This window comes from Mixophyes fleayi, unplaced genomic scaffold, assembly GCF_038048845.1.
Source record: "Mixophyes fleayi isolate aMixFle1 unplaced genomic scaffold, aMixFle1.hap1 Scaffold_57, whole genome shotgun sequence".
Classification (NCBI taxonomy): domain Eukaryota; kingdom Metazoa; phylum Chordata; class Amphibia; order Anura; family Limnodynastidae; genus Mixophyes; species Mixophyes fleayi.
This window is the reverse complement of record NW_027448267.1, coordinates 178,451-322,629: the sequence shown is the minus strand read 5'-3', so window position 1 is coordinate 322,629 and position 144,179 is coordinate 178,451.

The following is a 144,179-nucleotide window of genomic DNA, read 5'->3' as shown; positions in this document are numbered from 1 at the left end:
GATTCATGATTCATGATTCGATTTATGATTCATGATTCATGATTCATGATTCAATTCATGATTCATGATTCATGATTCGATTCATGATTCATGATTCATTAATCAATTCATGATTCATGATTCAAATTATGATTCATGATTCAATTCATGATTCATAATTCATGATTCCTGATTCAATTCATGATTTATGATTCAAGATTCATGATTCATGATTCACTTCCTGATTCAATTCATGATTCATGATTCGATTTATGATTCATGATTCATGATTTATGATTCATGATTCAATTCATGATTCATGATTCAATTCTTGATTCATGTTTCATGATTCAATTCATTATTCATGATTCAATTCATGATTCATGATTCGATTCATGATTCTTGATTCATGATTCATGATTCGATTCATGATTCATGATTCATGATTCAATTCATGATTCATGATTAATGATTCATGATTCATGATTCAATTCATGATTCATGATTCATGATTCATGATTCAATTCATAATTCATGATTCATGATTCATGATTCAATTCATGATTCAAGATTCGATTCATGATTCTTGATTCATGATTCGATTCATGATTCATGATTCATAATTCAATTCATGATTCATGATTCATGATTCATGATTCAATTCATGATTCAAGATTCATGATTCAATTCATGATTCATGATTCAATTCATGATTCATGATTCATGATTCGATTCATGATTCAATTCATGATTCATGATTCAATTTATGATTCATGATTCAATTCATGATTCATGATTCAATTCATGATTCGTGATACATGATTCAATTCATGATTCAATTCATGATTCATGATTCATGATTCAATTCATGATTCATGATTCGATTCATGATTCATGATTTATTAATCAATTCATGATTCATGATTCAAATTATGATTCATGATTCAATTCATGATTCATAATTCATGATTCCTGATTCAATTCATGATTCAAGATTCATGATTCATGATTCAATTCATGATTCATGATTCAATTCATGATTCAAATCCTGATTCAATTCATGATTCATGATGCGATTTATGATTCATGATTCATGATTCATGTCATGATTCATGATTTATGATTCATGATTCAATTCATGATTCATGTTTCATGATTCAATTCATTATTCATGATTCAATTCATGATTCATGATTCGATTCATGATTTATGATTCATAATTCAATTCATGATTCATGATTCATGATTCAATTCATTATTCATGATTCAATTCATGATTCATGATTCGATTCATGATTCTTGATTCATGATTCATGATTCGATTCATGATTCATGATTCATGATTTAATTCATGATTCATGATTCATGATTCATGATTCATGATTCAATTCATAATTCATGATTCATGATTCATGATTCAATTCATGATTCAAGATTCGATTCGTGATTGTTGATTCATGATTCATGATTCATAATTCAATTCATGATTCATGATTCATGATTCAATTCATGATTCAAAATTCATGATTCGATTCATGGTTCATGATTCAATTCATGATTCATGATTCAATTCATGATTCATGATTCATGATTCAATTCATGATTCATGATTCAAGATTCAATTCATGATTCAATTCATGATTCATGATTCATGATTCAATTCATTAATCATGATTCATGATTTATGATTCAATTCATGATTCAAGATTCATGATTCGATTCATGATTCATGATTCAATTCAAGATTCATGATTCATGATTCGATTCATGATTCAATTCATGATTCATGATTCATGATTCAATTCATGATTCAAGATTCATGATTCGATTCATGATTCATGATTCATGATTCATGATTCAATTCATGATTCAAGATTCATGATTCGATTCATGATTCATTAATCATGATTCAATTCATGATTCATGATTCAATTCATGATTCATAATTCATGATTCATGATTCAATTTATGATTCATGATTCAATTCATGATTCATGATTCAATTCATGATTCGTGATTCATGATTCAATTCATGATTCAATTCATGATTCATGATTCATGATTCAATTCATGATTCAAGATTCATGATTCGATTCATGATTCATGATTCATGATTCATGATTCAATTCATGATTCAAGATTCATGATTCGATTCATGATTCATTAATCATGATTCAATTCATGATTCATGATTCAATTCATGATTCATAATTCATGATTCATGATTCAATTCATGATTCATGATTCAATTCATGATTCAAATCCTGATTCAATTCATTATTCATGATTTAATTCATGATTCAAGATTCGATTCATGATTCTTGATTCATGATTCATGATTCGATTCATGATTCATGATTCGATTCATGATTCATGATTCATGATTCAATTCATGATTCATGATTTATGATTCATGATTCAATTCATGATTCATGATACATGATTCATGATTCAATTCATAATTCATGATTCATGATTCATGATTCAATTCATGATTCAAGATTCGATTCATGATTCTTGATTCATGATTCATGATTCGATTCATGATTCATGATTCATAATTCAATTCATGATTCATGATTCATGATTCATGATTCAATTCATGATTCAAGATTCATGATTCAAATCATGATTCATGATACAATTCATGATTCATGATTCAATTCATGATTCATGATTCATGATTCAATTTATGATTCATGATTCAATTCATGATTCATGATTCAATTCATGATTCGTGATTCATGATTCAATTCATGATTCAATTCATGATTCATGATTCATGATTCAATTCATGATTCATGATTCATGATTCAATTCATGATTCAAGATTCATGATTCGACTCATGATTCATGATTCAATTCATGATTCATGATTCATGATTCGATTCATGATTCAATTCATGATTCATGATTCATGATTCAATTTATGATTCATGATTCTATTCATGATTCATGATTCAATTCATGATTCGTGATTCATGATTCAATTCAAGATTCAATTCATGATTCATGATTCATGATTCAATTCATGATTCATGATTCATGATTCAATTCATGATTCATGATTCAATTCATGATTCATGATTCATGATTCAATTCATGATTCATGAATCAATTCATGATTCATGATTCAATTCATGATTCATGATTCAATTCATGATTCATGATTCAATTCATGATTCATGATTCAATTCATGATTCATGATTCATGATTCGATTCATGATTCATAATTCATGATTCATGATTCAATTCATGATTCATGATTCAATTCATGATACATGATTCAATTCATGATTCATAATTCATGATTCATGATTCAATTCATGATTCATGATTCAATTCATGATTCATGAATCAATTCATGATTCATGATTCAATTCATGATTCATGATTCAATTCATGATTCATGATTCGATTCATGATTCAATTCATGATTCATGATTCATGATTCAATTTATGATTCATGATTCAATTCATGATTCATGATTCAATTCATGATTCATGATTCAATTCATGATTCGTGATTCATGATTCAATTCATGATTCAATTCATGATTCATGATTCATGATTCAATTCATGATTCATGATTCATGATTCAATTCATGATTCATGATTCATGATTCATGATTCATGATTCATGATTCAATTCATGATTCATAATTCATGATTCATGATTCAATTCATGATTCATGATTCAATTCATGATTCATGAATCAATTCATGATTCATGATTCAATTCATGATTCATGATTCAATTCATGATTCATGATTCAATTCATGATTCATGATTCGATTCATGATTCAATTCATGATTCATGATTCATGATTCAATTTATGATTCATGATTCAATTCATGATTCATGATTCAAATTATGATTCGTGATTCATAATTCAATTCATGATTCAATTCATGATTCATGATTCATGATTCAACTCATGATTCATGATTCGATTCATGATTCAATTCATGATTCATGATTCATGATTCAATTCATGATTCATGATTCATGATTCAATTCATGTTTCATAATTCATGATTCATGATTCAAATCATGATTCATGATTCAATTCATGATACATGATTCAATTCATGATTCATGATTCAATTCATGATTCGAATCCTGATTAATTTCATGATTCATGATTCGATTTATGATTCAAGATTCATGATTCAATTCATGATTCATGATTCAAGATTCATGATTCATGATTCATGTTTCATGATTTAATTCATGATTCATGATTCATGATTCAATTCATGATTCAAGATTCGATTCATGATTCTTGATACATGATTCATGATTCGATTCATGATTCATGATTCATAATTCAATTCATGATTCATGATTCATGATTCATGATTCAATTCATGATTCAAGATTCATGATTCGATTCATGATTCATGATTCAATTCATGATTCATGATTCATGATTTGATTCATGATTCAATTCATGATTCATGATTCATGATTTAATTTATGATTCATGATTCAATTCATGATTCATGATTCATGATTCAATTCATGATTCAATTCATGATTCATGATTCATGATTCAATTCATGATTCATAATTCATGATTCATGAATCAATTCATGATTCATAATTCATGATTTATGATTTGGTTGATGATTCATGATTCATGATTCAATTCATGATTCATGATTCATGATTCATGATTCGATTCATGATTCATGATTCATGATTCATGATTCAATTCATGATTCATGATTCAATTCATGATTCATGATTCATGATTCATGATTTGATTCATGATTCAATTCATGATTCATGAATTATGATTTAATTTATGATTCATGATTCAATTCATGATTTATGATTCATGATTCAATTCATGATTCACGATTCATGATTTAATTCATGATTCATGATTCAATTCATGATTCATAATTCATGATTCATGATTCAATTCATAATTCATGATTCAATTCATGATTCATGATTTAATTCATGATTCGAATCCTGATTCAATTCATGATTCATGATTCATGTCATGATTCATGATTCATGATTCATGTCATGATTCATGATTCATGATTCAATTCATGATTCATGATTCAATTTATGATTCATGATTCAATTCATGATTCATAATTCATGATTCATGATTCAATTCATAATTCATGATTCAAGATTCATGATTCAATTATTGATACATGATTCAAATTATGATTCATAATTCATGATTCATGATTCAATTCATGATTCAAGATTCATGATTCAAATAATGATACATTATTCAATTCATGGTTCGAATCCTGATTCAATTCATGATTCATAATTCGATTTATGATTCATGATTCATGTTCCGATTTATGATTAATGATTCATGATTCATGATTCAATTCATGATTCATGATTCATGATTCAATTCATGATTCATGATTCAATTCATGATTCATGATTCGATTCATGATTCATGATTCATTAATCAATTCATGATTCATGATTCAAATTATGATTCATGATTCAATTCATGATTCATAATTCCTGATTCAATTCATGATTTATGATTCAAGATTCATGATTCATGATTCAATTCATGATTCGAATCCTGATTCAATTCATGATTCATGATTCGATTTATGATTCATGGTTCATGATTCATGTCATGATTCATGATTTATGATTCATGATTCAATTCATGATTCATGATTCATGATTCAATTCTTGATTCATGTTTCATGATTCAATTCATGATCCATAATTCATGATTCGATTCATGATTCATGATTCATAATTCAATTCATGATTCATGATTCATGATTCAATTCATGATTCATGATTCAATTCATGATTCATGATTCGATTCATGATTCATGATTCATTAATCAATTCATGATTCATGATTCAAATTATGATTCATGATTCAATTCATGATTCATAATTCATGATTCATGATTCAATTCATGATTCATGATTCATGATTCAATTCATGATTCATGATTCAATTCATGATTCATGATTCAATTCATGATTCATGATTCATGATTCAATTCATGATTCATGAGTCATGATTCAATTCATGATTCATGATTCAATTCATGATTCATAATTCATGATTCATGATTCAATTCATGATTCATGATTCAATTCATGATTTGAATCCTGATTCAATTCATGATTCATGATTCATGTCATGATTCATGATTCATGATTCATGTCATGATTCATGATTCATGATTCATGATTCATGATTCAATTCATGATTCATGATTCATGATTCAATTCTGAAGTACAGTATATGACACATCCCATTTTACATAACAAGTCTCTCCCTAGCAAGTTAGTAGGAGCCGCTGCAGCCAAGAGAAACGAATGCTTAGTATGCAGAGGCCCTATAGTAACTTCGGCGGGTTTAGTTAGAGGATAATGTAACACTTTTCCCGTCACCCCCATAGCTGGAATAGTTTTGCTTGTCACCTGTAGATTGAAAGGAGAGGTTATCACAGATCGGGCCGCCCCTGTATCTACAAGAAAAGTTTGTTTCCTGCCAGCTATGTCAACTATCATTGTTGGTTCTTCACTCTGACTCTCAGTTAACCTCACTGGCTGTAGACTACAGGTATGACCTGACCCCTAGCGCTGACTATTGATTTCCCGCGCAACATTTGCTGCCGTAATATGCGCGGGTAGATGTGTGTCTTCTAGTCTATGTGAATCCTTTCTTGGAGGATATCTATGTGACCCACCCCTATGTGTATTGAGTCTTTCTTTATTACAATCTCTCCTGTAATGTCCTTCCTCGTTACAGTTGAAACACCTGATCACTTTAGGTTTCCTGTTATATGGGTTGTATGCTGGTGGTCGTGTGTGCACCCCTTCTAGAGCCTGTATACTTACCGTCATTAACCTATCACTTTTCTCTTCCCTTTTTCTAAAAAGGTTCTTGTCATGCTCCACAGCAGACTCCCTAAGGAAGTCTACCGTGACGCCTCTCCAATTAGGTAATGTGGTTTGTACTCTCGTCTTTAAATTTTCCCTAAGGCCATCCATCAGTACCCCTACAGCTACCTCTCTGTGATGTGGATCTTCACTTATGTTGGATATCCCAGTAAATCGTGCAATCGCTGTTATAGCTCTAGCAAAGTAATCTGAGGCAGTTTCACTATCCTTTTGTTTAATGGTGAAAATCTTACTCCAATTTACTACTACTGGAAAACAGATGGCTAAGTGTTTGACAATTTGTTCTATATTCCGTTGGTTAATCTCATCAGTCAGGATGTCATCTTCCTCCAACAAACAATCTCCAATAAATTTTTGTATGTTAGTATTGGGAGAAAGACACGCCCTCAACACTACCCGCCAATCCTTACTGGTTGGTTCGTGAGCATTCCCTAAGTCTTTAACAAATTTCTGACATTTAGCTAACTCTTTTCTAGGATCTGGGAATTCAGTCATAATGGAACGTAATTCTGATCTAGTCCAGGGACAATGCATTGTAACATTTCTTAAAGGAACTACACCATCCTTATCCGGTTTCCCATTGGGAACTGATATTGTGCGGACCGGGAACACACCCTCTGGTACACTAACTTCAGGGGACGCTACAGGATTTACAGGCCCTAGATTTAGAACACTTTCACTCCTAGTGATCACGCTACTCTCACCTATCTCAGCCATTTTCTCATACTTGCGCTGAGCCTCTAGTACATTAACAGCATGGGCAATGGCCGAAATCACAGTGGGTTCATCTTCATTTTCAGATACACTTGATTGAAACTGATTTAAAACAGGGTACAACTTAGTAATTTTTCTATTTTCAGTTTTAACAACGGCTGTACTTACCCCTCCCGCCACATAAGGTGGCGGGGGCGCGCTTGCGCTGAGTTCGCCACGCTTCTCAATGGTTACATTCGCCTCGCGCGCGCTCTTCGCCACGCCTATTTCCGGTTTGCATTCGCTGCTCTGCCACGTGTTACCTTCCATTTGCCACAATTTTAAACAATCAGTATGTCTATTTCTCTTTTTCGTTGACTTGATTAACCATATTTTATCTTTTACAGTATTCAGTACCTCTGCATTAAAACTCCCTATTGTTGGGAAAGGCCTATCACAAGCTTTGGTCATCCCGACCCACGTGTCACAATACACAGTTGCATACGCACCATATTTCTTACACATGAGAAACCTCGCTGAACCAATAGGGCCTTCCTTAGGCAGTACACTGACCATCTCTAGCGTATGCTTAGCACCCATGTTGAACAATATACCTTCTACCCGGAACACAGACACACCGCAATGCTCTGTTCTTTCCACTCAATAATTTCAACTCTGTTGCTATACTCACCGCTAGAGATCTATAATGCTCGGTGAACGTATTTCCTTTAGCCGCGTTCACTCGCTTTTCTCGCACCAGGCGAGGATCCCTAATACAGAAATATCACTGTGGGCCCCAAGGGCTATCAGCTCCTCGATACCCTGGCTCAACCACAAAAATCTGCTGAGTTTATTATCGCTGGGAGCGCAAGTTGATACAATCAACCTGCCTTTCCAGTATAATTCCTCCTAGCTGCTTCACCAATTCGCACTAACGGTGCGATTGGATCGCACTGCCTACCAATACTAATTATTAGCAAACCTTGCGATCTATTGGTAGTGCTTTGCGAAAAACACGTTTTCGTATTCGGTATACCTGCCCTGTATACCGTCCTTCAGTTGGGCAATCCGCCTCGTCAGACAGCAACTGAGAACCAATGAATAATGAACAGTGTATCTACGTTACAACATCACACACTATACACCTTTTCTGCGCAGAAAATCAAAAGTTCCCAACAATAGTAATAATGTCTCAGAGGCTTTCACAAGTAATTATACTATGCATGTATAATAACTATCAAAACGATTGTTTAACCACGTGGCAAATCTACCGGAAGTTCACGTACGCACAGCAGGAAATACACATACGCTAAGCAATGCAATACAGTTAAAACGCACAATGACAGTAAAAAGAAACAATTTTCTCTTTTGTCCCTAGGTTCTAGTTAGCGTGCCCTAGATAATGCAAAACGGACATTCGGTTTCACAACACAGAGTAAAATTCAGGTTTTGAACACCATGCGTTCTTACCCGTTTATGACGCGTCTCCACCCTTTGTTGAGGAACCGAAATCCGTTGGTCTTGCGTATCATCGGCAACGAAACCTCCAAAGCTCACGAGCCCCCAAATTGTTATGTGCGTATTGTCGCTAACCAATAACGATTGTCGAACCTCGAGTTGTGTTTCCAAAGCACAGAGATTTATTCGCAAATAATAGAATATATATATATGCTCAAGCGAAGTAATAGTAAATACAGCCGTTACTTATCGCAGGCGCTCTGGATCCAGTGCAGTCATTCAATCCTGAAGTCTGGGGACAAGATGTCTCCACTCTGGATCACAAGCTGCTGCTTATATACACAATCACATACAGTAATACAATGAAGATGGAATAGCTTGCATCTATTGGTCCAGGTCTCAGGAAGGTCCAAGGGGTCGTCATCATTGGCCAGTTCATACAAAGGAATCCAAAGGAGGGGGTCATCTCAGCAGGGGGTATGCTCTGCTCTTCCCGCCAAGATTCCTTAGTCTTAAGTAGTTCATAATTCCCTATCATTCATAACTTGTGTATGCACTCTGCGATTCCCTCGCAGAGTGAACCAAACAGTAGGATATGTAACGAGGTTCATTATGATACCACTCATGATGTTATTCCTTCAACCCGTTCCGTGTATTTCATTAATATGCATGTAACTCTAATATAACATATAAATACTACTATATTTCGACATAACAGATTATGTGTTGCAACTACCATTAATGTGTACTATTTTATAAGTATGCGTGTTTGTGCGAATGTATGATAAAAGACCAATTACTGTTGCTGCCACGTGTAGAGGATGCGTACGCCCTTGTACGTCGTAGCGTACCGTACGCATCTTTTCAGACAAAGACAACCAAGTTTGCTAGACTTTAATTGAAATGACTTTATCCAATTTGCTGACTTCGACACTATGTAATCAACAAATGACATGCTACACATAGCAGAATATACCTCACACAGGAATGTGTCTTATACACAAAAACTCATTGCAGCCAAAGCTTGCACAATTCTTCAAAAACCAGGAACGCAGTGATCTATCTCTCTCACAATCCAACCAAAATCAGAGCAACCCATTGACCCCTGAACCTGGCTCTGAGGAGGATCTTATGGGAAACATGAAGATTCTTGTGATCACTCATATTTTGGAAAGAATAACCACTTTTCAACTAGAACTTCCCTCTGCCATAGCAGATTTTAAAACCAAGCTGACAGTCATTGGCAAGTGGATATATGCCCTCAAAGCCAATGTATACAAAATATACAGTTTCAAGATGAAAACCTAACTTCACTGCATTCTGAAACAGCTTGGGTTAAAGATGTTAAGCTGGAAGACATAGAAAATAAGGAATACGAAATGTCCGAATCAAGCATGCACCGCAACGCATTGACATATCATCATTCCTAATGTCTCTAATTGGCTCCTTCCAGGTACTGCTAATGAATATTTGTTGCTGGACAGGGCCCATAAACCAAAAGTTCCAGCAGATCAACCTTAAAGAGATATGATTGTATGCTTCCACTACTATGTCACAAAGCAAAAATCTATGGCTGCTACCTGTAACACCCATCTGATCCCTTTGAAAATGATTAATTTGCACATTTTTAATTACCTGGCTCCCTTCACAAAAAGAAGAGACATGCTTCCTATTACGAAATCTCTATAAAACCACAAAATCAAGTATTCTTGGGGTTTCCCGTTCCAACTTCAAGTTTCTAACGGTGGCATAATACTGTCTCTAAAAACTTTTAACAAAGATCAAAATATGTCTTTATGTCTTGATCTTTGTGATCCACCTCAACCAGCATCCCCAAATGACCGAGACCGTCTCTCCCAAAAACAAGGTTCACACCCAAAATTGGCAAACTGGAAGAGGGTCCATTAATGTATAAGTGAAAGTACCAACATCCGTCTACAATGAGAACTCTCTCAGACTCTATATCATGAGCTTAGTGAATAACACCCTCATTTTGTGTCTACAATGTTCTTTCATTTTATTAAGCTTTAATCTAAGATTATATTATTTATTTTACTATCAGAGTAAATCTTTGTTAACTAGGTTACTTCAGACTTGAATCTTTTAAATATGTTTAAACCCACACTGAATATACTACCCCTAGGAATGATTCCGGAACTTTTTACTAGACTTAAACCTTATGCTTCCCTTTTGGGCTCTAGAATTACTTGCCTCGCATCCCTGTACTCTCTTGTGAACCCTGTTGTTTTGTACTCCTGTTTTGTGGTATAACAAACCTGTAAAACTACAATCCTTTGTACAAAGTTTTTTGCTTTTTATTTGTACAATTGTTTTTGGTTGTAACATTTTTTTTTTTTTTTCAATAAAAAAAAAAAGCAAAGTAATATCGTCCTCTTGCAGGAAACCCACTTCCATGACCAACACCCATCACTGACAGCTAAGTAATTTACACAACCTTTCTTTGCCTTGACCAAGAGTAAGCTAAGAGCCTTCACAAGCATTTAAAAGACGGGCTAGGCTGTTTGAGATTTTAAAAATCATCCATTCTACCTCTCATCTCATTGCATTTAAATGCACTTCTCTCCCAGCATTAAATCTGGGAAGACATTGAGTCATATGTAAACATGATATTGATTTCAACCATTCTGTGGCTGCCCATACATCTAAGACCCTTTTCTTTATATTTACATTTTTACATATATAGCCTGATATGGTCCCATAACTTACTTCCCACCACTGCAAAATTCTGCCCTTAGTGGAACAATCCCTAGTTCCATCCAGGTAAAAGTCCAATATCTTTCTCATCCTGGGTCAATAAGATGATTTCTAAATAATCTGACTATCCTGGGTTACTTGCCTGACATTCCTGAACTCCAATCTACATTCCAGCTTTCCAAACTGTTAATAAACACTTAAACCAATGTCTTTAAATTTGAGACTTCTAAGAGTGTTTTGCTAATCGCATCTGCACACACTCCACTCTTGAATCCTTGTGTCTTTTTAACTCCCCCTCAAGAGGATTTATCTCACCACTTTACATCTACCTGATAAAGACCCGATACCGGATGAACACTTGTAAAATATAAAACTGGAGCTTGATGGAGGGGCTGCCTCTTGATCTCAGTGATTGGACCATAGTCAGACAAAAATTGGTGAAAAGCTCTCTCTGTGTGCGCATCATGTATATAAATTGTGCTACAAGTGGTATATGATTACCTCCAGAATCCATTTATTCTCTCTATCTTCCTCTAAGCTATGTTGGAGATAATAGGCATAAACAATCGTGAGATACCCCGGTGCGACAAGGGGGAGAGAGAGGGGAAAAGAGAGGGAAAAGAAACGCCAAAAAATAATACATGAAGGACAAAATAATATTAAACCAAGTAAACCAGCCGGCGTACTTGTATTTATTACAGGTATAATACCTGAATAGCTCAATCAGCAGAAGATAAATTGTGTAGATGTAGACAGATAGGATTGAACCGAATCTGGGCACAGTCTTTAAGCCTAATGCCTTGTGTAGGCAGTGGTTGGCTCCTAATGTTCAAGCCAGCCGGCTCGGTCCCTAAATGGATATGAACAGTTAGGAGTGGTTACTAATTGTAACCCTACAGGAAACAGTATGTCAAATAATGGGGGACATAGTACCTGAATGTCCGTGTGCAAGATTTGTACTTGTAAGCCAAGATGTACGGTAAAAACAATCCTGGAGCAAGTGGTAACAGAGAAATAGAAGTGTATAGTCCCGTAAGGTAGCTCGAACTTAGGGATCAAATGTCTTGTTTCCAGAAGTATGTAAAACCGAAAGGGTCTGTAAAGTGCTTGTATGGGCTGAATGTCCGTGAACCGGACTGGCAGAAAATGTAATAAACCCGTAACCCGGTGTCCGGAAATGCCGCTAGAAAGTATATGGTGAGAGACGAGGGCAGTGCACTTACCCTATCCGAGAGACCATCCTCTGAGTGTCCTGTTTCTTTGCTTGTCCTCCTGATCCGTACCTCGCGCAAGGCGATCCCACCGGAAGTGTGGGGAATTGGAAGGCCGGCTTGTAGCGCATGCGCACTGGAGGAAACGGTAACAGAGCACCGCAGAGTTGAAAAGTTTGCCTTTACAAGCACATATGCGCGTACCAGATATGGATTATAATCCGCCTATCTGTATATTGTGTATATATACAGTATCTGTATATATCTCCACTGTGGAGCTATCTGGATGACCAAGAAGTAGTATTCATAGACAAGTTGCTACATATTATTATCTGAGACCACGTGTCGACTATGATGGATGCTATATACAACTTAATATGCAGATAGGCGTATTATCATATATATCTGGTACGCGCATATATGTTTGCACGCCGGGTGGTCAGTGCTGTCACCATTTAGAACTATACACCTTCTCTGGTTTTTCTGTATCACTTGCTTGGTGTCTGGAGCCCTATAATTCTGAAGCTACATAGCCGGGAATCCTTACGTACTTAGCACGCTTATAATCTCATACATTATTTGTGATATTTCTCAAATATTACACCAGAATGTGCCGTTATTCTTTTTCTTCTTCCAAGATTTTTTTAACCATCTGGTTAAAAAAATGATCTGATTTAACTTGTCTTTGAAGCGAATTATAAGCACCTTTCTACAGCTAACTGGGTTTGTCTGCAGAAGAAGATTGATTAAGTAGAACACCTGCAGAGATGTCCTTTCTAAAGGCAAGGTGGGAGTGTCACCTGTAAATCAAGCTAAGACTCTGAGAAAAGTGTAAAGTTTAAAAACCTGTCTTTTTCATTGTTCAATGCGACCGATGCCAGATAGTGGCCGGTGTCTAGACAGAAGGACTCTCTCTAGTCAGTGTTAGGTTTCCTGGTGTCATCCTGATGAAAAGTGTGCTATTTATCTGTGAAGTGAACAATAAAAGCACCATTTTTTCAGCAATTTGTTAGTGTATGTATAACCAGAAATGTGCCCATGTCACAAGTGGTGTCAGAGTTGCAGGAAGTGACCGAACATAAATTATACACAAAGCAATGAATGGCAATGATGCTATTTCCTTCTTTTGGATATCTGTAGAGTGTGTACAGAGTTACAATCTTTTCAGCAGATGGTTATGAGAGATGCAGATCTGATGGTAAATCATGTAGGCGTGTACCTATGAATCGGCATGATCATCGGGTCTTTCAGTCAATGGTAAAAATCGTTACAGAAATCGCATCTGAAGTCAGATTACATAAGTGTGTGTATGTACCCAGTTTAACATATCAACATATGGCTGATTAAAAAAAAAACCTGCTACATACCTGTTAATACACTGCACCCACTCAGTAACACCAGAAACCATAAATGGAGGACCGTATAGGGACAATTTCTTAGGATCTAAGGCACATGCCATAAGTCCCTGTAAATTTATGTTCATGTCAAATGTAAAACTGCAAAACTAATATTTTGTTATATAGCTTAAAGATTTTAAAAACATTCAACAGTTTTATCATTGTATATTTTTCTTATTTTACTAATGTGTGTTTACATGCAGTGTGCAACAAAAAAAACCATATTCAGTCCCTGGATACTGATATTTGATGGGGGTTTCCATGTACATTGTACTGTAATAGCATTTGTGGCGGTTGATATTCTGTTAGAAATCCACCTCTCTAGGGTAACTGTTGCTGTAGTAGGAATAGGATAAAGGGGAAGGAGACTGGAAAGAGAGGAGGGGGGCCTTTGAAGTTGGTAAGGGACTCTCTTTGTGAGTGCATATCACCCTTTCACACCCGGGCTGGCATATTATAGTCCTTAAAATGCGTTCAGTGACCCTGGAATTGATTTATGTCAAAAGCTCCCCCACCACTTTGGTTTCCCTGGGTTTCAGTGGAAGAAAGCTGCCTCTTTTCACCCGTTTCCAAGGCGACCTCTGGGAGCTGAGCATCCGAGAACAATTTGGCCGAGGTGAGAAATGGTCTGAAAATCGGTGGGAATGGATGCAAGAAAGGATACCTCTTACATTCCTTATGGAAAGCTTTAAAAGAGTTTATGGCTTTCTTTGTGAAGCTTGGTGTGTCCTAGATTTGCCGATATTTATTTGGTTCTGTGACAAATAGCAAGGTGCTCAACACTTAAGTTGGTTGTACAATATTTCTGCTCTCAGCAAGGAGAAATACTTGTTTAATTAGCACATTGTTTGAGATGAAAAGAGCCCAAGGAATGGTGTGAATATAAAGTAGCAGAAGTGATGTAGAATAACGCTAATCCAACAAAACATCTGCTTTGTATGTTAGCACATAGACTTTATAGTTAGCAAAAGCAAAGTTAATAAAAATCATGCACTTTTATATTGGTATATTGAATAAATAAAAAATACCTTGTTTATTTTCCTTCACAAATTAAAGCAGCAATTAGATAATGTTTGATTTGCAGTTTCACTTAAATATTATTAAATAATTCATATAGTTCCTCTTCTTACAAAATTCACCAAAGCAGTGGAGCCCGCGCTCTATGTCCAAGGCAGCGCTGGACCCGTCGGGAGAAGACAGTGACAGTCGCATAATGGCTGTCACTGCCTGCAGGCTGATTCTTTAATGTCTTCTTCTTGTTCTATTTTTTAATATACAAAAACTGAACTATATTCCATCTAAAAACTAAGTGAACCAGTGTAAAACATTACACTAATCCATTCCTAACCTCACTGACATGTCAGCAGCACTAAGTAAATAATAGAAATCTAATCTAGCAGCAAGTACTGCAAAACAGGACTGAAACAGCCCAACTCCTTGGGCACTTAAACAAAACTGGGGTCTGTGGGGTTGCAGAGGGGAGGAGTCAGCAGCAAACTTAATGTTAACTATTTAAGTGCCAACTCCGTCTGTGCATGCGAGTGGAACATGGTAATTTTGTACAGTCTCAAACTTAGCTGACGGAGCCTTCCATGCACAACTAAAGGGGGTGGAAAAACCTGATGATGTACACATTGCTGCAAAACGGTTTATTTAAGAATCAAAAAGAGAAATTACGTCTTTTTGCCGGTGAAACCCAATCTGGCCAACGTCCATGTCTCCGGTTTTCCTTAAATTGGCCCACGGTGTGTACACAACATTTATACTGCTCATTTTGCAGCCTGCAGAGAGATAAACATAGTAATTAGTAATAATACCTTCAGATCAGACGTCACAGAGAGAATATGATGCATGTATTAGGGGGCAACCAGATTGTAGCTCATGTTTTCATCACGGTTTAGAAGATTAAAGCAAAGGTCCCATTAGTAGTGGATAACAGCACCTCTCTCCCGTGCACCAGTTTGTACAACTGCACCCACTGTATTATGAGGAAATCACCAACCATGGGTCCTTTATTAAAGTATTCACATAACGCAGACGGGTTTCTGATAGAGAATAGAAGCACTCATACATCCTAGCATAAGAATAGTCTCAGCATTTTTTGAACTACTTATGTAAAGGGTCAGTCACATCTCAATGATGGACAGTGAGGGGACTGAAAGCCATGTCTCTCGGACATAAATGCTTCACACTGGCTATGGGAAATTCAGTGATGTGATAAATGTAATCAGAAAACCACCACTACATCCAATGCCACATTAATCTTAGAGCAGTGGGCATGTTACCTAATAGGCGGTTACTTGTAATATTTGCCTAGGAGCAGAATCATTAAATAATATATCATGATTCATGATTCGATTCATGTTTCCTGATTCATGATTCAATTTATGATTCATGATTCATGATTCAATTCATGATTCATGATTCATGATTCAATTCATGATTCATGATTCGATTCATGATTCATGATTCATAATACAATTCATGATTCATGATTCATGATTTCATTCATGATTCAATTCATGATTCATAAATTATGATTTAATTCATGATTCATGATTCGATTCATGATTCATGATTCGATTCATGATTCATGATTCATGATTCAATTCATGATTCATAATTCATGATTTAATTCATGATTCATGATTCGATTCATGATTCATGATCCATGATTCAATTCATGATTCAATTCATGATTCATGATTCATGATTCAATTCATGATTCATAATTCATGATTCATGATTCAATTCATGATTCATGATTCATGATTCATAATTCAATTCATGATTCATAATTCATGATTCATGATTCAATTCATGATTCTTAATTCATGATTCATGATTCAATTCATGATTCATAATTTATGATTCGATTCATGATTCATGATTCAATTCATGATTCATGATTCATGATTCAAATTATTATTCATGATTCAATTCATGATTCGAATCCTGATTCAATTAATGATTCTTGGATTCGATTTATGATTCATTATTCATGATTTAATTCATGATTCATGATTCATGATTCATGATTCAATTAATGATTCATGATTCATGATTTAATTCATGATTCATGATTCATGATTCAATTCATGATTCATGATTCGATTTATGATTCATGATTCAATTCATAATTTATGATTCATGATTCATGATTCAATTCATGATTCATGATTTATGATTCAATTCATGATTCATGATTCATGATTCGTGATTCAATTCATGATTCGAATCCTGATTCAATTCATGATTCATGATTTGATTTATGAATCATGATTCAATTCATAATACATAATTCATGATTCATGATTCAATTCATGATTCATGATTCATGATTCGATTCATGTTTCCTGATTCATGATTCAATTTATGATTCATGATTCATGATTCAATTCATGATTCATGATTCATGATTCAATTCATGATTCATGATTCGATTCATGATTCATGATTCGATTCATGACTCTTGATTCATGATTCATGATTCAATTCATGATTCATGATTCATGATTCATGATACAATTCATGATTCATGATTCATGATTTCATTCATGATTCAATTCATGATTCATAAATTATGATTTAATTCATGATTCATGATTCGATTCATGATTCATGATTCGATTCATGATTCATGATTCATGATTCAATTCATGATTCATAATTCATGATTTAATTCATGATTCATGATTCGATTCATGATTCATGATCCATGATTCAATTCATGATTCAATTCATGATTCATGATTCATGATTCAATTCATGATTCATAATTCATGATTCATGATTCAATTCATGATTCAATTCATGATTCATGATTCATGATTCATTATTCAATTCATGATTCAATTCATGATTCATGATTCATGATTCATGATTCAATTCATGATTCATTATTCATGATTCATGATTCAATTCATGATTCATAATTCATGATTCGATTCATGATTCATGATTCAATTCATGATTCATGATTCATGATTGAAATTATTATTCATGATTCAATTCATGATTCATAATTCATGATTCATGATTCAATTCATGATTCATGATTCAATATTCATGATTCATGATTCAATTCATGATTCATGATTCAATCCATGATTCGAATCCTGATTCAATTAATGATTCATGATTCGATTTATGATTCATTATTCATGATTTAATTCATGATTCATGATTCATGATTCATGATTCAATTAATGATTCATGATTCATGATTCAATTCATGATTCATGATTCATTATTCATGATTCAATTCATGATTCATGATTCAATTCATGATTCATGATTCATGATTCGATTCATGATTCATGATTTATGATTCAATTCATGATTCATGATTCATGATTCAATTCATGATTCATAATTCATGATTCATGATTCAATTCATGATTCATGATTCAATTCATTAATCGATTCATGATTCAATTCATGATTCAATTCATGATTCAATTCATGATTCATGGTTCATGATTCATGATTCATGATTCAATTCATGATTCATAATTCATGATTCATGATTCGATTCATGATTCATGATTCAATTCATGATTCATAATTCATGATTCATGAATCAATTTATGATTCATAATTCATGATTCATGATTCAATTCATGATTCATGATTCATGATTCATGATTCAATTCATGATTCATGATTCAATTTATGATTCATGATTCATGATTCTATTCATGAATTATGATTTATGATTCAATTCATGATTTATGATTCATGATTCAATTCATGATTCATAAATCATGATTCATGATTCAATTCATGATTCATGATTCAATTCATGATTCATGATTCGATTCATGATTCATGATTTATGATTCAATTCATGATTCATGATTCGATTCATGATTCATGATTTATGATTCATGATTCAATTCATGATTCATGATTCATGATTCAATTCATGATTCATGATTGAATCCATGATTCAATTCATGATTCATGATTTAATTTATGATTCATGATTCATGATTTAATTCATGATTCAATTCATGATTCATGATTCAATTCATGATTCATGATTCAATTTATGATTCATGATTCATGATTTAATTCATGATTCAATTCATGATTCATGATTTAATTCATGATTTGATTCATAATTCAATTCATGATTCATGATTCAATTCATGATTCATGATTTATGATTCATGAATCAATTCCTGATTCATGATTCAATTCATGATTCATAATTCATGATTCATGATTCAATTCATGATTCATGATTCAAGAGTCATGATTCATGATTTAATTCATGATGCATGATTCAATTCATGATTCATGATTCAATTCATGATTCTAATCCTAATTCAATTTATGATTCATGATTTGATTTATGATACATGATTCATGATTCATGTCATGATTCATGATTCATGATTCATGATTCAATTCATGATTTATGATTCATGATTCAATTCATGATTCATGATTCATGATTCGATTCATGATTCATGATTCATGATTCATGATTCAATTCATGATTCATGATTCATGATTCAATTCATGATTCATGGTTCGATTCATGATTTTTGATTCATGATTCATGATTCGATTCATGATTCATGATTCAATTCATGATTCATGATTCATGATTCAATTCATAATTCATGATTCATGATTCATGATTCAATTCATGATTCATGATTCGATTCATGATTCTTGATTCATGATTCATGATTCGATTCATGATTCGTGATTCAATTCATGATTCATGATTCATGATTCAATTCATGATTCATGATTTGATTCATGATTCATGATACAATTCATGATTTATGATTCATGATTCGATTCATGATTCAATTCATGATTCATAATTCATGATTTAATTCATGATTCATGATTCAATTCATGATTCATGATTCGATTTATGATTCATTATTCAATTCATAATTTATGATTCATGATTCATGATTCAATTCATGATTCATGATTCATGATTAAATTCATGATTCATGATTCATGATTCGTGATTCAATTCATGATTCGAATCCTGATTCAATTCATGATTCATGATTTGATTTATGAATCATGATTCAATTCATAATTCATAATTCATGATTCATGATTCAATTCATGATTCATGATTCGTGATTCATGATTCGATTCATGTTTCCTGATTCATGATTCAATTTATGATTCATGATCCATGATTCAATTCATGATTCATGATTCATGATTCAATTCATGATTCATGATTCAATTCATGATTCATGATTCGATTCATGACTCTTGATTCATGATTCATGATTCAATTCATGATTCATGATTCATGATTCATGATACAATTCATGATTCATGATTCATGATTTCATTCATGATTCAATTCATGATTCATAAATTATGATTTAATTCATGATTCATGATTCGATTCATGATTCATGATTCGATTCATGATTCATGATTCATGATTCAATTCATGATTCATAATTCATGATTTAATTCATGATTCATGATTCATGATTCATGATTCAATTAATGATTCATGATTCATGATTCAATTCATGATTCATGATTCATTATTCATGATTCAATTCATGATTCATGATTCAATTCATGATTCATGATTCATGATTCGATTCATGATTCATGATTTATGATTCAATTCATGATTCATGATTCATGATTCAATTCATGATTCATAATTCATGATTCATGATTCAATTCATGATTCATGATTCAATTCATTAATCGATTCATGATTCAATTCATGATTCAATTCATGATTCAATTCATGATTCATGGTTCATGATTCATGATTCATGATTCAATTCATGATTCATAATTCATGATTCATGATTCGATTCATGATTCATGATTCAATTCATGATTCATAATTCATGATTCATGAATCAATTTATGATTCATAATTCATGATTCATGATTCAATTCATGATTCATGATTCATGATTCATGATTCAATTCATGATTCATGATTCAATTTATGATTCATGATTCATGATTCTATTCATGAATTATGATTTATGATTCAATTCATGATTTATGATTCATGATTCAATTCATGATTCATAAATCATGATTCATGATTCAATTCATGATTCATGATTCAATTCATGATTCATGATTCGATTCATGATTCATGATTTATGATTCAATTCATGATTCATGATTCGATTCATGATTCATGATTTATGATTCATGATTCAATTCATGATTCATGATTCATGATTCAATTCATGATTCATGATTGAATCCATGATTCAATTCATGATTCATGATTCAATTTATGATTCATGATTCATGATTTAATTCATGATTCAATTCATGATTCATGATTCAATTCATGATTCATGATTCAATTTATGATTCATGATTCATGATTTAATTCATGATTCAATTCATGATTCATGATTTAATTCATGATTTGATTCATAATTCAATTCATGATTCATGATTCAATTCATGATTCATGATTTATGATTCATGAATCAATTCCTGATTCATGATTCAATTCATGATTCATAATTCATGATTCATGATTCAATTCATGATTCATGATTCAAGAGTCATGATTCATGATTTAATTCATGATGCATGATTCAATTCATGATTCATGATTCAATTCATGATTCTAATCCTAATTCAATTTATGATTCATGATTTGATTTATGATACATGATTCATGATTCATGTCATGATTCATGATTCATGATTCATGATTCAATTCATGATTTATGATTCATGATTCAATTCATGATTCATGATTCATGATTCGATTCATGATTCATGATTCATGATTCATGATTCAATTCATGATTCATGATTCATGATTCAATTCATGATTCATGGTTCGATTCATGATTTTTGATTCATGATTCATGATTCGATTCATGATTCATGATTCAATTCATGATTCATGATTCATGATTCAATTCATAATTCATGATTCATGATTCATGATTCAATTCATGATTCATGATTCGATTCATGATTCTTGATTCATGATTCATGATTCGATTCATGATTCGTGATTCAATTCATGATTCATGATTCATGATTCAATTCATGATTCATGATTTGATTCATGATTCATGATACAATTCATGATTTATGATTCATGATTCGATTCATGATTCAATTCATGATTCATAATTCATGATTTAATTCATGATTCATGATTCAATTCATGATTCATGATTCGATTTATGATTCATTATTCAATTCATAATTTATGATTCATGATTCATGATTCAATTCATGATTCATGATTCATGATTAAATTCATGATTCATGATTCATGATTCGTGATTCAATTCATGATTCGAATCCTGATTCAATTCATGATTCATGATTTGATTTATGAATCATGATTCAATTCATAATTCATAATTCATGATTCATGATTCAATTCATGATTCATGATTCGTGATTCATGATTCGATTCATGTTTCCTGATTCATGATTCAATTTATGATTCATGATCCATGATTCAATTCATGATTCATGATTCATGATTCAATTCATGATTCATGATTCAATTCATGATTCATGATTCGATTCATGACTCTTGATTCATGATTCATGATTCAATTCATGATTCATGATTCATGATTCATGATACAATTCATGATTCATGATTCATGATTTCATTCATGATTCAATTCATGATTCATAAATTATGATTTAATTCATGATTCATGATTCGATTCATGATTCATGATTCGATTCATGATTCATGATTCATGATTCAATTCATGATTCATAATTCATGATTTAATTCATGATTCATGATTCGATTCATGATCCATGATTCAATTCATGATTCAATTCATGATTCATGATTCATGATTCAATTCATGATTCATAATTCATGATTCATGATTCAATTCATGATTCAATTCATGATTCATGATTCATGATTCATTATTCAATTCATGATTCAATTCATGATTCATGATTCATGATTCATGATTCATGATTCAATTCATGATTCATAATTCATGATTCATGATTCAATTCATGATTCATAATTCATGATTCATGATTCAATTCATGATTCATAATTTATGATTCGATTCATGATTCATGATTCAATTCATGATTCATGATTCATGATTCAAATTATTATTCATGATTCAATTCATGATTCATAATTCATGATTCATGATTCAATTCATGATTCATGATTCAAGATTCATGATTCATGATTCAATTCATGATTCATGATTCAATCCATGATTCGAATCCTGATTCAATTAATGATTCATGATTCGATTTATGATTCATTATTCATGATTTAATTCATGATTCATGATTCATGATTCATGATTCAATTAATGATTCATGATTCATGATTTAATTCATGATTCATGATTCCATTCATGATTCATGATTCGATTTATGATTCATGATTCAATTCATAATTTATGATTCATGATTCATGATTCAATTCATGATTCATGATTCATGATTCAATTCATGATTCATGATTCGTGATTCAATTCATGATTCGAATCCTGATGCAATTCATGATTCATGATTTGATTTATGAATCATGATTCAATTCATAATTCATAATTCATGATTCATGATTCAATTCATTATTCATGATTCATGATTCGATTCATGTTTCCTGATTCAATTCATGATTCATGATTCGATTCATGACTCTTGATTCATGATTCATGATTCAATTCATGATTCATGATTCATGATTCATGATACAATTCATGATTCATGATTCATGATTTCATTCATGATTCAATTCATGATTCATAAATTATGATTTAATTCATGATTCATGATTCGATTCATGATTCATGATTCGATTCATGATTCATGATTCATGATTCAATTCATGATTCATAATTCATGATTTAATTCATGATTCATGATTCGATTCATGATCCATGATTCAATTCATGATTCATGATTCATGATTCATGATTCAATTCATGATTCATGATTCGATTCATGACTCTTGATTCATGATTCATGATTCAATTCATGATTCATGATTCATGATTCATGATACAATTCATGATTCATGATTCATGATTTCATTCATGATTCAATTCATGATTCATAAATTATGATTTAATTCATGATTCATGATTCGATTCATGATTCATGATTCGATTCATGATTCATGATTCATGATTCAATTCATGATTCATAATTCATGATTTAATTCATGATTCATGATTCGATTCATGATCCATGATTCAATTCATGATTCAATTCATGATTCATGATTCATGATTCAATTCATGATTCATAATTCATGATTCATGATTCAATTCATGATTCAATTCATGATTCATGATTCATGATTCATTATTCAATTCATGATTCAATTCATGATTCATGATTCATGATTCATGATTCATGATTCAATTCATGATTCATAATTCATGATTCATGATTCAATTCATGATTCATAATTCATGATTCATGATTCAATTCATGATTCATAATTTATGATTCGATTCATGATTCATGATTCAATTCATGATTCATGATTCATGATTCAAATTATTATTCATGATTCAATTCATGATTCATAATTCATGATTCATGATTCAATTCATGATTCATGATTCAAGATTCATGATTCATGATTCAATTCATGATTCATGATTCAATCCATGATTCGAATCCTGATTCAATTAATGATTCATGATTCGATTTATGATTCATTATTCATGATTTAATTCATGATTCATGATTCATGATTCATGATTCAATTAATGATTCATGATTCATGATTTAATTCATGATTCATGATTCCATTCATGATTCATGATTCGATTTATGATTCATGATTCAATTCATAATTTATGATTCATGATTCATGATTCAATTCATGATTCATGATTCATGATTCAATTCATGATTCATGATTCGTGATTCAATTCATGATTCGAATCCTGATGCAATTCATGATTCATGATTTGATTTATGAATCATGATTCAATTCATAATTCATAATTCATGATTCATGATTCAATTCATTATTCATGATTCATGATTCGATTCATGTTTCCTGATTCAATTCATGATTCATGATTCGATTCATGACTCTTGATTCATGATTCATGATTCAATTCATGATTCATGATTCATGATTCATGATACAATTCATGATTCATGATTCATGATTTCATTCATGATTCAATTCATGATTCATAAATTATGATTTAATTCATGATTCATGATTCGATTCATGATTCATGATTCGATTCATGATTCATGATTCATGATTCAATTCATGATTCATAATTCATGATTTAATTCATGATTCATGATTCGATTCATGATCCATGATTCAATTCATGATTCATGATTCATGATTCATGATTCAATTCATGATTCATGATTCGATTCATGACTCTTGATTCATGATTCATGATTCAATTCATGATTCATGATTCATGATTCATGATACAATTCATGATTCATGATTCATGATTTCATTCATGATTCAATTCATGATTCATAAATTATGATTTAATTCATGATTCATGATTCGATTCATGATTCATGATTCGATTCATGATTCATGATTCATGATTCAATTCATGATTCATAATTCATGATTTAATTCATGATTCATGATTCGATTCATGATCCATGATTCAATTCATGATTCAATTCATGATTCATGATTCATGATTCAATTCATGATTCATAATTCATGATTCATGATTCAATTCATGATTCAATTCATGATTCATGATTAATGATTCATTATTCAATTCATGATTCAATTCATGATTCATGATTCATGATTCATGATTCAATTCATGATTCATAATTCATGATTCATGATTCAATTCATGATTCATAATTCATGATTCATGATTCAATTCATGATTCATAATTTATGATTCGATTCATGATTCATGATTCAATTCATGATTCATGATTCATGATTCAAATTATTATTCATGATTCAATTCATGATTCATAATTCATGATTCATGATTCAATTCATGATTCATGATTCAAGATTCATGATTCATGATTCAATTCATGATTCATGATTCAATCCATGATTCGAATCCTGATTCAATTAATGATTCATGATTCGATTTATGATTCATTATTCATGATTTAATTCATGATTCATGATTCATGATTCATGATTCAATTAATGATTCATGATTCATGATTTAATTCATGATTCATGATTCATGATTCCATTCATGATTCATGATTCGATTTATGATTCATGATTCAATTCATAATTTATGATTCATGATTCATGATTCAATTCATGATTCATGATTCATGATTCAATTCATGATTCATGATTCGTGATTCAATTCATGATTCGAATCCTGATGCAATTCATGATTCATGATTTGATTTATGAATCATGATTCAATTCATAATTCATAATTCATGATTCATGATTCAATTCATTATTCATGATTCATGATTCATGATTCGATTCATGTTTCCTGATTCATGATTCAATTTATGATTCATGATTCATGATTCAATTCATGATTCATGATTCATGATTCAATTCATGATTCATGATTCGATTCATGATTCATGATTCGATTCATGACTCTTGATTCATGATTCATGATTCAATTCATGATTCATGATTCGATTCATGATTCATGATCCATGATTCAATTCATGATTCAATTCATGATTCATGATTCATGATTCAATTCATGATTCATAATTCATGATTCATGATTCAATTCATGATTCAATTCATGATTCATGATTCATGATTCATTATTCAATTCATGATTCAATTCATGATTCATGATTCATGATTCATGATTCATGATTCAATTCATGATTCATAATTCATGATTCATGATTCAATTCATGATTCATAATTCATGATTCATGATTCAATTCATGATTCATAATTCATGATTCGATTCATGATTCATGATTCAATTCATGATTCATGATTCATGATTCAAATTATTATTCATGATTCAATTCATGATTCATGATTCAATTCATGATTCATGATTCAAGATTCATGATTCATGATTCAATTCATGATTCATGATTCAATCCATGATTCGAATCCTGATTCAATTAATGATTCATGATTCGATTTATAATTCATTATTCATGATTTAATTCATGATTCATGTTTCATGATTCATGATTCAATTAATGATTCATGATTCATGATTCAATTCATGATTCATGATTCATGATTCATGATTCAATTCATGATTCATGATTCAATTCATGATTCATGATTCATGATTCGATTCATGATTTATGATTCAATTCATGATTCATGATTCATGATTCAATTCATGATTCATAATTCATGATTCATGATTCAATTCATTATTCATGATTCAATTCATTAATCGATTCATGATTCAATTCATGATTCAATTCATGATTCAATTCATGATTCATGGTTCATGATTCATGATTCATGATTCAATTCATGATTCATAATTCATGATTCATGATTCGATTCATGATTCATGATTCAATTCATGATTCATAATTCATGATTCATGAATCAATTTATGATTCATAATTCATGATTCATGATTCAATTCATGATTCATGATTAATGATTCATGATTCAATTCATGATTCATGATTCAATTCATGATTCATGATCCATGATTCTATTCATGATTCATGATTTATGATTCAATTCATGATTTATGATTCATGATTCAATTCATGATTCATAAATCATGATTCATGATTCAATTAATGATTCATGATTCAATACATGATTCATGATTCGATTCATGATTCATGATTTATGATTCAATACATGATTCATGATTCGATTCATGATTCATGATTTATGATTCATGATTCAATTCATGATTCATGATTCATGATTCATGATTAAATTCATGATTCATGATTGAATCCATGATTCAATTCATGATTCATGATTCAATTTATGATTCATGATTTAATTCATGATTCAATTCATGATTCATGATTCAATTCATGATTCATGATTCAATTTATGATTCATGATTCATCGTTTAATTCATGATTCAATTCATGATTCATGATTTAATTCATGATTTGATTCATAATTCAATTCATGATTCATGATTCAATTCATGATTCATGATTTATGATTCATGAATCAATTCCTGATTCATGATTCAATTCATGATTCATGATTCGATTCATGATTCATGATTCAATTCATGATTCGATTCATGATTCATGATTCGATTCATGATTCATGATTCGATTCATGATTCATGATTCAATTCATAATTCATGATTCATGATTCGATTCATGATTCATGATTTATGATTCAATTCATGATTCATAATTCATGATTCATGATTCAATTCATGATTCATGATTCATGATTCATGATTCGATTCATGATTCATGATTCAATTCATGATTTGATTCATGATTCATGATTCGATTCATGATTCATGATTCGATTCATGATTCAATTCATGATTCGATTCATGATTCAATTCATGATTCATGATTCGATTCATGATTCAATTCATGATTCATGATTCGATTCATGATTCATGATTTAATTCATGATTCATGATTCATGATTCAATTCATGATTCATAATTCATGATTCATGATTCAATTCAAGATTCATGATTCATGATTCATGATTCGATTCATGATTCATGATTCAATTCATGATTCGATTCATGATTCATGATTCGATTCATGATTTATGATTCGATTCATGATTCATGATTCAATTCATGATTCGATTCATGATTCAATTCATGATTCGTTTCATGATTTATGATTTAATTCATGATTCATGATTCATGATTCAATTCATGAATCATGATTCATGATTCAATTCATAATTCATGATTCATGATTCGATTCATGATTCATGATTTATGATTCAATTCATGATTCATGATTCAATTCATGATTCATAATTCATGATTCATGATTCAATTCATGATTCATGATTCATGATTCGATTCATGATTCATGATTCAATTCATGATTCAATTTATGATTCATGATTCATGATTTAATTCATGATTCAATTCATGATTCATGATTCAATTCATGATTCGATTCATGATTCAATTCATAATTCATGATTCATGATTCGATTCATGATTCATGATTTATGATTCAATTCATGATTCATGATTCATGATTCAATTCATGATTCATAATTCATGATTCATGATTCAATTCATGATTCATGATTCATGATTCGATTCATGATTCATGATTCAATTCATGATTCGATTCATGATTCATGATTCGATACATGATTCATGATTCAATTCATGATTCGATTCATGATTCAATTCATGATTTATGATTCGATTCATGATTCATGATTCAATTCATGATTCGATTCATGATTCAATTCATGATTCATGATTCGTTTCATGATTCATGATTTAATTCATGATTCATGATTCATGATTCAATTCATGAATCATGATTCATGATTCAATTCATAATTCATGATTCATGATTCGATTCATGATTCATGATTTATGATTCAATTCATGATTCATGATTCAATTCATGATTCATAATTCATGATTCATGATTCATGATTCAATTCATGATTCATGATTCATGATTCGATTCATGATTCATGATTCAATTCATGATTCAATTTATGATTCATGATTCATGATTTAATTCATGATTCAATTCATGATTCATGATTCAATTCATGATTCAATTCATGATTCGATTCATGATTCAATTCATAATTCATGATTCATGATTCGATTCATGATTCATGATTTATGATTCAATTCATGATTCATGATTCATGATTCAATTCATGATTCATAATTCATGATTCATGATTCAATTCATGATTCATGATTCATGATTCGATTCATGATTCATGATTCAATTCATGATTCGATTCATGATTCATGATTCGATTCATGATTCATGATTCGATACATGATTCATGATTCAATTCATGATTCGATTCATGATTCAATTCATGATTTATGATTCGATTCATGATTCATGATTCAATTCATGATTCGATTCATGATTCAATTCATGATTCATGATTCGTTTCATGATTCATGATTTAATTCATGATTCATGATTCATGATTCAATTCATGAATCATGATTCATGATTCAATTTATAATTCATGATTCATGATTCGATTCATGATTCATGATTTATGATTCAATTCATGATTCATGATTCAATTCATGATTCATAATTCATGATTCATGATTCATGATTCAATTCATGATTCATGATTCATGATTCGATTCATGATTCATGATTCAATTCATGATTCAATTTATGATTCATGATTCATGATTTAATTCATGATTCAATTCATGATTCATGATTCAATTCATGATTCGATTCATGATTCAATTCATAATTCATGATTCATGATTCGATTCATGATTCATGATTTATGATTCAATTCATGATTCATGATTCATGATTCAATTCATGATTCATAATTCATGATTCATGATTCAATTCATGATTCATGATTCATGATTCGATTCATGATTCATGATTCAATTCATGATTCGATTCATGATTCATGATTCGATTCATGATTCATGATTCGATACATGATTCATGATTCAATTCATGATTCGATTCATGATTCAATTCATGATTCATGATTCGATTCATGATTCATGATTCGATTCATGATTCATGATTCGATTCATGATTCATGATTCAATTCATGATTCGATTCATGATTCAATTCATGATTCATGATTCGATTCATGATTCATGATTTAATTCATGATTCATGATTCATGATTCAATTCATGATTCATGATTCATGATTCAATTCATGATTCATGATTCATGATTCATGATTCGATTCATGATTCATGATTAAATTCGTGATTCAATTCATGATTCATGATTCATGATTCAATTTATGATTCATGATTCATGATTCAATTCATGATTCATGATTTATGATTCAATTCATGATTCAATTCATGATTCATTATTCATGATTCATGATTCAATTCATGATTCATGATTCATGATTCATGATTCAATTCATGATTCATGATTCAATTCATTAATCGATTCATGATTCAATTCATGATTCAATTTATGATTCAATTCATGATTCATAATTCATGATTCATGATTCAATTCATGATTCATGATTCATGATTCATGATTCAATTCATGATTCATGATTCAATTCATAATTCATGATCCATGATTCGATTCATGATTCATGATTTATGATTCAATTCATGATTCATGATTCATGATTCAATTCATGATTCATAATTCATGATTCATGATTCAATTCATGATTCATGATTCATGATTCAATTCATGATTCGATTCATAATTCAATTCATGATTCATGATTCGATTCATGATTCATGATTTAATTCATGATTCATGATTCATGATTCAATTCATTATTCATGATTCATGATTCAATTCATAATTCATGATTCATGATTCATTTCATGATTCATGATTTATGATTCAATTCATGATTCATGATTCATGATTCAATTCATGATTCATAATTCATGATTCATGATTCAATTCATGATTCATGATTCATGATTCGATTCATGATTCATGATTCAATTCATGATTCGATTTATGATTCATGATTCGATTCATGATTCATGATTCGATTCATGATTCATGATTCAATTCATGATTCGATTCATGATTCAATTCATGATTCATGATTCGATTCATGATTCATGATTTAATTCATGATTCATGATTCAATTCATGATTCATGATTCATGATTCAATTCATGATTCAATTCATGATTCATGATTCTTGATTAAATTTATGATTCATGATTCATGATTCATGATTCAATTCATGATTCATAATTCATGATTCATGATTCAATTCATGATTCATGATTCATGATTCATGATTCATGATTCGATTCATGATTCATGATTCAATTCATGATTCGATTCATGATTCATGATTCGATTCATGATTCATGATTCGATTCATGATTCATGATTCAATTCATGATTCGATTCATGATTCAATTCATGATTCATGATTCGATTCATGATTCATTATTTAATTCATGATTCATGATTCATGATTCAATTCATGATTCATGATTCATGATTCAATTCATGATTCATGATTCATGATTCATGATTCGATTCATGATTCATGATTAAATTCGTGATTCAATTCATGATTCATGATTCATGATTCAATTTATGATTCATGATTCATGATTCAATTCATGATTCATGATTTATGATTCAATTCATGATTCAATTTATGATTCATGATTCATGATTCATGATTCAATTCATGATTCATGATTCATGATTCATGATTCAATTCATGATTCAATTCATTAATCGATTCATGATTCAATTCATGATTCAATTCATGATTCATGATTCATGATTCAATTCATGATTCATGATTCAATTCATGATTCATGATTCATGATTCATGATTCAATTCATGATTCATGATTCAATTCATAATTCATGATTCATGATTCGATTCATGATTCATGATTTATGATTCAATTCATGATTCATGATTCATGATTCAATTCATGATTCATAATTCATGATTCATGATTCAATTCATGATTCATGATTCATGATTCAATTCATGATTCGATTCATAATTCAATTCATGATTCATGATTCGATTCACGATTCATGATTTAATTCATGATTCATGATTCATGATTCAATACATGATTCATGATTCATGATTCAATTCATAATTCATGATTCATGATTCAATTCATGATTCATGATTTATGATTCAATTCATGATTCATGATTCATGATTCAATTCATGATTCATAATTCATGATTCATGATTCAATTCATGATTCATGATTCATGATTCGATTCATGATTCATGATTCAATTCATGATTCGATTTATGATTCATGATTCGATTCATGATTCATGATTCGATTCATGATTCATGATTCAATTCATGATTCAATTCATGATTCATGATTCGATTCATGATTCATGATTTAATTCATGATTCATGATTCATGATTCAATTCATGATTCATGATTCAATTCATGATTCAATTCATGATTCATGATTCTTGATTAAATTTATGATTCATGATTCATGATTCATGATTTATGATTCAATTCATGATTCAAATCATGATTCATGATTCAATTTATGATTCATGATTCAATTCATGATTCATGATTCGATTCATGAATCATGATTCATGATTCAATTTGTGATTCATGATTCATGATTTAATTCATGATTCAATTCATGATTCATGATTCAATTCATGATTCAATTCATGATTCATGATTCAATTCATGATTCCTGATTCAATTCATGATTCATGATTCAATTCATGATTCATAATTCATGATTTTTGATTCAATTCATGATTCAAGATTCCTGATTCATGATTCAATTCATGATTCATGATTCAATTCATGATTAGAATCCTGATTCAATTCATGATTCATGATTCAATTTATGATTCATGATTCATGATTCATGATTCAATTAATGATTCATGATTCATGATTCATCATTCGATTCATGATTCCTGATTCATGATTCAATTCATGATTCATGATTCAATTCATGATTCATGATTCAATTCATGATTCGATTCATGATTCAATTCATGATTCATGATTCGATCCATGATTCATGATTTAATTCATGATTCATGATTCATGATTCAATTCATGATTCATGATTCATGATTCAATTCATGATTCATGATTCATGATTCATGTTTCGATTCATGATTCATGATTAAATTTGTGATTCAATTCATGATTCATGATTCATGATTCAATTTATGATTCATGATTCATGATTCAATTCATGATTCATGATTTATGATTCAATTCATGATTCAATTCATGATTCATTATTCATGATTCATGATTCAATTCATGATTCATGATTCATGATTCATGATTTATGATTCAATTCATGATTCAATTCATGATTCATTATTCATGATTCATGATTCAATTCATGATTCATGATTCATGATTCATGATTCAATTCATGATTCATGATTCAATTCATTAATCGATTCATGATTCAATTCATGATTCAATTCATGATTCATAATTAATGATTCATGATTCAATTCATGATTCATGATTCATGATTCATGATTCAATTCATGATTCATGATTCATGATTCAATTCATAATGCATGATTCATGATTCGATTCATGATTCATGATTTATGATTCAATTCATGATTCATGATTCATGATTCAATTCATGATTCATAATTCATGATTCATGATTCAATTCATGATTCATGATTCATGATTCATGATTCGATTCATGATTCATGATTTAATTCATGACTCGATTCATGATTCAATTCATGATTCATGATTCGATTCATGATTTATGATTTAATTCATGATTCATGATTCATGATTCAATTCATGAATCATGATTCATGATTCAATTCATAATTCATGATTCATGATTCGATTCATGATTCATGATTTATGATGCAATTCATGATTCATGATTCAATTCATGATTCATAATTCATGATTCATGATTCAATTCATGATTCATGATTCATGATTCGATTCATGATTCATGATTCAATTCATAATTCAATTTATGATTCATGATTCATGATTTAATTCATGATTCAATTCATGATTCATGATTCAATTCATGATTCGATTCATGATTCAATTCATAATTCATGATTCATGATTCGATTCATGATTCATGATTTATGATTCAATTCATGATTCATGATTCATGATTCAATTCATATTTCATAATTCATGATTCATGATTCAATTCATGATTCATGATTCATGATTCGATTCATGATTCATGATTCAATTCATGATTCGATTCATGATTCATGATTCAATTCATTATTCATGATTCGATACATGATTCATGATTCAATTCATGATTCGATTCATGATTCAATTCATGATTCATGATTCGATTCATGATTCATGATTTAATTCATGATTCATGATTCATGATTCAATTCATGATTCATAATTCATGATTCATGATTCAATTCATGATTCATGATTCATGATTCATGATTCATGATTCATGATTCGATTCATGATTCATGATTCAATTCATGATTCGATTCATGATTCATGATTCGATTCATGATTCATGATTCGATTCATGATTCATGATTCAATTCATGATTCGATTCATGATTCAATTCATGATTCATGATTCGATTCATGATTCATGATTTAATTCATGATTCATGATTCATGATTCGATTCATGATTCATGATTTATGATTCAATTCATGATTCATGATTCAATTCATGATTCATAATTCATGATTCATGATTCAATTCATGATTCATGATTCATGATTCGATTCATGATTCATGATTCAATTCATGATTCAATTTATGATTCATGATTCATGATTTAATTCATGATTCAATTCATGATTCATGATTCAATTCATGATTCGATTCATGATTCAATTCATAATTCATGATTCATGATTCGATTCATGATTCATGCTTTATGATTCAATTCATGATTCATGATTCATGATTCAATTCATGATTCATAATTCATGATTCATGATTCAATTCATGATTCATGATTCATGATTCGATTCATGATTCATGATTCAATTCATGATTCGATTCATGATTCATGATTCGATGCATGATTCATGATTCGATACATGATTCATGATTCAATTCATGATTCGATTCATGATTCAATTCATGATTCATGATTCGATTCATGATTCATGATTTAATTCATGATTCATGATTCATGATTCAATTCATGATTCATAATTCATGATTCATGATTCAATTCATGATTCATGATTCATGATTCATGATTCATGATTCATGATTTGATTCATGATTCATGATTCAATTCATGATTCGATTCATGATTCATGATTCGATTCATGATTCATGATTCGATTCATGATTCATGATTCAATTCATGATTCGATTCATGATTCAATTCATGATTCATGATTCGATTCATGATTCATGATTTAATTCATGATTCATGATTCATGATTCAATTCATGATTCGATTCATGATTCATGATTCGATTCATGATTCATGATTCGATTCATGATTCATGATTCAATTCATGATTCGATTCATGATTCAATTCATGATTCATGATTCGATTCATGATTCATGATTTAATTCATGATTCATGATTCAATTCATGATTCATGATTCATGATTCAATTCATGATTCATGATTCATGATTCATGATTCATGATTCGATTCATGATTCATGATTAAATTCGTGATTCAATTCATGATTCATGATTCATGATTCAATTTATGATTCATGATTCATGATTCAGTTCATGATACATGATTTATGATTCAATTCATGATTCAATTCATGATTCATTATTCATGATTCATGATTCAATTCATGATTGATGATTCATGATTCATGATTCAATTCATGATTCATGATTCAATTCATTAATCGATTCATGATTCAATTCATGATTCAATTCATGATTCAATTCATGATTCATAATTCATGATTCATGATTCAATTCATGATTCATGATTCATGATTCATGATTCAATTCATGATTCATGATTCAATTCATGATACATGATTTATGATTCAATTCATGATTCAATTCATGATTCATGATTCATGATTTATGATTCAATTCATGATTCATGATTCATGATTCAATTCATGATTCATAATTCATGATTCATGATTCAATTCATGATTCATGATTCATGATTCAATTCATGATTCGATTCATAATTCAATTCAAGATTCATGATTCAATTCATGATTCATGATTTAATTCATGATTCATGATTCATGATTCAATTCATGATTCATGATTCATGATTCAATTCATAATTCATGATTCATGATTCAATTCATGATTCATGATTTATGATTCAATTCATGATTCATGATTCATGATTCAATTCATGATTCATAATTCATGATTCATGATTCAATTAATGATTCATGATTCATGATTCGATTCATGATTCATGATTCAATTCATGATTCGATTTATGATTCATGATTCGATTCATGATTCATGATCCGATTCATGATTCATGATTTAATTCATGATTCATGATTCATGATTCAATTCATGATTCATGATTCATGATTCAATTCATGATTCATGATTCATGATTCATGATTCGATTCATGATTCATGATTAAATTCGTGATTCAATTCATGATTCATGATTCATGATTCAATTTATGATTCATGATTCATGATTCAATTCATGATTCATGATTTATGATTCAATTCATGATTCAATTCATGATTCATTATTCATGATTCATGATTCAATTCATGATTCATGATTCATGATTCATGATTCAATTCATGATTCATGATTCAATTCATTAATCGATTCATGATTCAATTCATGATTCAATTCATGAGTCATAATTCATGATTCATGATTCAATTCATGATTCATGATTCATGATTCATGATTCAATTCATGATTCATGATTCAATTCATAATTCATGATTCATGATTCGATTCATGATTCATGATTTATGATTCAATTCATGATTCATGATTCATGATTCAATTCTTGATTCATAATTCATGATTCATGATTCAATTCATGATTCATGATTCATGATTCAATTCATGATTCGATTCATAATTCAATTCATGATTCATGATTCGATTCATGATTCATGATTTAATTCATGATTCATGATTCAATTCATGATTCATGATTCATGATTCAATTCATAATTCATGATTCATGATTCAATTCATGATTCATGATTTATGATTCAATTCATGATTCATGATTCATGATTCAATTCATGATTCATAATTCATGATTCATGATTCAATTCATGATTCATGATTCATGATTCGATTCATGATTCATGATTCAATTCATGATTCGATTTATGATTCATGATTCGATTCATGATTCATGATTCGATTCATGATTCATGATTCAATTCATGATTCGATTCATGATTCAATTCATGATTCATGATTCGATTCATGATTCATGATTTAATTCATGATTCATGATTCATGATTCAATTCATGATTCATGATTCAATTCATGATTCAATTCATGATTCATGATTCTTGATTAAATTTATGATTCATGATTCATGATTCATGATTTATGATTCAATTCATGATTCAAATCATGATTCATGATTCAATTCATGATTCATGATTCAATTCATGATTCATGATTCGATTCATGAATCATGATTCATGATTCAATTTGTGATTCATGATTCATGATTTAATTCATGATTCAATTCATGATTCATGATTCAATTCATGATTCATGATTCAATTCATGATTCATGATTCAATTCATGATTCATAATTCATGATTTTTGATTCAATTCATGATTCAAGATTCATGATTCATGATTCAATTCATGATTCATGATTCAATTCATGATTAGAATCCTGATTCAATTCATGATTCATGATTCAATTTATGATTCATGATTCATGATTCAATTCATAATTCATGATTCATGATTCATGATTCATGATTCAATTAATGATTCATGATTCATCATTCGATTCATGATTCCTGATTCATGATTCAATTCATGATTCATGATTCAATTCATGATTCATGATTCAATTCATGATTCGATTCATGATTCAATTCATGATTTATGATTCGATCAATGATTCATGATTTAATTCATGATTCATGATTCATGATTCAATTCATGATTCATGATTCATGATTCAATTCATGATTCATGATTCATGATTCATGATTCATGATTCGATTCATGATTCATGATTAAATTCGTGATTCAATTCATGATTCATGATTCATGATTCAATTTATGATTCATGATTCATGATTCAATTCATGAATTATGATTTATGATTCAATTCATGATTCAATTCATGATTCATTATTCATGATTCATGATTCAATTCATGATTCATGATTCATGATTCATGATTTATGATTCAATTCATGATTCAATTCATGATTCATTATTCATGATTCATGATTCAATTCATGATTCATGATTCATGATTCATGATTCAATTCATGATTCATGATTCAATTCATTAATCGATTCATGATTCAATTCATGATTCAATTCATGATTCAATTCATGATTCATAATTCATGATTCATGATTCAATTCATGATTCATGATTCATGATTCATGATTCAATTCATGATTCATGATTCATGATTCAATTCATAATGCATGATTCATGATTCGATTCATGATTCATGATTTATGATTCAATTCATGATTCATGATTCATGATTCAATTCATGATTCATAATTCATGATTCATGATTCAATTCATGATTCATGATTCATGATTCATGATTCGATTCATGATTCATGATTTAATTCATGATTCGATTCATGATTCAATTCATGATTCATGATTCGATTCATGATTCATGATTTAATTCATGATTCATGATTCATGATTCAATTCATGATTCATGATTCATGATTCAATTCATAATTCATGATTCATGATTCAATTCATGATTCATGATTTATGATTCAATTCATGATTCATGATTCATGATTCAATTCATGATTCATAATTCATGATTCATGATTCAATTCATGATTCATGATTCATGATTCGATTCATGATTCATGATTCAATTCATGATTCGATTTATGATTCATGATTCGATTCATGATTCATGATTCGATTCATGATTCATGATTCAATTCATGATTCGATTCATGATTCAATTCATGATTCATGATTCGATTCATGATTCATGATTTAATTCATGATTCATGATTTATGATTCAATTCATGATTCATGATTCATGATTCAATTCATGATTCAATTCATGATTCATGATTCTTGATTAAATTTATGATTCATGATTCATGATTCATGGTTTATGATTCAATTCATGATTCAAATCATGATTCATGATTCAATTCATGATTCATGATTCATGATTCAATTCATGATTCATGATTCGATTCATGAATCATGATTCATGATTCAATTCGTGATTCATGATTTAATTCATGATTCAATTCATGATTCATGATTCAATTCATGATTCAATTCATGATTCATGATTCAATTCATGATTCATGATTCAATTCATGATTCATAATTCATGATTTTTGATTCAATTCATGATTCAAGATTCATGATTCATGATTCAATTCATGATTCATGATTCAATTCATGATTAGAATCCTGATTCAATTCATGATTCATGATTCAATTTATGATTCATGATTCATGATTCAATTCATAATTCATGATTCATGATTCATGATTCATGATTCAATTAATGATTCATGATTCATCATTCGATTCATGATTCCTGATTCATGATTCAATTCATGATTCATGATTCAATTCATGATTCGATTCATGATTCAATTCATGATTCATGATTCGATTCATGATTCATGATTTAATTCATGATTCATGATTCATGATTCAATTCATGATTCATGATTCATGATTCAATTCATAATTCATGATTCATGATTCAATTCATGATTCATGATTTATGATTCAATTCATGATTCATGATTCATGATTCAATTCATGATTCATGATTCATGATTCATGATTCAATTCATAATTCATGATTTATGATTCAATTCATGATTCATGATTCATGATTCGATTCATGATTCATGATTCAATTCATGATTCGATTTATGATTCATGATTCGATTCATGATTCATGATTCGATTCATGATTCATGATTCAATTCATGATTCGATTCATGATTCAATTCATGATTCATGATTCGATTCATGATTCAATTCATGATTCATGATTCGATTCATGATTCATGATTTAATTTATGATTCATGATTCATGATTCAATTCATATTTCATGATTCATGATTCAATTCATGATTCAATTCATGATTCATGATTCTTGATTAAATTTATGATTCATGATTCATGATTCATGATTCATGATTTATGATTCAATTCATGATTCAAATCATGATTCATGATTCAATTCATGATTCATGATTCATGATTCAATTCATGATTCATGATTCGATTCATGAATCATGATTCATGATTCAATTCGTGATTCATGATTCATGATTTAATTTATGATTCAATTCATGATTCATGATTCAATTCATGATTCGATTCATGATTCAATTCATGATTCATGATTCGATTCATGATTCATGATTTAATTCATGATTCGATTCATGATTCAATTCATGATTCATGATTCGATTCATGATTCATGATTTAATTCATGATTCATGATTCATGATTCAATTCATGATTCATGATTCATGATTCAATTCATAATTCATGATTCATGATTCAATTCATGATTCATGATTTATGATTCAATTCATGATTCATGATTCATGATTCAATTCATGATTCATGATTCATGATTCATGATTCCATTCATGATTCAATTCATAATTCATGATTCATGATTCATGATTCATGATTCAATTAATGATTCATGATTCATCATTCGATTCATGATTCCTGATTCATGATTCAATTCATGATTCATGATTCAATTCATGATTCGATTCATGATTCAATTCATGATTCATGATTCGATTCATGATTCATGATTTAATTCATGATTCATGATTCATGATTCAATTCATGATTCATGATTCATGATTCAATTCATAATTCATGATTCATGATTCAATTCATGATTCATGATTTATGATTCAATTCATGATTCATGATTCATGATTCAATTCATGATTCATGATTCATGATTCATGATTCAATTCATAATTCATGATTTATGATTCAATTCATGATTCATGATTCATGATTCGATTCATGATTCATGATTCAATTCATGATTCGATTTGTGATTCATGATTCGATTCATGATTCATGATTCGATTCATGATTCATGATTCAATTCATGATTCGATTCATGATTCAATTCATGATTCATGATTCGATTAATGATTCAATTCATGATTCATGATTCGATTCATGATTCATGATTTAATTCATGATTCATGATTCATGATTCAATTCATATTTCATGATTCATGATTCAATTCATGATTCAATTCATGATTCAGGATTCTTGATTAAATTTATGATTCATGATTCATGATTCATGATTTATGATTCAATTCATGATTCAAATCATGATTCATGATTCAATTCATGATTCATGATTCAATTCATGATTCATGATTCATGATTCAATTCATGATTCATGATTCGATTCATGAATCATGATTCATGATTCAATTCGTGATTCATGATTTAATTTATGATTCAATTCATGATTCATGATTCAATTCATGATTCGATTCATGATTCAATTCATGATTCATGATTCGATTCATGATTCATGATTTAATTCATGATTCGATTCATGATTCAATTCATGATTCATGATTCGATTCATGATTCATGATTTAATTCATGATTCATGATTCATGATTCAATTCATGATTCATGATTCATGATTCAATTCATAATTCATGATTCATGATTCAATTCATGATTCATGATTTATGATTCAATTCATGATTCCTGATTCATGATTCAATTCATGATTCATGATTCATGATTCATGATTCCATTCATGATTCATGATTCAATTCATGATTCGATTCATGATTCAATTCATGATTCATGATTCGATTCATGATTCATGATTTAATTCATGATTCATGATTCATGATTCAATTCATGATTCATGATTCATGATTCAATTCATAATTCATGATTCATGATTCAATTCATGATTCATGATTTATGATTCAATTCATGATTCATGATTCATGATTCAATTCATGATTCATGATTCATGATTCATGATTCAATTCATAATTCATGATTCATGATTCAATTCATGATTCATGATTCATGATTCGATTCATGATTCATGATTCAATTCATGATTCGATTTATGATTCATGATTCGATTCATGATTCATGATTTGATTTATGATTCATGATTCAATTCATGATTCGATTCATGTTTCAATTCATGATTCATGATTCGATTCATGATTCAATTCATGATTCATGATTCGATTCATGATTCAATTCATGATTCATGATTCTTGATTAAATTTATGATTCATGATTCATGATTCATGATTTATGATTCAATTCATGATTCAAATCATGATTCATGATTCAATTCATGATTCATGATTCATGATTCAATTCATGATTCATGATTCGATTCATGAATCATGATTCATGATTCAATTCGTGATTCATGATTCATGATTTAATTCATGATTCATGATTCATGATTCGATTCATGATTCATGATTTATGATTCAATTCATGATTCATGATTCATGATTCAATTCATGATTCATAATTCATGATTCATGATTCAATTCATGATTCATGATTCATGATTCGATTCATGATTCATGATTCAATTCATGATTCAATTTATGATTCATGATTCATGATTTAATTCATGATTCAATTCATGATTCATGATTCAATTCATGATTCGATTCATGATTCAATTCATAATTCATGATTCATGATTCGATTCATGATTCATGATTTATGATTCAATTCATGATTCATGATTCATGATTCAATTCATGATTCATAATTCATGATTCATGATTCAATTCATGATTCATGATTCATGATTCGATTCATGATTCATGATTCAATTCATGATTTGATTCATGATTCATGATTCGATTCATGATTCATGATTCAATTCATGATTCGATTCATGATTCAATTCATGATTCATGATTCGATTCATGATTCATGATTTAATTCATGATTCATGATTCATGATTCAATTCATGATTCATAATTCATGATTCATGATTCAATTCATGATTCATGATTCAATTCATGATTCGATTCATGATTCATGATTCGATTCATGATTCATGATTCGATTCATGATTCATGATTCAATTCATGATTCGATTCATGATTCAATTCATTAATCATGATTCGATTCATGATTCATGATTTAATTCATGATTCATGATTCATGATTCAATTCATGATTCATGATTCATGATTCAATTCATGATTCATGATTCATGATTCATGATTCGATTCATGATTCATGATTAAATTCGTGATTCAATTCATGATTCATGATTCATGATTCAATTTATGATTCATGATTCATGATTCAATTCATGATTCATGATTTATGATTCAATTCATGATTCAATTCATGATTCATTATTCATGATTCATGATTCAATTCATGATTCATGATTCATGATTCATGATTCAATTCATGATTCATGATTCAATTCATTAATCGATTCATGATTCAATTCATGATTCAATTCATGATTCAATTCATGATTCATAATTCATGATTCATGATTCAATTCATGATTCATGATTCATGATTCATGATTCAATTCATGATTTATGATTCAATTCATAATTCATGATTCATGATTCGATTCATGATTTATGATTTATGATTCAATTCATGATTCATGATTCATGATTCAATTCATGATTTATAATTCATGATTCATGATTCAATTCATGATTCATGATTCATGATTCATGATTCGATTCATGATTCATGATTCAATTCATGATTCGATTCATGATTCAATTCATGATTCATGATTCGATTCATGATTCATGATTTAATTCATGATTCATGATTCATGATTCAATTCATGATTCATGATTCATGATTCAATTCATAATTCATGATTCAATTCATGATTCATGATTTATGATTCAATTCATGATTCATGATTCATGATTCAATTCATAATTCATAATTCATGATTCATGATTCAATTCATGATTCATGATTCATGATTCGATTCATGATTCATGATTCAATTCATGATTCGATTTATGATTCATGATTCGATTCATGATTCATGATTCAATTCATGATTCATGATTCAATTCATGATTCGATTCATGATTCAATTCATGATTCATGATTCGATTCATGATTCATGATTTAATTCATTATTCATGATTCATGATTCAATTCATGATTCATGATTCATGATTCAATTCATGATTCAATTCATGATTCATGATTCTTGATTAAATTTATGATTCATGATTCATGATTCATGATTTATGATTCAATTCATGATTCAAATCATGATTCATGATTCAATTCATGATTCATGATTCATGATTCAATTCATGATTCATTATTCGATTCATGAATCATGATTCATGATTCAATTCGTGATTCATGAATCATGATTCATGATTCAATTCGTGATTCATGATTCATGATTTAATTCATGATTCAATTCATGATTCATGATTCAATTCATGATTCAATTCATGATTCATGATTCAATTCATGATTCAATTCATGATTCATGATTCAATTCATGATTCATGATTCAATTCATGATTCATGATTCAATTCATGATTCATAATTCATGATTTTTGATTCAATTCATGATTCAAGATTCATGATTCATGATTCAATTCATGATTCATGATTCAATTCATGATTAGAATCCTGATTCAATTCATGATTCATGATTCAATTTATGATTCATGATTCATGATTCAATTCATAATTCATGATTCATGATTCATGATTCATGATTCAATTAATGATTCATGATTCATCATTCGATTCATGATTCCTGATTCATGATTCAATTCATGATTCATGATTCAATTCATGATTCGATTCATGATTCAATTCATGATTCATGATTCGATTCATGATTCATGATTTAATTCATGATTCATGATTCATGATTCAATTCATAATTCATGATTCATGATTCAATTCATGATTCATGATTTATGATTCAATTCATGATTCATGATTTATGATTCAATTCATGATTCATGATTCATGATTCATGATTCAATTCATAATTCATGATTCATGATTCAATTCATGATTCATGATTCATGATTCGATTCATGATTCATGATTCAATTCATGATTCGATTTATGATTCATGATTCGATTCATGATTCATGATTCGATTCATGATTCATGATTCAATTCATGATTCGATTCATGATTCAATTCATGATTCATGATTCGATTCATGATTCAATTCATGATTCATGATTCGATTCATGATTCATGATTTAATTCATGATTCATGATTCATGATTCAATTCATATTTCATGATTCAATTCATGATTCAATTCATGATTCATGATTCTTGATTAAATTTATGATTCATGATTCATGATTCATGATTTATGATTCAATTCATGATTCAAATCATGATTCATGATTCAATTCATGATTCATGATTCATGATTCAATTCATGATTCATGATTCGATTCATGAATCATGATTCATGATTCAATTCGTGATTCATGATTCATGATTTAATTCATGATTCAATTCATGATTCATGATTCAATTCATGATTCGATTCATGATTCAATTCATGATTCAATTCATGATTCATGATTTAATTCATGATTCGATTCATGATTCAATTCATGATTCATGATTCGATTCATGATTCATGATTTAATTCATGATTCATGATTCATGATTCAATTCATGATTCATGATTCAATTCATAATTCGATTCATGATTCAATTCATGATTCATGATTCGATTCATGATTCATGATTTAATTCATGATTCATGATTCATGATTCAATTCATGATTCATGATTCATGATTCAATTCATAATTCATGATTCATGATTCAATTCATGATTCATGATTTATGATTCAATTCATGATTCATGATTCATGATTCAATTCATAATTCATGATTCATGATTCAATTCATAATTCATGATTCATGATTCAATTCATGATTCATGCTTCAATTCATGATTCATGATTCATGATTCAATTCATGATTCATGATTCGATTCATGAATCATGATTCATGATTCAATTCGTGATTCATGATTCATGATTTAATTCATGATTCAATTCATGATTCATGATTCAATTCATGATTCGATTCATGATTCAATTCATGATTCAATTCATGATTCATGATTTAATTCATGATTCGATTCATGATTCAATTCATGATTCATGATTCGATTCATAATTCATGATTCATGATTCAATTCATGATTCATGATTTATGATTCAATTCATGATTCATGATTTATGATTCAATTCATGATTCATGATTCATGATTCATGATTCAATTCATAATTCATGATTCATGATTCAATTCATGATTCATGATTCATGATTCAATTCATGATTCATGATTTATGATTCAATTCATGATTCATGATTTATGATTCAATTCATGATTCATGATTCATGATTCATGATTCAATTCATAATTCATGATTCATGATTCAATTCATAATTCATGATTCATGATTCAATTCATGATTCATGATTTATGATTCAATTCATGATTCATGATTTATGATTCAATTCATGATTCATGATTCATGATTCATGATTCAATTCATAATTCATGATTCATGATTCAATTCATGATTCGATTTATGATTCATGATTCGATTCATGATTCATGATTCGATTCATGATTCATGATTCAATTCATGATTCGATTCATGATTCAATTCATGATTCATGATTCGATTCATGATTCAATTCATGATTCATGATTCGATTCATGATTCATGATTTAATTCATGATTCATGATTCATGATTCAATTCATATTTCATGATTCAATTCATGATTCAATTCATGATTCATGATTCTTGATTAAATTTATGATTCATGATTCATGATTCATGATTTATGATTAAATTCATGATTCAAATCATGATTCATGATTCAATTCATGATTCATGATTCATGATTCAATTCATGATTCATGATTCGATTCATGAATCATGATTCATGATTCAATTCGTGAATCATGATTCATGATTCAATTCGTGATTCATGATTCATGATTTAATTCATGATTCAATTCATGATTCATGATTCAATTCATGATTCGATTCATGATTCAATTCATGATTCAATTCATGATTCATGATTGAATTCATGATTCGATTCATGATTCAATTCATGATTCATGATTCGATTCATGATTCATGATTTAATTCATGATTCATGATTCATGATTCAATTCATGATTCATGATTCATGATTCAATTCATAATTCATGATTCATGATTCAATTCATGATTCATGATTTATGATTCAATTCATGATTCATGATTCATGATTCAATTCATGATTCATGATTCCTGATTCATGATTCAATTCATGATTCATGATTCAATTCATAATTCGATTCATGATTCAATTCATGATTCATGATTCGATTCATGATTCATGATTTAATTCATGATTCATGATTCATGATTCAATTCATGATTCATGATTCATGATTCAATTCATAATTCATGATTCATGATTCAATTCATGATTCATGATTTATGATTCAATTCATGATTCATGATTCATGATTCAATTCATAATTCATGATTCATGATTCAATTCATAATTCATGATTCATGATTCAATTCATGATTCATGCTTCATGATTCGATTCATGATTCATGATTCAATTCATGATTCGATTTATGATTCATGATTCGATTCATGATTCATGATTCGATTCATGATTCATGATTCAATTCATGATTCGATTCATGATTCAATTCATGATTCATGATTCGATTCATGATTCAATTCATGATTCATGATTCGATTCATGATTCATGATTTAATTCATGATTCGATTCATGATTCAATTCATGATTCATGATTCGATTCATGATTCAATTCATGATTCATGATTCGATTCATGATTCATGATTTAATTCATGATTCATGATTCATGATTCAATTCATATTTCATGATTCATGATTCAATTCATGATTCAATTCATGATTCATGATTCTTGATTAAATTTATGATTCATGATTCGATTCATGATTCAATTCATGATTCATGATTCGATTCATGATTCATGATTTAATTCATGATTCATGATTCATGATTCAATTCATATTTCATGATTTATGATTCAATTCATGATTCAAATCATGATTCATGATTCAATTCATGATTCATGATTCATGATTCAATTCATGATTCATGATTCGATTCATGAATCATGATTCATGATTCAATTCGTGATTCATGATTCATGATTTAATTCATGATTCAATTCATGATTCATGATTCAATTCATGATTCAATTCATGATTCATGATTCAATTCATGATTCATGATTCAATTCATGATTCATGATTCAATTCACGATTCATAATTCATGATTTTGATTCAATTCATGATTTAAGAATCATGATTCATGATTCAATTCATGATTCATGATTAAATTCATGATTAGAATCCTGATTCAATTTATGATTCATGATTCAATTTATGATTCATGATTCATGATTCAATTCATAATTCATGATTCATGATTCATGATTCATGATTCAATTAATGATTCATGATTCATCATTCGATTCATGATTCCTGATTCATGATTCAATTCATGATTCATGATTCATGATTCAATTTATGATTCATGATTCGATTCATGATTCTTGATTCATGATTCAATTCCTGATTCATGATTCAATTCATGATTCATGATTCATGATTCGATTCATGATTCAATTCATGATTCATGATTTAATTCATGATTAATGATTCGATTCATGATTCATGATTAAATTCATGATTTAATTCATGATTCATGATTCATGATTCAATTTATGATTCATGATTCATGATTCAATTCATGATTCATGATTTATGATTCAATTCATGATTCAATTCATGATTCATTATTCATGATTCATGATTCAATTCATGATTCATGATTCAATTCATTAATTGATTCATGATTCAATTTATGATTCAATACATGATTCAATTCATGAATTATGGTTCATGATTCATGATTCATGATTCAATTCATGAATCATAATTCATGATTCATGATTCGATTCATGATTCATGATTCATGATTCAATTCATGATTCATAATTCATGATTCATGATTCATGATTCATGATTCATGATTCAATTCATGATTCATGATTCAATTCATGATTCATGATTCGATTCATGATTCATGATTTATGATTCAATTCATGATTCATGATTCATGATTCAATTCATGATTCATGATTCATGATTCAATTCATGATTCATGATTCATGATTTGATTCATGATTCATGATTTATGATTCAATTCATGATTGAAGATTCGATTCATGATTCATGATTCAATTCATGATTTATGATTCATGATTCATGATTCAATTCATGATTCATGATTCATGATTCATGATTCAATTCATGATTCATGATTCATGATTCAATTCATGATTCAATTTATTATTTATGATTCAATTTATGATTCATGATTCATGATTTAATTCATGATTCAATTCATGATTCATGATTCATGATTCAATTCATTATTCATGATTCAATTCATGATTCATAATTCATGATTTTTGATTCAATTCATGATTCATGATTCAAGATTCATGATTCATGATTCAATTCATGATTAGAATCCTGATTCAATTCATGATTAATGATTCAATTTATGATTCATGATTCATGATTCAATTCATAATTCATGATTCATGATTCATGATTCAATTAATGATTCCTGATAACTGATTCGATTCATGATTCCTGATTCATGATTCAATTCATGATTCATGATTCATGATTCAATTTATGATTCATGATTCGATTCATGATTCTTGATTCATGATTCAATTCCTGATTCATGATTCAATTCATGATTCATGATTCATGATTTAATTCATGATTAATGATTCGATTCATGATTCATGATTAAATTCATGATTTAATTCATGATTCATGATTCATGATTCACTTTATGATTCATGATTCATGATTCAATTCATGATTCATGATTCATGATTCATGATTCAATTCATGATTCATGATTCAATTCATTAATTGATTCATGATTCAATTTATGATTCAATACATGATTCAATTCATGAATTATGGTTCATGATTCATGATTCATGATTCAATTCATGAATCATAATTCATGATTCATGATTCGATTCATGATTCATGATTCATGATTCAATTCATGATTCATAATTCATGATTCATGATTCATGATTCATGATTCAATTCATGATTCATGATTCAATTCATGATTCATGATTTGATTCATGATTCATGATTTATGATTCAATTCATGATTCATGATTCAATTCATGATTCATGATTCAATTCATGATTCATGATTCATGATTCGATTCATGATTCATGACTTATGATTCAATTCATGATTCAAGATTCGATTCATGATTCATAATTCAATTCATGATTTATGATTCATGATTCATGATTCAATTCATGATTCATGATTCATGATTCATGATTCAATTCATGATTCATGATTTATGATTCAATTCATGATTCAATTTATGATTTATAATTCAATTTATGATTCATGATTCATGATTTAATTCATGATTCAATTCATGATTCATGATTTAATTCATGATTCAAGATTTGATTCATGATTCAATTCATGATTCATGATTCATGATTCATGATTCATGATTCAATTCATGATTCATGATTCAAATCATGATTCATAATTCATGATTCATGATTCAATTCATGATTCATGATTCAATTCATGATTCAAATCCTAATTCAACTCATGAATCATGATTCATGATTCAATTCATAATTCATGATTCATGATTCGATTCATGATTCATGATTTATGATTCAATTCATGATTCATTATTCATGATTCATGATTCATGATTCATGATTCGATTTATGATTCATGATTCATGATTCATGATTCAATTCATGATTCGATTCATGATTCATGATTCGATTCATGATTTTTGAATCATGATTCATGATTTTTGAATCATGATTCATGATTCGATTCATGATTCATGATTCATGATTCAATTCATGATTTTTGAATCATGATTCATGAATCAATTCATGATTCAATTCATGATTCATGATTCATGATTCATGATTCATGATTCAATTCATGATTCATGATTCTATCATGATTTTTGATTCATGATTCATGATTCGATTCATGATTCATGATTCATGATTCACTTCATGATTCATGATTCAATTCATAATTCATGATTCATGATTCATGATTCAATTCATGATTCATGATTCAATTCATGATTCATGATTCAATTCATAATTCATGATTCATGATTCATGATTCATGATTCATGATTCAATTCATGATTCAAATCATGATTCATGATTCAATTCATAATTCATGATTCATGATTCATGATTCATGATTCAATTCATGATTCATGATTCAATTCATGATTCATGATTCAATTCATGATTCTTGATTCAATTCATGATTCGAGTCATGATTCATGATTCGATTCATGCTTCATGATTCAATTCATGATTCGATTCATGATTCAATTCATGATTCATGATTCGATTCATGATTCATGATTAAATTCATGATTCATGATTCGATTCATGATTCATGATTTAATTCATGATTCATGATTCATGATTCATGATTTAATTCATGATTCATGATTCATGATTCAATTCATGATTCATAATTCATGATTCATGATTTAATTCAAGATTCATGATTCATGATTCATGATTCGATTCATGATTCATGATTCAATTCATGATTCGATTCATGATTCATGATTCGATTCATGATTTATGATTCGATTCATGATTCATGATTCAATTCATGATTCGCTTCATGATTCAATTCATGATTCATGATTCGATTCATGATTCATGATTTAATTCATGATTCATGATTCATGATTCAATTCATGATTCATGATTCATGATTCAATTCATAATTCATGATTCATGATTCGATTCATGATTCTTGATTTATGATTCAATTCATGATTCATGATTCATGATTCGATTCATGATTCTTGATTTATGATTCAATTCATGATTCATAATTCATGATTCATGATTCAATTCATGATTCATGATTCATGATTCGATTCATGATTCATGATTCAATTCATAATTCAATTTATGATTCATGATTCATGATTTAATTCATGATTCAATTCATGATTCATGATTCAATTCATGATTCGATTCATGATTCAATTCATAATTCATGATTCATGATTCGATTAATGATTCATGATTTATGATTCAATTCATGATTCATGATTCATGATTCAATTCATAATTCATGATTCATGATTCGATTAATGATTCATGATTTATGATTCAATTCATGATTCATGATTCATGATTCAATTCATGATTCATAATTCATGATTCATGATTCAATTCATGATTCATGATTCATGATTCGATTCATGATTCATGATTCAATTCATGATTCGATTCATGATTCGATTCATGATTCATGATTCGATACATGATTCATGATTCAATTCATGATTTGATTAATGATTCAATTCATGATTCATGATTCGATTCTTGATTCATGATTTAATTCATGATTCATGATTCATGATTCAATTCATGATTCATAATTCATGATTTATGATTCAATTCATGATTCATGATTCATGATTCATGATTCGATTCATGATTCATGATTCAATTCATGATTCGATTCATGATTCATGATTCGATTCATGATTCATGATTCGATTCATGATTCATGATTCAATTCATGATTCGATTCATGATTCAATTCATGATTCATGATTCGATTCATGATTCATGATTTAATTCATGATTCATGATTCATGATTCAATACATGATTCATGATTCATGATTCATGATTCAATTCATGATTCATGATTCATGATTCATGATTCGATTCATGATTCGATTCATGATTCAATTCATGATTCGATTCATGATTCAATTCATGATTCATGATTCGATTCATGATTCTTGATTTATGATTCAATTCATGATTCATGATTCATGATTCTTGATTTATGATTCAATTCATGATTCATAATTCATGATTCATGATTCAATTCATGATTCATGATTCATGATTCGATTCATGATTCATGATTCAATTCATAATTCAATTTATGATTCATGATTCATGATTTAATTCATGATTCAATTCATGATTCATGATTCAATTCATGATTCGATTCATGATTCAATTCATAATTCATGATTCATGATTCGATTAATGATTCATGATTTATGATTCAATTCATGATTCATGATTCATGATTCAATTCATGATTCATAATTCATGATTCATGATTCAATTCATGATTCATGATTCATGATTCGATTCATGATTCATGATTCAATTCATGATTCGATTCATGATTCGATTCATGATTCATGATTCGATACATGATTCATGATTCAATTCATGATTTGATTAATGATTCAATTCATGATTCATGATTCGATTCTTGATTCATGATTTAATTCATGATTCATGATTCATGATTCAATTCATGATTCATAATTCATGATTTATGATTCAATTCATGATTCATGATTCATGATTCATGATTCGATTCATGATTCATGATTCAATTCATGATTCGATTCATGATTCATGATTCGATTCATGATTCATGATTCGATTCATGATTCATGATTCAATTCATGATTCGATTCATGATTCAATTCATGATTCATGATTCGATTCATGATTCATGATTTAATTCATGATTCATGATTCATGATTCAATACATGATTCATGATTCATGATTCATGATTCAATTCATGATTCATGATTCATGATTCATGATTCGATTCATGATTCGATTCATGATTCAATTCATGATTCGATTCATGATTCAATTCATGATTCATGATTCGATTCATGATTCATGATTTAATTCATGATTCGATTCATGATTCATGATTTAATTCATGATTCATGATTCATGATTCAATTCATGATTCATGATTCATGATTCATGATTCAATTCATGATTCATGATTCATGATTCGATTCATGATTCATGATTAAATTCATGATTCAATTCATGATTCATGATTCATGATTCAATTTATGATTCATGATTCATGATTCAATTCATGATTCATGATTTATGATTCAATTCATGATTCAATTCATGATTCATTATTCATGATTCATGATTCAATTCATGATTCATGATTCATGATTCATGATTCAATTCATGATTCATGATTCAATTCATTAATCGATTCATGATTCAATTCATGATTCAATTCATGATTCAATTCATGATTCATAATTCATGATTCATGATTCGATTCATGATTCATGATTCATGATTCAATCCATGATTCAAAATTCACGATTCATGAATCAATTCATGATTCATAATTCATGATTCATAATTCAATTCATGATTCATGATTCATGATTCAATTCATGATTCATGATTCAATTCATAATTCATGATTCATGATTCGATTTATGATTCATGATTTATGATTCAATTCATGATTCATGATTCATGATTCAATTCATGATTCATAATTCATGATTCATGATTCAATTCATGATTCATGATTCATGATTCATGATTCGATTCATGATTCATGATTCAATTCATAATTCGATTCATGATTCAATTCATGATTCATGATTCGATTCATGATTCATGATTTAATTCATGATTCATGATTCATGATTCAATTCATGATTTATGATTGATGATTCAATTCATAATTCATAATTCATGATTCGATTCATGATTCATGATTTATGATTCAATTCATGATTCATGATTCCTGATTCAATTCATGATTCATAATTCATGATTCATGATTCAATTCATGATTCATGATTCATGATTCGATTCATGATTCATGATTCAATTCATGATTCGATTTATGATTCATGATTCGATTCATGATTCATGATTCAATTCATGATTCGATTTATGATTCATGATTCGATTCATGATTCATGATTCGATTCATGATTCATGATTCAATTCATGATTCGATTCATGATTCAATTCATGATTCATGATTCGATTCATGATTCATGATTTAATTCATGATTCATGATTCATGATTCAATTCATGATTTATGATTCATGATTTAATTCATGATTCAATTCATGATTCATGATTCTTGATTCAATTTATGATTCATGATTCATGATTCATGATTTATGATTCAAATCATGATTCAAATCATGATTCATGATTCAATTCATGATTCATGATTCAATTCATGATTCATGATTCATGATTCAATTCATGATTCATGATTCGATTCATGAATCATGATTCATGATTCAATTCGTGATTCATGATTCATGATTCCAATCATGATTCAATTTATGATTCATGATTCATGATTTAATTCATGATTCAATTCATGATTCATGATTCAATTCATGATTCAATTCATGATTCATGATTCAATTCATGATTTATGATTCAATTCATGATTCTTGATTCAATTCATGATTCATAATTCATGATTTTTGATTCAATTCATGATTCAAGATTCATGATTCATGATTCAATTCATGATTCATGATTCAATTCATGAATAGAATCCTGATTCAATTCATGATTCATGATTCAATTTATGATTCATGATTCATGATTCAATTCATAATTCATGATTCATGATTCAATTCATGATTCATGATTCATGATTCAATTTATGAGTCATGATTCGATCATGATTCTTGATTCATGATTCAATTCCTGATTCATGATTCAATTCATGATTCATGATTCATGATTTGATTCATGATTCAATTCATGATTCATGATTCATGATTTAATTCATGATTAATGATTCGATTCATGATTCATGATTAAATTCATGATTTAATTCATGATTCATGATTCATGATTCATGATTCAATTCATGATTCATGATTCATGATTCGATTCATGATTCATGATTAAATTCATGATTCAATTCATGATTCATGATTCATGATTCAATTTATGATTCATGATTCATGATTCAATTCATGATTCATGATTTATGATTCAATTCATGATTCAATTCATGATTCATTATTCATGATTCATGATTCAATCATGATTCATGATTCATGATTCATGATTCAATTCATGATTCATGATTCAATTCATTAATCGATTCATGATTCAATTCATGATTCAATTCATGATTCAATTCATGATTCATAATTCATGATTCATGATTCGATTCATGATTCATGATTCATGATTCAATCCATGATTCAAAATTCACGATTCATGAATCAATTCATGATTCATAATTCATGATTCATAATTCAATTCATGATTCATGATTCATGATTCAATTCATGATTCATGATTCAATTCATAATTCATGATTCATGATTCGATTTATGATTCATGATTTATGATTCAATTCATGATTCATGATTCATGATTCAATTCATGATTCATAATTCATGATTCATGATTCAATTCATGATTCATGATTCATGATTCATGATTCGATTCATGATTCATGATTCAATTCATAATTCGATTCATGATTCAATTCATGATTCATGATTCGATTCATGATTCATGATTTAATTCATGATTCATGATTCATGATTCAATTCATGATTCATGATTGATGATTCAATTCATAATTCATAATTCATGATTCGATTCATGATTCATGATTTATGATTCAATTCATGATTCATGATTCCTGATTCAATTCATGATTCATTATTCATGATTCATGATTCAATTCATGATTCATGATTCATGATTCGATTCATGATTCATGATTCAATTCATGATTCGATTTATGATTCATGATTCGATTCATGATTCATGATTCAATTCATGATTCGATTTATGATTCATGATTCGATTCATGATTCATGATTCGATTCATGATTCATGATTCAATTCATGATTCGATTCATGATTCAATTCATGATTCATGATTCGATTCATGATTCATGATTTAATTCATGATTCATGATTCATGATTCAATTCATGATTCATGATTCTTGATTCAATTTATGATTCATGATTCATGATTCATGATTTATGATTCAAATCATGATTCAAATCATGATTCATGATTCAATTCATGATTCATGATTCAATTCATGATTCATGATTCATGATTCAATTCATGATTCATGATTCGATTCATGAATCATGATTCATGATTCAATTCGTGATTCATGATTCATGATTCAAATCATGATTCAATTTATGATTCATGATTCATGATTTAATTCATGATTCAATTCATGATTCATGATTCAATTCATGATTCAATTCATGATTCATGATTCAATTCATGATTTATGATTCAATTCATGATTCTTGATTCAATTCATGATTCATAATTCATGATTTTTGATTCAATTCATGATTCAAGATTCATGATTCATGATTCAATTCATGATTCATGATTCAATTCATGAATAGAATCCTGATTCAATTCATGATTCATGATTCAATTTATGATTCATGATTCATGATTCAATTCATAATTCATGATTCATGATTCAATTCATGATTCATGATTCATGATTCAATTTATGAGTCATGATTCGATTCATGATTCTTGATTCATGATTCAATTCCTGATTCATGATTCAATTCATGATTCATGATTCATGATTTGATTCATGATTCAATTTATGATTCATGATTCATGATTTAATTCATGATTAATGATTCGATTCATGATTCATGATTTAATCATGATTAATGATTCGATTCATGATCATGATTAAATTTATGATTCATGATTCATGATTCAATTCATGATTCATGATTATGATTCAATTCATGATTCAATTCATGATTCATTATTCATGATTCATGATTCAATTCATGATTCATGATTCATGATTCATGATTCATGATTCAATTCATTAATTGATTCATGATTCAATTTATCATTCAATACATGATTCAATTCATGAATTATGGTTCATGATTCATGATTCATGATTCAATTCATGAATCATAATTCATGATTCATGATTCGATTCATGATTCATGATTCATGATTCAATTCATGATTCATAATTCATGATTCATGATTCATGATTCATGATTCAATTCATGATTCATGATTCGATTCATGATTCATGATTTATGATTCAATTCATGATTCATGATTCATGATTCAATTCATGATTCATGATTCATGATTCGATTCATGATTCATGATTTATTATTCAATTCATGATTCAAGATTCGATTCATGATTCATGATTCAATTCATGATTTATGATTCATGATTCATGATTCAATTCATGATTCATGATTCATGATTCATGATTCAATTCATGATTCATGATTCATGATTCAATTCATGATTCAATTTATGATTCATGATTCATGATTTAATTCATGATTCAATTCATGATTCATGATTCATGATTCAATTCATTATTCATGATTCAATCATGATTCATAATTCATGATTTTTGATTCAATTCATGATTCATGATTCAAGATTCATGATTCATGATTCAATTCATGATTCACGATTCAATTCATGATTAGAATCCTAAATCAATTCATGATTAATGATTCAATTTATGATTCATGATTCATGATTCAATTCATAATTCATGATTCATGATTCATGATTCAATTCAAGATTCAATTCATGATTCATGATTAATGATTCAATTTATTATTCATGATTCATGATTTAATTCATGATTCAATTCATGATTCATGATTCAATATAGGATTCAATTCATGATTCATGATTCATGATTCAATTCATGATTCATGATTCATGATTCAATTCATGATTCATGATTCGAATCATGATTCATGATCATGATTCAATTCATGATTCATGATTCATGATTTATGATTCATGATTCAATTCCTGATTCATGATTCAATTCATGATTCATAATTCAAGATTCATGATTCATGATTCAATTAATGATTCATGATTCAATTCATGATTCGAATTCTGATTCAATTTATGATTCATGATTTGATTTATGATTCATGATTCATGATTCAATTCATGATTCATGATTCATGATTCAATTCATGATTCATGATTCGATTTATGATTCATGATTCATGATTCATGATTCAATTCATGATTGATTCGATTCATGATATCATATATTCAATTCATGATTCGATTTATGATTCATGATTCGATTCATGATTCATGATTCAATTCATGATTCGATTATGATTCCATGATTCGATTCATGATTCATGATTCGATTCATGATTCATAGATTCAATTCATGATTCGATTCATGATTCAATTCATGATTCGATTCATGATTCAATTCATGATTCATGATTCGATTCATGATTCATGATTTTAATTCATGATTCATGATTCATGATTCAATTCATGATTCATGATTCATGATTCAATTCATGATTCAATTCATGATTCATGATTCTTGATTCAATTTATGATTTCATGATTCATGATTCATGATTTATGATTCAAATCATGATTCAAATCATGATTCATGATTCAATTCATGATTCATGATTCAATTCATGATTCATGATTCATGATTCAATTCATGATTCATGATTCGATTCATGAATCATGATTCATGATTCAATTCGTGATTCATGATTCATGATTCAAATCATGATTCAATTTATGATTCATGATTCATGATTTTAATTCATGATTCAATTCATGATTCATGATTCAATTCATGATTCATGATTCAATTCATGATTCAATTCATGATTCATGATTCAATTCATGATTTATGATTCAATTCATGATTCTTGATTCAATTCATGATTCATAATTCATGATTTTTGATTCAAATTCATGATTCAAGATTCATGATTCATGATTCAATTCATGATTCATGATTCAATTCATGATTAGAATCCTGTATTCAATTCATGATTCATGATTCAATTTATGATTCATGATTCATGATTCAATTCATGATTCATGATTCATGATTCAATTCATGATTCATGATTTCATGATTCAATTTATGAGTCATGATTCAATTCATGATTCATGATTCATGATTTGATTCATGATTTCAATTCATGATTCATGATTCATGATTTAATTCATGATTAATGATTCGATTCATGATTCATGATTAAATTCATGATTTAATTCATGATTCATGATTCATGATTCAATTTATGATCATGATTCATGATTCAATTCATGATTCATGATTTATGATTTCAATTACATGATTCAATTCATGATTCATTATTCATGATTCATGATTCAATTCATGATACATGATTCATGATTCATGATTCATGATTCAATTCATTAATTGATTCATGATTCAATTTATCATTCAATACATGATTCAATTCATGAAATTATGGTTCATGATTCATGATCATGATTCAATTCATGAATCATAATCATGATTCATGATTCGAATTCATGATTCATGATTCATGATTCAATTCATGATTCATAATTCATGATTCATGATTTATGATTTATGATTCAATTCATGATTCATGATTCATGATTCAATTCATGATTCATGATTCATGATTCGATTCATGATTCATGATTTATTAATTCAATTCATGATTCAAGAATCGATTCATGATTCATGATTCAATTCATGATTTATGATTCATGATTCATGATTCAATTCATGATTCATGATTCATGATTCATGATTCAAATTCAATGATTCATGATTCATGATTCAATTCATGATTCAATTTATGATTCATGATTCATGATTTAATTCATGATTCAATTCATGATTCTTGACTCATGATTCAATTCATTATTCATGATTCAATTCATGATTCATAATTCATGATTTTTGATTCAATTCATGATTCATGATTCAAGATTCATGATTCATGATTCAATTCATGATTCACGATTCAATTCATGATTAGAATCCTGATTCAATTCATGATTAATGATTCAATTTATGATTCATGATTCATGATTCATAATTCATGATTCATGATCATGATTCACAATTCATGATTCAATTCATGATTCATGATTAATGATTCAATTTATTATTCATGATTCATGATTTAATTCATGATTCAATTCATGATTCATGATTCAATATAGGATTCAATTCATGATTCATGATTCATGATTCAATTCATGATTCATGATTCATGATTCAATTCATGATTCATGATTCGAATCATGATTCATGATTTCATGATTCAATTCATGATTCATGATTCATGATTTATGATTCATGATTCAATTCCTGATTCATGATTCAATTCATGATTCATAATTCAAGATTCATGATTCAATGATTCAATTAATGATTCATGATTCAATTCATGATTCGAATTCTGATTCAATTTATGATTCATGATTTGATTTATGATTCAATGATTCATGATTCATTCATGATTCATGATCTCATGATTCAATTCATGATTCATGATTCATGATTCATGATTCATGATTCGATTTATGATTAATGATTCATGATTCATGATTCAATTCATGATTCATGATTCATGATTCGATTCATGATTCATGATTCGATTCAATGATTTTGATCATGATTCATAATTCGATTCATGATTCATGATTCATGATTCAATTCATGATTCATAATTTATGATTCATGAATCAATTCATGATTCATGATTAATGATTCGATTCATGATTCATGATTCGATTCATGATTTTTGATTCATGATTCATAATTCGATTCATGATTCATGATTCATGATTCAATTCATGATTCATAATTTATGATTCATGAATCAATTTATGATTCAATTCATGATTCATGATTTATGATTCATGATTCCAATTCATAATTCATGATTCATGATTCATGATTCATGATTCAATTCATGATTCATGATTCCAATTCATGATTCTTGATTCATGATTTTATGATTCGATTCATGATTCATGATTCATGATACAATTCATGATTCAATGATTCATGATTCATTATTCAATTCATGATTCATGATTCAATACATGATTCTTGATTCATGATTTATGATTCGATTCATGATTCATGATTCATGATACAATTCATGATTCATGATTCATGAATCATGATTCAATTCATGATTCATGATTCAATTCAATGATTCAAGATTCATGATTCGATTCATGATTCATGATTCGATTCATGATTCAAGAATTCATGATTCGATTCATGATTCATGATTCGATTCATGATTCATGATTCAATTCATGATTCATGATTCATGATTTGATTCATGATTCATGATTCAATTCATGATTCATGATTCATGATTCGATTCATGATTCATAATTCGATTCATGATTCGATTAATGATTTTTGATTCATGATTCATAATTTATGATTCATGAATCAATTCATGATTCAATTCATGATTCATGATTCATGATTCATGATTCATGATTCAATTCATGATTCATGATTCATGATTCAATTCATGATTCATGATTCAATTCATGATTCTTGATTCATGATTTATGATTCGATTCATGATTCATGATTCATGATACAATTCATGATTCATGATTCATTATTCATTATTAAATTCATGATTCAAGTTTCATGATTCGATTCATGATTCATTGATTCGATTCATGATTCATGATTCGATTCATGATTCAATTCATGATTCATGATTCGATTCATGATTCATGTTTCAATTCATGATTCATAATTCATGATTCAATTCATGATTCAATTCATGATTCATGATTCGATTCATGATTCATGATTCAATTCATGATTCAATTCATGATTCATGATTCATGATTCAATTTATGATTCATGATTCATGATTCATGATTGATGATTCAATTCATGATTCATGATTCAATTCATGATTCAATTCATGATTCATGATTGAATGAATTCAATCTTCATTATACATGATTCATGATTTATGATTCAATTCATGATTCAATCATGATTCAAGATTCAATTCATGATTCATGATTCAATTCATGATTCATGATTCAATTCATGATTCATGATTCAAATTCATGATTCATGATTCATGATTCAATGATTCTATGATTCAATTCATGATTCATGATTCATGATTCAATTCATGATTCATGATTCAATTCATGATTCAATTTATGATTCATGATTCATGATTTAATTCATGATTCAATTCATGATCAATTTGATTCAAGATTCATGATTCAATTTATGATTCATGATTCATGATTCATGATTCAATTCATGATTCATGATTCATGATTCAATTCATCAATTCATTATCATGATTCATGATTCAATTCATGATCAATGATTCATGATTCAATCATGATTCAAGATCATGATTCAGATTCAATTATGATTCATGATTCATGATTTAATTCATGATTCAATTCATGATTCAATTCATGATTCATTATTCTTGATTCAATTCATGATTCATGATTCAATTCATGATTCATAATTCAATTCATGATTCATGATTTATTATTCAATTCATGATTCATGATTCAAGATTCATAATTCAATCATGAATTCATGATTCATGATTTACGATTCAATTCATAATTCAAGATTCGATTCATGATCATGATTCAATTCATGATTATGATTCATGATTCATGATTCAATTCATGATTCATTATTCATGATTCATGATTCAATTCATGATTCATGATTCATGATTCAAATCATGATTCAAATGATGATTTTATGATTGCAAATTTATGATTCATGATTCATGATTTAATTCATGAATTCAATTCATGATTCATGATTCATGATTAATTCAATTCATTATTCATGATTCAATTCATGATTCAATTCATTCATTCATGATTTTTGATTCAATTCATGATCCATGATTCAAGATTGATTCATGATTCATGATTCAATTCATGATTAGAATCCTGATTCAATTCATGATTAATGATTCAATTTATGATTCATGATTCATGATTCAATTCATAATTCATGATTCATGATTCATGATTCAATTAATGATTCCTGATTCGATTCACGATTCCTGATTCATGATTCAATTCATGATTCATGATTCATGATTCAATTTATGATTCATGATTCGATTCATGATTCTTGATTCATGATTCAATTCCTGATTCATGATTCAATTCATGATTCATGATTCATGATTCGATTCATGATTCAATTCATGATTCATGATTCATGATTTAATTCATGATTAATGATTCGATTCATGATTCATGATTAAATTCATGATTTAATTCATGATTCATGATTCATGATTCACTTTATGATTCATGATTCATGATTCAATTCATGATTCATGATTCATGATTCATGATTCATGATTCAATTCATGATTCATGATTCAATTCATTAATTGATTCATGATTCAATTTATGATTCAATACATGATTCAATTCATGAATTATGGTTCATGATTCATGATTCAATTCATGAATCATAATTCATGATTCATGATTCGATTCATGATTCATGATTCATGAATCAATTCATGATTCATAATTCATGATTCATGATTCATGATTCATGATTCAATTCATGATTCATGATTCAATTCATGATTCATGATTTGATTCATGATTCATGATTTATGATTCAATTCATGATTCATGATTCATGATTCAATTCATGATTCATGATTCATGATTCGATTCATGATTCATGATTTATGATTCAATTCATGATTCAAGATTCGATTCATGATTCATAATTCAATTCATGATTTATGATTCATGATTCATGATTCAATTCATGATTCATGATTCATGATTCAATTCATGATTTATGATTCAATTCATGATTCAATTTATGATTTATAATTCAATTTATGATTCATGATTCATGATTTAATTCATGTTTCAATTCATGATTCATGATTTAATTCATGATTCAAGATTTGATTCATGATTCAATTCATGATTCATGATTCATGATTCATGATTCATGATTCAATTCATGATTCATGATTCAAATCATGATTCATAATTCATGATTCATGATTCAATTCATGATTCATGATTCAATTCATGATTCGAATCCTAATTCAATTCATGATTCATGATTCATGATTCAATACATGATTCATGATTCATGATTCATGATTCAATTTATGATTCATGATTTGATTTATGATTCAATTCATGATTCATGATTCATGATTCATGATTCATGATTCGATTTATGATTCATGATTCATGATTCATGATTCAATTCATGATTCATGATTCATGAGTCGATTCATGATTCATGATTCGATTCATGATTTTTGAATCATGATTCATGATTTTTGAATCATGATTCATGATTCGATTCATGATTCATGATTCATGATTCAATTCATGATTTTTGAATCATGATTCATGAATCAATTCATGATTCAATTCATGATTCATGATTCATGATTCATGATTCATGATTCAATTCATGATTCATGATTCTATCATGATTTTTGATTCATGATTAATGATTCGATTCATGATTCATGATTCATGATTCACTTCATGATTCATGATTCATGATTCATGATTCAATTCATGATTCTTGATTCATGATTTATGATTCGATTCATGATTCATGATTCATGATACAATTCATGATTCATGATTCATGATTCATTATTCAATTCATGATTCATGATTCAATACATGATTCTTGATTCATGATTTATGATTCGATTCATGATTCATGATTCATGATACAATTCATGATTCATGATTCATGATTCATGATTCAATTCATGATTCAAGATTCATGATTCGATTCATGATTCATGATTCGATTCATGATTCAAGATTCATGATTCGATTCATGATTCATGATTCGATTCATGATTCATGATTCAATTCATGATTCATGATTCATGATTCGATTCATGATTCATGATTCAATTCATGATTCATGATTCGATTCATGATTCATAATTCGATTCATGATTCGATTCATGATTTTTGATTCATGATTCATAATTTATGATTCATGAATCAATTCATGATTCAATTCATGATTCATGATTCATGATTCATGATTCATGATTCAATTCATGATTCAATTCATGATTCATGATTAAATTCATGATTCTTGATTCATGATTTATGATTCGATTCATGATTCATGATTCATGATACAATTCATGATTCATGATTCATTATTCATTATTAAATTCATGATTCAAGTTTCATGATTCGATTCATGATTCATGATTCGATTCATGATTCGATTCATGATTCAATTTATGATTCATGATTCGATTCATGATTCATGTTTCAATTCATGATTCATAATTCATGATTCAATTCATGATTCAATTCATGATTCATGATTCGATTCATGATTCATGATTCAATTCATGATTCAATTCATGATTCATGATTCATGATTCAATTTATGATTCATGATTCATGATTCATGATTGATGATTCAATTCATGATTCATGATTCAATTCATGATTCAATTCATGATTCATGATTGATGAATTCAATTCATTATACATGATTCATGATTTATGATTCAATTCATGATTCAATTCATGATTCATGATTCAATTCATGATTCATGATTCAATTCATGATTCATGATTCATGATTCAATTCATGATTCATGATTCATGATTCATGATTCATGATTCAATTCATGATTCATGATTCATGATTCAATTCATGATTCATGATTCATGATTCAATTCATGATTCAATTTATGATTCATGATTTAATTCATGATTCAATTCATGATTCAATTCATGATTCATGATTCATGATTCAATTTATGATTCATGATTCATGATTCATGATTCAATTCATGATTCATGATTCATGATTCAATTCATGATTCATGATTCATGATTCAATTCATGATCAATGATTCATGATTCAATTCATGATTCATGATTCATGATTTAATTCATGATTCAATTCATGATTCAATTCATGATTCATGATTCTTGATTCAATTCATGATTCATGATTCAATTCATGATTCATAATTCAATTCATGATTCATGATTTGATTCATAATTCAATTCATGATTCATGATTCAATTCATGATTCATGATTCATGATTCAATTCATGATTCATGATTCATGATTCAATTCATGATTCATGATTCATGATTCGATTCATGATTCATGATTTATGATTCAATTCATGATTCAAGATTCGATTCATGATTCATGATTCAATTCATGATTTATGATTCATGATTCATGATTCAATTCATGATTCATGATTCAAATCATGATTCATAATTCATGATTCATGATTCAATTCATGATTCATGATTCAATTCATGATTCGAATCCTAATTCAATTCATGATTCATGATTCATGATTCAATACATGATTCATGATTCATGATTCATGATTCATGATTCATGATTCAATTTATGATTCATGATTTGATTTATGATTCAATTCATGATTCATGATTCATGATTCATGATTCGATTTATGATTCATGATTCATGATTCATGATTCAATTCATGATTCATGATTCATGAGTCGATTCATGATTCATGATTCGATTCATGATTTTTGAATCATGATTCATGATTTTTGAATCATGATTCATGATTCGATTCATGATTCATGATTCATGATTCAATTCATGATTTTTGAATCATGATTCATGAATCAATTCATGATTCAATTCATGATTCATGATTCATGATTCATGATTCATGATTCAATTCATGATTCATGATTCTATCATGATTTTTGATTCATGATTAATGATTCGATTCATGATTCATGATTCATGATTCACTTCATGATTCATGATTCATGATTCATGATTCAATTCATGATTCTTGATTCATGATTTATGATTCGATTCATGATTCATGATTCATGATACAATTCATGATTCATGATTCATGATTCATTATTCAATTCATGATTCATGATTCAATACATGATTCTTGATTCATGATTTATGATTCGATTCATGATTCATGATTCATGATACAATTCATGATTCATGATTCATGATTCATGATTCAATTCATGATTCAAGATTCATGATTCGATTCATGATTCATGATTCGATTCATGATTCAAGATTCATGATTCGATTCATGATTCATGATTCGATTCATGATTCATGATTCAATTCATGATTCATGATTCATGATTCGATTCATGATTCATGATTCAATTCATGATTCATGATTCATGATTCGATTCATGATTCATAATTCGATTCATGATTCGATTCATGATTTTTGATTCATGATTCATAATTTATGATTCATGAATCAATTCATGATTCAATTCATGATTCATGATTCATGATTCATGATTCATGATTCAATTCATGATTCAATTCATGATTCATGATTAAATTCATGATTCTTGATTCATGATTTATGATTCGATTCATGATTCATGATTCATGATACAATTCATGATTCATGATTCATTATTCATTATTAAATTCATGATTCAAGTTTCATGATTCGATTCATGATTCATGATTCGATTCATGATTCGATTCATGATTCAATTCATGATTCATGATTCGATTCATGATTCATGTTTCAATTCATGATTCATAATTCATGATTCAATTCATGATTCAATTCATGATTCATGATTCGATTCATGATTCATGATTCAATTCATGATTCAATTCATGATTCATGATTCAATTTATGATTCATGATTCATGATTCATGATTGATGATTCAATTCATGATTCATGATTCAATTCATGATTCATGATTGATGAATTCAATTCATTATACATGATTCATGATTTATGATTCAATTCATGATTCAATTCATGATTCATGATTCAATTCATGATTCATGATTCAATTCATGATTCATGATTCATGATTCAATTCATGATTCATGATTCATGATTCATGATTCATGATTCAATTCATGATTCATGATTCATGATTCAATTCATGATTCATGATTCATGATTCAATTCATGATTCAATTTATGATTCATGATTTAATTCATGATTCAATTCATGATTCAATTCATGATTCATGATTCATGATTCAATTTATGATTCATGATTCATGATTCATGATTCAATTCATGATTCATGATTCATGATTCAATTCATGATTCATGATTCATGATTCAATTCATGATCAATGATTCATGATTCAATTCATGATTCATGATTCATGATTCATGATTCAATTTATGATTCATGATTCATGATTTAATTCATGATTCAATTCATGATTCAATTCATGATTCATGATTCTTGATTCAATTCATGATTCATGATTCAATTCATGATTCATAATTCAATTCATGATTCATGATTTGATTCATAATTCAATTCATGATTCATGATTCAATTCATGATTCATGATTCATGATTCAATTCATGATTCATGATTCATGATTCAATTCATGATTCATGATTCATGATTCGATTCATGATTCATGATTTATGATTCAATTCATGATTCAAGATTCGATTCATGATTCATGATTCAATTCATGATTTATGATTCATGATTCATGATTCAATTCATGATTCATTATTCATGATTCATGATTCAATTCATGATTCATGATTCATGATTCAATTCATGATTCAATTTATGATTTATGATTCAAATTATGATTCATGATTTAATTCATGATTCAATTCATGATTCATGATTCATGATTCAATTCATTATTCATGATTCAATTCATGATTCATAATTCATGATTTTTGATTCAATTCATGATTCATGATTCAAGATTCATGATTCATGATTCAATTCATGATTAGAATCCTGATTCAATTCATGATTAATGATTCAATTTATGATTCATGATTCATGATTCAATTCATAATTCATGATTCATGATTCATGATTCAATTAATGATTCCTGATTTCTGATTCGATTCACGATTCCTGATTCATGATTCAATTCATGATTCATGATTCATGATTCAATTTATGATTCATGATTTGATTCATGATTCTTGATTCATGATTCAATTCCTGATTCATGATTCAATTCATGATTCATGATTCATGATTCCATTCATGATTCAATTCATGATTCATGATTCATGATTTAATTCATGATTAATGATTCGATTCATGATTCATGATTAAATTCATGATTTAATTCATGATTCATGATTCATGATTCACTTTATGATTCATGATTCATGATTCAATTCATGATTCATGATTCATGATTCATGATTCATGATTCAATTCATGATTCATGATTCAATTCATTAATTGATTCATGATTCAATTTATGATTCAATACATGATTCAATTCATGAATTATGGTTCATGATTCATGATTCATGATTCAATTCATGAATCATAATTCATGATTCATGATTCGATACATGATTCATGATTCATGAATCAATTCATGATTCATAATTCATGATTCATGATTCATGATTCATGATTCAATTCATGATTCATGATTCAATTCATGATTCATGATTTGATTCATGATTCATGATTTATGATTCAATTCATGATTCATGATTCATGATTCAATTCATGATTCATGATTCATGATTCAATTCATGATTCATGATTCATGATTCGATTCATGATTCATGATTTATGATTCAATTCATGATTCAAGATTCGATTCATGATTCATAATTCAATTCATGATTTATGATTCATGATTCATGATTCAATTCATGATTCATGATTCATGATTCATGATTCAATTCATGATTTATGATTCAATTCATGATTCAATTTATGATTTATAATTCAATTTATGATTCATGATTCATGATTTAATTCATGATTCAATTCATGATTCATGATTTAATTCATGATTCATGATTTGATTCATGATTCAATTCATGATTCATGATTCATGATTCATGATTCATGATTCATGATTCATGATTCAATTCATGATTCATGATTCAAATCATGATTCATAATTCATGATTCATGATTCAATTCATGATTCATGATTCAATTCATGATTCGAATCCTAATTCAATTCATGATTCATGATTCATGATTCAATACATGATTCATGATTCATGATTCATGATTCATGATTCAATTTATGATTCATGATTTGATTTATGATTCAATTCATGATTCATGATTCATGATTCATGATTCGATTTATGATTCATGATTCATGATTCATGATTCAATTCATGATTCATGATTCATGATTCGATTCATGATTCATGATTCGATTCATGATTTTTGAATCATGATTCATGATTTTTGAATCATGATTCATGATTCGATTCATGATTCATGATTCATGATTCAATTCATGATTTTTGAATCATGATTCATGAATCAATTCATGATTCAATTCATGATTCATGATTCTCTATTCATGATTCATGATTCAATTCATGATTCATGATTCTATCATGATTTTTGATTCATGATTCATGATTCGATTCATGATTCATGATTCATGATTCACTTCATGATTCATGATTCATGATTCATGATTCATGATTCAATTCATGATTCATGATTCATGATTCAATTCATAATTCATGATTCATGATTCATGATTCATGATTCAATTCATGATTCATGATTCAATTCATGATTCATGATTCAATTCATAATTCATGATTCATGATTCATGATTCATGATTCATGATTCAATTCATGATTCAATTCATGATTCATGATTCAATTCATAATTCATGATTCATGATTCATGATTCATGATTCAATTCATGATTCATGATTCAATTCATGATTCATGATTCAATTCATAATTCATGATTCATGATTCATGATTCATGATTCAATTCATGATTCATGATTCAATTCATGATTCATGATTCAATTCATAATTCATGATTCATGATTCATGATTCATGATTCAATTCATGATTCAATTCATGATTCATGATTCAATTCATAATTCATGATTCATGATTCATGATTCATGATTCAATTCATGATTCATGATTCAATTCATGATTCTTGATTCAATTCATGATTCGATTCATGATTCATGATTCGATTCATGATTCATGATTCAATTCATGATTCGATTCATGATTCAATTCATGATTCATGATTCGATTCATGATTAAATTCATGATTCATGATTCGATTCATGATTCATGATTTAATTCATGATTCATGATTCATGATTCATGATTTAATTCATGATTCATGATTCATGATTCAATTCATGATTCCTAATTCATGATTCAATTTATGAGTCATGATTCGATTCATGATTCTTGATTCATGATTCAATTCCTGATTCATGATTCAATTCATGATTCATGATTCATGATTTGATTCATGATTCAATTCATGATTCATGATTCATGATTTAATTCATGATTAATGATTCGATTCATGATTCATGATTAAATTCATGATTTAATTCATGATTCATGATTCAATTTATGATTCATGATTCATGATTCAATTCATGATTCATGATTTATGATTCAATTCATGATTCAATTCATGATTCATTATTCATGATTCATGATTCAATTCATGATTCATGATTCATGATTCATGATTCATGATTCAATTCATTAATTGATTCATGATTCAATTTATCATTCAATACATGATTCAATTCATGAATTATGGTTCATGATTCATGATTCATGATTCAATTCATGAATCATAATTCATGATTCATGATTCGATTCATGATTCATGATTTAATTCATGATTCATAATTCATGATTCATGATTCAATTCATAATTCATGATTCATGATACATGATTCATGATTCAATTCATGATTCATGATTCAATTCATGATTCATGATTCAATTCATAATTCATGATTCATGATTCATGATTCAATTCATGATTCAATTCATGATTCATGATTCAATTCATAATTCATGATTCATGATTCATGATTCATGATTCAATTCATGATTCATGATTCAATTCATGATTCTTGATTCAATTCATGATTCGATTCATGATTCATGATTCGATTCATGATTCATGATTCAATTCATGATTCGATTCATGATTCAATTCATGATTCATGATTCGATTCATGATTCAATTCATGATTCATGATTCGATTCATGATTCATGATTTAATTCATGATTCATGATTCATGATTCATGATTTAATTCATGATTCATGATTCATGATTCAATTCATGATTCCTAATTCATGATTTAATTTATGAGTCATGATTCGATTCATGATTCTTGATTCATGATTCAATTCCTGATTCATGATTCAATTCATGATTCATGATTCATGATTTGATTTATGATTCAATTCATGATTCATGATTCATGATTTAATTCATGATTAATGATTCGATTCATGATTCATGATTAAATTCATGATTTAATTCATGATTCATGATTCAATTTATGATTCATAATTCATGATTTTTGATTCAATTCATGATTCATAATTCATGATTTTTGATTCAATTCATGATTCATGATTCAAGATTCATGATTCATGATTCAATTCATGATTAGAATCCTGATTCAATTCATGATTAATGATTCAATTTATGATTCATGATTCATGATTCAATTCATAATTCATGATTCATGATTCATGATTCAATTAATGATTCCTGATTTCTGATTCGATTCACGATTCCTGATTCATGATTCAATTCATGATTCATGATTCATGATTCAATTTATGATTCATGATTTGATTCATGATTCTTGATTCATGATTCAATTCCTGATTCATGATTCAATTCATGATTCATGATTCATGATTCCATTCATGATTCAATTCATGATTCATGATTCATGATTTAATTCATGATTAATGATTCGATTCATGATTCATGATTAAATTCATGATTTAATTCATGATTCATGATTCATGATTCACTTTATGATTCATGATTCATGATTCAATTCATGATTCATGATTCATGATTCATGATTCATGATTCAATTCATGATTCATGATTCAATTCATTAATTGATTCATGATTCAATTTATGATTCAATACATGATTCAATTCATGAATTATGGTTCATGATTCATGATTCATGATTCAATTCATGAATCATAATTCATGATTCATGATTCGATTCATGATTCATGATTCATGAATCAATTCATGATTCATAATTCATGATTCATGATTCATGATTCATGATTCAATTCATGATTCATGATTCAATTCATGATTCATGATTTGATTCATGATTCATGATTTATGATTCAATTCATGATTCATGATTCATGATTCAATTCATGATTCATGATTCATGATTCGATTCATGATTCATGATTTATGATTCAATTCATGATTCAAGATTCGATTCATGATTCATAATTCAATTCATGATTTATGATTCATGATTCATGATTCAATTCATGATTCATGATTCATGATTCATGATTCAATTCATGATTTATGATTCAATTCATGATTCAATTTATGATTTATAATTCAATTTATGATTCATGATTCATGATTTAATTCATGATTCAATTCATGATTCATGATTTAATTCATGATTCAAGATTTGATTCATGATTCAATTCATGATTCATGATTCATGATTCATGATTCATGATTCAATTCATGATTCATGATTCAAATCATGATTCATAATTCATGATTCATGATTCAATTCATGATTCATGATTCAATTCATGATTCGAATCCTAATTCAATTCATGATTCATGATTCATGATTCAATACATGATTCATGATTCATGATTCATGATTCATGATTCAATTTATGATTCATGATTTGATTTATGATTCAATTCATGATTCATGATTCATGATTCATGATTCATGATTCGATTTATGATTCATGATTCATGATTCATGATTCAATTCATGATTCATGATTCATGATTCGATTCATGATTCATGATTCGATTCATGATTTTTGAATCATGATTCATGATTTTTGAATCATGATTCATGATTCGATTCATGATTCATGATTCATGATTCAATTCATGATTTTTGAATCATGATTCATGAATCAATTCATGATTCAATTCATGATTCATGATTCTCGATTCATGATTCATGATTCAATTCATGATTCATGATTCTATCATGATTTTTGATTCATGATTCATGATTCGATTCATGATTCATGATTCATGATTCACTTCATGATTCATGATTCATGATTCATGATTCAATTCATGATTCATGATTCATGATTCAATTCATAATTCATGATTCATGATTCATGATTCATGATTCAATTCATGATTCATGATTCAATTCATGATTCATGATTCAATTCATAATTCATGATTCATGATTCATGATTCATGATTCATGATTCAATTCATGATTCAATTCATGATTCATGATTCAATTCATAATTCATGATTCATGATTCATGATTCATGATTCAATTCATGATTCATGATTCAATTCATGATTCATGATTCAATTCATAATTCATGATTCATGATTCATGATTCATGATTCAATTCATGATTCATGATTCAATTCATGATTCATGATTCAATTCATAATTCATGATTCATGATTCATGATTCATGATTCAATTCATGATTCAATTCATGATTCATGATTCAATTCATAATTCATGATTCATGATTCATGATTCATGATTCAATTCATGATTCATGATTCAATTCATGATTCTTGATTCAATTCATGATTCGATTCATGATTCATGATTCGATTCATGATTCATGATTCAATTCATGATTCGATTCATGATTCAATTCATGATTCATGATTCGATTCATGATTAAATTCATGATTCATGATTCGATTCATGATTCATGATTTAATTCATGATTCATGATTCATGATTCATGATTTAATTCATGATTCATGATTCATGATTCAATTCATGATTCCTAATTCATGATTCAATTTATTAGTCATGATTCGATTCATGATTCTTGATTCATGATTCAATTCCTGATTCATGATTCAATTCATGATTCATGATTCATGATTTGATTCATGATTCAATTCATGATTCATGATTCATGATTTAATTCATGATTAATGATTCGATTCATGATTCATGATTCATGATTAAATTCATGATTTAATTCATGATTCATGATTCAATTTATGATTCATGATTCATGATTCAATTCATGATTCATGATTTATGATTCAATTCATGATTCAATTCATGATTCATTATTCATGATTCATGATTCAATTCATGATTCATGATTCATGATTCATGATTCATGATTCAATTCATTAATTGATTCATGATTCAATTTATCATTCAATACATGATTCAATTCATGAATTATGGTTCATGATTCATGATTCATGATTCAATTCATGAATCATAATTCATGATTCATGATTCGATTCATGATTCATGATTCATGATTTAATTCATGATTCATAATTCATGATTCATGATTCAATTCATAATTCATGATTCATGATTCATGATTCATGATTCAATTCATGATTCATGATTCAATTCATGATTCATGATTCAATTCATAATTCATGATTCATGATTCATGATTCATGATTCAATTCATGATTCAATTCATGATTCATGATTCAATTCATAATTCATGATTCATGATTCATGATTCATGATTCAATTCATGATTCATGATTCAATTCATGATTCTTGATTCAATTCATGATTCGATTCATGATTCATGATTCGATTCATGATTCATGATTCAATTCATGATTCGATTCATGATTCAATTCATGATTCATGATTCGATTCATGATTAAATTCATGATTCATGATTCGATTCATGATTCATGATTTAATTCATGATTCATGATTCATGATTCATGATTTAATTCATGATTCATGATTCATGATTCAATTCATGATTCCTAATTCATGATTCAATTTATGAGTCATGATTCGATTCATGATTCTTGATTCATGATTCAATTCCTGATTCATGATTCAATTCATGATTCATGATTCATGATTTGATTCATGATTCATGATTTGATTCATGATTCAATTCATGATTCATGATTCATGATTTAATTCATGATTAATGATTCGATTCATGATTCATGATTAAATTCATGATTTAATTCATGATTCATGATTCAATTTATGATTCATGATTCATGATTCAATTCATGATTCATGATTTATGATTCAATTCATGATTCAATTCATGATTCATTATTCATGATTCATGATTCAATTCATGATTCATGATTCATGATTCATGATTCATGATTCAATTCATTAATTGATTCATGATTCAATTTATCATTCAATACATGATTCAATTCATGAATTATGGTTCATGATTCATGATTCATGATTCAATTCATGAATCATAATTCATGATTCATGATTCGATTCATGATTCATGATTCATGATTTAATTCATGATTCATAATTCATGATTCATGATTCATGATTCATGATTTAATTCATGATTCATAATTCATGATTCATGATTCATGATTCATGATTCAATTCATGATTCATGATTCGATTCATGATTCATGATTTATGATTCAATTCATGATTCATAATTCATGATTTTTGATTCAATTCATGATTCATGATTCAAGATTCATGATTCATGATTCAATTCATGATTCACGATTCAATTCATGATTAGAATCCTGATTCAATTCATGATTAATGATTCAATTTATGATTCATGATTCATGATTCAATTCATAATTCATGATTCATGATTCATGATTCAATTCATGATTCAATTCATGATTCATGATTAATGATTCAATTCATGATTCATGATTCATGATTCAATTCATGATTCATGATTCATGATTCAATTCATGATTCATGATTCGAATCATGATTCATGATTCATGATTCAATTCATGATTCATGATTCATGATTTATGATTCATGATTCAATTTCTGATTCATGATTCAATTCATGATTCGAATTCTGATTCAATTTATGATTCATGATTTGATTTATGATTCATGATTCATGATTCAATTCATGATTCATGATTCATGATTCAATTCATGATTCATGATTCATGATTCATGATTCATGATTCGATTTATGATTCATGATTCATGATTCAATTCATGATTTATGATTCATGATTCGATTCATGATTCATGATTCGATTCATGATTTTTGATTCATGATTCATAATTCGATTCATGATTCATGATTCATGATTCAATTCATGATTCATAATTTATGATTCATGAATCAATTCATGATTCATGATTCATGATTCGATTCATGATTCATGATTCGATTCATGATTTTTGATTCATGATTCATAATTCGATTCATGATTCATGATTCATGATTCAATTCATGATTCATAATTTATGATTCATGAATCAATTTATGATTCAATTCATGATTCATGATTCATGATTCATGATACAATTCATGATTCATGATTCATGATTCATTATTCAATTCATGATTCATGATTCAATTCATGATTCTTGATTCATGATTTATGATTCGATTCATGATTCATGATTCATGATACAATTCATGATTCATGATTCATGATTCATAATTCAATTCATGATTCAAGATTCATGATTCGATTCATGATTCATGATTCGATTCATGATTCAAGATTCATGATTCGCTTCATGATTCATGATTCAATTCATGATTCATGATTCAATTCATGATTCTTGATTCAATTCATGATTCGATTCATGATTCATGATTCGATTCATGATTCATGATTCAATTCATGATTCGATTCATGATTCAATTCATGATTCATGATTCGATTCATGATTAAATTCATGATTCATGATTCGATTCATGATTCATGATTTAATTCATGATTCATGATTCATGATTCATGATTTAATTCATGATTCATGATTCATGATTCAATTCATGATTCCTAATTCATGATTCAATTTATGAGTCATGATTCGATTCATGATTCTTGATTCATGATTCAATTCCTGATTCATGATTCAATTCATGATTCATGATTCATGATTTGATTCATGATTCAATTCATGATTCATGATTCATGATTTAATTCATGATTAATGATTCGATTCATGATTCATGATTAAATTCATGATTTAATTCATGATTCATGATTCAATTTATGATTCATGATTCATGATTCAATTCATGATTCATGATTTATGATTCAATTCATGATTCAATTCATGATTCATTATTCATGATTCATGATTCAATTCATGATTCATGATTCATGATTCATGATTCATGATTCAATTCATTAATTGATTCATGATTCAATTTATCATTCAATACATGATTCAATTCATGAATTATGTTTCATGATTCATGATTCATGATTCAATTCATGAATCATAATTCATGATTCATGATTCGATTCATGATTCATGATTCATGATTTAATTCATGATTCATAATTCATGATTCATGATTCATGATTCATGATTTAATTCATGATTCATAATTCATGATTCATGATTCATGATTCAATTCATGATTCATGATTCGATTCATGATTCATGATTTATGATTCAATTCATGATTCATAATTCATGATTTTTGATTCAATTCATGATTCATGATTCAAGATTCATGATTCATGATTCAATTCATGATTCACGATTCAATTCATGATTAGAATCCTGATTCAATTCATGATTAATGATTCAATTTATGATTCATGATTCATGATTCAATTCATAATTCATGATTCATGATTCATGATTCAATTCATGATTCAATTCATGATTCATGATTAATGATTCAATTTATTATTCATGATTCATGATTTAATTCATGATTCAATTCATGATTCATGATTCAATATAGGATTCAATTCATGATTCATGATTCATGATTCAATTCATGATTCATGATTCAATTCATGATTCATGATTCGAATCATGATTCATGATTCATGATTCAATTCATGATTCATGATTCATGATTTATGATTCATGATTCAATTTCTGATTCATGATTTAATTCATGATTCATAATTCAAGATTCATGATTCATGATTCAATTAATGATTCATGATTCAATTCATGATTCGAATTCTGATTCAATTTATGATTCATGATTTGATTTATGATTCATGATTCATGATTCAATTCATGATTCATGATTCATGATTCAATTCATGATTCATGATTCATGATTCATGATTCATGATTCGATTTATGATTCATGATTCATGATTCAATTCATGATTTATGATTCATGATTCGATTCATGATTCATGATTCGATTCATGATTTTTGATTCATGATTCATAATTCGATTCATGATTCATGATTCATGATTCAATTCATGATTCATAATTTATGATTCATGAATCAATTCATGATTCATGATTCATGATTCGATTCATGATTCATGATTCGATTCATGATTTTTGATTCATGATTCATAATTCGATTCATGATTCATGATTCATGATTCAATTCATGATTCATAATTTATGATTCATGAATCAATTTATGATTCAATTCATGATTCATGATTCATGATTCATGATTCAATTCATAATTCATGATTCATGATTCATGATTCAATTCATGATTCATGATTCAATTCATGATTCTTGATTCATGATTTATGATTCGATTCATGATTCATGATTCATGATACAATTCATGATTCATGATTCATGATTCATTATTCAATTCATGATTCATGATTCAATTCATGATTCTTGATTCATGATTTATGATTCGATTCATGATTCATGATTCATGATACAATTCATGATTCATGATTCATGATTCATAATTCAATTCATGATTCAAGATTCATGATTCGATTCATGATTCATGATTCGATTCATGATTCAAGATTCATGATTCGCTTCATGATTCATGATTCGATTCATTATTCATGATTCAATTCATGATTCATGATTCATGATTCGATTCATGATTCATGATTCGATTCATGATTTTTGATTCATGATTCATAATTCGATTCATGATTCGATTCATGATTTTTGATTCATGATTCATAATTTATGATTCATGAATCAATTCATGATTCAATTCATGATTCATGATTCATGATTCATGATTCATGATTCAATTCATGATTCATGATTCATGATTCAATTCATGATTCATGATTCAATTCATGATTCTTGATTCATGATTTATGATTCGATTCATGATTCATGATTCATGATACAATTCATGATTCATGATTCATTATTCATTATTAAATTCATGATTCATGATTCATGATTCAATTCATGATTCATGATTCAATTCATGATTCATGATTCAATTCATGATTCATAATTCATGATTTATGATTCAATTCATGATTCATGATTCATGATTCAATTCATGATTCATGATTCAATTCATGATTCATAATTCATGATTTATGATTCAATTCATGATTCAAGATTCATGATTCATGATTCAATTCATGATTCATGAATCAATTCATGATTCGAATCATGATTCAATTCATGATTCATGATTCGATTCATGATTCATGATTCATGTCATGATTCATGATTCATGATTCAATTCATGATTCATGATTCAATTCATGATTCATGATTCATGATTCGATTCATGATTCATGATTCATGATTCATGATTCATGATTCAATTCATTAATTATAATTCATGATTCAATTCATGATTCATGATTCATGATTCTTGATTCATGATTCATGATTCGATTCATGATTCATGATTCATGATTCAATTCATGATTCATGATTCATGATTCAATTCATAATTCATGATTCATGATTCAATTCATGATTCAAGATTCGATACATGATTCTTGATTCATGATTCATGATTCGATTCATAATTCATGATTTAATTCATGATTCATGAATCATGATTCATGATTCAATTCATGATTCAAGATTCATGATTCAATTCATGATTCATGATTCAATTCATGATTCATGATTTGATTCATGATTCAAATTCATGATTCATGATTCATGATTCAATTTATGATGCATGATTCAATTCATTATTCATGATTCATGATTCAATTCATGATTCATGATTCAATTCATGATTCAATTCATGATTCATGATTCATGATTCAATTTATGATTCATGATTCATGATTTAAATCATGATTTAATTCACGATTCATGATTCAATTCATGATTCAATTTATGATTCATGATTTATGATTCAATTCATGATTCATGATTCAATTCATGATTCATGATTCGATTTATGATTTAATTCATGATTCATGATTTAATTCATGATTCATGATTCAATTCATGATTCATGATTCATGATTCAATTCATGATTTATGATTCATGATTCATGATTCAATTCATGATTCATGATTCATGATTCAATTAATGATTCATGATTCAATTCATGATTCATAATTCATGATTTATGATTCAATTCATGATTCATGATTCAAGATTCATGATTCATGATTCAATTCATGATTCATGAATCAATTCATGATTCGAATCATGATTTAATTCATGATTCATGATTCGATTCATGATTCATAATTCATGATTCATGTCATGATTCATGATTCAATTCATGATTCATGATTCATGATTCGATTCATGATTCATGATTCATGATTCATGATTCATGATTCAATTCATTATTCATAATTCATGATTCAATTCATGATTCATGATTCATGATTCTTGATTCATGAATTATGATTCGATTCATGATTCATGATTCATGATTCAATTCATGATTCATGATTCATGATTTAATTCATAATTCATGATTCATGATTCAATTCATGATTCAAGATTCGATTCATGATTCTTGATTCATGAATCATGATTCGAATCATGATTCATGATTTAATTCATGATTCATGAATCATGATTCATGATTCAATTCATGATTCAAGATTCATGATTCAATTCATGATTCATGATTCAATTCATGATTCATGATTCGATTCATGATTTAATTCATGATTCATGATTTATGATTCAATTTATGATGCATGATTCAATTCATTATTCATGATTCATGATTCAATTCATGATTCATGATTCATGATTCAATTCATGATTCAATTCATGATTCATGATTCATGATTCAATTTATGATTCATGATTCACGATTTAAATCATGATTTAATTCACAATTCATGATTCAATTCATTATTCAATTTATGATTCATGATTTATGATTTAATTCATGATTCATGATTCAATTCATAATTCATGATTCGATTTATGATTTAATTCATGATTCATGATTTAATTCATGATTCATGATTCAATTCATGATTCATGATTCATGATTCAATTCATGATTTATGATTCATGATTCATGATTCAATTCATGATTCATGATTCATGATTCAATTAATGATTCATGATTCATCATTCAATTCATGATCCATGATTCAATTCATGATTCATGATTCAATTCATGATTCAATTAATGATTTATGGGTCATGAATTATGATTCATGATTCAATTCATGATTCATAATTCATGATTCATGATTCAATTCATGATTCATAATTCATGATTCATGATTCATGATTCATGAATCAATTCATGATTCATAATTCATGATTCATGATTCAAGTCATTATTCAAGATTAAATTCATGATTCATAATTCATGATTCATGATTCAATTCATGATTCATAATTCATGATTCATGATTCAATTCATGATTCAATTCATGATTCAATTCATGATTCATGATTCATGATTCAATTCATGATTCATGATTCATGATTCATGATTCATGATTCAATTCATTATTCATGATTCATGATTCATGATTCAATTCATGATTCATGATTCATGATTCAATTCATGATTCATGATTCATGATTCATGATTCATGATTCAATTCATAATTCATGATTCATGATTCAATTCATGATTCAAGATTCGATTCATGATTCTTGATTCATGATTCATGATTCGATTCATGATTCATGATTCAATTCATGATTCATGATTCATGATTCATGATTCAATTCATGATTCAAGATTCATGATTCGATTCATGATTCATGATTCAATTCATGATTCATGATTCGATTCATGATTCAATTCATGATTCATGATTCATGATTCAATTTATGATGCATGATTCAATTCATGATTCATGATTCATGATTCAATTCATGAATCATGATTGAATTCATGATTCAATTCATGATTCATGATTCATGATTCAATTTATGATTCATGATTCATGATTTAAATCATGATTTAATTCATGATTCATGATTCAATTCATGATTCAATTTATGATTCATGATTTATGATTCAATTAATGATTCATGATTCAATTCATGATTCATGATTCAATTCATGATTCATGATTCGATTTATGATTTAATTCATGATTCATGATTCAATTCATGATTCATGATTCAATTCATGATTCATGATTCATGATTCATGATACAATTCATGATTTATGATTCATGATTCATGATTCATTTCATGATTCGATTCATGATTCATGATTCATGATTCAATTCATGATTTATGATTCATGATTCATGATTCATTTCATGATTCATGATTCATGATTCAATTAATGATTCATGATTCATCATTCAATTCATGATCCATGATTCAATTCATGATTCATGATTCATGATTCATGATTCAATTCATGATTCATAATTCATGATTCATGATTCAAGTCATGATTCAAGATTAAATTCATGATTCATAATTCATGATTCCTGATTCAATTCATGATTCAATTCATGATTCAATTCATGATTCATGATTCATGATTCAATTCATGATTCATAATTTATGATTCATGAATCAATTCATGATTCATAATTCATGATTTATGATTTGGTTCATGATTCATGATTCATGATTCAATTCATGATTCATGATTCAAGATTCAATTCATGATTGATGATTCATGATTCAATTCATGATTCATGATTCATGATTCGATTCATGATTCATGATTCATGATTCATGATTCAATTCATTATTCATGATTCATAATTCAATTCATGATTCATGATTCATGATTCTTGATTCATGATTCATGATTCATGATTCGATTCATGATTCAATTCATGATTCATAATTCATGATTCATGATTCAAGTCATGATTCAAGATTAAATTCATGATTCATAATTCATGATTCCTGATTCAATTTATGATTCAATTCATGATTCAATTCATGATTCATGATTCATGATTCAATTCATGATTCATAATTTATGATTCATGAATCAATTCATGATTCATAATTCATGATTTATGATTTGGTTCATGATTCATGATTCATGATTCAATTCATGATTCATGATTCAAGATTCAATTCATGATTGATGATTCATGATTCAATTCATGTCTCATGATTCGATTCATGATTCATGATTCATGATTCATGATTCAATTCATTATTCATGATTCATAATTCAATTCATGATTCATGATTCATGATTCTTGATTCATGATTCATGATTTGATTCATAAATCATGATTCATGATTCAATTCATGATTCATGATTCATGATTCATGATTCAATTCATGATTCATGATTCATGATTCAAATCATGATTAAAGATTCGATTCATGATTCTTGATTCATGATTCATGATTCGATTCATGATTCATGATTCAATTCATGATTCATGATTCATGATTCATGATTCAATTCATGATTCAATTCATGATACATGATTCAATTTATGATGCATGATTCAATTCATGATTCATGATTCATGATTCAATTCATGATTCATGATTCATGATTCAATTCATGATTCAATTCATGATTCATGATTCAATTTATGATTCATGATTCATGATTTAAATCATGATTTAATTCATGATTCATGATTCAATTCATGATTCAATTTATGATTCATGATTCATGATTCAATTCATGATTCATGATTCAATTCATGATTCATCATTCGATTCATGATTTAATTCATGATTCATGATTCATGATTTAATTAATGATTCATGATTCGATCATGATTCATGATTCGATTCATGATTCATGATTCATGATTCATGATTTAATTCATTATTCATGATTCATGATTCAATTCATGATTCATGATTCTTGATTCATGATTCATGATTCAATTCATGATTCATGATTCATGATTCATGATTCATGATTCAATTCATGATTCATGATTCATGATTCAATTCATGATTCAAGATTCGATTCATGATTCTTGATTCATGATTCATGATTCATGATTCAATTCATGATTCATGATTCATTATTCATTATTCAATTCATGATTCATGATTCAATTTATAATGCATGATTCAATTCATGATTCATGATTCATGATTCAATTTATGAATCATGATTCATGATTCAATTCATGATTCATGATTCATGATTCAATTCATGATTCATGATTCATGATTCATGATTCATGATTCATGATTCAATTCATAATTCATGATTCATGATTCATGATTCAATTCATGATTCAAGATTCAATTCATGATTCATGATTCATGATTCAATTCATGATTCATGATTCATGATTCATGATTCAATTCATTATTCAAGATTTATGATTCGATTCATGATTCATGATTCAATTCATGATTCATGATTCATGATTCGATTCATGATTCAATTCATGATTCATGATTCATGATTCAATTCATGATTCAATTCATGATTCATGATTTAATTTATGATTCATGATTCATGATTCATGATTTAAATCATGATTTAATTCATAATTCATGATTCAATTCATGATTCAATTTATGATTCATGATTCATGATTCAATTCATGATTCGCGATTCAATTCATGATTCATGATTCGATTTATGATTTATGATTCATGATTCAATTCTTGATTCATGATTCATGATTCATGATTCAATTCATGATTCATGATTCATGATTCAATTCATGATTCATGATTCAATTCATGATTTATAATTCATGATTCATGATTCAATTCATGATTCATGATTCAAGATTCATGATTCATGATTCAATTCATGATTCATGATTCAATTCATGATTCATGATTCATGATTCAATTCATGATTCATGATTCATGATTCAATTCATGATTCAATTCATGATTCATGATTCATGATTCAATTTATGATTCATGATTCATGATTCAATTCATGATTCATGATTCATGATTCAATTCATGATTCATGATTCATGATTCAATTTATGATTCATGATTCATGATTTAAATCATGATTTAAATCATGATTCATGATTCAATTCATGATTCAATTTATGATTCATGATTCATGATTCAATTCATGATTCATGATTTAATTCATGATTCATGATTCATGATTCTTAATTCATGATTCATGATTCGATTCATGATTCATGATTCAATTCATGATTCATGATTCATGATTCATGATTCATGATTCATGATTCAATTCATAATTCATGATTCATGATTCAATTCATGATTCATGATTCATGATTCAATTCATGATTCAATTCATGATTCATGATTCAATTTATGATTCATGATTCATGATTCATGATTTAAATCATGATTTAATTCATGATTCATGATTCAATTCATGATTCAATTTATGATTCATGATTCATGATTTAATTCATGATTCGCGATTCAATTCATGATTCATGATTCGATTCATGATTCATGATTCATGATTCATGATTCAATTCATGATTCATGATTCATGATTCATGATTCAATTCATGATTCATAAATCATGATTCAATTCATGATTCATGATTCAATTCATGATTCATAATTCATGATTTATAATTCAATTCATGATTCATGATTCAAGATTCATGATTCATGATTCAATTCATGATTCATGAATCAATTCATGATTCGAATCATGATTCAATTCATGATTCATGATTCGATTTATGATTCATGATTCATGATTCATGTCATGATTCATGATTCATTATTCAATTCATGATTTATAATTCATGATTTAATTTATGATTCATGATTCAATTTGTGATTCATGATTCATGATTCAATTCATGATTCATTATTCATGATTCAATTCATGATTAATGTCATGATTCATGATTCATGATTCAATTCATGATTCATGATTCATGATTCAATTCATGATTCATGATTCATGATTCGATTCATGATTCATGATTTAATTCATGATTCATGATTCATGATTCATGATTCAATTCATGATTCAAGATTCATGATTCAATTCATGATTCATGATTCAATTCATGATTCATGATTCGATTCATGATTCAATTCATGATTCATGATTTAATTCATGATTCAATTTATGATGCATGATTCAATTCATGATTCATGATTCATGATTCAATTCTTGATTCATGATTCATGATTCATGATTCGATTCATGATTCATGATTCATGATTCAATTCATGATTCATGATTCATGATTCATGATTCAATTCATGATTCATGATTCATGATTCATGATTCATGATTCAATTAATAATTCATGATTCATGATTCATGATTCAATTCATGATTCAAGATTCGATTCATGATTCATGATTCATGATTCAATTCATGATTCATGATTCATGATTCATGATTCAATTCATGATTCAAGATTTATGATTCGATTCATGATTCATGATTCAATTCATGATTCATGATTCATGATTCGATTCATGATTCAATTCATGATTCATGATTCATGATTCAATTAATGATTCAATTCATGATTCATGATTCAATTTATGATTCATGATTCATGATTCATGATTTAAATCATGATTTAATTCATGATTCATGATTCAATTCATGATTCAATTTATGATTCATGATTCATGATTCAATTCATAATTCGCGATTCAATTCATGATTCATGATTTGATTCATGATTCATGATTCATGATTCAATTCTTGATTCATGATTCATGATTCAATTCATGATTCATGATTCAATTCATGATTCATGATTCAATTCATGATTCATAAATCATGATTTATGATTCAATTCATGATTCATGATTCATGATTCAATTCATGATTTATGATTCAATTCATGATTCATGATTCATGATTCATGATTCAATTCATGATTCATGAATCAATTCATGATTCGAATCCTGATTCAATTCATGATTCATGATTCGATTCATGATTCATGATTCAATTCATGATTTATGATTCAATTCATGATTCATGATTCAAGATTCATGATTCATGATTCAATTCATGATTCATGAATCAATTCATGATTCGAATCCTGATTCAATTCATGATTCATGATTCGATTCATGATTCATGATTCAATTCATGATTCATGATTCAATTCATGATTCATGATTCGATTCATGATTCATGATTCATGATTCAATTCATTATTCATGATTCGATTCATGATTCATGATTCATGATTCATGATTCAATTCATTATTCATAATTCATGATTCAATTCATGATTCATGATTCATGATTCATGTCATGATTCATGATTCATGATTCAATTCATGATTCATGATTCATGATTCAATTCATGATTCATGATTCATGATTTGATTCATGATTCATGATTTAATTCATGATTCATGATTCATGATTCATGATTCAATTCATGATTCAAGATTCATGATTCAATTCATGATTCATGATTCAATTCATGATTCATGATTCGATTCATGATTCAATTCATGATTCATGATTCATGATTCAATTTATGATGCATGATTCAATTCATTATTCATGATTCATGATTCAATTCATGATTCATGATTCATGATTCAATTCATGATTCAATTCATGATTCATGATTCATGATTCAATTTATGATTCATGATTCATGATTTAAATCATGATTTAATTCACGATTCATTATTCAATTCATGATTCAATTTATGATTCATGATTTATGATTCAATTCATGATTCATGATTCAATTCATGATTCATGATTCGATTTATGATTTAATTCATGATTCATGATTTAATTCATGATTCATGATTCGATTCAAGATTCATGATTCATGATTCAATTCATGATTTATGATTCATGATTCATGATTCAATTCATGATTCATGATTCATGATTCAATTAATGATTCATGATTCAATTCATGATTCATAATTCATGATTTATGATTCAATTCATGATTCATGATTCAAGATTCATGATTCATGATTCAATTCATGATTCATGAATCAATTCATGATTCGAATCATGATTCAATTCATGATTCATGATTCGATTCATGATTCACGATTCATGATTCATGTCATGATTCATGATTCATGATTCAATTCATGATTCATGATTCAATTCATGATTCATGATTCATGATTTGATTCATGATTCATGATTCATGATTCATGATTTAATTCATTATTCATAATTCATGATTCAATTCATGATTCATAATTCATGATTCTTGATTCATGATTCATGATTCGATTCATGATTCATGATTCATGATTCAATTCATAATTCATGATTCATGATTCAATTCATGATTCAAGATTCGATTCATGATTCTTGATTCATGATTCATGATTCGATTCATGATTCATGATTTAATTCATGATTCATGAATCATGATTCATGATTCAATTCATGATTCAAGATTCATGATTCAATTCATGATTCATGATTCAATTCATGATTCATGATTCGATTCATGATTCAATTCATGATTCATGATTCATGATTCAATTTATGATGCATGATTCAATTCATTATTCATGATTCATGATTCAATTCATGATTCATGATTCAATTCATGATTCAATTCATGATTCATGATTCATGATTCAATTTATGATGCATGATTCAATTCATTATTCATGATTCATGATTCAATTCATGATTCATGATTCAATTCATGATTCAATTCATGATTCATGATTCATGATTCAATTTATGATTCATGATTCATGATTTAAATCATGATTTAATTCACGATTCATGATTCAATTCATGATTCAATTTATGATTCATGATTTATGATTCAATTCATGATTCATGATTCGATTCATGATTCATGATTCAATTCATGATTTATGATTCATGATTCATGATTCAATTCATGATTCATGATTCATGATTCAATTAATGATTCATGATTCATCATTCAGTTCATGATCCATGATTCAATTCATGATTCATGATTCAATTCATGATTCAATTAATGATTTATGGGTCATGAATTATGATTCATGATTCAATTCATGATTCATAATTCATGATTCATGATTCAATTCATGATTCAATTTATGATTCATGATTTATGATTCAATTCATGATTCATGATTTAATTCATGATTCATGATTCAATTTATGATTCATGATTCATGATTCAATTCATGATTTGCGATTCAATTCATGATTCATGATTCTATTCATGATTCATGATTCATGATTCAATTCTTGATTCATGATTCATGATTCAATTCATGATTCATGATTCATGATTCAATTCATGATTCATGATTTAATTCATGATTCATAATTCATGATTCATGATTTAATTCATGATTCATGATTCATGATTCAATTCATGATTTATGATTCAATTCATGATTCATAATTCATGATTTATGATTCAATTCATGATTCATGATTCAAGATTCATGATTCATGATTCAATTCATGATTCATGAATCAATTCATGATTCGAATCCTGATTCAATTCATGATTCATGATTCAATTCATGATTCGCGATTCAATTCATGATTCATGATTCGATTCATGATTCATGATTCATGATTCAATTCTTGATTCATGATTCATGATTCATGATTCAATTCATGATTCATGATTCATGATTCAATTCATGATTCATGATTCAATTCATGATTCATAATTCATGATTTATGATTCAATTCATGATTCATGATTCATGATTCAATTCATGATTCATGATTCAATTCATGATTCATAATTCATGATTTATGATTCAATTCATGATTCATGATTCAAGATTCATGATTCATGATTCAATTCATGATTCATGAATCAATTCATGATTCGAATCATGATTCAATTCATGATTCATGATTCAATTCATGATTCATGATTCAATTCATGATTCATGATTCATGATTCGATTCATGATTCATGATTCATGATTCAATTCATTATTCATAATTCATGATTCAATTCATGATTCATGATTCATGATTCTTGATTCATGATTCATGATTCGATTCATGATTCATGATTCATGATTCAATTCATGATTCAATTTATGATTCATGATTTATGATTCAATTCATGATTCATGATTTAATTCATGATTCATGATTCAATTTATGATTCATGATTCATGATTCAATTCATGATTTGCGATTCAATTCATGATTCATGATTCTATTCATGATTCATGATTCAATTCTTGATTCATGATTCATGATTCAATTCATGATTCATGATTCATGATTCAATTCATGATTCGCGATTCAATTCATGATTCATGATTCGATTCATGATTCATGATTCATGATTCAATTCTTGATTCATGATTCATGATTCAATTCATGATTCATGATTCATGATTCAATTCATGATTCATGATTCAATTCATGATTCATAATTCATGATTTATGATTCAATTCATGATTCATGATTCATGATTCAATTCATGATTCATGATTCAATTCATGATTCATAATTCATGATTTATGATTCAATTCATGATTCATGATTCAAGATTCATGATTCATGATTCAATTCATGATTCATGAATCAATTCATGATTCGAATCATGATTCAATTCATGATTCATGATTCAATTCATGATTCATGATTCAATTCATAATTCATGATTCATGATTCGATTCATGATTCATGATTCATGATTCAATTCATTATTCATAATTCATGATTCAATTCATGATTCATGATTCATGATTCTTGATTCATGATTCATGATTCGATTCATGATTCATGATTCATGATTCAATTCATGATTCATGATTCATGATTCAATTCATAATTCATGATTCATGATTCAATTCATGATTCAAGATTCGATTCATGATTCTTGATTCATGATTCATGATTCGATTCATGATTCATGATTTAATACATGATTCATGAATCATGATTCATGATTCAATTCATGATTCAAGATTCATGATTCAATTCATGATTCATGATTCAATTTATGATTCATGATTCAATTCATGATTCATGATTCGATTCATGATTCAATTCATGATTCATGATTCATGATTCAATTTATGATGCATGATTCAATTCATTATTCATGATTCATGATTCAATTCATGATTCATGATTCATGATTCAATTCATGATTCAATTCATGATTCATGATTCATGATTCAATTTATGATTCATGATTCATGATTTAAATCATGATTTAATTCACGATTCATGATTCAATTCATGATTCAATTTATGATTCATGATTTATGATTCAATTCATGATTCATGATCCAATTCATGATTCATGATTCAATTTATGATTTAATTCATGATTCATGATTTAATTCATGATTCATGATTCGATTCATGATTCATGATTCATGATTCAATTCATGATTTATGATTCATGATTCATGATTCAATTAATGATTCATGATTCAATTCATGATTCATAATTCATGATTTATGATTCAATTCATGATTCATGATTCAAGATTCATGATTCATGATTCAATTCATGATTCATGAATCAATTCATGATTCGAATCATGATTCAATTCATGATTCATGATTCGATTCATGATTCATGATTCATGATTCATGATTCAATTCATGATTCATGATTCAATTCATGATTCATGATTCAACTCATGATTCATGATTCAATTCATGATTCATGATACATGATTCGATTCATGATTCAATTCATTATTCATAATTCATGATTCAATTCATGATTCATAATTCATGATTCTTGATTCATGATTCATGATTCGATTCATGATTCATGAATCATGATTCAATTCATGATTCATGATTCATGATTCAATTCATAATTCATGATTCATGATTCAATTCATGATTCTTGATTCGATTCATGATTCTTGATTCATGATTCATGATTCGATTCATGATTCATGATTTAATTCATGATTCATGAATCATGATTCATGATTCAATTCATGATTCAAGATTCATGATTCAATTCATGATTCATGATTCAATTCATGATTCATGATTCGATTCATGATTCAATTCATGATTCATGATTCATGATTCAATTTATGATGCATGATTCAATTCATTATTCATGATTCATGATTCAATTCATGATTCATGATTCATGATTCATGATTCAATTCATGATTCATAATTCATGATTCATGATTCAATTCATGATTCAATTCATGATTCATGATTCAATTCATGATTCATAATTCATGATTCATGAATCAAATTATGATTCATAATTCATGATTTATGATTTGGTTCATGATTCAGGATTCATGATTCAATTCATGATTCATGATTCATGATTCAATTCATGATTCATGATTAAATTCATGATTCGAATCCTGATTCAATTCATGATTCATGAGTCAATTCATGATTCATGATTCATGATTCAATTCATGATTCATGATTCATGATTCAATTCATGATTCATGATTCATGATTCATGATTCAATTCATTATTCATGATTCATGATTCATGATTCATGATTCAATTCATTATTCATGATTCATGATTCATGATTCAATTCATGATTCATGATTCATGATTCAATTCATGATTCATGATTCATGATTCATGATTCATGATTCAATTCATAATTCATGATTCATGATTCATGATTCAATTCATGATTCAAGATTCGATTCATGATTCTTGATTCATGATTCATGATTCAATTCATGATTCAATTTATGATTCATGATTTATGATTCAATTCATGATTCATGATTTAATTCATGATTCATGATTCAATTTATGATTCATGATTCATGATTCAATTCATGATTTGCGATTCAATTCATGATTCATGATTCTATTCATGATTCATGATTCATGATTCAATTCTTGATTCATGATTCATGATTCAATTCATGATTCATGATTCAATTCATGATTCGCGATTCAATTCATGATTCATGATTCGATTCATGATTCATGATTCATAATTCAATTCTTGATTCATGATTCATGATTCATGATTCAATTCATGATTCATGATTCATGATTCAATTCATGATTCATGATTCAATTCATGATTCATAATTCATGATTTATGATTCAATTCATAATTCATGATTCATGATTCAATTCATGATTCATGATTCAATTCATGATTCATAATTCATGATTTATGATTCAATTCATGATTCAAGATTCATGATACATGATTCAATTCATGATTCATGAATCAATTCATGATTCGAATCATGATTCAATTCATGATTCATGATTCAATTCATGATTCATGATTCAATTCATAATTCATGATTCATGATTCGATTCATGATTCATGATTCATGATTCAATTCATTATTCATAATTCATGATTCAATTCATGATTCATGATTCATGATTCTTGATTCATGATTCATGATTCGATTCATGATTCATGATTCATGATTCAATTCTCTATGGGGAGACGTATGTGGGGTTAGACGTGTGTGATTTCTGCACTAAGTGGGATTTTCTCACAAAGTGGACGAAAATGCACAGTTAGACAACACAGCAACTAATCCTCATCTTTCTCTTCTCTTTTCATCTTCAGGTATGTTCATCCATGCTGCTACTACTACTACTCTGATCATTATTCTGTGAATTTCATCCCTGCAATCTGTGTTTAAGTATGTTCATCCATGCTGCTACTACTACTACTCTGATCATTATTCTGTGAATTTCATCCCTGCAATCTGTGTTTAAGTATGTTCATCCATGCTGCTACTACTACTACTCTGATCATTATTCTGTGAATTTCATCCCTGCAATCTGTGTTTAAGTATGTTCATCCATGCTGCTACTACTACTACTCTGATCATTATTCTGTGAATTTCATCCCCGCAATCTGTGTTTAAGTATGTTCATCCATGCTGCTACTACTACTACTCTGATCATTATTCTGTGAATTTCATCCCTGCAATCTGTGTTTAAGTATGTTATAGGAAACTGTTATCTGTTTAAACTTAGGTTGGCACAGTCTTTTATTGCTGCCTAATTTATGATAGGTATCTGGCCTCTATCCTTTCCCACAAATGTTTTCTTTTCCTTTGATTAGCTGACCAATTAGCACATCTGTAGTGTATTCCTAAATTAGACTGACTACATCTTAGCTTCATTCTATGGGGAGACGTATGTGGGGTTAGACGTGTGTGATTTCTGCACTAAGTGGGATTTTCTCACAAAGTGGACGAAAATGCACAGTTAGACAACACAGTTGGCCAAACATTGGACTACATTTGACTTGCTTTTACTCCCAGCAATAAGCAACATCTGCCACAGCCTATTTCTGCACTACTTGTCTATTTATATGGAATACTGCTAAGAGGTAATTCTTAAAATACCCTTGCTTTTTGCTTTTACCCCTTTTATCACAATGTTTCACAAATTGCTTTTCTTAGTCTCATTTCATGGCATGATCTTTAGGACTGTGTCATCTTTCACCCCTCCACCAACACACAAATTTGTTCATATTGCACCTGCATTACTCCACTCACCTCTATTTAACACCCATGAACTGTTGTCCTATTTATTATCTCTAACAAGTACAGCCTCCACCTGTCGCCAGAAAATAAAAGGCCACACATCTTACAATCCCCTTGCCTATCTTTCGCTCACTCTGCTTCTATTAGCTGGTGATATATCACCTAATCCAGGTCCCCCACACTCCTCACACACACATACATCAGAACACTACCGTTCTATAGCAAACCTCAAACACATCACCTGTCTACCCTCTCTTCCCAAGTCCTTTAAATGTGCCCTTTGGAATGCACGATCTGTTTGTAACAAACTTACCTCCGTTCATGATCTCTTCCTCTCAAAAAACCTCAACCTTCTGGCAATAACAGAAACATGGCTCATGCAATCAGACACTGCCTCACCTGCAGCACTTTCACATGGTGGCCTCCATCTCACCCACACCTCCAGACCTGAAGGCAGACAAGGAGGTGGGGTTGGACTACTTCTCTCCCCACAGTGCACATACACAGTTCTACCAAATGTCCCATCACTCACGTTCACATCTTTTGAAGTACATGCTATTCGCATTTTTAATCCATTCTCCCTACGTGTTGCGGTGATCTATCGTCCCCCTGGAGCACACCAACAATTTATTGAGGATTTCTCTGCATGGCTCCCTCACTTCTTATCTTCAGACATCCCCACCATCATCATGGGTGACTTCAACATCCCCATTGATAACCCACCTTCCAAAGCTGCTTCCAAACTACTCTCTCTAACATCCTCACTTGACCTCTCCCAGTGGATTGAATCATCTACTCATAAGGATGGCCACTGCCTTGATCTTGTTTTCTCTAGACTATGCTCAGTTTCTAATTTTATTAATACACCCTTCCCCCTCTCGGATCATCACCTTATCAGCTACACTCTCACCCCCACTGCTCTAACCTCTCTACTGTCTAACTCTACCAAGCCTCCTCATACTCGTAGAAATCTTAATTCTATTAATCTTCAACAATTTTCCACCTCTCTCCAACACCTTCTCTCCCCTATCTCTACATTCTCATCCCCTGAGATGGCAGTACCTCATTTTCACCTAACCTTAGCAACGGCCCTTGATCAAGTGGCTCCAGCGACACTTCATACTACACGTCGACTTCGATGTCAACCGTGGCACACCAAAGCAACACGAAATCTTCAAAAACTGTCCCGTAAAGCAGAACGTCACTGGCGTAAATCTCGAAGCTCTAATGACTTCTTCACATATACTTCTGTCTACCACTCCTATCGAAATGCTCTGGACACTGCAAAACAAACATACTTTCAATCTCTTATCTATGCTCAGGCTTCTAACCCCAAACGCCTTTTCAATACATTTAATCATCTTCTCAATCCTCCCACCCCGAACCCTCCATCTACTATCAGTGCTCAGGATCTTGCTACCTACTTCAAGGACAAGATTGATAAGATCAGACTAGAAATGGTATCCTCCTCCTCAACAAGCCATCAGCTCATTTCCTTCCCACTACCCTCTGACACCCTTTCTTCATTTGACCCCACAAATGAAGAGGAAATTTCTACGCTCTTCTTATCTTCCTACTCTACCTCCTGTCCTCTTGATCCTATTCCCTCGCAAATTGGTAGATCCCTGTCTTCTGTGCTCATTTCACCTCTAACTCAAATCTGTAATCTCTCACTCTCTACTGGCATCTTTCCATCACTATACAAGCATGCAGTGATTACTCCTATTCTAAAAAAACAAAACTCCGACCCAAACTCTCTCTCAAATTACCGTCCCATCTCTCAGCTCCCTTGCCCCTCCAAGCTTCTAGAGAGACTTGCCTACACTCGCCTCACACGCTTTCTTTCCGCAAACAACCTGTTGGATCCTCTTCAGTCTGGCTTTCGTTCTCAACACTCCACAGAGACTGCGCTGACCAAGGTTGTTAATGATCTGATCACTGCTAAGACTGAACGCCATTACTCTCTCCTAATTCTCCTTGATCTCTCGGCTGCATTTGACACCGTTGACCACTCTCTTCTCATACAAACGCTGCAATCCCTAGGTCTTCAAGACACAGTTCTATCCTGGTTCTCATCTTACCTCTCTAATCGCTCTTTCACTGTTAATTTCTCTGGAGCCACATCTGCTCCGCTTCCCCTATCAGTTGGAGTACCACAAGGCTCGGTGCTAGGTCCTCTGCTGTTCTCTATCTATACCGCTTCTCTTGGAAATCTAATAAGTTCCTTTGGCTTTCAGTATCATCTCTATGCGGATGATACCCAAATCTATCTATCCTCTCCTGATATCTCGACATCTGTGTTGTCCCGTGTAACTGACTGTCATTTCATCTTGGATGTCCTCTCGTCAACTCAAACTTAATCTTTCTAAAACAGAGTTAATAATATTCCCACCCGCCAACAAGAGCATACCTGACATTTCTATCTCTGTTGATAACATGACCATAAATCCCACCCCACAAGCTCGCTGCCTAGGTGTAATCCTTGATTCACGCCTATCCTTTGTTCCCCACATTGACTCTATATCTAAATCATGTTACATACATCTAAAGAACATTTCCAGAATCCGCACATATCTCACACAAGACACTGCTAAAACCTTAATTCATGCACTAATCATCTCCCGCATTGACTATTGCAATTCCCTCCTTACTGGTCTTCCCAAAAACAGACTCAAACCCCTAAAATCTATTTTGCATGCTTCGGCAAGACTGATTTTCCTTGCAAATAGCTATTCCTCTGTTGAATCACTCTGTATGTCTCTACACTGGCTGCCTGTCTTCTACCGTATCCAATATAAAATACTTTTACTAACCTACAAGGCCATCAACAAAGCTGCACCAACATACATCTCCTCTCTTGTCTCAAAATATCTCCCAACTCGGCAACTCCGTTCTGCAAAAGATCTGCGTCTCTCATCCACCCTCATTACATCCTCCCATTCCCGGTTACAGGACTTTTTTCGGGCCGCACCCACTCTATGGAACTCTCTCCCTCGCACAATAAGACTCTCCTCTGGTCTACAAACTTTCAAGCGTTCTCTGAAAACCTACCTATTCAGACAAGCTTATAATATTCCTCAACCACCATCTTAACCTCACTACCTTTAGCCTGTTACACAATTTCACACAAGACAACTACCCCCGGACCAACATTGTTGTGTGACAGGATCATTTAGCTTATGAGTCACCCTACCTTTGCAGTCTGGCTGGGCCAAGATGCAAAATGTATACTTAACCTCATGTGTCAATCTCCCATTGTCCCATAGATTGTAAGCTTGCGAGCAGGGCCTTCTCACCTATTTGTCTGTTTTACCCAGTTTGTTTATTAGTTTATTACGTTTGTCCCCAATTGTAAAGCGCTACGGAATATGTTGGCGCTATATAAATAAATGATGATGATGATGATGATGATTCAATTCATGATTCATGATTCATGATTCATGATTCAATTCATAATTCATGATTCATGATTCAATTCATGATTCAAGATTCGATTCATGATTCTTGATTCATGATTCATGATTCGATTCATGATTCATGATTCAAGATTCATGATTCATGATTCAATTTATGATTCATGAATCAATTCATGATTCGAATCATGATTCAATTCATGATTCATGATTCAATTCATGATTCATGATTCTTGATTCATGATTCATGATTCGATTCATGATTCATGATTCATGATTCAATTCATTATTCATAATTCATGATTCAATTCATGATTCATGATTCATGATTCTTGATTCATGATTCATGATTCAATTCATGATTCAAGATTCATGATTCAATTCATGATTCATGATTCAATTCATGATTCATGATTCGATTCATGATTCAATTCATGATTCATGATTCATGATTCAATTTATGATGCATGATTCAATTCATTATTCATGATTCATGATTCAATTCATGATTCATGATTCATGATTCAATTCATGATTCAATTCATGATTCATGATTCATGATTCAATTTATGATTCATGATTCATGATTTAAATCATGATTTAATTCACAATTCATGATTCAATTCATGATTCAATTTATGATTCATGATTTATGATTCAATTCATGATTCATGATTCAATTCATGATTCATGATTCAATTTATGATTTAATTCATGATTCATGATTTAATTCATGATTCATGATTCGATTCATGATTCATGATTCATGATTCAATTCATGATTTATGATTCATGATTCATGATTCAATTCATGATTCATGATTCATGATTCAATTAATGATTCATGATTCAATTCATGATTCATAATTCATGATTTATGATTCAATTCATGATTCATGATTCAAGATTCATGATTCATGATTCAATTCATGATTCATGAATCAATTCATGATTCGAATCATGATTCAATTCATGATTCATGATTCGATTCATGATTCATGATTCATGATTCATGTCATGATTCATGATTCATGATTCAATTCATGATTCATGATTCAATTCATGATTCATGATTCAATTCATGATTCATGATTCATGATTCGATTCATGATTCAATTCATTATTCATAATTCATGATTCAATTCATGATTCATAATTCATGATTCTTGATTCATGATTCATGATTCGATTCATGATTCATGATTCATGATTCAATTCATGATTCATGATTCATGATTCAATTCATAATTCATGATTCATGATTCAATTCATGATTCTTGATTCGATTCATGATTCTTGATTCATGATTCATGATTCGATTCATGATTCATGATTTAATTCATGATTCATGAATCATGATTCATGATTCAATTCATGATTCAAGATTCATGATTCAATTCATGATTCATGATTCAATTCATGATTCATGATTCGATTCATGATTCAATTCATGATTCATGATTCATGATTCAATTTATGATGCATGATTCAATTCATTATTCATGATTCATGATTCAATTCATGATTCATGATTCATGATTCATGATTCATGATTCATGATTCAATTCATGATTCATAATTCATGATTCATGATTCAATTCATGATTCAATTCATGATTCAATTCATGATTCATGATTCATGATTCAATTCATGATTCATAATTCATGATTCATGAATCAAATTATGATTCATAATTCATGATTTATGATTTGGTTCATGATTCATGATTCATGATTCAATTCATGATTCATGATTCATGATTCAATTCATGATTCATGATTCAATTCATGATTCGAATCCTGATTCAATTCATGATTCATGAGTCAATTCATGATTCATGATTCATGATTCAATTCATGATTCATGATTCATGATTCATGATTCAATTCATTATTCATGATTCATGATTCATGATTCATGATTCAATTCATTATTCATGATTCATGATTCATGATTCAATTCATGATTCATGATTCATGATTCAATTCATGATTCATGATTCATGATTCATGATTCATGATTCATGATTCAATTCATAATTCATGATTCATGATTCATGATTCAATTCATGATTCATGATTCGATTCATGATTCATGATTCAATTCATGATTCATGATTCAATTCATGATTCAAGATTCATGATTCGATTCATGATTCATGATTCAATTCATGATTCATGATTTGATTCATGATTCAATTCATGATTCATGATTCATGATTCAATTTATGATGCATGATTCAATTCATGATTCATGATTCATGATTCAATTCATGAATCATGATTGAATTCATGATTCAATTCATGATTCATGATTCATGATTCAATTTATGATTCATGATTCATGATTTAAATCATGATTTAATTCATGATTCATGATTCAATTCATGATTCAATTTATGATTCATGATTTATGATTCAATTAATGATTCATGATTCAATTCATGATTCATGATTCAATTCATGATATATGATTCGATTTATGATTTAATTCATGATTCATGATTCAATTCATGATTCATGATTCAATTCATGATTCATGATTCAATTCATGATTCATGATTCAATTCATGATTCATGATTCATGATTCATGTCATGATTCATGATTCATGATTCAATTCATGATTCATGATTCAATTCATGATTCATGATTCAATTCATGATTCATGATTCAATTCATGATTCATGATTCAATTCATGATTCATGATTCATGATTCGATTCATGATTCAATTCATTATTCATAATTCATGATTCAATTCATGATTCATAATTCATGATTCTTGATTCATGATTCATGATTCGATTCATGATTCATGATTCAATTCATGATTCATGATTTTTGATTCAATTCATAATTCATGATTCATGATTCAATTCATGATTCAAGATTCGATTCATGATTCTTGATTCATGATTCATGATTCGATTCATGATTCATGATTTAATTCATGATTCATGAATCATGATTCATGATTCAATTCATGATTCAAGATTCATGATTCAATTCATGATTCATGATTCAATTCATGATTCATGATTCGATTCATGATTCAATTCATGATTCATGATTCATGATTCAATTTATGATGCATGATTCAATTCATTATTCATGATTCATGATTCAATTCATGATTCATGATTCATGATTCAATTCATGATTCAATTCATGATTCATGATTCATGATTCAATTTATGATTCATGATTCATGATTTAAATCATGATTTAATTCACGATTCATGATTCAATTCATGATTCAATTTATGATTCATGATTTATGATTCAATTCATGATTCATGATTCAATTCATGATTCATGATTCAATTTATGATTTAATTCATGATTCATGATTTAATTCATGATTCATGATTCGATTCATGATTCATGATTCATTATTCAATTCATGATTTATGATTCATGATTCATGATTCAATTCATGATTCATCATTCATGATTCAATTAATGATTCATGATTCATCATTCAATTCATGATCCATGATTCAATTCATGATTCATGATTCAATTCATGATTCAATTAATGATTTATGGGTCATGAATTATGATTCATGATTCAATTCATGATTCATAATTCATGATTCATGATTCAATTCATGTTTCATAATTCATGATTCATGATTCATGATTCATGATTCATGAATCAATTCATGATTCATAATTCATGATTCATGATTCAATTCATGATTCATGATTCATGATTCAATTCATGATTCAATTCATGATTCATGATTCATGATTCAATTTATGATTCATGATTCATGATTTAAATCATGATTTAATTCACGATTCATGATTCAATTCATGATTCAATTTATGATTCATGATTTATGATTCAATTCATGATTCATGATTCAATTCATGATTCATGATTCGATTTATGATTTAATTCATGATTCATGATTTAATTCATGATTCATGATTCGATTCATGATTCATGATTCATGATTCAATTCATGATTTATGATTCATGATTCATGATTCAATTCATGATTCATCATTCATGATTCAATTAATGATTCATGATTCATCATTCAATTCATGATCCATGATTCAATTCATGATTCATGATTCAATTCATGATTCAATTAATGATTTATGGGTCATGAATTATGATTCATGATTCAATTCATGATTCATAATTCATGATTCATGATTCAATTCATGATTCATAATTCATGATTCATGATTCATGATTCATGAATCAATTCATGATTCATAATTCATGATTCATGATTCAAGTCATGATTCAAGATTAAATTCATGATTCATAATTCATGATTCATGATTCAATTCATGATTCATGATTCATGATTCAATTCATGAATCATGATTGAATTCATGATTCAATTCATGATTCATGATTCATGATTCAATTTATGATTCATGATTCATGATTTAAATCATGATTTAATTCATGATTCATGATTCAATTCATGATTCAATTTATGATTCATGATTTATGATTCAATTAATGATTCATGATTCAATTCATGATTCTTGATTCAATTCATGATATATGATTCGATTTATGATTTAATTCATGATTCATGATTCAATTCATGATTCATGATTCAATTCATGATTCATGATTCAATTCATGATTCATGATTCAATTCATGATTCATGATTCATGATTCGATTCATGATTCAATTCATTATTCATAATTCATGATTCAATTCATGATTCATAATTCATGATTCTTGATTCATGATTCATGATTCGATTCATGATTCATGATTCAATTCATGATTCATGATTTTTGATTCAATTCATAATTCATGATTCATGATTCAATTCATGATTCAAGATTCGATTCATGATTCTTGATTCATGATTCATGATTCGATTCATGATTCATAATTTAATTCATGATTCATGAATCATGATTCATGATTCAATTCATGATTCAAGATTCATGATTCAATTCATGATTCATGATTCAATTCATGATTCATGATTCGATTCATGATTCAATTCATGATTCATGATTCATGATTCAATTTATGATGCATGATTCAATTCATTATTCATGATTCATGATTCAATTCATGATTCATGATTCATGATTCAATTTATGATTCATGATTCATGATTTAAATCATGATTTAATTCACGATTCATGATTCAATTCATGATTCAATTTATGATTCATGATTTATGATTCAATTCATGATTCATGATTCAATTCATGATTCATGATTCGATTTATGATTTAATTCATGATTCATGATTTAATTCATGATTCATGATTCGATTCATGATTCATGATTCATGATTCAATTCATGATTTATGATTCATGATTCATGATTCAATTCATGATTCATCATTCATGATTCAATTAATGATTCATGATTCATCATTCAATTCATGATCCATGATTCAATTCATGATTCATGATTCAATTCATGATTCAATTAATAATTTATGGGTCATGAATTATGATTCATGATTCAATTCATGATTCATAATTCATGATTCATGATTCAATTCATGATTCATAATTCATGATTCATGATTCATGATTCATGAATCAATTCATGATTCATAATTCATGATTCATGATTCAAGTCATGATTCAAGATTAAATTCATGATTCATAATTCATGATTCATGATGCAATTCATGATTCATAATTCATGATTCATGATTCAATTCATGATTCAATTCATGATTCAATTCATGATTCATGATTCATGATTCAATTCATGATTCATAATTCATGATTCAATTCATGATTCATGATTCATGATTCAATTCATGATTCATAATTCATGATTCATGAATCAAATTATGATTCATAATTCATGATTTATGATTTGGTTCATGATTCATGATTCATGATTCAATTCATGATTCATGATTCATGATTCAATTCATGATTCGAATCCTGATTCAATTCATGATTCATGAGTCAATTCATGATTCATGATTCATGAATTAATTCATGATTCATTATTCGCAATTCAATTCATGATTCATGATTCGATTCATGATTCATGATTCAATATTCAATTTATGATTCATGATTCATGATTCATGATTGAATTCATGATTCATGATTCATGATTCGTGATTCATGATTCAATTCATGATTCATGATTCGATTCCTGATTCATGATTCATTATTCAATTTATGATTCAAGATTCATGATTGAAGTCATGATTCATGATTCATGATTCATGATTCATGATTTAAATCATGATTCATGATTCTTGATTCATGATTCATGATTCGATTCATGATTCATGATTCATGATTCAATTCATGATTCATGATTCATTATTCATTATTCATGATTCAATTCATGATTCATGATTTAATTCATATTTCGTGAGTCGATTCATGAATTATGATTCATGATTCAATTCATGATTCATGATTCAATTCATGATTTAATTCATGATTCATGATTCAAGATTCATGATTCAATTCATGATTCATGATTTATGATACACTTCATGATTCAATTTATGAATTATTATTCATAATTCAATACATGATTCATGATTTGATTCATGATTCATGATTCATTATTCAATTTATTATTCAAGATTCATGATTCATGATTTAATTCATGATTCATGATTCATGATTCATGAATTATGATTCAATTCATGATTCATGATTCAATTCATGATTCATGATTTAATTCATTATTCATGATTCAAGATTCATGATTCATGATTTAATTCATGATTCATGATTCGATTTATGATTCATTATTCATGATTCAATATATGATTCATGATTCATGATTCATGATTCAATTCATGATTCATGATTCATGATTCGATTCATGATTCATGATTCAATTCATGATTCTTGATTCATGATTCATGATTCAATTCATGATTCATGATTCGATTCATGATTCTTGATTCATGATTCAATTCATGATTCATGATTCATTATTCATGATTCATGATTCGATTCATGATTCATGATTCTTGATTCATAATTCAAGATTCAATTCATGCTTCATGATTCGATTCATGATTCTTGATTCATGATTCATGATTCGATTCATGATTCATGATTCTTGATTCATAATTCAAGATTCAATTCATGCTTCATGATTCGATTCATAATTCTTGATCCATGATTCAAGATGCAATTCATGATTCATGATTCGATTCATGATTCTTGATTCATGACTCATGATTCGATTCATGATTCATGATTCATGATTCAATTCATGATTCATGATTCATGATTCATTATTCATGATTCGATTCATGATTCATGATTCGATTCATGATTCTTGATTCAATTCATGCTTCATGATTCGATTCATGATTCTTGATTCATGATTCATGATTCGATTCATGATTCATGATTCATGATTCATTATTCATAATTTGATTCATGATTCATGATTCAATTCATGATTCATGATTCAATTCATAATTCATGAGTCGATTCATGATTCATGATTCATGATTCAATTCATGATTCATGATTCAATTCATGATTTAATTCATGATTCATGATTCAATTCATGATTCATGATTCATGATTCAATTCATGAATAAATTCATGATTCATTATTCATAATTCAATTCATGATTCATGATTCGATTCATGATTCATGATTCATTATTCAATTTATGATTCATAATTCATGATTCATGATTGAATTCATGATTCATGATTCATGATTCATGATTCATGATTCAATTCATGATTCACGATTCAATTCATGATTCATGATTCAATTCATGATTCATAATTCATGATTCATGGTTCAATTCATAATTCATGATTCATGATTCATGATTCATGATTCATGATTCAATTCATGATTCATGATTCATGATTCATGATTCGATTCATGATTCATGATTCATGATTCAATTCATGATTCATGATTCATTATTCATGATTCGATTCATGATTCATGATTCGATTCATGATTCATGATTCATGATTCAATTCATAATTCTTGATCCATGATTCAAGATGCAATTCATGATTCATGATTCGATTCATGATTCTTGATTCATGACTTATGATTCGATTCATGATTCATGATTCATGATTCAATTCATGATTCATGATTCATGATTCATTATTCATGATTCGATTCATGATTCATGATTCGATTCATGATTCATGATTCGATTCATGATTCATGATTCAATTCAAGATTCTTGATCCATGATTCAAGATGCAATTCATGATTCATGATTCGATTCATGATTCTTGATTCATGATTCATGATTCGATTCATGATTCATGATTCATGATTCAATTCATGATTTAATTCATGATTCATGATTCAATTCATGATTCATGATTCATGATTCATGATTCAATTCATGATTCAATTCATGATTCATTATTCATAATTCAATTCATGATTCATGATTCGATTCATGATTCATGATTCATTATTCAATTTCTGATTCATAATTTATGATTCATGATTGAATTTATGATTCATGATTCATGATTCATGATTCAAATCATGATTCACGATTCAATTCATGATTCATGATTCAATTCATGATTCATAATTCATGATTCATGGTTCAATTCATAATTCATGATTCATGATTAATGATTCATGATTAATGATTCATGATTTAATTCATGATTCATGATTCATGATTCAACTCATGATTCATGATTCATGATTAATGATTCATGATTTAATTCATGATTCAATTCATGATTCATGATTCATGATTCAATTCATGATTCATGATTCATGATTCGATTCATGATTCATGAATCATGATTCAATTCATGATTCGATTCATGATTCATGAATCATGATTCAATTCATGATTCTTGATTCATGATTCATGATTCAATTCATGATTTATGATTCGATTCATGATTCTTGATTCGATTCATGATTCATGAATCATGATTCATGATTCATGATTCAATTCATGATTCATGATTCATGATTCATTATTCATGATTCGATTCATGATTCATGATTCGATTCATGATTCATGATTCATGATTCAATTCATGATTCTTGATCCATGATTCAAGATGCAATTCATGATTCATGATTCGATTCATGATTCTTGATTCATGATTCATGATTCGATTCATGATTCATGATTCATGATTCAATTCATGAATCATGATTCATGATTTAATATTCATGATTTGATTCATGATTCATGATTCAATTCATGATTCATGATTCAATTCATAATTCATGAGTCAATTCATGATTCATGATTCAATTCAAGATTCATGATTCAATTCAAGATTCATGATTCAATTCAAGATTCATGATTCAATTCATGAATTAATTTATGATTCATTATTCGCAATTCAATTCATGATTCATGATTCGATTCATGATTCATGATTCAATATTCAATTTTTGATACATGATTCTTGATTCATGATTGAATTCATGATTCATGATTCATGATTCGTGATTCATGATTAAATTCATGATTCATGATTCGATTCCTGATTCATGATTCATTATTCAATTTATGATTCAAGATTCATGATTGAAGTCATGATTCATGATTCATGATTCATGATTCATGATTCATGATTTAAATCATGATTCATGATTCTTGATTCATGATTCATGATTCGATTCATGATTCATGATTCAATTCATGATTCATGATTCATTATTCATTATTCATGATTCAATTCATGATTCATGATTCAATTCATAATTCGTGAGTCGATTCATGAATTATGATTCATGATTCAATTCATGATTCATGATTCAATTCATGATTTAATTCATGATTCATGATTCAAGATTCATGATTCAATTCATGATTCATGATTTATGATTCAATTCATGATTCAATTTATGATTCATTATTCATAATTCAATACATGATTCATGATTCGATTCATGATTCATGATTCATTATTCAATTTATGATTCATGATTCATGATTCATGATTGAATTCATGATTCATGATTCAAGATTCATGATTCATGATTTAATTCATGATTCATGATTCGATTTATGATTCATTATTCATGATTCAATATATGATTCATGATTCATGATTCATGATTCAATTCATGATTCATTATTCATGATTCAATTCATGATTCATGATTCATGATTCATGATTCATGATTCGATTCATGATTCATGATTCATGATTCAATTCATGATTCTTGATTCATGATTCATGATTCAATTCATGATTCATGATTCGATTCATGATTCTTGATTCATGATTCAATTCATGATTCATGATTCATTATTCATGATTCGATTCATGATTCATGATTCGATTCATGATTCATAATTCATAATTCAATTCATAATTCTTGATTCATGATTCAAGATTCAATTCATGATTCATGATTCGATTCATGATTCTTGATTCATAATTCATGATTCGATTCATGATTCATGATTCATGATTCATTATTCATAATTTGATTCATGATTCATGATTCAATTCATGATTCATGATTCAATTCATAATTCATGAGTCGATTCATGATTCATGATTCATGATTCAATTCATGATTCATGATTCAATTCATGATTTAATTCATGATTCATGATTCAATTCATGATTCATGATTCATGATTCAATTCATGAATTAATTCATGATTCATTATTCATAATTCAATTCATGATTCATGATTCGATCCATGATTCATGATTCATTATTCAATTTATGATTCATAATTCATGATTCATGATTGAATTCATGATTCATGATTCATGATTCATGATTCAATTCATTATTCACGATTCAATTCATGATTCATGATTCAATTCATGATTCATAATTCATGATTCATGGTTCAATTCATAATTCATGATTCATGATTAATGATTCATGAATAATGATTCATGATTTAATTCATGATTCATGATTCAACTCATGATTCATGATTCATGATTCATGATTAATGATTCATGATTTAATTCATGATTCATGATTCAATTCATGATTCATGATTCATGATTCATGATTCATGATTCATGATTCGATTCATGATTCATGATTCATGATTCAATTCATGATTCATGAGTCATTATTCATGATTCGATTCATGATTCATGATTCGATTCATGATTCATGATTCATGATTCAATTCATGATTCTTGATCCATGATTCAAGATGCAATTCATGATTCATGATTCTTGATTCATGACTCATGATTCGATTCATGATTCATGATTCATGATTCATGATTCATTATTCATGATTCGATTCATGATTCATGATTCATGATTCATTATTCATGATTCGATTCATGATTCATGATTCAATTCATGATTCAATTCATGATTCATTATTCATAATTCAATTCATGATTCATGATTTGATTCATGATTCATGATTCATTATTCAATTTATGATTCATAATTCATGATTCATGATTCATGATTCATGATTCATGATTCAATTCATGATTCACGATTCAATTCATGATTCATGATTCAATTCATGATTCATAATTCATGATTCATGGTTCAATTCATAATTCATGATTCATGATTAATGATTCATGATTAATGATTCATGATTTAATTCATGATTCATGATTCAACTCATGATTCATGATTCATGATTCATGATTAATGATTCATGATTTAATTCATGATTCATGATTCATGATTCAATTCATGATTTATGATTCATGATTCATGATTCGATTCATGATTCATGATTCATGATTCAATTCATGATTCTTGATTCATGATTCAATTCATGATTCATGATTCGATTCATGATTCATGATTCATGATTCAATTCATGATTCATGATTCATGATTCATGATTCAATTCATGATTCATGATTCAATTCATGATTCATGATTCCATTCATGATTCATGATTCAATTTATGATTTTTGATTCATGATTCATGATTCAATTCATGATTCATGATTCATGATTCAATTCATGATTCAATTCATGATTCATCATTAATGATTCAATTTATGATTCATGATTCATGATTCATGATTCAATTCATGATTCATGATTCATGATTCAATCCATGATTCACGATTTATGATTTAATTCATGATTCATAATTCATGATTCATGATTCAATTCATGATTCATGATTCATGATTCAATTTATGATTCATGATTCAATTCATGATTCGATTCATGATTCAATTCATGATTCGATTCATGATTTGATTCATGATTCATGATTCATGATTCAATTCATGATTCGATTCATGATTCAATTCATGTTTCGATTCATGATTCATGATCCATGATTCGATTCATGATTCATGATTAATAATTTAATTCATGATCCATGATTCAATTCATGATTCATGATTCAATTCATGATTCAATTCATGATTCCTGATTTATGTTTCTTGATTCATGATTCATGATTCAATTCATGATTCATAATTCATGATTCAATTCATGATTCATAATTCATGATTCATGATTCAATTCATGATTCAATTCATGATTCATGATTCATGATTAATGATTCATGAATTAATACAATATTCATGATTCATGATTCATGATTCGATTCATGATTCATGATTCATGATTCAATTCATGATTCATAATTCATGATTCATGATTCATGATTATTGATTCATGATTTGATTCATGATTCATGATTTATGATACGATTCATGATTCATGATTCAATTCATGATTCATAATTCATGATTCATGATTTTATTCATGATACATAATTTATGATTCAATTCATGATTCATAATTCATGATTCATAATTCATGATTCATGATTCAATTCATGATTCATGATTCAATTCATGATTCATGATTCAAGATTCATTATTCATGATTCAATTCATGATTCATGATTCGATTTATGATTCATGATTCATGATTCAATTCATGATTCATGATTCATGATTCAATTCATGATTCATGATTCATGATTCATGATTCGATTCATGATTCATGATTCATGATTCAATTCATGATTCTTGATTCATGATTCAATTCATGATTCATGATTCGATTCATGATTCTTGATTCATGATTTATGATTCGATTCATGATTCATGATTCATGATTCAATTCATGATTCATGATTCATTATTCATTATTCATGATTCAATTCATGATTCATGATTCAATTCATAATTCGTGAGTCGATTCATGATTCATGATTCATGATTCAATTCATGAATCATGATTCAATTCATGATTTAATTCATGATTCATGATTCATGATTCATGATTCAATTCATGATTCATGATATATGATTCAATTCCTGATTCAATTTATGATTCATTATTCATAATTCAATACATGATTCATGATTCGATTCATGATTCATGATTCATTATTAAATTTATGATTCATGATTCATGATTCATGATTGAATTCATGATTCATGATTCATGATTCAATTCATGATTCATGATTCAATTCATGATTCATGATTTAATTCATGATTCAAGATTCATGATTCATGATTTAATTCATGATTCATGATTCAATTTATGATTCATGAATCATGATTAGATTCATGATTCTTGATTCATGATTCATGATTCAATTCATGATTCATGATTCGATTCATGATTCTTGATTCATGATTCGATTCATGATTCATGATTCATGATTCAATTCATGATTCATGATTCATGATTCATTATTCATGATTCGATTCATGATTCATGATTCATGATTCAATTCATGATTCTTGATCCATGATTCAAGATGCAATTCATGATTCATGATTCGATTCATGATTCTTGATTCATGATTCATGATTCGATTCATGGTTCATGATTCATGATTCAATTCATTAATCATGATTCATGATTTAATATTCATGATTTGATTCATGATTCATGATTCAATTCATGATTCATGATTCAATTCATAATTCATGAGTCAATTCATGATTCATGATTCAATTCAAGATTCATGATTCAATTCAAGATTCATGATTCAATTCAAGATTCATGATTCAATTCATGAATTAATTCATGATTCATTATTCGCAATTCAATTCATGATTCATGATTCGATTCATGATTCATGATTCAATATTCAATTTATGATTCATGATTCATGATTCATGATTGAATTCATGATTCATGATTCATGATTCGTGATTCATGATTCAATTAATGATTCATGATTCGATTCCTGATTCATGATTCATTATTCAATTTATGATTCAAGATTCATGATTGAAGTCATGATTCATGATTTATGATTCATGATTCATGATTCATGATTTAAATCATGATTCATGATTCTTGATTCATGATTCATGATTCGATTCATGATTTATGATTCATGATTCAATTCATGATTCATTATTCATTATTCATGATTCAATTCATGATTCATGATTCAATTCATAATTCGTGAGTCGATTCATGAATTATGATTCATGATTCAATTCATGATTCATGATTCAATTCATGATTTAATTCATGATTCATGATTCAAGATTCATGATTCAATTCATGATTTATGATTCAATTCATGATTCAATTTATGATTCATTATTCATAATTCAATTCATGATTCATGATTCATGATTCATGATTCATGATTCATTATTCAATTTATGATTCATGATTCATGATTGAATTCATGATTCATGATTCATGATTCATGATTCATGATTCAATTCATGATTCATGATTCAATTCATGATTCATGATTTAATTCATGATTCATGATTCAAGATTCATGATTCATGATTTAATTCATGATTCATGATTCGATTTATGATTCATGATTCATGATTCATGATTCAATTCTTGATTCATGATTCATGATTCAATTCATGATTCATGATTCATGATTCATGATTCATGATTCGATTCATGATTCATGATTCATGATTCAATTCATGATTCTTGATTCATGATTCATGATTCAATTCATGATTCATGATTCGATTCATGATTCTTGATTCATGATTCAATTCATGATTCAGGATTCATTATTCATGATTCGATTCATGATTCATGATTCGATTCATGATTTATAATTCATAATTCAAATTATAATTCTTGATTCATGATTCAAGATTCAATTCATGATTCGATTCATGATTCTTGATTCATAATTCATGATTCGATTCATGATTCATGATTCATGATTCATTATTCATAATTTGATTCATGATTCGTGATTCAATTCATGATTCATGATTCAATTCATAATTCATGAGTCGATTCATGATTCATGATTCATGATTCAATTCATGATTCATGATTCAATTCATGATTTAATTCATGATTCATGATTCAATTCATGATTCATGATTCATGATTCAATTCATGAATCAATTCATGATTCATTATTCATAATTCAATTCATGATTCATGATTCATGATTCAATTCATTATTCACGATTCAATTCATGATTCATGATTCATGATTCATGATTCATGATTCGATTCATGATTCATGATTCATGATTCAATTCATGATTCTTGATTCATGATTCATGATTCAATTCATGATTCATGATTCGATTCATGATTCTTGATTCATGATTCAATTCATGATTCATGATTCGATTTATGATTCATGATTCATGATTCAATTCATGATTCATGATTCATGATTCATGATTCATGATTCAATTCATGATTCATGATTCATGATTCATGATTCGATTCATGATTCATGATTCATGATTCAATTCATGATTCTTGATTCATGATTCAATTCATGATTCATGATTCGATTCATGATTCTTGATTCATGATTTATGATTCGATTCATGATTCATGATTCATGATTCAATTCATGATTCATGATTCATTATTCATGATTCGATTCATGATTCATGATTCGATTCATGATTCATGATTCATGATTCAATTCATGATTCTTGATCCATGATTCAAGATGCAATTCATGATTCATGATTCGATTCATGATTCTTGATTCATGATTCATGATTCGATTCATGGTTCATGATTCATGATTCAATTCATTAATCATGATTCATGATTTAATATTCATGATTTGATTCATGATTCATGATTCAATTCATGATTCATGATTCAATTCATAATTCATGAGTCAATTCATGATTCATGATTCAATTCAAGATTCATGATTCAATTCAAGATTCATGATTCAATTCAAGATTCATGATTCAATTCATGAATTAATTCATGATTCATTATTCGCAATTCAATTCATGATTCATGATTCGATTCATGATTCATGATTCAATATTCAATTTATGATTCATGATTCATGATTCATGATTGAATTCATGATTCATGATTCATGATTCGTGATTCATGATTCAATTAATGATTCATGATTCGATTCCTGATTCATGATTCATTATTCAATTTATGATTCAAGATTCATGATTGAAGTCATGATTCATGATTCATGATTCATGATTTAAATCATGATTCATGATTCTTGATTCATGATTCATGATTCGATTCATGATTCATGATTCATGATTCAATTCATGATTCATTATTCATTATTCATGATTCAATTCATGATTCATGATTCAATTCATAATTCGTGAGTCGATTCATGAATTATGATTCATGATTCAATTCATGATTCATGATTCAATTCATGATTTAATTCATGATTTATGATTCAAGATTCATGATTCAATTCATGATTTATGATTCAATTCATGATTCAATTTATGATTCATTATTCATAATTCAATTCATGATTCATGATTCATGATTCATGATTCATGATTCATGATTCATTATTCAATTTATGATTCATGATTCATGATTCATGATTCATGATTCAATTCATGATTCATGATTCAATTCATGATTCATGATTTAATTCATGATTCATGATTCAAGATTCATGATTCATGATTTAATTCATGATTCATGATTCGATTTATGATTCATGATTCATGATTCATGATTCAATTCATGATTCATGATTCATGATTCAATTCATGATTCATGATTCATGATTCATGATTCATGATTCGATTCATGATTCATGATTCATGATTCAATTCATGATTCTTGATTCATGATTCATGATTCAATTCATGATTCATGATTCGATTCATGATTCTTGATTCATGATTCAATTCATGATTCAGGATTCATTATTCATGATTCGATTCATGATTCATGATTCGATTCATGATTTATAATTCATAATTCAATTCATAATTCTTGATTCATGATTCAAGATTCAATTCATGATCCGATTCATGATTCTTGATTCATAATTCATGATTCGATTCATGATTCGATTCATGATTTATAATTCATAATTCAATTCATAATTCTTGATTCATGATTCAAGATTCAATTCATGATCCGATTCATGATTCTTGATTCATAATTCGTGATTCAATTCATGATTCATGATTCAGTTCATAATTCATGAGTCAATTCATGATTCATGATTCATGATTCAATTCATGATTCATGATTCAATTCATGATTTAATTCATGATTCATGATTCAATTCATGATTCATGATTCATGATTCAATTCATGATTTAATTCATGATTCATGATTCAATTCATGATTCATGATTCATGATTCAATTCATTATTCACGATTCAATTCATGATTCATGATTCATGATTCATGATTCATGATTCGATTCATGATTCATGATTCATGATTCAATTCATGATTCTTGATTCATGATTCATGATTCAATTCATGATTCATGATTCGATTCATGATTCTTGATTCATGATTCAATTCATGATTCATGATTCGATTTATGATTCATGATTCATGATTCAATTCATGATTCATGATTCATGATTCATGATTCAATTCATGATTCATGATTCATGATTCATGATTCGATTCATGATTCATGATTCATGATTCAATTCATGATTCTTGATTCATGATTCAATTCATGATTCATGATTCGATTCATGATTCTTGATTCATGATTTATGATTCGATTCATGATTCATGATTCATAATTCAATTCATGATTCATGATTCATTATTCATTATTCATGATTCAATTCATGATTCATGATTCAATTCATAATTCGTGAGTCGATTCATGATTCATGATTCATGATTCAATTCATGAATCATGATTCAATTCATGATTTAATTCATGATTCATGATTCATGATTCATGATTCAATTCATGATTCATGATATATGATTCAATTCATGATTCAATTTATGATTCATTATTCATAATTCAATACATGATTCATGATTCGATTCATGATTCATGATTCATTATTCAATTTATGATTCATGATTCATGATTCATGATTGAATTCATGATTCATGATTCATGATTCATGATTCAATTCATGATTCATGATTCAATTCATGATTCATGATTTAATTCATGATTCATGATTCAAGATTCATGATTCATGATTTAATTCATGATTCATGATTCGATTTATGATTCATGAATCATGAGTCAATTCATGATTCTTGATTCATGATTCATGATTCAATTCATTATTCATGATTCGATTCATGATTCTTGATTCATGATTCATGATTCGATTCATGATTCATGATTCATGATTCAATTCATGATTCATGATTCATGATTCATTATTCATGATTCGATTCATGATTCATGATTCGATTCATGATTCATGATTCAATTCATGATTCTTGATCCATGATTCAAGATGCAATTCATGATTCATGATTCGATTCATGATTCTTGATTCATGATTCATGATTCGATTCATGGTTCATGATTCATGATTCAATTCATTAATCATGATTCATGATTTAATATTCATGATTTGATTCATGATTCATGATTCAATTCATGATTCATGATTCAATTCATAATTCATGAGTCAATTCATGATTCATGATTCAATTCAAGATTCATGATTCAATTCAAGATTCATGATTCAATTCAAGATTCAAGATTCAATTCATGAATTAATTCATGATTCATTATTCGCAATTCAATTCATGATTCATGATTCGATTCATGATTCATGATTCAATATTCAATTTATGATTCATGATTCATGATTGAATTCATGATTCATGATTCATGATTCGTGATTCATGATTCAATTAATGATTCATGTGTCGATTCCTGATTCATGATTCATTATTCAATTTATGATTCAAGATTCATGATTGAAGTCATGATTCATGATTCATGATTCATGATTTAAATCATGATTCATGATTCTTGATTCATGATTCATGATTCGATTCATGATTCATGATTCATGATTCAATTCATGATTCATGATTCATTATTCATTATTCATGATTCAATTCATGATTCATGATTCAATTCATAATTCGTGAGTCGATTCATGAATTATGATTCATGATTCAATTCATGATTCATGATTCAATTCATGATTTAATTCATGATTCATGATTCAAGATTCATGATTCAATTCATGATTCATGATTTATGATTCAATTCATGATTCAATTTATGATTCATTATTCATAATTCAATTCATGATTCATGATTCATGATTCATTATTAAATTTATGATTCATGATTCATGATTCATGATTGAATTCATGATTCATGATTCATGATTCATGATTCAATTCATGATTCATGATTCAATTCATGATTCATGATTTAATTCATGATTCATGATTCAAGATTCATGATTCATGATTTAATTCATGATTCATCATTCGATTTATGATTCATGATTCATGATTCATGATTCAATTCATGATTCATGATTCATGATTCAATTCATGATTCATGATTCATGATTCATGATTCGATTCATGATTCATGATTCATGAATCAATTCATGATTCTTGATTCATGATTCATGATTCAATTCATGATTCATGATTCGATTCATGATTCTTGATTCATGATTCAATTCATGATTCATGATTCATTATTCATGATTCGATTCATGATTCATGATTCGATTCATGATTTATAATTCATAATTCAATTCATAATTCTTGATTCATGATTCAAGATTCAATTCATGATTCATGATTCGATTCATGATTCTTGATTCATAATTCATGATTCGATTCATGATTCATGATTCATGATTCATTATTCATAATTTGATTCATGATTCATGATTCAATTCATGATTCATGATTCAATTCATAATTCATGAGTCGATTCATGATTCATGATTCATGATTCAATCATGATTCATGATTCAATTGATGATTTAATTCATGATTCATGATTCAATTCATGATTCATGATTCATGATTCAATTCATGAATCAATTCATGATTCATTATTCATAATTCAATTCATGATTCATGATTCATGATTCAATTCATTATTCACGATTCAATTCATGATTCATGATTCATGATTCATGATTCGATTCATGATACATGATTCATGATTCAATTCATGATTCTTGATTCATGATTCATGATTCAATTCATGATTCATGATTCGATTCATGATTCTTGATTCATGATTCAATTCATGATTCATGATTCATGATTCATTATTCATGATTCGATTCATGATTCATAATTCATAATTCAATTCATAATTCTTGATTCATAATTCAAGATTCAATTCATGCTTCATGATTCGATTCATGATTCTTGATTCATGATTCATGATTCGATTCATGATTCATGATTCATGATTCATTATTCATAATTTGATTCATGATTCATGATTCAATTCATGATTCATGATTCAATTCATAATTCATGAGTCGATTCATGATTCATGATTCAATTCATGATTCATGATTCAATTCATGATTTAATTCATGATTCATGATTCAATTCATGATTCATGATTCATGATTCAATTCATGAATCAATTCATGATTCATTATTCATAATTCAATTCATGATTCATGATTCGATTCATGATTCATGATTCATTATTCAATTTATAATTCATAATTCATGATTCATGATTGAATTCATGATTCATGATTCATGATTCATGATTCAATTCATGATTCACGATTCAATTCATGATTCATGATTCAATTCATGATTCATAATTCATGATTCATGGTTCAATTCATCATTCATGATTTATGATTCATGATTAATGATTCATGATTCAATTCATGATTCATGATTCATGATTCATGATTCGATTCATGATTCATGATTCATGATTCAATTCATGATTCATGATTCATTATTCATGATTCGATTCATGATTCATGATTCGATTCATGATTCATGATTCATGATTCAATTCATAATTCTTGATCCATGATTCAAGATGCAATTCATGATTCATGATTCGATTCATGATTCTTGATTCATGACTCATGATTCGATTCATGATTCATGATTCATGATTCAATTCATGATTCATGATTCATGATTCATTATTCATGATTCGATTCATGATTCATGATTCATGATTCATTATTCATGATTCGATTCATGATTCATGATTCATGATTCAATTCATGATTCATGATTCATGATTCAATTCATGAATCAATTCATGATTCATTATTCATAATTCAATTCATGATTCATGATTCATGATTCAATTCATTATTCACGATTCAATTCATGATTCATGATTCATGATTCATGATTCATGATTCGATTCATGATACATGATTCATGATTCAATTCATGATTCTTGATTCATGATTCATGATTCAATTCATGATTCATGATTCGATTCATGATTCTTGATTCATGATTCAATTCATGATTCATGATTCATGATTCATTATTCATGATTCGATTCATGATTCATGATTCGATTCATGATTCATAATTCATAATTCAATTCATAATTCTTGATTCATAATTCAAGATTCAATTCATGCTTCATGATTCGATTCATGATTCTTTATTCATGATTCATGATTCGATTCATGATTCATGATTCATGATTCATTATTCATAATTTGATTCATGATTCATGATTCAATTCATGATTCATGATTCAATTCATAATTCATGAGTCGATTCATGATTCATGATTCATGATTCAATTCATGATTCATGATTCAATTCATGATTTAATTCATGATTCATGATTCAATTCATGATTCATGATTCATGATTCAATTCATGAATCAATTCATGATTCATTATTCATAATTCAATTCATGATTCATGATTCGATTCATGATTCATGATTCATTATTCAATTTATGATTCATAATTCATGATTCATGATTGAATTCATGATTCATGATTCATGATTCATGATTCATGATTCAATTCATGATTCACGATTCAATTCATGATTCATGATTCAAGTCATGATTCATAATTCATGATTCATGGTTCAATTCATAATTCATGATTCATGATTCATGATTAATGATTCATGATTCAATTCATGATTCATGATTCATGATTCATGATTCGATTCATGATTCATGATTCATGATTGAATTCATGATTCATGATTCATTATTCATGTTTCGATTCATGATTCATGATTCGATTCATGATTCATGATTCATGATTCAATTCATAATTCTTGATCCATGATTCAAGATGCAATTCATGATTCATGATTCGATTCATGATTCTTGATTCATGACTCATGATTCGATTCTTGATTCATGATTCATGATTCAATTCATGATTCATGATTCATGATTCATTATTCATGATTCGATTCATGATTCATGATTCATGATTCATTATTCAAGATGCAATTCATGATTCATGATTCGATTCATGATTCTTGATTCATGATTCATGATTCGATTCATGATTCATGATTCATGATTCAATTCATGATTCATGATTCAATTCATGATTTAATTCATGATTCATGATTCAATTCATGATTCATGATTCATGATTCAATTCATGATTCAATTCATGATTCATTATTCATAATTCAATTCATGATTCATGATTCGATTCATGATTCATGATTCATTATTCAATTTATGATTCATAATTCATGATTCATGATTGAATTCATGATTCATGATTCATGATTCATGATTCAATTCATGATTCACGATTCAATTCATGATTCATGATTCCATTCATGATTCATAATTCATGATTCATGGTTCAATTCATAATTCATGATTCATGATTAATGATCCATGATTAATGATTTATGATTTAATTCATGATTCATGATTCATGATTCAACTCATGATTCATGATTCATGATTAATGATTCATGATTTAATTCATGATTCAATTCATGATTCATGATTCATGATTCAATTCATGATTCATGATTCATGATTCATGATTCGATTCATGATTCATGAATCATGATTCAATTCATGATTCTTGATCATGATTCATAAATCAATTCATGATTCATGATTCGATTCATGATTCTTCATTCATGATTCATGATTCGATTCATGATTCATGATTCAATTCATGATTCATGATTCATGATTCATGATTCATTATTCATGATTCGATTCATGATTCATGATTCGATTCATGATTCATGATTCATGATTCAATTCATGATTCTTGATCCATGATTCAAGATGCAATTCATGATTCATGATTCGATTTATGATTCATGAATCATGATTTAATTCATGATTCTTGATTCATGATTCATGATTCAATTCATGATTCATGATTCGATTCATGATTCTTGATTCATGATTCATGATTCGATTAATGATTCATGATTCATGATTCAATTCATGATTCATGATTCATGATTCATTATTCATGATTCGATTCATGATTCATGATTCGATTCATGATTCATGATTCATGATTCAATTCATGATTCTTGATCCATGATTCAAGATGCAATTCATGATTCATGATTCGATTCATGATTCTTGATTCATGATTCATGATTCGATTCATGGTTCATGATTCATGATTCAATTCATTAATCATGATTCATGATTTAATATTCATGATTTGATTCATGATTCATGATTCAATTCATGATTCATGATTCAATTCATAATTCATGAGTCAATTCATGATTCATGATTCAATTCAAGATTAATGATTCAATTCAAGATTCATGATTCAATTCAAGATTCATGATTCAATTCATGAATTAATTCATGATTCATTATTCGCAATTCAATTCATGATTCATGATTCGATTCATGATTCATGATTCAATATTCAATTCATGATTCATGATTCGTGATTCATGATTCAATTAATGATTCATGATTCGATTCCTGATTCATGATTCATTATTCAATTTATGATTCAAGATTCATGATTGAAGTCATGATTCATGATTCATGATTCATGATTCATGATTCATGATTTAAATCATGATTCATGATTCTTGATTCATGATTCATGATTCGATTCATGATTCATGATTCATGATTCAATTCATGATTCATGATTCATTATTCATTATTCATGATTCAATTCATGATTCATGATTCAATTCATAATTCGTGAGTCGATTCATGAATTATGATTCATGATTCAATTCATGATTCATGATTCAATTCATGATTGAATTCATGATTCATGATTCAAGATTCATGATTCAATTCATGATTCATGATTTATGATTCAATTCATGATTCAATTTATGATTCATTATTCATAATTCAATTCATGATTCATGAATTATGATTCATGATTCATTATTCAATTTATGATTCATGATTCATGATTCATGATTGAATTCATGATTCATGATTCATGATTCATGATTCATGATTCAATTCATGATTCATGATTCAATTCATGATTCATGATTTAATTCATGATTCATGATTCAAGATTCATGATTCATGATTTAATTCATGATTCATGATTCGATTTATGATTCATGATTCATGATTCATGATTCAATTCATGATTCATGATTCATGTTTCAATTCATGATTCATGATTCATGATTCATGATTCATGATTCGATTCATGATTCATGATTCATGATTCAATTCATGATTCTTGATTCATGATTCATGATTCAATTCATGATTCATGATTCGATTCATGATTCTTGATTCATGATTCATTTCATGATTCATGATTCATTATTCATGATTCGATTCATGATTCATGATTCGATTCATGATTTATAATTCATAATTCAATTCATAATTCTTGATTCATGATTCAATTCATGATTCTTGATTCATAATTCATGATTCGATTCATGATTCATGATTCATTATTCATTATTCATAATTTGATTCATGATTCATGATTCAATTCATGATTCATGATTCAATTCATAATTCATGAGTCGATTCATGATTCATGATTCATGATTCAATTCATGATTCATGATTCGATTCATGATTCTTGATTCATGATTCATGATTCGATTCATGATTCATGATTCATGATTCAATTCATGATTCATGATTCATGATTCATTATTCATGATTCGATTCATGATTCATGATTCAATTCATGATTCATGATTCAATTCATGATTCTTGATCCATGATTCAAGATGCAATTCATGATTCATGATTCGATTCATGATTATTGATTCATGATTCATGATTCGATTCATGGTTCATGATTCATGATTCAATTCATTAATCATGATTCATGATTTAATATTCATGATTTGATTCATGATTCATGATTCAATTCATGATTCATGATTCAATTCATAATTCATGAGTCAATTCATGATTCATGATTCAATTCAAGATTCATGATTCAATTCAAGATTCATGATTCAATTCAAGATTCATGATTCAATTCATGAATTAATTCATGATTCATTATTCACAATTCAATTCATGATTCATGATTCGATTCATGATTCATGATTCAATATTCAATTTATGATTCATGATTCATGATTCATGATTGAATTCATGATTCATGATTCATGATTCGTGATTCATGATTCAATTAATGATTCATGATTCATTATTCAATTTATGATTCAAGATTCATGATTGAAGTCATGATTCATGATTCATGATTCATGATTCATGATTCATGATTTAAATCATGATTCATGATTCTTGATTCATGATTCATGATTCGATTCATGATTCATGATTCATGATTCAATTCATGATTCATGATTCATTATTCATTATTCATGATTCAATTCATGATTCATGATTCAATTCATAATTCGTGAGTCGATTCATGAATTATGATTCATGATTCAATTCATGATTCATGATTCAATTCATGATTTAATTCATGATTCATGATTCAAGATTCATGATTCAATTCATGATTCATGATTTATGATTCAATTCATGATTCAATTTATGATTTATTATTCATAATTCAATTCATGATTCATGATTCATGATTCATGATTCATTATTCAATTTATGATTCATGATTCATGATTCATGATTGAATTCATGATTCATGATTCATGATTCATGATTCATGATTCAATTCATGATTCATGATTCAATTCATGATTCATGATTTAATTCATGATTCATGATTCAAGATTCATGATTCATGATTTAATTCATGATTCATGATTCGATTTATGATTCATGATTCATGATTCATGATTCAATTCATGATTCATGATTCATGGTTCAATTCATGATTCATGATTCATGATTCATGATTCGATTCATGATTCATGATTCATGATTCAATTCATGATTCTTGATTCATGATTCATGATTCAATTCATGATTCATGATTCGATTCATGATTCTTGCTTCATGATTCAATTCATGATTCATGATTCATTATTCATGATTCGATTCATGATTCATGATTCGATTCATGATTTATAATTCATAATTCAATTCATAATTCTTGATTCATGATTCAAGATTCAATTCATGATTCATGATTCGATTCATGATTCTTGATTCATAATTCATGATTCGATTCATGATTCATGATTCATTATTCATAATTTGATTCATGATTCATGATTCAATTCATGATTCATGATTCAATTCATAATTCATGAGTCGATTCATGATTCATGATTCATGATTCAATTCATGATTCATGATTCAATTCATGATTTAATTCATGATTCATGATTCAATTCATGATTCATGATTCATGATTCAATTCATGAATCAATTCATGATTCATTATTCATAATTCAATTCATGATTCATGATTCATGATTCAATTCATTATTCACGATTCAATTCATGATTCATGATTCATGATTCATGATTCATGATTCGATTCATGATTCATGATTCATGATTCAATTCATGATTCTTGATTCATGATTCATGATTCAATTCATGATTCATGATTCGATTCATGATTCTTGATTCATGATTCAATTCATGATTCATGATTCGATTTATGATTCATGATTCATGATTCAATTCATGATTCATGATTCATGATTCATGATTCAATTCATGATTCATGATTCATGATTCATGATTCGATTCATGATTCATGATTCATGATTCAATTCATGATTCTTGATTCATGATTCAATTCATGATTCATGATTCGATTCATGATTCTTGATTCATGATTTATGATTCGATTCATGATTCATGATTCATGATTCAATTCATGATTCATGATTCATTATTCATTATTCATGATTCAATTCATGATTCATGATTCAATTCATAATTCGTGAGTCGATTCATGATTCATGATTCATGATTCAATTCATGAATCATGATTCAATTCATGATTTAATTCATGATTCATGATTCATGATTCATGATTCAATTCATTATTCATGATATATGATTCAATTCATGATTCAATTTATGATTCATTATTCATAATTCAATACATGATTCATGATTCGATTCATGATTCATGATTCATTATTCAATTTATGATTCATGATTCATGATTCATGATTGAATTCATGATTCATGATTCATGATTCATGATTCAATTCATGATTCATGATTCAATTCATGATTCATGATTTAATTCATGATTCATGATTCAAGATTCATGATTCATGATTTAATTCATGATTCATGATTCGATTTATGATTCATGAATCATGATTCAATTCATGATTCTTGATTCATGATTCATGATTCAATTCATGATTCATGATTCGATTCATGATTCTTGATTCATGATTCATGATTCGATTCATGATTCATGATTCATGATTCAATTCATGATTCATGATTCATGATTCATTATTCATGATTCGATTCATGATTCATGATTCGATTCATGATTCATGATTCATAATTCGATTCATGATTCTTGATTCATGATTCATGATTCGATTCATGGTTCATGATTCATGATTCAATTCATTAATCATGATTCATGATTTAATATTCATGATTTGATTCATGATTCATAATTCAATTTATGATTCATGATTCAATTCATAATTCATGAGTCAATTCATGATTCATGATTCAATTCAAGATTCATGATTCAATTCAAGATTCATGATTCAATTCAAGATTCATGATTCAATTCATGAATTAATTCATGATTCATTATTCGCAATTCAATTCATGATTCATGATTCGATTCATGATTCATGATTCAATATTCAATTTATGATTCATGATTCATGATTCATGATTGAATTCATGATTCATGATTCATGATTCGTGATTCATGATTCAATTAATGATTCATGATTCAATTCCTGATTCATGATTCATTATTCAATTTATGATTCAAGATTCATGATTGAAGTCATGATTCATGATTCATGATTCATGATTTAAATCATGATTCATGATTCTTGATTCATGATTCATGATTCGATTCATGATTCATGATTCATGATTCAATTCATGATTCATGATTCATTAATCATTATTCATGATTCAATTCATGATTCATGATTCAATTCATAATTCGTGAGTCGATTCATGAATTATGATTCATGATTCAATTCATGATTCATGATTCAATTCATGATTCAATTCATGATTCATGATTCATGGTTCATGATTCATTATTCAATTTATGATTCATGATTCATGATTCATGATTGAATTCATGATTCATGATTCATGATTCATGATTCAATTCATGATTCATGATTCAATTCATGATTCATGATTTAATTCATGATTCATGATTCAAAATTCATGATTCATGATTTAATTCATGATTCATGATTCGATTTATGATTCATGATTCATGATTCATGATTCAATTCATGATTCATGATTCATGATTCAATTCATGATTCATGATTCATGATTCATGATTCGATTCATGATTCATGATTCATGATTCAATTCATGATTCTTGATTCATGATTCATGATTCAATTCATGATTCATGATTCGATTCATTATTCTTGATTCATGATTCAATTCATGATTCATGATTCATTATTCATGATTCGATTCATGATTCATGATTCGATTCATGATTTATAATTCATAATTCAATTCATAATTCTTGATTCATGATTCAAGATTCAATTTATGATTCATGATTCGATTCATGATTCTTGATTCATAATTCATGATTCGATTCATGATTCATGATTCATGATTCATTATTCATAATTTGATTCATGATTCATGATTCAATTCATGATTCATGATTCAATTCATAATTCATGAGTCGATTCATGATTCATGATTCATGATTCAATTCATGATTCATGATTCAATTCATGATTTAATTCATGATTCATGATTCAATTCATGATTCATGATTCATGATTCAATTCATGAATCAATTCATGATTCATTATTCATAATTCAATTCATGATTCATGATTCAATTCATTATTCACGATTCAATTCATGATTCATAATTCATGATTCATGATTCATGATTCGATTCATGATTCATGATTCATGATTCAATTCATGATTCTTGATTCATGATTCATGATTCAATTCATGATTCATGATTCGATTCATGATTCTTGATTCATGATTCAATTCATGATTCATGATTCATGATTCATTATTCATGATTCGATTCATGATTCATGATTCGATTCATGATTCATAATTCATAATTCAATTCATAATTCTTGATTCATAATTCAAGATTCAATTCATGCTTCATGATTCGATTCATGATTCTTGATTCATGATTCATGATTCGATTCATGATTCATGATTCATGATTCATTATTCATAATTTGATTCATGATTCATGATTCAATTCATGATTCATGATTCAATTCATAATTCATGAGTCGATTCATGATTCATGATTCATGATTCAATTCATGATTCATGATTCAATTCATGATTTAATTCATGATTCATGATTCAATTCATGATTCATGATTCATGATTCAATTCATGAATCAATTCATGATTCATTATTCATAATTCAATTCATGATTCATGATTCGATTCATGATTCATGATACATTATTCAATTTATGATTCATAATTCATGATTCATGATTGAATTCATGATTCATGATTCATGATTCATGATTCAATTCATCATTCACGATTCAATTCATGATTCATGATTCAATTCATGATTCATAATTCATGATTCATGGTTCAATTCATAATTCATGATTCATGATTCATGATTAATGATTCATGATTCAATTCATGATTCATGATTCATGATTCATGATTCGATTCATGATTCATGATTCATGATTCAATTCATGATTCATGATTCATTATTCATGATTCGATTCATGATTCATGATTCGATTCATGATTCATGATTCGATTCATGATTCATGATTCATGATTCAATTCATAATTCTTGATCCATGATTCAAGATGCAATTCATGATTCATGATTCGATTCATGATTCTTGATTCATGACTCATGATTCGATTCATGATTCATGATTCAATTCATGATTCATGATTCATGATTCATGATTCATTATTCATGATTCGATTCATGATTCATGATTCATTATTCATGATTCGATTCATGATTCATGATTCGATTCATGATTCATGATTCATGATTCAATTCAAGATTCTTGATCCATGATTCAAGATGCAATTCATGATTCATGATTCGATTCATGATTCATGATTCATGATTCATTATTCATAATTTGATTCATGATTCATGATTCAATTCATGATTCATGATTCAATTCATAATTCATGAGTCGATTCATGATTCATGATTCATGATTCAATTCATGATTCATGATTCAATTCATGATTTAATTCATGATTCATGATTCAATTCATGATTCATGATTCATGATTCAATTCATGAATCAATTCATGATTCATTATTCATAATTCAATTCATGATTCATGATTCATGATTCAATTCATTATTCACGATTCAATTCATGATTCATGATTCATGATTCATGATTCGATTCATGATTCATGATTCATGATTCAATTCATGATTCTTGATTCATGATTCATGATTCAATTCATGATTCATGATTCGATTCATGATTCTTGATTCATGATTCAATTCATGATTCATGATTCGATTTATGATTCATGATTCATGATTCAATTCACGATTCATGATTCATGATTCATGATTCAATTCATGATTCATGATTCATGATTCATGATTCATGATTCATGATTCATGATTCAATTCATGATTCTTGATTCATGATTCAATTCATGATTCATGATTCGATTCATGATTCTTGATTCATGATTTATGATTCGATTCATGATTCATGATTCATGATTCAATTCATGATTCATGATTCATTATTCATTATTCATGATTCAATTCATGATTCATGATTCAATTCATAATTTGTGAGTCGATTCATGATTCATGATTCATGATTCGATTCATGATTCATGATTCAATTCATGATTCAATTCATGATTCATTTCATGATTCATGATTAATGATTCAATTTATGATTCATGATTCATTAGTCGATTCATGATTCATGATTCGATTCATGATTCCTGATTCCTGATTCAATTCATGATTCATAATTCGCTTCATGATTCATGATTCATGATTCAATTCATGATTTATGATTCAATTCATGATTCATGATTCAATTCATGATTCATAATTCGATTCATGATTCATGATTCATGATTCAATTCATGATTTATGATTCAATTCATGATTCATGATTCAATTCATTATTCATGATTCGATTCATGATTCATGATTCGATTTATGATTCTTGATTAATGATTCGATTCATGATTTAATATATGATTTATGATTCATGATTCGATTCATGATTCATGATTCATGATTTGATTTATGATTCAATTCCTGATTCATGATTCAATTCATGATTTATGATTCGATTCATGATTCATGATTCGATTCATAATTCATGATTCAATTCATGATTCAATTCATGATTCATTAATCAATTCATGATTCATGATTGAATTCATGATTCAATTCATGATTCATTTTATGATTCATGATTCATGATTCAATTCATGATTCAATTCATGATACAATTCATGATTCATGATTTAATTCATGATTCATAATTTGAATTATGATTCATGATTTAATTCATGAATCATGATATATGATTGATGCTTGAAATCTTGATTCATGATTCATTTCATTTATCATTTTATGATTCATGATTCAATTCATGATTCCAATCATGATTCATTTCATATTTTAATTAATGATTCATAATTCAATTCACGATTCATGATTCAATTCATGATTCATGATTCATGATTCGATTCATGATTCATGATTAATGATTTGATTCATGATTTAATTCATGATTTATGATTCATGATTCGATTCATGATTCATGATTCGATTCATGATTCATGATTCATGATTCATGATTCAATTCATGATTCATGATTTGATTTATGATTTAATTCATGATTCATGATTGAATTCATAATTCATGATTCGATTCATGATTCATGATTCATGATTCGATTCATGATTCATGATTCAATTCATGATTCATTTCATGATTCATGATTCAATTCATGATTGATGATTCATTTCATTATTCATGATTCAATTCATGATTCAATTCATGACTAATTTTATCATTCATGATTCATGATTCAATTCATGATTCAATTCATGGTTCATGATTCAATTCATGATTCATGATTCAATTCATGATTCATGATTCATGATTCAATTCATGATTTATGATTGAATTTATGATTCATGATTCAATTCATTATTCATGATTCAATTCATGATTCATGATTCATTCATGATTCATGATTAATGATTCAATTCATGATTTAATTCATGATTTATGATTCATGATTCGATTCATGATTCATGATTAATATATCAATTCATGATTTAATTCATGATTCAAGATTCAATTCATGATTCAATTCTTGATTCATTTTATGATTCATGATTCAATTCATGATTTATTTCATGATTCATGATTCATTATTCGATTCATGATTCATGATTCATTATTCAATTCATGTTTCATGAATCAATTCATGATTCATGATTCATGATTCGATTCATGATTCATGATTCGATTCATGATTCATGATTCAATTCATGATTCATAATTCGATTCATGATTCATGATTCAATTCATGATTCATGATTCAATTCATGATTCATGATTCAATTCATGATTCATGATTTAATTCATGATTCATGATTCATTTCAAGATTCATGATTCGATTCATGATTTATGATTCGATTCATGATTCATGATTCATGATTCAAATCATGATTCAATTCATGATTCATTAATCAATTCATGATTCATGATTCAATTCATGATTCATGATTCATTTCATGATTCATGATTCAATTCATGATTTAATTCATGATTCAATTCATGATTCATGATTCATGATTCGATTCATGATTCATGATTCAATTCATGATTCATGATTCGATTCATGATTCATGATTCAATTCATGATTCATGATTCAATTCATGATTCATGATTTAATTCATGATTCATGATTCATTTCATGATTCATGATTCGATTCATGATTCATGATTCAATATATGATTCAATTCATGATTCATGATTCAATTCATGATTCACAATTCGATTCATGATTCATGATTCAATTCATGATTCATGATTCAATTCATGATTCATGATTCATGATTCAATACATGATTCAATTCTTGATTCATGATTCATGATTCATGATTCAATACATGATTCAATTCTTGATTCATGATTCGATTCATGATTCATGATTCGATTCATGATTCAATTCATGATTCATGATTCAATTCATGATTCATGATTCAATTCATGATTCATGATTTAATTTATGATTCAATTCATGATTCAATTCATGATTCATTTTTATGATTCATGATTCATGATTCAATATATGATTCAATTCATGATTCATGATTCAATTCATTATTCACAATTCGATTCATGATTCATGATTCAATTCATGATTCATGATTCAATTCATGATTCATGATTCATGATTCATGATTCAATACATGATTCAATTCTTGATTCTTGATTCATTAGTCGATTCATGATTCATGATTCGATTCATGATTCCTGATTCATGATTCAATTCATGATTCATAATTCGCTTCATGATTCATGATTCATGATTCAATTCATGATTTATGATTCAATTCATGATTCATGATTCAATTCATGATTCATAATTCGATTCATGATTCATGATTCAATTCATGATTTATGATTCAATTCGTGATTCATGATTCAATTCATTATTCATGATTCGATTCATGATTCATGATTCGATTTATGATTCTTGATTAATGATTCGATTCATGATTTAATATATGATTTATGATTCATGATTCGATTCATAATTCATGATTCATGATTTGATTTATGATTCAATTCCTGATTCATGATTCAATTCATGATTTATGATTCGATTCATGATTCATGATTCGATTCATAATTCATGATTCAATTCATGATTCAATTCATGATTCATTAATCAATTCATGATTCATGATTGAATTCATTATTCAATTCATGATTCATTTTATGATTCATGATTCATGATTCAATTCATGATTCAATTCATGATACAATTCATGATTCATGATTTAATTCATGATTCATAATTTGAATTATGATTCATGATTTAATTCATGAATCATGATATATGATTGATGCTTGAAATCTTGATTCATGATTCATTTCATTTATCATTTTATGATTCATGATTCAATTCATGATTCCAATCATGATTCATTTCATATTTTAATTAATGATTCATAATTCAATTCACGATTCATGATTCAATTCATGATTCATGATTCATGATTCGATTCATGATTCATGATTAATGATTTGATTCATGATTTAATTCATGATTTATGATTCATGATTCGATTCATGATTCATGATTCAATCCATGATTCATGATTCGATTCATGATTCATGATTCGATTCATGATTCATGATTCATGATTCATGATTCAATTCATGATTCATGATTTGATTTATGATTTAATTCATGATTCATGATTGAATTCATAATTCATGATTCAATTCATGATTCATGATTCATTTCATGATTCATGATTCAATTCATGATTCATTTCATTATTCATGATTCAATTCATGATTCAATTCATGATTCAATTCATGATTAATTTTATGATTCATGATTCATGATTCAATTCATGATTCAATTCATGGTTCATGATTCAATTCATGATTCATGATTCAATTCATGATTCATGATTCATGATTCAATTCATGATTTATGATTGGATTCATGATTAATGATTCAATTCATTATTCATGATTCAATTCATGATTCATGATTCATTCATGATTCATGATTAATGATTCAATTCATGATTTAATTCATGATTTATGATTCATGATTCGATTCATGATTCATGATTAATATATCAATTCATGATTTAATTCATGATTCAAGATTCAATTCATGATTCAATTCTTGATTCATTTTATGATTCATGATTCAATTCATGATTTATTTCATGATTCATGATTCATTATTCGATTCATGATTCATGATTCATTATTCAATTCATGTTTCATGAATCAATTCATGATTCATGATTCATGATTCGATTCATGATTCATGATTCGATTCATGATTCATGATTCAATTCATGTTTCATGAATCAATTCATGATTCATGATTCATGATTCGATTCATGATTCATGATTCAATTCATGATTCATGATTCAATTCATGATTCATGATTCATGATTCATGATTCAATACATGATTCAATTCTTGATTCATGATTCATGATTCATGATTCAATACATGATTCAATTCTTGATTCATGATTCGATTCATGATTCATGATTCGATTCATGATTCAATTCATGATTCATGATTCATTTCATGATTCATGATTCAATTCATGATTCAATTCATGATTCAATTCATGATTCATTTTTATGATTCATGATTCATGATTCAATATATGATTCAATTCTTGATTCATGATTCATGATTCAATTCATGATTCATAATTCGATTCATGATTAATGATTCAATTCATGATTAATGATTCAATTCATGATTCATGATTCATGATTCATGATTCAATTCATGATTCATGATTCAATTCATGGTTCATGATTCAATTCATGATTCATGAATCATTTCATGATTCATGGTTCATGATTCAATTCATGATTTATGATTCAATTCATGATTCATGATTTAATTCATTATTCATGATTCGATTCATGATTCATGATTCGATTCATGATTCATGATTAATGATTCGATTCATGATTTAGTTCATGTTTTATGACTCCTGATTCGATTCATGATTCATGATTCGATTCATAATTCATGATTCATGATTTGATTTATGATTCAATTCAGGATTCATGATTCAATTCATGATTCATGATTCGATTCATGATTCATGATTCGATTCATGATTCATGTTTCATGATTCAATTCATGATTCATTAATCAATTCATGATTCATGATTCAATTCATGATTCATGATTCATGAATCATTTCATAATTCATGATTCAATTCATGATTCAAATCATGATTCATTTTATGATTCATGATTCATGATTCAATTCATGATTCAATTCATGATTCAATTCATGATTCAATTCATGATTCATTTCATGATTCATGATTCATGATTCATTTTATGATTCATGATTCATGATTCAATTCATGATTCAATTCATGATTCATAATTCGATTCATGATTCATGATTCAATTCATGATTCATGATTCAATTCTTGATTCATGATTCGATTCATGATTCAATTCCTGATTCATGATTCAATTCATGATTCATGATTCATGATTCAATTTATGATTCAATTCTTGATTTATGATTCAATTCATAATTCATAATTCAATTCATGATTCAATTCTTGATTCATGATTCGATTCATGATTCATGATTCGATTCATGAGTCAATTCATGATTCATTTAATGATTCATGATTCATGATTCAATTCATGATTCAATTCATGATTCATGATTCAATTCATGATTCATAATTCAATTCATGATTCATGATTCATGATTGAAATCTTGATTCAATTCATGATTCAATTCCTGATTCATTTCATGTTTCAATTCATGATTTAATACATAATTCATGATTCAATTCATAATTCAAGTTATGATTCAATTCATGATTCATGATTCAATTAATGATTCATTTCATGATTCAGGATTCATGATTCAATTCATGATTCATTTCACGATTCATGATTTAATTCATGATTCATGATTCATGATTCGATTCATGATTCATGATTCAATTCATGATTCAATTTATGATTCATGATTCAATTCATGATTCATGATTCAATTAATGATTCATGAATCAATTCATGATTCATGATTTAATTCATGATTCATGATTCGATTCATGATTCATGATTTTATTCATGATTCATAATTCATGATTAAATTCATGATTCAATTAATGATTCATGAATCAATTCATGATTCATGATTCATTATTCAATTCATGATTCATGATTCGATTCATGATTCATGATTCGATTCATGATTCAATTCATGATTCATGATTCAATTTATGATCATGATTGAATTCATGATTATATTCATGATTCATGATTAAATTCATGATTCATGAATCATTTTATAATTTATTTCATGATTCATGATTCAATTCATGATTCAATTCATGATTCATGAATCAATTCATGATTCATGATTCATGATTCGATTCATGATTCATGATTCAATTTATGATTCAATTCATGATTCATGATTCAATTTATGATCATGATTCAATTCATGATTATATTCATGATTCATGATTAAATTCATGATTCATGAATCATTTCATAATTCATTTCATGATTCATGATTCATGATTCAATTTATGATTCATGATTCATTAGTCGATTCATGATTCATGATTCGATTCATGATTCATGATTCATGATTCAATTCATGATTCATGATTCGATTCATGATTCAATTCATGATTCATGGTTCATGATACAATTCATGATTTAATTCATGATTTATGATTCATGATTCGATTCATGATTCATTACTCAATTCATGATTCATGATTCAATTCATGATTCATGATTCATTTCATGATTCATGATTTAATTCATGATTCAATTCATGATTCATGATTTAATTCATGATTCAATTCATGATTCATTTTATGATTCATGATTCAATTCATGATTCAATTCATGATTCATGATTCAATTCATGATTCATAATTCGATTCATTATTCATGATTCATGAATCAATTCATGAATCATGATTCATGATTGATGCTTGAAATCTTGATTCATGATTCATTTCATGTATCATTTCATGATTCATGATTCAATTTATGATTCAAATCATGATTCATTTCATGTTTCAATTAATGATTTAATACATAATTCATGATTCAATTCATGATTCAATTTATGATTCAGTTCATGATTCATTTCATGATTCATGATTCAATTCATGATTCATAATTCAATTTATGATTCATGATTCAAATCATGATTCATGATTCAATACATGATTCATTTCACGATTCATGATTCAATTCATGATTCATGATTCATGTTTCAATTCATGGTTCAATTCATGATTCATTTCATGATTCATGATTCATGATTCATGTTTCAATTCATGATTCAATTCATGATTCCTTTCATGATTCATGATTCAATTCATGATTCATGATTCAATTCATGATTCATGATTCAATTCATGATACAATTCATGATTCATTTCATGATTCATGATTCATGATTCAATTTATAATTCATGAGTTTATTCATGATTCATGATTCGATTTATGATTCATGATTCATGATTCAATTCATGATTCATGATTCATGATTCAATTCATGATTCATGATTCAATAAATGGTTCATGATTCAATTCATGATTCATGAATCATTTCATGATTCATGATTCATGATTGAATTCATGATTTATGATTGAATTCATGATTCATAATTCGATTCATGATTCATGATTCAATTCATGATTCAATTCATGATTCATGATTCAATTCATGATCATGATTCAATTCATGATTCAATTCTTGATTCATGATTAAATTCATGATTCATGAATCATTTCATAATTCATTTCATGATTCATGATTCATGATTCAATTCATGATTCATTTCATGATTCATGATTCCATTTATGATTCATGATTCATGAGTCGATTCATGATTCATGATTCATGATTCGATTTATGATTCATAAATCATGATTCAATTCATGATTTATGATTCGATTCATGAATCATGATTCATAATTCAATTTATGATTCATGATTCAATTCATGGTTCATGATTCAATTCATGATTCATGAATCATTTCATGATTCATGATTCATGATTCAATTCATGATTTATGATTGAATTCATAATTCATGATTCAATTCATTATTCATGATTCAATTCATGATTCATGATTCGATTCGTGATTCATGATTAATGATTCGATTCATGATTTAATTCATGATTTATGATTCATGATTCGATTCATGATTCATAATTTGATTCATGATTCATGATTCATGAATCATGATTTGATTTATGATTTAATTTATGATTCATGATTCAATCCATGATTCATGATTCGATTCATGATTCATGATTCATGATTCATGATTAATGATTCGATTTATGATTTAATTCATGATTTATGATTCAATTCATGATTCAATTCATGATACAATTCATGATTCATGATTCAATTCACGATTCATGATTCAATTCATGATTCATGATTCATGATTCGATTCATGATTCAAGATTAATGATTCGATTCATGATTTAATTCATGATTTATGAATTATGATTCGATTCATGATTCATGATTCGATTCATGATTCATGATTCATGATTCATGATTTGATTTATAATTTAATTTATGATTCATGATTCAATCCATGATTCATGATTCAATTCATGATTCATGATTCAATTCATGATTCATGATTCAATTCATGATTCATGATTTGATTTATTATTTAATTCATGATTCATGATTCAATTCATAATTCATGATTCGATTCATGATTCATGATTCATGATTCGATTCATGATTCATGATTCGATTCATGATTCATGATTCATGATTTAATTCATGATTCATGATTTATTTCATGATTCATGATTCAATTCATGATTCATGATTCATTTCATTATTCATGATTCAATTCATGATTTAATTCATGATTCATTTTATGATTCATGATTCATGATTCAATTCATGATTCAATTCATGGTTCATGATTCAATTCATGATTCATGATTCAATTCATGATTCAAGATTCAATTCATTATTCATGATTCGATTCATGATTCATGATTCGATTCATGATTCATGATTAATGATTCGATTCATGATTTAATTCATGATTTATGATTCATGATTCGATTCATGATTCATGATTCTATTCATGATTTAATTCATGATTCATTTCATGATTCATGATTCAATTTATGATTCATGATTCATGATTAATGATTCGATTCATGATTTAATTCATGATTTATGATTCATGATTCGATTCATGATTCATGATTCAATTCATGATTTAATTCATGATTCATTTCATGATTCATGATTCAATTTATGATTCATGATTCATGAGTCGATTCATGATTCATGATTCATGATTCGATTTATGATTCATAAATCATGATTCAATTCATGATTCATGATTCGATTCATGAATCATGATTCATGATTCAAATTATGATTCATGATTCAATTCATGGTTCATGATTCAATTCATGATTCAATTCATGATTCAATTCATGATTCATGATTCAATTCATGATTCATAATTTGATTCATTATTCATGATTCATGAATCAATTCATGAATCATGATTCATGATTGATGCTTGAAATCTTGATTCATGATTCATTTCATGTATCATTTCATGATTCATGATTCAATTTATGATTCAAATCATGATTCATTTCATGTTTCAATTAATGATTTAATACATAATTCATGATTCAATTCATGATTCAATTCATGATACAGTTCATGATTCATTTCATGATTCATGATTCAATTCATGATTCATAATTCAATTCATGATTCATGATTCAAATCATGATTCATGATTCAATACATGATTCATTTCACGATTCATGATTCAATTCATGATTCATGATTCATGTTTCAATTCATGATTCAATTCATGATTCCTTTCATGATTCATGATTCAATTCATGATTCATGATTCATGATTCAATTCATGATTCATGATTCAATTCATGATACAATTCATGATTCATTTCATGATTCATGATTCATGATTCAATTTATAATTCATGAGTTTATTCATGATTCATGATTCGATATATGATTCATGATTCATGATTCAATTCATGATTCATGATTCATGATTCAATTCATGATTCATGATTCAATAAATGGTTCATGATTCAATTCATGATTCATGAATCATTTCATGATTCATGATTGAATTCATGATTTATGGTTGAATTCATGATTCATGATTCGATTCATGATTCATGATTCAATTCTAATTCAATTCATGATTCATGATTCAATTCATGATCATGATTCAATTCATGATTCAATTCTTGATTCATGATTAAATTCATGATTCATGAATCATTTCATAATTCATTTCATGATTCATGTTTCATGATTCAATTCATGATTCAATTCATGATTCATTTCATGATTCATGATTCAATTTATGATTCATGATTCATGAGTCGATTCATGATTCATGATTCATGATTCGATTTATGATTCATAAATCATGATTCAATTCATGATTCATGTTTCGATTCATGAATCATGATTCATAATTCAATTTATGATTCATGATTCAATTCATGGTTGATGATTCAATTCATGATTCATGAATCATTTCATGATTCATGATTCATGATTCAAATCATGATTTATGATTGAATTCATGATTCATGATTCAATTCATTATTCATGATTCAATTCATGATTCATGATTCGATTCGTGATTCATGATTAATGATTCGATTCATGATTTAATTCATGATTTATGATTCATGATTCGATTCATGATTCATAATTCGATTCATGATTCATGATTCATGAATCATGATTTGATTTATGATTTAATTTATGATTCATGATTCAATCCATGATTCATGATTCGATTCATGATTCATGATTCGATTCATGATTCATGATTCATGATTCATGATTAATGATTCGATTTATGAATTAATTCATGATTTATGATTCAATTCATGATTCAATTCATGATACAATTCAAGATTCATGATTCAATTCACGATTCATGATTCAATTCATGATTCATGATTCATGATTCGATTCATGATTCAAGATTAATGATTCGATTCATGATTTAATTCATGATTTATGATTCATGATTCGATTCATGATTCATGATTTGATTCATGATTCATGATTCATGATTCATGATTTGATTTATGATTCATGATTCAATCCATGATTCATGATTCAATTCATGATTCATGATTCAATTCATGATTCATGATTCAATTCATGATTCATGATTTGATTTATGATTTAATTCATGATTCATGTTTCAATTCATAATTCATGATTTGATTCATGATTCATGATTCGATTCATGATTCATGATTCATGATTCAATTCATGATTCATGATTCATTTCATGATTCAATTCATGATTCATGATTCATTTCATTATTCATAATTCAATTCATGATTCAATTCATGATTCATTTTATGATTCATGATTCATGATTCAATTCATGATTCAATTCATGATTCATTTTATGATTCATGATTCATGATTCAATTCATGATTCAATTCATGGTTCATGATTCAATTCATGATTCATGATTCAATTCATGATTCATGATTCAATTCATTATTCATGATTCGATTCATGATTCATGATTCGATTCATGATTAATGATTCGATTCATGATTTAATACATGATTTATGATTAATGATTCGATTCATGATTCATGATTCATGATTCATGATTTGATTTATGATTTAATTTATGATTCATGATTCAATCCA